This window comes from Mytilus galloprovincialis, chromosome 2 (assembly GCF_965363235.1).
Source record: "Mytilus galloprovincialis chromosome 2, xbMytGall1.hap1.1, whole genome shotgun sequence".
NCBI lineage: Eukaryota > Metazoa > Mollusca > Bivalvia > Mytilida > Mytilidae > Mytilus > Mytilus galloprovincialis.
This window is the reverse complement of record NC_134839.1, coordinates 77,993,965-78,132,942: the sequence shown is the minus strand read 5'-3', so window position 1 is coordinate 78,132,942 and position 138,978 is coordinate 77,993,965. Positions and strand designations below refer to the sequence as shown.

Below are 138,978 nucleotides of genomic sequence, written 5' to 3'. Positions count from 1 at the left end.
AAAATCAAAAGCTCAAACACATCAATTGAATGAAAAACAATTGTTATATTCCTGACTTGGTACAGGCATTTCCTTTTGTAGAAAATGGTCTATACCTAGCTATACTTTCATTTCTATGACAGATGCATATAATTCCATTATATCGAAACAATGTGTGAGCAAAATGAACAGACATAATAGGTAAAAATGCTCAAAATTGGATCTATCAAAACAACTCACAACTATTAAGTATAGATACGAATTGAGCAAGATGTCCAATTCATTTTATTAAAAAGTTCATGTCAATCAACAGTTTCATGATGTAAGTTTTGTGTAGTTATATAGAAGAAGTTCTTGTAAAAAAAAAGATAAAAGCTGATATGAACTGTTTAGTGTGCGGTATAGATAAGCATATATATATATATATATATACATAGTAGCATGGGTTCGAATCCCGGCGAGGGAAGAACCAAAAATTTGCGAAAGCAAATTTACAGATCTAACATTGTTGGGTTGATATTTAGACGAGTTGTATATATATATATATATATATATATATATATATATATATATATATATATATATATATATATATATATATATATATATATATATAAAAACACTAAAAGTATCAAGATGCTTCGCACAAAAAAGACACCATTTAAAACAATATTATTGTTATCACGATTTTTGTTTGAAATTCGGTTCCTTCTTGCAATACATATTGTCAATTAGTCTCAGAAGTAACTACAATTATTACTTATTGTTACTTAGATGTATTTGGCACAACTTTTTGGAATTTTGGATCCTCAATGCTCTTCAACTTTGTACTTGTTTGGTTTTATAAATATTTTGATATGAGCGTCACTGATGAGTCTTATGTAGACGAAACGCGCGTCTGGCGTACTAAATTATAATCCTGGTACCTTTGATAACTATTTACACCACTGCGTCGATGCCACTGCTGGTGGACGTTTCGTCCCCGAGGGTATCACCAGCCCAGTAGTCAACACTTCGGTGTTGACATGAATATCAATAATGTGGTCATTTTTATAAATTTCCAGTTTACAAAACTTTGAATTTTTCGAAAAACTAAGGATTTTCTTATCCCAGGCATAGATTACCTTAGATGTATTTGGCACAACTTTTTGGAATTTTGGATCCTCAATGCTCTTCAACTTTGTACTTGTTTGGTTTTATAAATATTTTGATATGAGCGTCACTGATGAGTCTGATGTAGACGAAACGCGCGTCTGGCGTACTAAATTATAATCCTGGTACCTTTGATAACTATTTACACCACTGGGTCGATGCCACTGCTGGTGGACGTTTCGTCCCCGAGGGTATCACCAGCCCAGTAGTCAACACTTCGGTGTTGACATGAATATCAATAATGTGGTCATTTTTATAAATTTCCAGTTTACAAAACTTTGAATTTTTCGAAAAAATAAGGATTTTCTTATCCCAGGCATAGATTACCTTAGATGTATTTGGCACAACTTTTTGGAATTTTGGATCCTCAATGCTCTTCAACTTTGTACTTGTTTGGTTTTATAAATATTTTGATATGAGCGTCACTGATGAGTCTTATGTAGACGAAACGCGCGTCTGGCGTACTAAATTATAATCCTGGTACCTTTGATAACTATTTCGTGTTTATCTAATCCAAAGGTTTTAGGATCTTTTAGGCTATCAATATGTAACTGGAATATAGGATTTCCATTTTTTCTTGTTGAAAAATATATTTAATAAAAAAATGAAACAATGAGAAAATAGATGTGGGTATGGGTTCTAGTGATTCTATAAGTTATATAACTAGAGACTCTTAAGAGCCTGTGTAGCTCACCTTGATTAATGTGCATATAAACAAAGGATACTTTCCAACATTGTAGACAAGAATAGAATTCAAGACAAAAATCTGTTATAGTGAACTTGTATTGTTGATCATTTTGTCTGTTTTGATCAAAACACAAAATTAGGTAAAAAAAATCCCAATTTAAGGACAATCACTCCTATAAAGAGCGACAGTCTACTTACTATATCAGCAGAATTTACTTGTTAATAGATCTTGCCTTGCTGATATTTTTTTTTATTTAAAGTGTCTATTTATCTGTAATAATTTTCTTCATATAAGGCAAAACACAGAACAAATGGCAAAATAAGTCATCAATAAGGCAATAACTCCAATAAGGAGTTGTGGGGTGATTACCTCTATTTTGACTTCATTGTAAGTCTTACCTACCTAATCATATTTTCACATTCAAATTTCTTTTTATCTATTATAAGTTTTAAGATATTAGTCAAAAGCTCAAAAAAATGGTAAAAATCGTCATTCAAGGTTTATAACTCTTATTAGGAGTCTGATTTTGACCTTTTAGACTTATTTGCAGAACTTATCTTTGCACATTAAGGGTTTTCTCTATCTATTATAGTTTGCAAGATAAAAAAAAGGTAAAATTTGTCCTTAAAGGTAAATAATTCAAGCAAAAATAATAGTCTGACACTTTTGACGGCAGTGAAATAATTCGTAAAGCTCATTATTCTGAACAGTTTTGTCCATTTCCGATTTTCTCTATAATATAAAAAGAAGATGTGGTATGATTGCCAATGAGACAACTGTCCACAAGAGACAAAAATGACACAGACATTAACAACTATAGGTCATCGTTTATAATGTTTTTCGATATAAAAGACTAAAGTTTCAATTTAAAAACGTTTGTTGGTAACAATTACTCAACGAACTAGGTTAAAGGTGCATTACTCATACAAGGATGATTTATTTGTAATTCTATAATAGGATATTGTATTTTGTATTTTTACAGAGAAAAAAAAAATAGGTATATGACCGTCATACAAGGGAGCGGTTTACTGGATATAAAACCAGATTTTTAATCCTGCATTTTACACATAGCTATACCAAGTCAGGAATATGACAGTTGTTTTTCATTCGTTTGATTTTGCCATTTGTAAAAGGACTTTCTGTTTTGATTTTACTTGGAGTTCGGAATTTTTGCTATTTTACTTTTTACGTATACAACATTATAAGTATCTTATGTCATGTTTTAATGAAATTTCTTCTGCTTCAATTTTACAATTTCATTGTAATTTTTTAGATTATGCAGATTTGAAGGATTATTTTGTCTCCATTTAGTTTTTTCCAGAGCATATCATTTTAAACCAAATTAGAATCTTTAATGCTAAACCAATCTGCGAGATCCTCATTTTTATTTGCCAAAACTATATAAATACGAATTAATAAATATATAAACATATTCTGCAAAATTTTGAACAAAATTTGTAAAAATTACTCCAAACGGATTCAGTATCCTACTCAATCAAGGACTGTCTCCCATGTAAATCAATGCAAACATAGACAGACGGAGTCACGAGTCCTCCTTAAAACAAACGACGTCCTTATTTGATGGTTAACCAAACGAGATATGGCGCTCTTCTTGTATTTATGTATTGAAGTAGACACTAGATTACCTATAAGTTAGTATATATTTTTTTTTAAATCGTCATACGGTTTTGACAAAGTGTTTTGTTCATTTGAAATCAGCCATGACATTCAATTGAATGAGTGAATAGAATTATGTAGAAAATTGTTAATTATAAGTTATTCATTTTTACAATGTGCAGGTATCGGAGACACATCTGTGTTTGATTATAGAAATTCATTTTTTATCAACTAAAAGGGAATGATATATATTAAATTCATTTTTTAGCTCTTGAGAGCATTCAAACACTATTTTAAATTGGAATGGCTGATTCCGTTTTAGAAAATAGCGACAAACAAAACTGGATATGTGTTCTATATTCCCTTACGTTGTTTGCAAACGGAATTGAAAGGTATGTAAACGATAAAATCGACGTTCTCCATGGCACTCTTAACAACCAGCTTCATTTTATTACTCAAAGATGTGCTCGCTCTTGTAGTATAAATGAACCAGAGCTTAATAATTGGTGTCGCATATGCTTACAATGGAAAACTGCAATACTCAATCACCATAAGAATCGAAATGTTTTAACAAAACAAAAGTTTATCTGGACTCGTATGGATTCAGCAAAGTGGCCATCTGATCCTCGTGAAGTTCAGAAATGTTTTTACCCGGATTGGTGTTTTACGACAAGAACTATCCCTAAACTCGTTGACGTATCTGTTCTTGTTGGATGTATGATCAACTGTACAGAATTCAACAAAAATATCGACAAAGTACGTAAGATAAGAAATGAAGTTTCTCATAACTCAACAATAAGTGATAAAGAAAAAACGAGATATTGTCAAACATTGTTGAATGTTCTCCAAACACCAGATGTTATTCTGTATCAAGAGTCACAAGATGCTGCGACTTCTATTACTGCACTACAGCAGACATGTTTAAAGGACATTTTCGAACAAACATTGATTGAAGAACAAATCTTACTTGAACTTGAATTAAATTTTTTGGAAAAAAGCCAATCACTGAAAAACACCATTTTAAAATGGAATGGCTGGAACGTGTAAAACCATGTTGTAAAAAAATTGTACCTGTCAGTACTAGTGTTTTCATCGTATTGACGGCTGTGTGTCTTTCTTTATGGTGTGTACAAGAAGTTAAAGAACATTAGGGTAAGGTTGCTACTTTTGAACATTCTTTTAAATAGTATTAAAAACTATAGTCCTGTCAAATCCTCTGACATTTAGCTTAGTTCTTCATTTGGCTATTTGAACTAAAAGAGGGACGAAAGATACCAGAGGTAAGTCAAACTCATAAATCGAAAATAAACTGACAACGCCATGGCTAAATATAAAAAAGACACACAGACAAACAAAATATGTTCAATAATCCTTCTCTTGTTAATTTTAAACTTCATAAATAGACAATTAAAGCTCATTTTGACACTAATTCTACCTAAACATGTACCTAATTGATAACGCCCTGTACTACATTTGCCCCCTCTTTGTTTTCTACATCCATGTTTTAGTTATCATGTGGATTTAAGTATGAGAGCATGTTCAACAATTTATTATATATGAATTTTTTCTTGTTAAATTTCATTATTATCCAGAGCAGAGACGGGTGCTTCATTATGACACTCATTATAGCGTATCGATACCAAGTTTGGTATAACTATATTTCTGCATTATCATGATCAAGCACCTTTTGCAAGACACTACTAGTTGTTACCTTTGATAAAGAGTTACACAACTTAGATTTGCAACATTCTGTGTTCGAGGTTTATGCTGTCAATAATGAATCCATTTATTTTGTATATGGATTGAAATTAAATTGATGTGTGGGTTATTTGCAAAGACGACAATTTTATTCATAACTCGCTAGGAGAGAAGGATTGAAATAAAAAAAATATTTGAAAGCAAAGCAAGTATTAGAATCAAAACAGGTTAACAATTATATGACGAAAAAGGACCTGAACAAATAGCCAATCCATACAACGTCAACTTTTCTGAGGGAGATGTAACGTTAGTTTCTCTATATTTCCAAACGTTTTAAAGGATCAGTTTATAAAAAAGTTGGTTATAAATCATGTCAATAATGAAGTACTGAATGACTACTGTGCTTATGATACCGTCGGAAATTGATATTCTACAAGCAGAGATTTCGATTTAGGGCTGTAAAATATGAAAACAACAAATAAAAATGTCTTGCATCAGAGGCGCTTTTTTTGGATTTACCTTAATCAGGAACATCAAAATTTGAAAGCCTCGGTTGTATAAGAGTTTAACAGTTGAAGAGCTATATACCCGAAAAAGACATAATTTTAATAGCCAAATTCATCTTAAGTCAACTTTGCCTGAGGGAGCTAAAAAAGACCTAAAAAAAAGAAGATGTTGTATGATTGCCAATGAGACAACTATCCACAAAAGATCAAAATGACACAGCTATAAAAATCCCCGATAAGACAATGTAAAACAATTCAAACGAGAAAACTAACGGCCTTATTTATGTAAATAATAGTTTATTTATTATTTCAAAATCTTTAAACGGACATTTTTAGAAAAAAATTGTTATAAAGCGTGTCAGCATTCAAATACTTAATTATGAGCTTATGATATATACCCCGGGGACTGATAGTCTACAAAAAAGAAGGTATCTACCAAGTGCTTTAAAAAACGAAAACAACACGTTATAAATTTCATGTGCTCCGGAAGTGTAAGCAGATCCTGCCTCACATGTGACACACACCGTGTTGCTCATGTTTTTACAAAGCCGGTAATAAGTATAATTCGATAGGTCACAAAGGATATGGGATTGTAGTTTCGATATTAAGGACATAGTCGTGACCGTCTGTGAAACAGATATTACATAACAGTCAACTCGTGATGGCGTCTGTAAAGCTTACGAGGGAATGACTTAAACGTCACCACTTGGAACTTTTGGTCATCTCCCTGTTCCAAACTTAATGGTACAGCAAACAACAGTCAATTACAAATTAAGTAAGACAAGAACATTTTTACCCGATAACCCCTATTTTTCTTTTCATAAATTTATTACATTTGGTATAAACAGCCTTGTTTGAAAAATCTTATAACATCCTTGTTATATTTGGAAGCCGATGTTAACTGTTGAAAAAATCAAGAAAGAATCATTCTCCGCCAAATATCTTTTTTGTTTGAATAATTATATCTAAAAAAAAAACCCACTTAAACAACCAACAACCAGGGACAATGACCTGTCATTTTTTCTGCTTTTATAATGTCCGTTATTTGTATATTATCAATATATATGTCTTTTAAAAAGGTTGATATTTTGAAACAGATGTGTGAACTTTCTTGAAGTTGAGAGAGCTTGATTTATTTATAAGTTGTATCGGTCTTTAAAACGCATGTTTAATGTTTGTTTGTTTTACTCTCTTATTGTTGCCAATTCGATGGAATTGCATGTGCGACTGTCATACAAGTGAGAGGTTTAGCTAGGTAAAAAACCAGGGTTAAGCCACCATTTTCTACATCAGGAAATGTTTGTACCAAGTCAGAAATATGTTGTCCATTCGTTTGGTGTGTTCGAGCTTTTGAAGTTTTCCATTGAGTTTGTTATTTTTGTTATTTAACATTTTTATTTCCAAATTTCGGATTTCGTTTACAATTTGATTCTTATATCCAAGAGTATGTAAATTTTACTGGGAGACGGTGGTTGTTTAAAGGAATAAAAGACAAAATCAATGACTCAAACACTAAAGGACTTTTGATTATAGCTGACCCTGGGTATGGGAAAACAGCAGCAATGGTGGAAATTATTTCAAAAAGACAAAACTTCACAGGGTATGATATACTGCACCATTTATGCAGAGCTGATACAATTACATTTAGAGACGTAAGTGCCTTTGTATTGAACATAGTACACCAACTTAAACATATGTATCCAGCATATAAAATAAACAAAGACGTTAGTAAGTATTTGCAAAAAAGTAATGTGAAAAATGTAACAAGTATGTGTACATTTGACCCAATATACTGTTCTCATTTGTTACTTATAGATCCATTGTTTCGCATACAACCGCATCCAAAAAGGAAACTACTCATCTTAGTTGATGCACTAGACAAATGCACGATAGAAAATAAACAATCAGTATTACCAGTCTTGAAGCAAATTTATTCTTTATTTCCTGAATGGGTGAAGTTTCTCTTCACCACGCGCAATGACTCTGAAATAGCTAGCAGCTTTGGGAATTTGAAAAAATGGCATCTATCAAAAAATTCAGAAGAACACAAAAAAGATGTCGTTCGCCATATTCAGAAACTTTTTTCAGTACAGTATTACATAGCTGAACGTTTAGCTATTGAAACCGAGTATGACTTTGTCTTGCTGCAGCTTGCAAGGAGTCTGTTAACGATCAAACCGAAAGAAAGTAATCTTAACATCAATAATTTACCTGGTTCTTTTCAAACTGCCTTTGAATTGTAAATGGACTTCTTATACAATAACTGTTATTCAAAACAGTTTAAAAATTCAAGGATTATTTTCGAAATAATAGCTGCAAGCAATGAACCATTAGAACAACAGAAGATATTTCATATTGCTCAAGTAGCTGATGCTTCTTTGAATGATGAATACCTTTTTGATGAGCTTATTCATAAAATGTCTCCACATGTTATATATATTTCGGCCAGCTCGCAAATAACCTTTAAAACGTTTTTATTTCAAGAATGGCTTACTTCTAAAGAACGAAAAGGTCGTCCATATTATGTGAACATAGAGAATGGACATAAAGCGATTGCTGGAAATTTACTGGATGAAATTTTAGACAACCATGAACCAGACGTGTCTATAGAGTTCATTACCGACCTTCTATTTCACATCAATGAGGCAAATGCTAAAGATCTAACCAACAAGATAAAATTAATACCTCCATACATTGTTGACCGAAAAACATGTTTTGATCAAATGAATCGTACAACTTGCCTTTCGTCACTTGAAGTTAATGCAAAATGTATTAACTCATACACAATAATGAAGTTATTATTATCCATATCTAAAAGTGAAAATTTAACATTAGCAGCTATAAATGCAGTTATTGCAAATAATACCGAAAATGTTAGAGCTATAAATGAACATGGAATGATTGACTATTCAAGTCAACTTGAAATGTTTGATATGGAAGATCTTATATTTGACCAACAGACTGACAGATATATAGAAAAAGATGCATTAACGGTTCTCCATTTTGCAATATCACATGGAAATATTGATGTTGTTAAAAATATGATTAAGAATAATGGTTCATCATTAAACTATAGGACAAGAAGTGGAGTTAGTGCATTACAGTTAGCAATTACAAAGAAAAACGTTGCAATATTTAAATTATGCGCAAAACATTTGAAAATTGAGAATGAACAAAATCTTTTAATTTTTTCATGCCTTTTCCGAGCGTATGAAATTTTAGTGTATCTTTTTGAAAATGGAATCAAAGACCATTGCGTGCAATGTTCCAAAAAGAATGTCGTTTGGAAACCAGATAATAAGATATATTTTGAAAAATATAACACATCTGTCTCTGTGGACGAAGCAAGAATATCGGTTGATCGAGAACCGTACAATTTTATAACATACGAGTTCATTAATTTGATTATTGAACTAATATGCGAAAGTGCTCTGCACTTTGCAGTTAGAACAAGAGACGTCCTTGCAGCTAATATTATTTTAGACTATAATACCGCCACGCTTGAATGTACTGATTTTCAAGGGTTAACGGCTATTGCTAGGACTGTTGTTTTTAATCAGCCCATATTTCTTAGAAAATTACTCCTGAGCGGTGCAAAAACAAGCTTTAGCTGTAAACCTACTGATGTCAAGAGAAGAATTAAAACAATGCATGATCTAAACATATATTATATTTTTTATATGGATCATTTTCAATTTCAATTTAAAAGCGACGTATATTGTCCAAACGGTTCGTCCCTTGGACATCTTTTGACAATCAACCCAAGCTGTACGATATTGTCCAGTTGGATGGTTACAGAAAATCTGACTAACATTTTAACCAAACAAAACGACGATAAACGAACACCTTTATATACTTTACTCTGCACAGACCAATTTGGAACGAAACAAACACAAATAAAATCAGACTTTATCCTGGCTAAGCTGAGAATGTTAATCTTTATGATAGGATTACAGGACAGAAGAATAAATCGTGAGAAGCTAATTAAAAACACTGTTTGTGGTTTCAAGGTTCAATATACGTTGTATATTGACACTTCGTTTAAAATTTCGCCTATTTGCTCTGACTCGTATAAAACTTTTCCAAAGATAGAAGAAATTTACATCCAGCATAAATCGACTTTGTACAATAAAAACAATGTATCAATGTTGCTGCCTTTGACAAGATCGTCTGTTTTAATGATACACAACAAATCACCTGGCAGAAATTCCCAATACTTGTTTTCAATCCATGTATCACTGTAGCTTACAAAATATTAAGCGATGAATACTCATGTTAAAATTTCGTGTTTCCAATTGCGACTCTCTTGACTGTTCGTTACACATGACGAGAACTGAGATTTGCAAAACTGATGGAAAATAATGATTTTTTGTGTGTGTAGCTACAGTTTTTGTTTCTTGATAGTTTAGAATATCATTTTGTCTGTAACAATCAACATGCTTTTAAATAAAGATGTAATGCAGCATTTCTTATTAAGATTTACGAAAACATTATTTTCAAATAACATGACGTCGTGTTTGGACTTCTTTTTCAACTTTCATATATCATTCCTTAATTATTGTTACTCGAACGTCAAAGATCCAGACATCAAAGAAACTTCCTCATGAATGTCAATCTGTTAATTTTGATTATGACCCATTCACGTGGAGCTAGAAAATGTTCATACACTCATTAAAGTTATCATCGAAGAATCAGGAAAAGAAACATCAAAGGTGTTAACAGAAGGAATTAAATATGGAAGTTTTTACGGTCAGTCTATAATTATCGTAAGGCAATCTCTCTCGTTTTTGGATGCAAGTGAAATATTAATCTGCAGATATAAACAAGGAATTCAAATCAGATTCTTTCAACAGCATTGGCCATGTTGATGTTATGTCTACTTCCCTGTAACGACAGTTTGTTGACATTTAGAATGGAAATCTCCCCTCTTTACTTATCCATAACTACGACTACCAATAATCACATTATGTAATTACAGACAGTAATGAAGTTAACCGTCCCGGTTTTTAAATTAATCGCACTTTGACTATTCAAGAATTCATTTAAGGTCTAGAATAAAGAAAGAAATATGTTCAAAGTATACACAGAATGACGAAGTGAGCTGGATGCTAAGGAAAAAGATGTCGTTTACAAAAGGAATTATAATGACTCTATATTCTATGATTACGAAACAATATTCTGATATGGCGGCAACTCTACTTAAAATATATCAAGTGAAGGTAGATTGGAGTAAGCGAGCTCGTTATTCATTTTCTATTGTAATATAACAATATTTTAAAATTATGCCATATGTGCGATCACACTACTGGATTTTGTTCGTAACAGTTGAAAGAGCAACCAAATTCACAAGTTGATCATAATTTACGGAGTGATGATGGTAGCGATAAGTACGACCAACACAAAGTCTTATCAAGACAATAGGAGGAATGAAATTATTTCAGTATAAAAAAGGGTGTTAAAAACGCAATTGTATTTTTTTACATGTTTGCACAATGAGCCGTCGATGGGTTGTTAATAGATATATCAATATTTTTATTAAACATGCTCTGAGTGAATATTAAATAATTTATTTAAATTAAGGAAGTCCATCAAAACTAACAAAATAAAATGTTATTAACCAATGAGACAATTGGAATATTAATGTCATATAACTCACTTGGTACAGACATTTTCCGAAAAAGATGGTGGGTTAGACCCTGTATATAATAATCACATATTGAGGCATAAGTTTGACTTTTAAAATTGTAATTTACTGTTCAAATCGTTTGTGTTATATTGAAAATTTCTCCCATCTTAATTTGATAGTTTTCATTGGTATGTAAAACCCCTTATCTATTTTGAGTTAGTGGGGGGTCAAAAGTCAAGTTAACACAGTCAATGATAGACTAAAATTTGGGCAAACAGTTTCTGGATGTTTTCTTTTTACCCATTTGTTGCTGAACTTAGTTCGATGATGCCCTAAAAAAAAGAAGACACATTTTGATCCATGTCAAAAGTTAAGTTAACATCAGTTATAAATGGATTAGAGTGTTCGCATAATTTTTGTTTTCGGATAAGATCCATTGAAACTCTATTCCAATTTGGTTGAAATGTTCCACGAGATGGGGAAGTTCCTTGTTTATTTTTTTCGGATAAATGGGTCAAAGGTCAAGGTCACACCAGTTATTGATAGACACAATTGTTTGCAAATATTTGTATATGCGTTAAGTCAAAATAGGCATCATACGTATTTATCAATACCAATGATCAGAACGGCTACTTACTGCACTGTTCTCAAGTGTAGTATTCACCTAGTTGCCATTACTTTTATCTTGATATGATTTTAAAAAGGCGGAATATTTAACATGAAAATTCATACTCAGAGTAGAAAATAAAATAAGAACGCCATGGCATTAAATGAAAACAGACAAAAAGACAAATAGTACAAACTTGAAGACAACAAAGAAAACTAAAGACTTAATTATCAATACAAAAAAGAAAAGTTAAAGGCTTAAATATAAGATAAAAGAGTTTTAGATTGTATGTGCTCTTAACAATATTTTTGGAATGTTTTAGTATCCGCATCTGATTAGTATTCACATTAACGTTGAAGCCCGGATTGAATTCTAGATAAAATTTTAGAAAAACATTTCTTGGAGCACTTGGAACGGTGTTTGTACAAACTCATTTGATATCTAGTTATGCAGTTGTACAGCCCTGTGATTGTCGATTCCTCCTTGACAAGTGTCGTCGGAGTATATGATAAGTCTGCATGTGAATTATCAATAACTGGTTCATTTATCAAGTAGTTTTTGTAATTTTATTTACACAAGATGTTGTCATGTGCTCTATCTGCTGGAACAAAAACATATTTGTTAAATGCTACAATTTATCTTAACCTTCTGCATATGAATATGTAATTGTCCTAAACGCAATTGGACAAGTTGATCTAATACATTTACGGCTGTATTATTGAGGTCAATTCAATTTTGATGGTTGCAATTTATTTTTATGTATTTGGCTCTTGAAACATTTTATCATAGCTCAGCGTTCTCGAAGAAAGTTATTCAGCAAACTTTGGACTTATCTCTCCAAATTGGTTTATATGTCGTTACTAAATCATCCTAATATTGAGGCAAATCAGTAGTAATAAGTGTAATATTTAGGATTACAAAATGTAGTCGGTTCTATTATATCCTTGTTTGCTTGAAAGTCAATGACCATGTGATAAAAATAAGATTTTGAATACTAATGCTTTATTGCACAAGCCAATCATTTTAAAATGAAAATATTAAACATTTAACAATAATAACATCAGCAACAACAACAAGTTAATACATTTTTATCACAGACTGTTATACAATATCACATCATTGGTTAAAAAAAATATAGGTACTTACATTTAATATAAAATGGACGGGTATATATATATAAAGGAACATATGTCTTTACTGTGCTTCTTGGTTCACATTCAAACAGTCTTTGTTAGTGACCAAGTATTATCAATTCACTCTGTTACAATCGAAATCGGTTGGATTTAGGTCATGTCATTGTATTGGACCAGTATGGAAATGCAATTGCAGTAACAATCACTCATTAGTATAACAATATACTATTTCAATTTCGTTTTTACCAATGAAAACTGTATACCATAAATAATAAAAAACATATAGATAATTGTGTCTGTAATGCATTCTGGCCATCAACATTTAAACGTATTTTGACAATTTATTCCCACTCTTCCAATCTGCAAGTTACAAACTCTTATATCTTTTTTTTTATCTTACAATTGGTCCAGAACAAGCGAGTTTAATGTAGTCCTTAGCTTTTTAACGACTTAAAAATGGAACTAAAAAACTTAACGCAAAACAATCGACAAATTTTCATTGGTATATTACAAGTTTTAAAAAATCACAAAATATCACTAACATTAATAACTATATTATACAGACTAACAGTAAAAATACATATACAACATTTAAAAAAATAAAGCTACGTTTGCTTCAGTATTTGCTTGGAAAGGATACAGCATTTGGGAGGTGCAACCCGAAAATAAAAGTACATTATTAAAAAAAATCAATAGAGCAAAACTTATAAAACACACGTGGTGTGAGAACTGTGCTTTCTTTAAATATTGGATGTTATATTCTGTCCTTTGAAACTTATATTCAGTATGTCGACAAAGACAAACATTTACTAACCAACATGAATATATCAAGTACCTTGGACAAATACCTTCAGTTTAATATTACATTACAATCAATGAACAACTTATTGTAAATAATTACCAAACGATCGAAGGTCAAGAACTTATTACAAATTCAATAAAGGAAATTTATAAATATCATAATTTTACAATTTCAACACAATAGTAGCAAATATCCTCAGCTGTGCATTTTAGAATATATGTTTGATATATGTGTTGAGTAAATTTGTAGCATTTATTTTTAGAATATCAACTTATTGTCAATAACTAAAACATAATTTAAAATTAACTGCATATCTCGGTTAATGCAAGGGAGACAAATGAAAACAACAAGATTCAATGTTATTTGAAGATCACATTTTGGATTAATCAAATTATGGTATTGATGTACTTGGTATATTTTTCGGAAATCTTTTCGTTATAGTTTTTTTATCTCTACGATAGAACTACTCTCAAAATACGTTTTGTTTGATATACGTAACAGCGTGGACAAGACAATTTCTCTGCAAAGAAACAAAATCTCAAAACAAAAATATGAGCCTATATTATTTATAATTATTTTCCCTACGAACAAGAAATACGTTTCAATTAAGTAAACTGAAATGAAATTTTACAACCACATGTTATGGCTAAAGCAGTAATGACAGTCTCCGACCATTATAACCTTTGTACATTAAAATTGCACAAGTCCTTCGTTTCACTATGAATTTGGTCGAAAGAATCCATTTAGATTTTGTGTTGCTTACTTTTGCGTATGACAGTAATTTGTGTCGTGTTTAGCATCAGATACAATATATGCCGTCATTCCTATTCATAAAATATATGCCCTGCTAACATGTCAAGGTTTTAACATTCTAAGTAATTATTTAAACTAACTATGTAAAAATTTGTCCATTTTTTTCTGGTAGTTATCTCCTAAATATTCTTTGATAACTTTTTCATCTACTTTAGGCTTCGAAGAATCCTTTGATTTGCCCATGATAGAGTTAAGGTTATAATCTGCTAACTGATCTAACTGCTCTATTATTCCTTTCATTTCGTCGTCATTTTTTCCTTGTTTTGAACTACGAGAAGGTTTATTGTTCGATGGATATTTTGTGTCAGATGGCGCTGATCGTCTAGACGGAGAATTTAATTCTTTTGCCAAAGACGATGGCAGTCGTTGGTCATTCGATTTATGTGAAGACGATTGTGGATTGCCCGATCGTGCTTTCTCGCTAGTCTCTGCACGTGCAGCTTCTCTTGGTCTCGCTGCGGCTGCAACCGCTCTAATTGGTGATGGGCTTCTGCGTCGTCGATCTGGAGATGGCGACCTGCTTGTTGACTGCTTCCTGTTCAATTCTTTCTTCTTAAGAGGTTTCTTTCCTTTATCTCTCGAATGCGTTCGATCTGGACTAGAATTATTTCGGTGTCTACTACTTTTACTATTTATATCGAAGCTAAGAGATCGGCTTCTAGATCTGGATGGACTTCTCCTTTCATGAGATCTTCTACGAGACGATGATCGTTTTCTAGGACTCGAACTTCTTCTCTTTCTACCTCTTGAAGGTGAACGGGAACGACCTTTATGAACAACTATTTTCCTCCTTCCTCTTGACGATGACCTTGATCGTGATCTCCTTCGTCCCCTAGATGATGACCTTGATCGTGATTTGCGACGTCTTGATGCGTGTACTATTTTGACATCAACAGAACTACTTCGACTACGTGTTCTTCGTCGTCGAGAAGTTGAACGACTTTTACTTCGACTTCTTGAGTGGCGTCTGCTATGTCTATTCCTACTATTAGATCTATTGACAATAACAATATGACGCTTATCTCTTGAACTTGTGCGCGACCGTGATTTACGCCGTCGTCTTGAAGACGAACTTCTGGATCTGCGACGATTTCTTGAACTTGATCTAGATCGCGTGTTAATTACGTTAACATTGATTTCAGGTGATCGGGATCGAGATCGTCTTCGCTCGCGTGATCGTGATCTAGATCTCTCATGAGATCTTTGTCTAGATGTATGATTATGTATAATAATATTTTTAGGCGATCTAGACCTCGAACGTTTCATTGAACTTCGTTCTTGAGACCTTGGCCTTGAGTTGTGTGTTCCTATTACCATGACCCCAACGCCGATATCCGGATCAAACTGTCGATCATCTCTTGGGCGTGTGACATTATCACGAGACGGATCATCCTCGACAGAATAACTACCAGAAGAACCTCCATTTCCCTTTATCGGAGGTAGAACTTGTCGTTGTTTTACCTGACTGCTGGACCTTCCAGGTGAATCTTGATTTGGATTATTCTTCCTCTCTAATCTTGGAGTATCAGGATTTTGTTTTATGGGAGGCAGTGGAGGAGTTTCTGACAGTGACCGTCTTGAATCACCTCTAACAGGACGTTGCTGAAACAAAAAGATCATCTAATTTTTTTAAAGTTTTATCATGCAATTCAACCCATGAAAAAGCTGAATTATAACAATATAAATTTCAATCATGAATTGTATTCATTTACTAGTATGTAAAATGATACATTCATTAACCGTAACATTTGCTTTTTTAAGTCTTTTTTGTCAATAAGGTATGACAAAATCCTATCCATTCCTTCTCTATCTGGAGTTTCGAAACGTTTGTAATAAAATTGAAAATGGAAATGGAGAAAGTGTGAAAGAGACATCAACCCGACCACAAAGCAGAAAAGCCGAAGACCACTAATGTTTCTTCAACACAGCGAGAAAATACCACACCTGAAGTCGAACTTCACATTGTGTCTCTTTTTATCCGGTATTGTTTATCAATTGTTTACGATTTTGTTGATATTTTGTATTTTTACATATTTATATTTTGTAAAATCTCTATAAACACTTATTATCATATAAATCTGGTTCGGAATCCTTTTGTATAATCCACATAAAGGTGTATAATTTGATTTATTATACGTTGTGCAAATTTCTTACATTATTAATTAATTTCATTGGACACCCGCATTGTAAATTTTCACTTATATTTTATAAGCCTCGCCAATCATTAACAAGATATGCTTACATTAGCAACGGGTGATAATGCCTAAAATTAACACCTGCTTCGGTCGGGATTTGCCGATTCGTATTTCTCCATCATTTTCGTGGTTATTGTTATAGTAAACTATCTTAATGAATGACTTTATTTGTTACAATTGTCCTTCTAATAACATAGTGCGCATTTGACTCATATGGCAGTATTTTAACACATATACTGCACGTGGATAAAGGTTTCCGTTCATGTTTTTGATATCACGTTATTACATGGCTTTTTCATAACAAATGTATAATTTAGTCCATGGCTTTTGGGTTGCTATTGAACCACATATTGAACATTCACCTTATACTATATACAGAAAAAAATGAAAAACATTGAGGACTAAAAAAAACTGAAAGGTTTCGTCAAATACAGCTTAAGTTATGTATTCCTGGGGTAGAACATCCTTAGTACTTCGAACTGTTGAAAGTCTTAAAAACCGTCAATTGAATTTTTTTTGTAATAACATAGTTTCTTATCTCAGTGAGATAACCATTTTTATATATATCATCGTTTATTAAATGTTAGTAGTTTGTTTCTGATACAATTTAAAATCCTTGAATGAAATCGATTGTTGACAACAGTTATCAAAGGTACGCCAGACGCGCGTTTCGTCTACACAAGACTCATCAGTGACGCTCATATCAAAATATCTCAAAAGCTAAACAAATACAAAGTTGAAGATCAATGAGGATACAAAGTTCCAAAAAGTTGTGCCAAATACGGCTCAGGTAATATATGCATGGGATAAGAAAATCCTTATTTTTCCGAAAAATTCAAAGTTTAGTTAACTAGAAATTTATAAATTTGACAACATAATTGATATGCAAGTCAACACAGAAGTGCTGACTACTTGGCTGGTGATACCCTCGGGGACGAAACGTCCACCAGCAGTGGCATCGAGCCAGTGGTGTAAACAGTAATCAAAGGTACCAGGCAATTTTATATTTTTAATTCACCAGACTTATTGTTAGTTGTACTTACACGACTTCCCCTTGGTGTTTGATCCATGGCCTGTTCCTAAGAAAAGAAAGACAATTTGAAGATTTATTTGATGAAAAGCATACAAATAAACATCCTAAAAGTATAACGGACAAGAATAACTTTTCTCTTCTTGAACACTTATTGTCAAAACGAAAAATATTGAAAGATAGCAATTACTTTTTTATTGATTGAAAATGACTTATGTCATAAGTTATGGTTTATTAAATATATTTTTTTTTAAATTCATTTCTTTCTGTTTTACCTTAGGCGGAGATCGTGTAGGTTCCGGTGTTGGCGTTCTCTTTTCGTCGTCTAGTTCACCATAATCTATGTCAACACTTTCAAAAGCACTGTCATTTCTTTCCATTTCATACTGACCTTGCTGAAAAGGAAATTGTAAAGACTACATGCACTACTACATTCACTAAATATTCAAATTCTGGTTTGGTACACATTCCAAATGTCAGATATTTCACCATTTGATACGACAGTTCTATTCACCGATATTTTTCTCCTTGCAAAAATTAATAATGACATTTGATCCATTAATTTTTTAATGGAAACAACATGTGTAAGCAAATTAAAGACGCTCACCTTCAAGTTGTTTCGATAGATTACATTATACTCCAATTAGTCAAAATTCTTACAAAGAATTATTTTATTTCACACTTTCATCGGTATTCATAACATGGTCCTTTTTAAACAGTTTTTATCATTGTTAATTTTTCTTCTTTTGTCAAATAAACTACCGTCAATTCAGATAAAGATGTAATGTAAATGATTCGATGATAAGATTCAACTGTATTTATTAGCAAACAGGATTTTTGATAAAATTAAAAATACAAATTAAAATGAATTATTTTAAGCAGAAACCATTCAGTAATGAATTCCATATCAACATATTAATAATTTACTGAAGTTTGATTAAATGTCTCGAATATTGGTTATTTCAAAAATATTTTGATGTTATCATATTATTAAAAAATATATTATATTCAAAATTGGATGTCATCGAAATAAAGCTGCAAAGACATCCGAAACTACTTACTCATTCATATTAATTTGACTTAAATCTGACTAAATGATTTCATGTCTGAGATCGTGATTTGTGTCTGCAGTTTTAGAGAGGGCATAGCGTAGTATGCCTCAATTTTTTTGCAAGGAGATCGTAAGAATATTATTTATAATTTGTATCAGTATATCAGAAGACCGTGTATATTTGATATTAGGTTAGAAGGGAGACGGGGCTTATTCCATGCATACACGGTTAGTAGTGGAGTTACGTCCCTTATATTCCATATTAGGTAGTAGGGAACGGGGCTTATTTAATACACGGTAAGTAGTGGTGTTACGTCCCTTAATAAAAAAAACTGAGAAAAAATTTAAAGGTTTCAACAGACGAAGAAATTGATGATTAAGATTGAAATAAATTCATTAAACACATTTAAACCTAAGTTGTTATCGTTGGCTATTGTTCTTGTAGGAACAATGAAATTAGTTTCTTAATTCTTACAGTATTGAAGAATGGCTTGCTCATTTTGATAGATCACAAGTCTAAATTTTTCACGTTAAGATAGTCGGTAAGATAAATTCGTTACATAGTGTGCTAGTGACGTAATACGGTATATATGGGGTCAGAAAATTCCATATGGGGATTCGAGCTTCGCTCATACCCCATATGGAAATTACTGACCTCATATATACCGTATTAGGTCACTAGCACACTATGTAACTAATAATATTTTGGTATAAGAGAGATAGCATTCGCAGTAGCACCGCCTTGTGTATATTTTATTTATTTTTTATTGTTCGTTTTTACTTGTTGTTTTGTTTTTAAAGCTTTACGTTTGACGCACAATTCATTATTCTTTTGGACTGTATCTATGTGCTGTCGTGAATAAATTTTTAGGTGTTCGTTGTTATTATGTGGTTTACATGTTGAAATATACTATTATACTAATATATTATTTTTTAATGTATTATATGTCCTGAATGTTCTAATTTTATTTTGTATTAGGGTCACATATTATTGTCATTTTAACGATGTTTAAACATTGCCATATAAGTGGGAGGTTCAACTAACAATTGTTTTCAAATGTCCTACACCAAGTCAGGAATATGGCATTTGTTATTTAATAGTCCGTTTCTATGAATGTTTGCGTTTGGTTTTGTAGAAGTTCAATGTTCCGTTCTGTTTCCTTATATAGTTTATGCGCTTCCCTTAGTTTGTTTTTCGAGCCGGATTTGTTCCAATTAAATCGATGTATGACTATTGAACAGCGGTATACTACTATTGTCTTTATTTACAACAATTTATAGCATTTCAGAATAAATTATTATACTGTTGTGCCTAAAATTTGCTGAGAACTACAATTTTGGAGAAAAAAAGGAAATTTGTATTTTATAAGATTATAATAGAACCATCTGAACCAAAAAAGTATTTTATGGATGAAACCTCAGTTTTGTTTTCAAGATACCATCTAACATATAAGCCTTTATATTATAGTGTATTTAAAGTCCATCTTTTCTGTAATGTAAACCTCGGAAAAGTTATGAATGTTGTAAAACTCAGTGAACAACTATTAAATTGAGAGCAATCAGAATTGTTTGAACCTCTATGTTTGAAATTGACTCACTGTGTTCCCATTATTAGGCTGTTGCACAACCTTGGGACTCTGAATTTCAATTTAATGAGTAGATATAGGAATAAATAATTGTATGGTATTTATCAATTAATGACGTCATCTTATCAATCGTTATGCTATAGATTATCTAAACTGCTTTTGATATGTAGCTTATTCAACCAAACTTCTTATAAACATGATCTCTGTTTCTTTTATCTATACAGATATTTTAACGTTTTATTGGAACAAACGTAGTAAAAAAACAATCTTTCCGTCTTACTTCTTACTCAAACCTTTTTAATTAACCCAACAATAGATTTAACTTCAACTGTAACCTTACCAGTTTTCACGTTCCGTTAGGGCGGCCATCTTGAAGGATTTAGAATAATCATTACTCAAAACATGCATTTGAGAAAGGTAATAATTTATTTAAAATTGTTACAGTGGGATAACGGAAACTCAGATTGATTTCTTACTTTATAAATGGATGCTGTAAAATGTAAATACAGAATATTTTAATTGATTCGATGGCATTCAATTTACAGTAGAGTGTTTGATTTATTAGTATTTTATTAAAATGTTACTTCGTTTGCAATAAAAATGATCTAATTCCCAACCTTCCAATTTAAACCTTAGTAAATTTAAATGTACTGTCCTAAACAACCTTATATTTGCTTCTAAGGTTTCATCATTAACAATAATCACTTATGATAAAATTGCATTTTCAATATTAAGTATAAGACGCGTTGTTTTTAATGTTTATATCGACTTCATGATACTACATGTACCCGTTACACTTTAGCCGAAGTAATCACAGAGTAGTTAGTTTAAAACAACCATACATTTCTGTATTGGTGATAACTTGTTAGAAATTTGACAATGCAGAAAATGATCAACATTCTCTGAAACTGTCTCATTTGACTAGCGGTCAGTAACTTATATTATTATTATTTAGTTGCTTTATTTCCATTGTTTTAAAGCTAGTTGATTTAATGCCTCGTACCAACCTTCTGAATTAAGCCAGTTGCTACTGATGTGTACAGTGTGTTCTTATTTTGTGCTGTAACACCTCTGTTCTTGGTTATGGGGAGGGTTGGGCACTCACAAACTTGTTTAACCCTAACATAGGAGCCTGCAGTTTAGTGTAATTGTTTTCGTACATTGTTTTGGTATAAATTATGCTGTTAGTTTTTCTCAATTTAATAAATTCAGATTTTTTACGCGGAGCCTTTCATTAGCGACTATACGGTATTTTCATATTGTTGAAAGAAATACGGTTGCCGATAATTGATTACATTCACTTCATTTGAACTCTGTCTCATCGGAAATCCTAACATATCCCCTTCTTTTAACATTATTGGGGTTATGTTTCAATGATCCTGCACGAAAGATGAAGAATGCTAAGGAATAAAACCGGATATCGAATGATCCTTACAGGGTTTTGTAGATTTAAAAAAAATAAAAATAATGGAACAATTAATGCAGAGTTAGATAAACCCTACTAACTAGTATGTAACCCACTTTTCATTAAAATCGTTGGCCGTATCAAAGGAGTGTCGACAGGGACAGGTGATAACTGTTCCAAAAACAGTTCAGATATATTTCCTAAAGTTTTATGACTCCAATCATGCAACCATAATTAGTCAATACAAATGATACACATGTATGATCTCCAATCACTCACATATATAACATTTATATGGACAAAATCCTCTGAAATAGTGAGTATAAAACTGAGTCTGCTGTATATTATATATTAAAAGCTACTGAAGATAGTAAAAATATGCTACAGGTTAAAAGAAAATTAACAAAAACCGAACATTGAGGTTAATTCTAAAACAGAGAGTCCTATATCAAATGGCAAAATTAAAAGCTCAAACACATCTAACGAATGAAAAACAACTGATGTTGGTACACCATCTACTAGACAACACCTATGTTTGTATACATGCCACTAGCGATTGTAATTATATATAACAAGCTCCGAACGATTGAAGATCATCTAGAACACCATCCCGACGGTTGTTCACTATCTAATACTACATTCAGAAAAAAAAAAAATCGGTAAATTTATTTATTATAGGGATGATGACATAATTGTTTGGTATAAAGTTTGAGCAATGCATCAACATTTTAAAAGTAAAAATACATGAATTCCTCATTCCATATTTAACAAAGAAATTAAAGTTATTATGTAAACCACGTTAGGTACAAAGTCTGAGCAATGTATCAGCATTTTAAAAGCTAACAATACATGAGTTTGCCATTCCATATTTAACAAAGAAATTATAGTTATATATACCACGTTCGTCAACGATTTCCATACCACTTGTACATATGGCAACGAGCACATGGAACTTTTGTTTATACAATCAATACAGATAAACAGTAGATGGTAATTGTTATTGATATTTCTTTGTTATACAGACGTTTGACATCAAAAGAATAAAACCTTGTCATTAATGCCAGGATTAAAACTTAGAATTTCATACCTGGTATAATGATTAAGTGGAAACGATGATTTGTGAAAAAAATATACTGAACAGAAATCGAAACACATGACTTTAATTCTTAAACTAGATAGTTGATATTTCATCTACCAGGACAGCATTAAATAATGATATGATTTTTCTGCACACACATTTTTGTTTCGAATTCGAGATTACATTCATTAGCTTACAGATTCTACTACTCAAATATGCAGACGCAAACATACAGGCCATATCACATTGCGTGAAAGGTCAAGTGTAAATACATGCGAACTAGACCAACTTATTAATAGTTGAACAAATTAACGACCCCCATTAACTGTAAAAGGCTTAGGTTAAGGTTATATATTTTTCTCTCTCAAATTCTTTTCAATTTGATTGTATATCTAAAAAGATATAGGAAGATGTGGTGTGAGTGCCAATGAGACAACTCTCCATCCAAATAACAATTTAAAAAAGGTAAACCATTATAGGTCAATGTACGGCCTTCAACACGAAGCCTTAGCTCACACCGAACAACAAGCTATAAAGGACCCCAAAATTACTAGTGTAAAACCATTCAAACGGGAAAACCAACGGTCTAATCTATATAAAATAAAAGCCTATATGGTTTGATATGTAAAAGTGTATTTATAGTTTATCGTTGATCATCTCAACGAGATTGATTTTCTCGCTTGAGCCGATACGGCGAAAGCGAGAAGAACAACCAAGTTGAGATGACCATTGATAATCTGTTTATCGCTGTTTTACTTATGACGACGTTGTCAATTTCAGAAATCATAAAAAAATTAATCGAAACGAAAACAAATCCGGGTCATAAACCAAAAACCGAGAGAAAAACAGCAACGCATTATAATAAACTCATTCGCAAGTGACCTGTTCCGTTACGAATGACTAAAAAAACCTGTTAACGGAACTACTCAAGGAAGAATCAGAATAAACCCCATGGTAATGGGAATTCTCGATGGATGAAAATTTAAAAGGTTTACATTCCTGCACTATAAAAAATCAGTAGAATGTCTTTACGTCAATTTATAACTTTTCCGAAGTAGAATCAGTTGACCCCCCCTTTTCACCTCCACCCCGGCCTTGCTTACTGAAATTTTCAAGAAATAACTTCTAAAAATGCTTCTAATAGGAAAGATTAACATGAAACCATGATTTCTGAAAAATACACATGTGTATCTTGGGTTTATTCTGCACCAAAGTATAAGCTGATAGGTTCAAGAACTATACGACAGAGAAATATCGATACATTAATTTGAAAAATTAGGCATCATTCTTATTGAAAGACGCTTACTGAGTTTTATAATCTAGTCAAGTATTTATATAACTAATTCAGACTTTTCAAGAAGATTATTTCATAAGAACGGAATATATGAAATATACCAAGAACCCTTACTTGATTTGTTAGTATGTATTAGTGATTTATATACGTAAACATATAATACAACATGAACTAACTGTCTTAGTTACAAATATTGAATTTATTTATGAGCAAAAGTTTACTGTATATTGATACTTTCCTCCAACTAAATAATCTATTTGATTCTTAAAAACATTCTATACACAATACTTACGAAAAAAAGAAAGATTTTTTTTAATATTCCTCATTTTCTTTTAAAAGTTAATAAAAAGCTTCTTTATCGTTTGATTTTTTAACCCCACAAAGAAGGAGTTCCACGGTAAACATTTATAACAACAACTTAGCAAAACCCGCTGAACAGGAAATAAACGTACAGACATAACTTTGTGATCCTTAACACTGGTCATTAAAGAGGGTCTAAAACACACAGAACAAGAAATTCTTATCTAATAGTTCAAAATAATTGTTAAAAAATGCAAAAAATCCGATGCAATTTGTTCCACAAATTACAGAGATAATGGCTTGTAAAGGTCAACTTATTGATGTTTGTAAGGCAAACAACATATAAGTGTTATAATTTTATTTTATAGTTACTGAAGTTTATACGGATCTTTTCTGAGTTTAACCCTGGAAGTAAATATTAGAGTCAATATAATACTAAAATGGTTTTACCCAACCATAAACGATGATGCATACCAATATGAGAACAAGTCTTTTAAAGGGGCGTTATTTTTGCCCATATGAAACTTTTTTAATAATCTTATTGATGAAAGTCACATACATGTTGTCAAAAAGAAGATTAAAAAGCTCAAATCATTTTATCACGATTCTAGAATGAACATCAATATGTGAATACGGAGATGTGGTTATCGTATGATTTTCAAATAGACACGTCACCAGAAGATCCAATAACGTGGATGTAGACCAATAACAGGACACCATTTTTAATACCGTATAGTCAACAATAAAAAAACTGAAAAGACTGAAAAAAATCAAACAAGAAAACCCACGACCAGACATTTATCACATCAATTAACGAAAAACAAATATTACAGATATGAACCAAGTTGAATGAACACTACTAAACGGCGGGCTCCTGACTAGCATATTAAACAGAAGGCTCTATATAATTCGTTGCAAAAAAAATTGTAACCATATTATTTCATTACTTTAGAAACGGTCTGTTTGATATACATACACTGGGACGTTGGAAATTAGATTGTTTTAAACGCTGCATTATAACTTCTAAATTGGATATTAAATCCGTGCTGGAAAAGATAAAATTACAAAGATACAATACAGAAAGACGTTTTTTACAATCGGTTATAACTTTGTAACTTGTCCTCAATCCTAGCCTTGTGTCTTTTCTTCTCACGTTGATCTCAATATTGTGCTTAAGGAATTTATATTAACATTAAATTTTTCTCTAGATCAACTTTAATTTTAACAAGACACAAGGCTTCATCAGGCACAACATCTTCAATTTTTGGGGTTACTCAATATGCAACTTGGGCAGGCAACATAACGTTACATATTTCGTTTTAGGCTATGATATTTTATTTTGGCCAAATATAATATCGTTTCCCCAAAAATTTTCTGAGTAGTTAGGGTGCCTACGTACCTTAACGAGGAATAGTGTCATCTTGGGATTGCTCAACAGCTCTATTTCACGTCGGTCTATGCCTACAAAGATTTACACTTATGCGGTACCACGTGGAAAATCAAGTAAGGCTATACCGCTCGGGAGCGGCCTGCTAAAGTACTCTGAGACAAGTAGACTGGTAGTCGTACACACACGTGTATGCAAATACCCCTATTTCTGTCAGAGATATGTGGCTAGCTCAGGCACAGTATTTTAGCGGCAAATTATCCTTAATTATCAGAGAACACACTATCATTTTATGTGCATACTGTGTGTTTTGTGTCAACTGCAGGTAGCATGTAATTTTTTTTTGTTCTTGATTTACAATATGACAGAAATGAGTGAATTACATGATACTAGAGAAAAAATATCCTCAAGCATTCAAACAGTGTGCCGCGCACACTGCTTGGATAGTTAAGTATAATGTTGGCGTCAGTTAGTTTACATTCATCGCTTTTTATTCACTGACGTCAAGGAAGTATTCTGTAACATAACGTGTTGCCCTTTAGCCCAAATATTTGTATAATAAAAATATTATTTTATCATGTTTTATATATTTTTTCAGTACTTCAACAATATCAGACTGGGTATCTTGAAATACTTCCTGCTGGACGTTTAAGGCTTTATATCAACAATAACTACTTTTGTAATTATGGTATATATATTGTCTGTGATCGTTTTTATAAGAGTGGTCATTAAAAGCTATCAATTATCTGCGGTCAAGGTTTATTTATATTTATTTGTATATCTCTAATCGTTGTTCACGCCTGTAATTCTCTTATCAAGTGGTCTATTAAGGTCAACGCATTAAGGTTTTATTAGTTAATTGGCTTTGGTCTGCTGTGTCGGTATTAACTTTGGATCATACGCTTGATGTGTATTTTATTATGTTTGAAACATGTTGTATAAATTTAGAAACGGTCTGTTTGATAAGATTGTGTGTAAGTAACACTGTTATTATATCTTTAAATATTGTTTTATCATTATAAATATTGATATTGTTATCAATGAATTAAAACCGAACTGAATAATATTGTCATACACATATGTACATTTATAGTGCTTCAATTTGTTGATGCATTTATGCCATTGCACAAAGAATAACAAATAAATATTCTTTATTCTTCAAATTGCTTGTTACAACTTTACTTCATTGTCCAAGCTTCAATAAAGTATCCCTGTGAAATACTTTCTGAGTATCCATAAAAATACACAGAATATGATAAAATATAAACATTATTTTTTTTTCCATCAACCAAATCAATCTTTTTAACTTTATGAAAAATACATTTTGAGATACTGTTTTGTTCTCATTCATAAACCTTCGTAGTTCCTTTATAAACATAGCATACACATCTAAAAATTTCATTTTTGTTAATGTAATTTAGCACTGTTACTTTTCTTCTATGAAAGGCTTTGCATTTGTTATTCAAGGTCTTTTAAAGCTTATTATGCGGTATTGGTTTTGCTCATGGGTGAAGGCCGAACGGTGACATATAATTGCTAAATTCGTCTACACATTTTTTTTTATATTTTTTCTTAATAAGATATAGAATTTGTTTGTGTATCTTGTTATTGTGCATTTTTCTCACACTACTCCCCATTTTCTTATACTTTATAAACATTATATGTACTTACTCCACTGCCATAGCGACCCATTTTAATTCTCTCTGCTAATGTGAGTCCATCTTTGTTCTTGCTGCGCTGATATTTGGTTTTAAGTATACGGCTTGCATTTACATAGTCCATACCATAAACTTGCATAAAATTCTTCTTCAACTTAGTTATATCCTCTTTGGCTACAAGTATAAAAAGACAACATGAAACAAAAATAACAAAACAGAAAAATCACAGCCATTAGTACAGTTTCAAAAAGATGGTCAAGAGCGGATCCAGCCATTCCACCATTCCAACCCAGAAAGAAAAGGGGTCCATCTATATGTCTCCATTCAAATGCATTGGTCGTCCAAAATAATATATTTTCTAAAAAGGTGACGAAGAAAGTCAATGTTTAACCAAAAATGCATAAAAATCAAATCATATTAAATGTTTTATTCCGTCTTCAAAAGAACCGAATTGAAGTTAACCATTTTATTCATATCTTAAAAATAATCTAAGAACAAACATATATTATACGATGTCAAAATGGAAGTTAATGTCAATGAAGTCTTTATCAATAAATTATAAGAGCATTGAGCGTTAAGTCGTAAGACATAACACATATACTGAAAAATTTATACCACAATTTGATATTTCTCAAAGGTATTGCTTTTAAAAAAAACGTTGTATTTTCGCAAAATGAATCATAAAAGAAGACAGATGTTGTTTTTTTTAATCGAATCAACGGAGACTCTAAGATTGCAATCTTTAAATGCAATGTTTGCAAAAAAAATGTAAGGATTAACATAAAAAAAAACCTTATGAAAAGTAAAATTATATGTCTATACGAAACAATGCTAAGTATTCAACACATAGAAATATCCAACGAATAGTGACAGAAACGTCGAAAAATTAGATATGCTTCATTTTTACTCCATATATTAATTAAAGCTGACTGTCCACTTTGTTTTGAATACACGCTGGATTTTAGTTTATCTAAATCCCTTTGTGAAAAGACAGTAAGGAACATCAAGGTAAACTGAACGATGTCCTTTCAGTTAATTGTTATTCTAACACGATTTATAACAATCATTGCTTAACTTGTCAACAAAAACGATACCTCGCAATGTTTTTTCAAACGTACAAAACAAATTTCATCATAAAAATACTGAACTCTGGTGAAAATTCAAAAAAAGAAAGTCCTAATCGAAAGGCGAAATCAAAAGCCCAAACACATCAATTAACCACTGCCATATTCGTGACTTGATATAGACATTTTTTATGAAGAAAATGGTGGATTGAACCTGGTTTTGTAGCTAGCTTAATCGCTCACTTGTATGACAGTTGCATCAAATTCCATTATATTGACAGCGATGCGTGAAGAAATCAAACTGACACTATAGGTAAAAATGTCAAAAATAGGCGTACAGTTGTCAACTTGATCTATCATCCTAATCACTATAAAACAAACAAACGTAACAAAGAAGCACAACAAGGCAAACATCAAAATTAACAACCTCATTTTGCTTTTTTTATCATACGATTTTATTTATATATGTTAAAATTTTATTTATATATGTGAATTCCACCTATAAAGGAGTTGAAAGATTTTAAGTACTGTGACTGAATCCTAACCCTGACAGACACATGGTTAGATGGTATAAAAGATTGGAAAACCATCAATATACATGGATTTTTCTTACGAGTTCTAACGGGTTGCACAAATATTTCGACCGATATGATTTGGGTGTTTTAAAGACCAATCAAAGAGTTATTACGAGTTATTACGGATTATTACAAATTATTACGATGTGTCAACAGCCACAAATTTACAAACATTTCAAGAGCTTTTTACGGATTGTTATGAGAAAACTATAAAATGTTATGTTTCACCAAAAATTTTATGTATATTTTACGACCAGTTTACGTGTTAGTATGAATACTTACGAATAAGTAACGAATATCCACGAGTCCTTACAATTTATCTAGATTTTATGCCTTTCTTCTAATCGTAAGAAAAAGTAAGATTTCGTAAATTATACGTATCTTACACATAAAGCACACGTTATAACTCGTAAAAATCCATCAAGGCATCGTAAACAAGACATAAACACTCGAAATAATCCTAAAACTAATCGTTAACTTACCGTAACAAATCGTAGGCAAAAGTTGTTAAAATAATTAATGGATTCTTGTCCGCAGTTTACGGATAGTTCCGTGTTATTGTGAGCTGTTTACAATACTTAAGGATTGTTACGAGTTATTTACGGAAAATTCCGTGGATAATCGTCAGAAGATTTTTGATATTTCAAATAATGCGCATCACCTTTCACGGATGTTTTAGAAAGTTTGCGAGTTGCGAGTTGCGTGGATACAAGCTAGCTATTTACCGATGCTTGCGATGAACTCCGAGTTGTCAACCTGTAAGGACTCGTTAGAAAAAAATCGTGTATGTGAAGGGACATACAAGATTGACACACTTCTCTATGTGTTATATATAACCAGATTTTTCGTCTTTCCTTAGGACTACTGTTTTATATCAATAATGAGACTTTCGACTATATTCGTATTGATTTAGACAGAAATTAATGACATTTTTTTTCTTTCTCAACCATACCTTATCATATGGTTCAAATACCCTAAAGCAATATGCATTTTTAGTTAGTTGATCAATGAAATTACAATTATAAACGTTGTTGCTGTAGCTATATTCTTTGATGTGAAGTGTAATTGTAAATCATATTTGCAACAAAATTATCAAACACCACCACGGGCTAAGTGAATAACATCAAATATGCAGTAAAATGTGAAATTGGAGTGAGTAATTATTCAAACTTGCGAGACAATATGTGTACACCAGTAAGCTTTGAAACAACTTTACATTTTTATTGTAATTATGTATTCTAATCTTTAAAATTATGTGCTTATTTCAAGATATTCATATGCGTCAAATAACTTTTATATATATATATCAATGAAACAACAAATGTTGGTAATTTGAAAACCAAGAAATTTTACTTTCAAAAAATAATAAAACCCTTTCGGAAAACTCTTCACCGTTAAAAGAGTTCAACAATGAGCAAAACCCATACAGTATAGTTATCTATAAAAGTCATATTACAATAGAAAAAAACGAGAGAAAAAACCCAACTGAAAGTTACAACTATTGAAATTCTATCTCGCGAAAGACTGAAACTAGTATAGAATGTGACTGTTTAGTGCTTTACCCTCATTCACCTTTTCTTTATTAACAAGCGAGTTATATTAATAATAATGGAGTAGCACATTTTCAGTGCAAAACGACTGATCTTGGAAGATTGAATGGTAAAAGGCGGACTGTGTACACAGTAACTAAATTGTAATCTGGTGTTATTGTTAACACTTTAACCCCCCACACAAAATACAAATAGATAAACAAATAATAAGAAAAAAATGGAAAACGGCAGCAAAGATCTTTACTATTTCCATTCACCATTTATATGATAAAATAATTTACCCTTCTCATGTGGTACATAATACTACATACACATTTAACTCTAATTTTATTTTCTTTTTTACTCTTTTCATATATACACAAAAATGAATTTACAACTATATTTATTGTTATAAAGAAATAGATAGTCAAATGAATTTCTAACATTACTGTATGTTTGTTCGATGTGTTGTATTTGTTGTAATTCTTGAAAATAATAAAAACAAAAACAAAAAATATGATAAATTAAGTGACGTTACAATTTTATGATCATGTCCTAAATGGCCGTACGAAGGAACCTGCAAAGAAAATTAAATTCTTATTTTTCATTTAATCCTTGAACTTTTGTTAAAAGGGGTCATACGAAAAATTAATGTCATCAAATGATTTAAAATATATAAAACATGGCTCAAATTGTGTAATGAATATTTCATTATAAAAATAACTACATTATCATTAAGAATGATGTTTAATATTGGAAAACAAGCGAATAAACTCTTTTTTGCAAAATTCCTCTCCTAAAGTCTTTTTTTTTTTAAGTATACAAGCCTGGTTTGGTTTTGATAATACTCTTTATCTATATGCCTTTTTGTGTTTCTTTAATACATACTAGTATGACACGATTCTGTGCTTATACATCACGTCATTGTGTTATTGTGTTATGGTAAATGTTTGCATATTTGTTTGTTTTTTACAATGATTAAAATAAAAACGTAATGTTGATGGCTGTAACCCCATTTTTTTCATTTTTACCTATTATGTCTGTTTGTTTTATTCACACATCATTATCAATACAATGGATTTTTTTGCAGCTTTCGTGCAAGTGAAAGGTTTGGCTAGCTATAAAGCCAGGGTTAACCCCTATTTTCTACATAAGAAAACGCCTGTACCAAATCAGGAATATGACAGTTGTTGACCATTCGTTTGATGTGTTTGAGCTACGGACTTTCCGCTTCGACTTTTCCTCGGAGTTTAGTATTTTTTTGTAATTTTACCTTTTAAAGTTTTATTTCGCTGACATGGTTGAATATTGATTTTGGTAAAACCAGTTTGAGAATGAATTATTTCACAACGTATTGATGAAGGATATCTGTCGAAATATGGATTAAATAATTGTCTTTACGATTCCCTTTATTTGATTTTGATGTTGCTACGTACAATTTTCAAGCGTAAACTGTATTTGTGACAACTTTACATAAGATATTTTCCATTGAATAACATGTGGTTAAACAGGATTAAAATCATAATTTACATTCACGTGCTTGCATTTCCTATCATGATTTTCTTGATAGAGGGTTGCTGCTCACAAGGAAGCTATTAAACCAAGAGTTCCAAATAGTGAAGTTGAAATCATCCCTTCGTAAATTTTACGGACGCCATCACGAATTGGTTGACCGTTATGGAATAACCGTTTCACAAATGATATCGGATATGTTCCTTACGTCGTAACTACAACCCCCTTCCCTTTCATGAATGTGACCTACCGAATTAGACTATTTACCGGATTTTTTTATCACATAAGCAACACGACGGGTGCCACATGTGGAGCAGGATCTGCTTACCCTTCCGGAGCACCTGAGATCACCCCTAGTTTTTTGGTGGGTTCGTGTTGTTTATTCTTTAGTTTTCTATGTTGTGTCATGTGTGCTGTTGTTTGTTTGTCTTTTTCATTTTTAGCCATGGCGTTGTCAGTTTGTTTTAGATTTATGAGTTTGACTGTCCCTTTGGTATCTTTCGTCCCTCTTTTATATCTATTTTGTCTCAAATTTGGCCACAACACTGTTAGATCTTTGCAATATTCTGTTCTTTCTTCATCGGGATTTGAACCCCTGATTATGTAAAAAAAAAACTGTGTGCAGACCCTACTCCACTAGACCAACTACGATATATAAAAATGTAGATATCTTTAGTCGAGTATTGCCATTTGCTTTATCTCGTCGGCTATATCTAGAGTTATTATCCAGTTCATTATGTATAGTGGTGAGTAGGTGGTGTCCATTTATATCAGATATGTTTTGTCTGTCGTAAAAGATGATAATATTACTTCCCATTCCGTTACATCCATTTTGATTTTATTATAATACGTCTAAACATGTGAAAACTTTATGACATTCAGCATCGTATAACCGTCTCCAAGTGATGCAAATAATATAAGATTGCAACTAAAGAAAGATATTCACTTGCTAGTATCTTTTCTTCTTTTTACATATTTAAATGAATATATGTAATATATGTTATTCTGCAATCTGTTGTCCCTTTCTATATTTTTATTGATATACGTTTATGTTTTGAATTTCCATGGAGAATTCAAAACGGAAAGTCCCTTATCAAATGGCAAAATTAAAAGCTCAAGCACTTCAAACGAATGTATAACAACTGTCTTATTCCGAATTAGGCACATAATGTCATTTCTTAAATATATGGATATAGTTAAGAATAATGTAACCATTTAAATTCAGTCAGTTAATGTGAACACTTTAAATTAATAATGGAAATGTGGAATATGTCAAAGAGACAAGAACTCGACTAAAGGACAGAAAACAGTTACATTTTCATCGAAGTTCATTTTGTTTGCGATTTTACTTTTATGAAAATGGCAACTCCAGTTCAAACAAATAAATAAATCTGGTATGTTTTTATGTTGTACAACATACATTTATCTATCATTCAGTTAAAATATATTTACAGTGACCAACTTGACACATTTAAATACAATGCTTACTTCAGTTTTTGTTTTAAGTCACTGCAATCTCGATGTATTTTCGTGATGGTATATAATAGTTGTTGTCCATTCGATTTGATGTGTTTTGTCATTTGATTTTGCCATGATTAGGGACTTTCAGATTTGATTTTCCTCTGAGTTCAGTATTTTTGTGATTTTCCTTTTTCAGTTTACTAATGAAATTCTGTGGAATTACAAAATAACGTCAAAACGGTATTCAATCTCTATAGTTCCTCTTTTACTTGTCAAAGAGACAACAACTCGACCAAAGGGCAGAACACATTTATTCGGAGTTTAGTATTTTTGTGAATTTCTTTTATGGAAATGGCAACTCCAGTTCCCTCTTTTTTTCTTAAAGCAATGTTACATTTGAAATCAATCTTTAGAATTATGGGAATATTTTTTGAATAAATTATTGATAATACTAATAAGAAGACCTTCCGGATATCCTTAAATGCATATTCACAAACCTAGGCTCTCAAATAATATTTCAATTATTTGTTTTTTTTCTTGAACTTCTTTATATTAAAAACCAAACGTATGCATGTTAATTGAATACTCAAATGAAAATACAAGATATAGTTATATCTTCGACGGTACCAATTTTACAGGGTATCACCAGCCCATTAGTCAGTCCTTCTGCTGACGGACAAAAGTCTTTGTGAATGCAAAACTCATAAAGTATGGATAGAAGTCCATAAAATGTTAAACTTATTTTTTTGGGGGAAAATTTTTTCAAAACCACTTGGAAAAATTTAGTTGTTTTTGCCAAAAAACCCAACCAAACCCACAATTCGAGAAAAATACTTTTTGCAATTGATATCAATTCAAACTGTTATCTAGAGCGAATAACTGGCTATTAATGTATACCTATTGTCATAAATTGTTTTATTAAAAAATGTGAGTGTGGAGGTAGGGTTGTGCATAAAAACCGCCGTATTTGTGAAAAATATTACAAATTTTGAGAAACTACTCTTAATGCTAAGATTGATGTCTAGGACTGCATTCCTTAAAATAAAATAAACGAATACAAACCGAACCACATGTTGGCTGTAGTATTTAAGTCTGTATTTAAAAGAGCTATAATTATTATGGATGTTATTGTTATGGATCGTAGCATGAAGAATGACATTTCTTACTAAGCACAAGATGCCATACCTTATAATCTCGCCTTATGAACAGATTATCAATATCGTTAAGATTTATGAATCATTAACAGTAATATATTACGTTGTGTTGTCTTGTTTAAATTTAATATATGTATTTTTAAAGCAAGCAAAGGCTTCACGTCTCATGTCTATAAAAACATAAATATATTTAGACTGAAAAAGAATGCATAGATATAATATGATGAGAGTAGAGACAGATAGAATAGTTCAAAGAGAAAAAAATGTGCGTAAATATATTTGAGTGCGTAGCATTCTAAGTAGAAGCATTGGACATGTCTTGTATAAGAAGATTAAAAGCCCTTGCACACAATTGATAATTATTTGAGATTTTTAAGAATTTCTATCTCTGTAAACTCAAAAGAAATATCGCTGTGGTTTTCCTCTCTTTAAATAATGTAATCAAAGTTAAATTTTACATCTAATCAACAATTTAAAAAATAATCTACATACCTGAATCTTCAAAGGGAACACATTAATAAATTGTGCAACTTCATTATTTTTGTTTTATATTATACTAATTGATTATATTGATTTCGCACCTGTTTGTCCCTTCGGGACGTCTCTTGTCAAACATCATATTTAAACTCATTGGGACGTTTCAGTAACACCTCAAATCGATGTCAGAAAAACAGCGTTAAATCAATACAACTATAAGGTAATTTTACTGTTTCTGGTATTCATATAACCATTTAGTTGTTTGCTTCAATGGCCATTTAAAATAAATGCCATTGATTCCAACATCATTTACGGTGTTTGAAAATCAAACGAAAGAAACGATTTTTCATAGGTATATTTTGAAACAATTCACATATCTCTATGACATCCAGAATTATTCAATAATAGTCTTAAATACCTTTACAATATATATCATCAACGTATACTTAAAAACGGAACATTGTTTGTGAATAAATGGAGACATGGGGTAAACATCAATATAAAACAGCAACAGCACCGATCATCAAAATAATTCTTATATACAATTAATTCTAGGGATTTCCACGCTTTTCTTGGTAACCTTTATTTGAATCTTCTTAACCGATTTATGAGATATTTAAATTGGTTCTCTAGTGTTATCTAAATTTACAGTATTCAACATTTTATAAGTGTTTGTTGTATATGTCAAGCTCTAAATCATCTGTATAAAGGGTTACAAGTTTAACAGGAACAACGAGCTGCCACAACAACCAATTTCCCAACAAATGAATATCGAGATTCTGGTAGGAAGCCGAGTAATACATATATAGATTGGTTTAACTTTTTTTTTCAAATTCTTACGATGAATTATTTTGAACAAACGTAGACCACGAAACTTGGAACCCTAGGCTTTTGTGTGTATGATTGTAATATTTAGGTAGGTCGTTGTGTGTCAACCGTCACCTTTTTAAACAATACTGATAAAAACATATGTCAGTACATGAGCATCAGATGAGAAGACAAACGTACCAATCAAAGGGAATATGAGTGTTTTATTTACCAATACTAGATTTGTATTTTCAAAATGATGAATTAATCATTTGTCATTCTTTTTTAATCATTTTTTTTTGAGTCGATATTTAAAGACCATATCACATGCCACAGGTGCAAAATATACCAAAGAGTGAAAATATAATTTCAACAGAAAAATCTCAAAAATGATGGAACACCACTGAGCTAGCTGGATCGTATGTTACTTTGAATTAGGACATTAACTTTATTTTTAATTTTTAGTATTTTTTAGTTCCTCTCATTGAAACTTATTCTTAAAAGCTGAAGTTGAACATGATTATTTTTACATACAAATCAGAAGCCTATGAACTTATTTATAGTCTTATATGTTTTTTTAGTTTTAGTTCATTTTTAAAAATGTTTTGGCGTTTAGTATGACGTTTATTTCACTGAACTAGTGCACATTTTTATTCAGGGATCATGCTGAGGCACACCTTCCGGTGCGGAATTTTCTCGCTGCATTGAAGACCAATTGGTGGCCTTCAGCTATTATCTGCTGTTTGGTCGGGAAGTTATTCATTGACATATTCCCCATTTCCCATGTTATATTAAAATTTTAAAACCAAAAGTTTCACAATGTAAAATCAATTATTTGATATTGTAATAAGTTTTGTGAAATTTTTTAAAAGTTTGATTGTGGTAACTAAATTAACCAATCTATAATTAAAATAGTCAAGTTACAAAAAATTTAGGTCGATATCGATGATGAATGTTAAATAATTAAAATAATATTAATGAAACTATCCATGTAAATTTAATTGTGTTTTGAAAGTATTATAAATCGATATTTTTTGGTACACTGGACGTGTATTGAAGTGATTATCTGCAGTCCGAAATGATTAATATGAGACTGAACAATATATGTACAAAACCATTATTTATACTTCATCTCCTTCTTTTTATACACCCTAACTGAAAGAAAATAAAGTCTGCTTGTAGAAAGCAATACTAGTTCACCTTAAACAATTTAAGGACAAATGTAGTCCAGTATTTGGTGGAAGAATAAGAAAGAGTATTTCAATAAATCGAAACAAATAGGTTTATAACTCCATGTGGAATCACAAAATATTCATTTCATTTATTTTTTTTCAAGAAATGTAGCGAAGGGTGGCATGCAAACATTAAACTGTGTCCTTTAAAAGTTATTTTTTGTTAGAAGGTATATTTTTCACAAACAAAAACTGTTTTTTCAATAGATAAAATCGTTGCTAAATGTAAAATCACAAAAATACTAAACTCCTAGGAAAATTCCCTTATCAAATGGCAAAATCAAAATCTCAAACACATGAAACGAATGTATAACAACTGTAAAGTTAATGTGTTTTAGTAACACACTGCTTTAAGGGCATACAATACCGGAAGATTGGCGGTTCTAACGTCGTCAACGTAAAATAATATTTTCAATTACGTCAAACAGTGAAATATCGACAAAAAAAATGCATTTTACGACTGATTTTTATCATTCAAACTGATTTACATTGTAAACGTGTTCAAGGACCACGTTTTTAAAATGACATTTAGCTTGATTATTCATGAAGATAATTTGTGTCAATTTTCATTAACAAATCACCGATGAAATAGTTTCATATCAAATAAATATACAGCCTGAAATTCTATTTTTTGATACTTAATCATGAAGATGTGATAAAAATGAAAAATTTCCAAAGAAACTTTGATTATACAAATAAACTTCTTTATACGATCTAGTGTGCCTTGAGAGCATATAGATAATACCCTTAATATATATTTAGAATAAGAATATATTTGCATTGAGATATCAAAGCAACGCTAGCATCCCTTCAACAAAGATTCTTAAAAATTCACCTCATTTTGCAATAAAATAGATTATTTCTCCCTTCAATTTAGCAGACACCTTTCGATGTTTCAATGACTAAGACCAAACGTTTTGCATGTGTCTGTAATGAAACTGTACAAAAGTTTAACTAGCAATTGACTTGATTTTGATGAAGTGGTAAATAGAGACCTACACTAGTTTACCGATGTTCATATTTATTGAATACCTTAAAAAGTTGAAAAAAAGGTTACAAGGAAAAACTGAGAGAAAAGCATGAACTTCGTTAGACCCATACCTGGTGCGTCGACAGGGCATTCGTTTCCTGCTATGCCTTCAGCACCTGTATATTGGATTAAGAAGTTGTGGAATTTTTTTTTTTCGAAAATAATAGGTACCATTAGAGTTGTCTATCTTTGAGTACATTCTACTGTTAGATTAGTTTTAAAATACAAGTTAATTGCTAGAAGTAAACTCATTTTCTCATGCTTTGTTAAAATGAAAAAGAAAATTGAAATAGTAAGAAATGAATGTCGGCCATTGGTGTAGAAATAACGAGAAATTCGGAGGAAACTTTTGGTGATGAGCAAAATTAAGCAAGCAATGTCTTTCTATAATATTATTTTACGTTTACGAAACGTAGAATACCAAAATAAAGCTGCGGCACATTATGTGTTTTTCGGATTTATTCAGAATCAATAGTTGTTGAATATTCCGAATTTCAATTTTTGATTTTTATTGTTGTTTAATAGTAAAACTTAAAACCCCAAAAGCTATCATCATCGCCTATGCTAATAATTACTTCCATATAAACCTGTAAACGTTCAAAAAACAAATAAAGGTTAAGCCTTTTTAATAACTATAAAAATATGGAAATATGAGAAATTGATTTAGTTTAACTGAAATACAATACATTGAATTGTGCTGTTGCTCTGGGACGTATTATGTATGGAGAACTTATCAAGTAAATCATTAAATACGCACCTACTTTTTAATTAGTAATTCTCTCTTGTTTGAAAGGTATTCTGGTATAAAATATACCGGAATCATTTGAATGAATAACAACTTTAAAATCATATTTAAATTAACAATCTTCAGTATTACCACCGATTAAGTATCATCCTTAGTCACGAGCAACACGAAGGGTGCGGCTATCGAAACAGAATCTGCTTATCATTCAGGAGCACCTGCGATTTACTTTTGTGTTGGTTGGGTTCGGTCGTGTTGCTCCGTCTTTAGTTCATATGTAGTGTTTTGTGGACAATAACTGTCTTTTCGTCGAGTTTTTTTGGCAATGTACTATATTTGTTCTACGATTGTTTTCAATTGTTACTTAGGAATCTTCTGCCTTTTTTCCTTGCCTCAGATCTTGTTGTAGACAACAGACATTCTTACACATCTTTCATTTGTAGACTTATAGAGTCTGACTGAAACCAGGGCTCATTCGGCGGTTATAATGAAGATATTAATAATAATCCGTTCAAAGTACCAAAATAAATATATGAAATGTTACTCACCTTCCGTCATGATGTTTTGTGTTAATGTGAACTGAAATAAAAAAAAGTAGGTTAATGAGATATTGTATTTTATCATCTTAATTCGAATATTTGCATACTCTTCCGGAGCACACGAAATCCCTCCTCCGGTTTCCTCGGGATTCGTGTTGCTCAGTCTTAGTTTTCTATGTTGTGTTGTTTGTCATTTTGTTGTTTTTCGTTTTCTGCCATGATTTCGACATATGAGTTTAAAAATGCCTATGTATTTTCCACCCCTTTTTTGCTAACCAGTTGTGAATCTATATTGCCACAACAAAAGATCAAGGAGATGTGTTTTGTTTTTAAAATAAAACCCTTGCTATGGACGAAATGCCAAACGTTTGACATTAAAATATTCTCAAAATATCTACAACATAATAAATGCTAAAAATTAGTCCGATTAAGGTAAAATTGTTAAACAATTTATAAATCATTAAATATGTCTTGATGCTAATGGTAATACCATTCTGCTGCTATTTTGATTTTGTATATAAATACAAGAAGATGTGGTATGAATGCCAATGCGACAACTCTACATTCAAATCACAATTTGTAAAAGTAAACCATTATAGCTCAAAGTACGGATATCCACAAGGAGTCTTGGCTCACATAGAACAGTAAGCTATAAAGAGCCTCCAAAATTCTAGTGTAAAACCATTCAAACAGAAAAACCAACGGTCTTATCTATAAAAAACAAAAACCAAGAACGATTAACATTTATGAACCACGTCAACAAACGACAACCACTGAACATCAGGTTTACTGACTTTGGACAGGTTCAAACAAATGCAGCGGGTTTAAATGTTTTAGTAGGTATCATCTTTCATCCTTACATGAAACAATAGTGTAACATCACAACATAAAGACATAAAAAATATCTATTGAAGTGGCTTAACTCAATCAAAAGACACAAACAAGTGAACATATACTGAATGAATAAATCTGATCCATGACACAAAGTAAATCCACAATAAAAAAAAATAAGGTGTGAGATGTCTAACACTATCATAAAGACAGCCATAACCTTATAACCTTGGACAAAATGCCACCAAATAAAATAATGTACATAGGTAAATGAAAATATTTGTTTTATAAAGAATACAGTCATATACAAAAGAGAAAATTTATAGTTATACAAAACATCTATCAAAGCTAACTGAATTTAAGAATAAGGAGACGAGATAAAACATTAGACAAGTAAACATCAAATAACAAAAAAAAAAACTAGTATCTCAATTGTTTGTAAAACAATTGAAAGGTCTTTCCTGTAAAAGTGATGTTTTTCGTATTGTACTTTGTACGACCTTTCGTTTGATATACGACAAGCAAACCTTCTGAAACTTTTCGCTTTTTACACTTAATGACCTCATCCGCCTACATTTTTGAGATCAGAATTATGATATATGGAACAGAGTAGATGAGCTTTCACTTGATATGCGACAACACCATGTTCTAGAAAGTTTGATTTTTGCACTAAATTACCCTATCCAACTAATTTTTGGAGGTCGGGAATTTGATATTTCAAATGTACACATCATGACCTTTCATTTGATATACAACAAGCCTACCTTAAAAGAACATTTATTTTTTGCACTCAATGACCCCATCCAACCCATGTTTGGGAAACGTCAATTTGAAATTTGAAATGTACGCTTTATGTTCTTTCATTTGATATGCGACAACCTTACCATCTGAGAAAATTGGGATGAAAAGGAGGTTTAAAATTTTCATTTTTAAGTAGACTTTATTAAGACCTTCAATTTGATATATCAGATGACCCCATTTGACAAAGTGCAAATAATGATGCAATATCGACTATATAAATAGAAGTTATGAAACTTAAAAAGTCAATGCAAAACTTGAAAATTTCAAATTGATTTTTTGGTGTTTTTTTTCCGTGGAATGTTTTTGGTATTTGGTCAAACATATAACTATGTCAACTTCTTCAATTTCTAAAACATTTTAAGTGGTAAGCTCTTGATGATTCAGAAATACATGCCTCCGCTCACAAAACTTAAAACTGCATTATCTCTAAAACGACAATAGATATCTCAAATCTGTTAAAAGATAAATGATCTACAGTTGAAGGACAACATTATAGAAAAAGAATTGGAACAATTTCAAAGTTCACCAAGGTCACAATTAATCATCAAATATATGATGCAATACAAAACTTGAGAACCGGAAGTCGTAGAGACATGGGACTATCACCATTCAACTCAGGACCACTTGACCTTTCAAATATCACAAGGTCAAGGTCATAGTATAATGTGAAGGTCAAGGTGAAATTTCATCATGACCTGACATTGACCTCTAATTGAAGGTCTTCAACTACTGATCATCTTTGCAGTTTATAGTAGGTTGATACCTATTACCTTTAAAAAGATATACACACAATACTATACTTTTAAGAATCATCCCGTCGTAACTTTTGAACAGACAGTCGGACATTTTTGGGCTTATTATATAAAATGTAGAGCTTGTCCAGAGGAACATTTTATACGCTGTATGTATGCAGCAAAGTCTTATCGTTTTCCTAATATGTAAGTTTGAAATTGCAGCGTAAATTTTTTTTGCACTCTGTGACCTTTGACCTTGGGTGCAAATTAAAGGTCACATGAACTTAAGATTATTGGTGTAGGTCCCAAGTCTCAACGACTTCTGGTTCTCGAAATACAATTTTTCTAAAATTATGTACAATTTTTCAAGGGGAATAACTCCTTTTAAGGGTTAATAACAAAATGATTGTACATGTTCATTAACATTGCCATCTGTTCCTGTACATGTTGCCGTTTTCAAATCGATTCTATCTCTTATACTTTTTGAGAAAAATGCAAAGGAAAGAAATTGTTTCAAGGGGATATAACTCTCATAGGGGATGATGAAATCCTATTCAGCCTCACATGGTAATACATCATGATGAGATCTACATTATGTCCATTTAAGGTCATGATATCTTTAAAACCAACGAGGGGGGGCCATGTTGAAAAAAATCAATAAAAGGGAGATAACTCCTCAAGGGGATGATGCAATCCTTAACAGGGTCATTTGGTAATACATCTTGGTAAGGTCTAGCGATGGTCCATATTTGGTCATAATAACTTCAACAGAAACAAGACGCGGGCATGTCAAACAAATGTTGGAAGAAAAAAAAGAAAAAGAAAAAGAAACTAGTATCTCAATTGTTTGTAAAACAATTGAAAGGTCTTTCCTGTACAAATGATGTTTTCATATTGTGCTTTGTACGACCTTTCGTTTGATATACGACAAGGATACCTTCTGAAACTTTTGCTTTTTACACTTAATGACCCCATCCGCCTACATTTTCGAGATCGGAATTATGATATATGTAACATAGAGTAGATGAGATCTCATTTGATATGTGACAACGCCATGTTTTAGAAAGTTTGATTTTTGCACTTAATAACCCTATCCAACTAATTTTTGGAGGTCGGAAATTTGATATTTCAAATGTGCACATCATGACCTTTCATTTGATATACAACAACCCTATCGTAAAAGAAAATTTATTTTTTGCACTCAATGACCCCATCCAACCAATTTTTGGGGGACGTCAATTTGAAATTTGAAATGTACGCTTTATGTTCTTTCATTTGATATGCGACAACCTTACCATCTGAGAAATTTGAATGTTTGCACTAAATGACCCCACCCTTCCCCCTGGGATGAAAAGGGGGTTTAAAATTTTCATTTTTAAGTAGAGTTTATTAAGACCTTCAATTTGATATATCAGATGACCCCATTTGACAAAGTACAAATAATGATGCAATATCAACTATATAAATAGAAGTTATGAAACTTACAAAGTCAATGCAAAACTTTAAAATTTCAAATTGAATTTTTGGTGTTTTTTTCCATGGAATCTTTTGGTATTTGGTCAAACATATAACTATGTTAATCTCTTCAATTTCTAAAACATTTTAAGTGGTAAGCTCTTGTTGATTCAGAAATACATGCCTCCGCTCGCAAAACTTCAAACTGCATTATCTCTAAAACGACAATAGATATCTCAAAACTGTTAAATGATCAATGATCTACAGTTGAAGGACAACATTATAGAAAAAGAATTGGGACAATTTCAAAGTTCACCAAGGTCACAATTAATCATCAAATATATGATGCAATACAAAACTTGAGAACCGGAAGTTGTAGAGACATAGAACTATCACCATTCAACTCAGGACCACTTGACCTTTCAAATATCACAAGGTCAAGGTCATAGTATAATGTGAAGGTCAAGGTGAAATTTCATCATGACCTGACATTGATCTCAAATTGAAGGTCTTGAACTACTGATCATCTTTGCAGTTTATAGTAGGTTGATATCTGTTACCTTTAAAAAGATATACACATAATACTATACTTTTAAGAATCATCCCGTCGTAACTTTTGAACAGACAGTCGGACTCTTTTGAGCGCAGTGTATAAAATGTAGAGCTCGTCGAGAGGAACATTTTATACGCTGTAAGTATGCAGCAAACTCTTATCGTTTTCTTAATATGAAAGCTTGAAATTGCAGCGTAATTTTTTTTTGCACTCAGTGACCTTTGACCTTGGGTGCAAATTAAAGGTCACATAAACTTAAGATTATTGGTGTAGGTCCCAAGTCTTTACGACTTCCGGTTCTCGAGATACAAATTTTCAAAAATTGTGTATATTTTTTCAAGGGAAATAACTCCTTATAAGGGTTAACAACAAAATAATTGTATATGTCATTTAACATTGCCGTCTGGTCTTGTACATGTTGCCGTTTTCAAATGGATTCTATCTTGAATACTTTTTGAGAAAAATGTAAAAGAAAGAAATTGCTTCAAGGGGACATAACTCTCATAGAAAATGATGAAATCCTTAGCAGCCTCATATGGAAATACATCATGATGAGATCTAACTATTGTCCAAATAAGGTCATGATATCTTAAAAAACAACGAGGGGGGGCCATGTCGAAAAAAACCAATAAAAGGGAGATAACTTCTAAAGGGGATGATGAAATCCTACACAGCCTCATCTGGTAATACTTCATGATGAGGTCTACAGATGGTCCATATTTGGTCTTGATATTTCCAATAGAAACGAGGGGAGGCCATGTCAAACAAATGCTGGATGAAAAAAAAAAAAAAAAAAAAAAAAAAAAAAAAAAAAAAAAAACAGGAGAAAAACAATAAGGTCTTTCCTCGCGGAGAGGAAAGACCTTAACTAGTATCTCAATTGTTTGTAAAACAATTGAAAGGTCTTTCCTGTAAAAGTGATGTTTTCATATTGTACTTTGTACGACCTTTCGTTTGATATACGACAAGCATACCTTCTGAAACTTTTCGCTTTTTACACTTAATGACCTCATCCGCCTACATTTTTGAGATCAGAATTATGATATATAGAACAGAGTAGATGAGCTTTCACTTGATATGCGACAACACCATGTTCTAGAAAGTTTAATTTTTGCACTTAATTACCCTATCCAACTAATTTTTGGAGGTCGGGAATTTGATATTTCAAATGTACACATCATGACCTTTCATTTGATATACAACAACCCTACATTAAAAGAACATTTATTTTTTTGCACTCAATGACCCCATCCAACCTATTTTTTGGAAACGTCAATTTGAAATTTGAAATGTACGCTTTATGTTCTTTCATTTGATATGCGACAACCTTACCATCTGAGAAATTTGAATGTTTGCACTAAATGACCCCACCCGTCCCCCTGGGATGAAAAGGGGGTTTAAAATTTTCATTTTTAAGTAGAGTTTATTAAGACCTTCAATTTGATATATCAGATGACCCCATTTGACAAAGTTCAAATAATGATGCAATATCAACTATATAAATAGAAGTTATGAAACTTACAAAGTCAATGCAAAACTTGAAAATTTCAAATTGATTTTTTGGTGTTTTTTTCCATGGAATGTTTTTGGTATTTGGTCAAACATATAACTATGTCAACCTCTTCAATTTCTAAAACATTTTAAGTGGTAAGCTCTTGATGATTCAGAAATACATGCCTCCGCTCACAAAACTTCAAACTGCATTATCTCTAAAACGACAATAGATATCTCAAATCTGTTAAATGATAAATGATCTACAGTTGAAGGACAACATTATAGAAAAAGAATTGGGACAATTTCAAAGTTCACTAAGGTCACAATTAATCATCAAATATATGATGCAATACAAAACTTGAGAACCAGAAGTCGTAGAGACATGGGACTATCACCATTCAACTCAAGACCACATGACCTTTCAAATATCATAAGGTCAAGGTCATAGTATAATGTGAAGGTCAAGGTGAAATTTCATCATGACCTGACATTGACCTCAAATTGAAGGTCTTGAACTACTGATCATCTTTGAAGTTTATAGTAGGTTGATATCTGTTACCTTTAAAAAGATATACACACAATACTATACTTTTAAGAACCATCCCGTCGTAACTTTTGAACAGACAGTCGGACATTTTTGGGCTTCTTATATAAAATGTAGAGCTTGTCGAGAGGAACATTTTATACGCTGTATGTATGCAGCAAAGTCTTATAGTTTTCCTAATATGTAAGCTTGAAATTGCAGCGTAATTTTTTTTTGCACTCTGTGACCTTTGACCTTGGGTGCAAACTAAAAGTCACATGAACTTAAGATTATTGGTGTAGGTCCCAAGTCTCTACGACTTCTGGTTCTCGAAAAACAATTTTTTTTAAATTATGTACAATTTTTCAAGGGGAATAACTCCTTATAAGGGTTAATAACAAAATGATTGTACATGTTCATTAATATTGCCATCTGTTCCTGTACATGTTGCCGTTTTCAAATCGATTCTATCTCTTATACTTTTTGAGAAAAATGCAAAGGAAAGAAATTGTTTCAAGGGGATATAACTCTCATAGGGGACGATGAAATCCTATTCAGCCTCACATGGTAATACATCATGATGAGATCTACATTATGTCCAATTAAGGTCATGATATCTTTAAAACCAACGAGGGGGGGCCATGTTGAAAAATATCAATAAAAGGGAGATAACTCCTAAAGGGGATGATGAAATCCTTAACAGGGTCATTTGGTAATACATCTTGGTAAGGTCTAGCGATGGTCCATATTTGGTCTTAATAACTTCAACAGAAACAAGAGGCGGGCATGTCAAAAAAATGTTGGAAGAAAAAAAAGAAAAAGAAAAAACGGAAGAAAAACAATAAGGTCTTTCCCATGTAGGGGAAAGACCTTAAAAAAAAACATTAGAAAAACAATAAGGTCTTTCCCATGTAGGGGAAAGACCTTAAAAATTGTATCCACATGTCAAGTTAACACGAAAGTACGAATTGAGAGTGCTCACATAGCTAGTTTAAAGCTAAAACAATTAGAAATAATAAAAAATCATACATCAAAGATTACAATCAACTAATATACATCCCAGGGATTTAGTATTTTAACGTCATGCAAAGCCAAAGAAAACATGACTTGTGCAATGCCAAAAAGAAAGTATCGAAAGGCAGTAGTATAGTAGGAAGTTAGCATTTTATAAATGAGTATTATGTAATGCATAGATAGAGTAATCTCTTTATAGAGATGCATAGATAGAGTAATCTCGTTCGTCCCTCTTTTATAGAAAAGACACTCGAAGGTGTATTTATAACCCTCACTCCTCCCCCAAAAAATAAAATACCCTCCCCCCCCTAGAAAAAATCCAACCAAACATTTGAAAAGAATACAAATTAAGTTATGTTTTAATTTGCTCACATGTAACGAATATAAAAGTATGTAACTATGAGGTTCAAGGAAAAGCAACCAAAAGTATTAAAATTTCTAAATTTTTGAGATTTTTTCTTAGGATCTATTTTTTATAGTAAAAACGTAAACTCTCAAAAGCTACCACTGTAGAAGAATTTAAAAAAAATTTTCTATAGCATTACCATCACTCCTCTACCACATAGTTAACTGTTTGGTTGGAGAAACTTCATACAAAACGGTCTATAAGAACTTGAAGTTCATTTTAATGCTAGAAATAGGCATATTTCTTAACCTTTCATTTTCATGAAACGACACGGCATAAGAAAACACTTTTTAAATCTGTGTGAAAAGAATAACCACATCAGAACGGCCCTATACACAAAAAACATACCAGACAAACGAGAAACAGAAAATACTGATGTAAGAGTAATTGCGGTTACTGAAAGCTTTTTCAAAAACAAATCCAACGATAAATATCCATATTTTCCCAAACTAAAATTTCAATTTGATTAATATAAAGACGTCATAAACAGTCCGAGAAAAGCACGAACGTTTTCAATGCAAAAGTATCAACAAGATGTAAGACAAAACCAAAAAAGTTCATTACAGTATAGCTAATTTAGTATAAAGAAAAGGTTTAAAGTAATTAGCGGTATCGAAATCCTTTACTCTTCTGTTTTTTTAATATAAGATGCGTAGTCTGTCTAGAATTTAGACACGACATTTAAATGTCAGTCATAAATTGTTAATGTCTTATCAACACTCTATAAATGTTTATTCTGAATCAACACGATGCAATTAATTCTTTCTCCAAACAGAATCAGTATAAAAAGTTCATTACTTCATCAACATCCTTCACGCGAGTGAAGCTGAAAAAACTCTCAAATTAATTAACTCGATTATTTTAATATGCGCTAATACAAAAAAAAGAAGGCGCTTTCTTCAATTTTAGTAGGGGAAATAATCACAAAAAGATAAATTGTAGATAAAGACATCATAGAACACTCATAAGAAACCGAGATTGAACCATCATGTATGTAGTTTTGCTAGCCAATACATACTGGCTTTCAAATGTTCCAAAGAGACATAAAGATGTGGGAATCATATATGTGTCTACTTCTTAATTATTAGCAAAACATGAAAATTAGAAGAACGTTTATTTTCGTGTGGTAATCTATTGTAACTTTCTTAGGTGAAACAGTAAGTTTACACTATTAACATGACTGAACGTCACTCTGAAATATGATATCTGCCATATTTGTGAATGTAAAAATAATAAAAAGAAAACTACTATAACAATATTATGATTAAAGGATATAGTTTGTATGAAAGGTTAAAATTAACAATATCTGTATTTTGATAAAAAGTTTTTGCACATCATTTGTAAAAAAATACTGTATGCACTTCTCCCTTGAATTTCAAGCACCGGTTGGACATTGGACCTGTTAATTAACTTGATAAAGAAAATAGCTTAACGACATCATTTGGTAAATATCATCAGACTTGGTCGTACCTTATTTTTTTTAAGTCATTAAAGTCTTCTTTACGAATTCTAGAAAGAAAACCAGGTATTAGGAATAGGACTTGGAAACAATTATAATATGACACTTACACAAGGGTTAATCCTTTATGTACACAAATGTCGTATAAAAGAATGGTTATATTACTGAGTTTGTCAAATGCACTACGAAATATGTTCCGCAATAATTAACGTTGATGTATTCAAAACGGGGCTTATAAAACTCCCTACTTAAGGGGTGGTATTATTCCGATGTTGATAATCATTGCAATAATTGGTCAATATTTTAATAAAAGACTTGGCCAAACATAAAAAAACCTCCAAGTATTAAGAAGTAAAAAAATATAATTTTAAAACATTTCTTTTCCAATAAAAGCGTTTTCCGAAACCGGAATCAATATCTGATAGATTTTGTTTTATGGACAACTTCTTTGTTATCTTTGCAGGACATGATTATCAAAATACAATTTACAGTTATTACGACTAGGAGCCAACTAGTCTTCCTTGCATCGGACATACTTCATACAAGGACTTACAAAAGAAAGTATTAAAAAGGTAGCATTATTATTTAACAACATGTTACGATATTAAGATAGTGACGGTCACATAATAAAAGTTCAGTTAGGTGACTTTATTTATTGCATTGCAATTGAAATAAAGCCATCTGTACTTCGACAATATGGGCTGGTTAAAAGCTTATCGAAAGGACAAAAGAAGGAAGAAAGATACCAGAGGGACAGTCAAACTCATAGATAGAAAATGAACTGACAACGCCATGTCTAAAAATAAAAAAAGACCAAATAGACAAATACTAGTACAGAAGACACAACATAGAAAATCAAATACTAAGCAACACGAATCCCACAATAAACTGGGGTGCTCTCAGGTGCTTCGGAAGGGAAAGCATACCTTGCTCCACAATGAGGCATCCATCGTATGCGTGTTGCTCGTGTTATTACAAACTCGGTAAATAGTCTAATGATAGGGATGATATCAACTTATATAAAAAAATATTATTCTCAGATTGATTTTTCTTAATCGTTAATTACCTGTCCACAAAACTTATTTTCTACCCCAGTAAAAGAAAGTCAAAGGATAAAAAGACCGAACTCCAAGGAAAATTCAAAACGCAAATTATTCCCTTATCACATGGCAAAATCAAAAGCGGAAACGCATCATACAGATGGATAACAACTGTCATATGTCTATCTTGGAACATGCATTTTCATATGTAGAAAATGGTAGATTAAACCTGAATTTATAGCTAGCTGAACCTTTCATTTTTATGTCAGCCGCATAAAATTCCACCATATTGACTAGGAAACAAACAGCGTTTGTGTAAACAAAACTAACAAACATAATAGATAAAAATGTAAAAAATAGGTGTACATCAGTCAATATTGTGTAATCTTAATAACAATAAACAACTAAATATACCAACAGCAAAAAAGCCCAAGGCATATAGAAAAAGTACATAAGCAAAAACGAAAGACAAAAATACAAAAGTTTACCATAGAACAATAAAAAATGACGGGATGCATAAGTACCGAGCCACATCAAATGGATAAATATGTAATACTAAAAATAGACTTAACAGTAAAAGTAAAAGACAAAGGAAAGAGTACTATACCACGTTATCAAAATGATGAACAACGTCAGCGCCTAGAATCTATACTTCTGGAGACCATCCTGTATTATAAGTTGATGCTGAATATTCATCAACAAGGAACATGAAATTTGTTTTAGAAATAAGATCGAGATGTTATTATAGATTAATTTAGCTTCTGATGTTGCAGCATTGAATTTACAAGAAATCAAGCATTCATAGTTATGTTTGAATCTGAATATTGTTTTGTTTCGAAAACAAGGAACGGATATAAAATCATTTAATTCGTGTTTATTTAAATTTGTAACAGTTATATAACAAAAAAATGCCATCAAGTACAATTTAATTATTTAAATAAAATGCGTTTTGGGTCTAACATTTCCATTCATACCAACTAACATAAAGCACGACTTCAAAACAAAAGCATTCAAATGCATATACGAATAGGTAAGTTAATCAGCGGATTTTCCAACCATCAAGTTTTATACCTGAATAAACACAAACATAACACCTTTGAAAAAATTTGTAATCGTAGTCATTAGTTGGTTAATGTTTTCGTCGTTCTGAAAGTCTGAAACAACGATTATCGATTGAACTTTTTTTATTATTTCAATAATTTGCATTTGGAAGCTCATTGAACAATCCTTGCCATTAACTTGTCGTTTTTGTATCGGTTGACAGAATACGAATTAGCGCATTTAAATCAAGTTTCAAATATAAAATGGGTTTCATGTTTTACTATCACAAGCCAATAATAAAACTTTCGATCTCTAGTTTTAATGCTATAATTTGAATATATCCTCATATAGAGAAATCTCAGTATTAAGGTGGTATGGGAGTCTAAAATAAAAATGATAGAATTTGTTCATACTTTGCCAAAACGTTGTATCTATTGATATATGTTCAAAAAATATAATAAAAATGATAGGTCAAAGCTATAGGTTGTGATAAAATGACACATTTTGTATGGATTATACAGGAAAAAAAAACCCATTTGGTGATTACACACTAAACAAAATGACAGAATTGTAAAATAAATTAGGAAAAAATAGCTTTCAGACAATGCTTTGGGAATATCAAAAGAAAAGATAAGGTCATCGTACGTTTTTTCCGGCTAAAACACAAAATAGGAAAATTCGATGTAGAATCCTTCAGAAAATTCACTGTTTTAGAATTACCTCCCCTTAAAATGCCAATTCATTTTTTTTAAAAACAACAAAAATAATCAACACTTGTAAAAATATTAATATTTATAAGTTATATTCTTATAAATTGGTTCTTTCAAATGAAAATGCACATTAAATATCTGCATTCCTGTATCAAATTTTCCTAACTTGATAGAAAATGTGGACCTTCGGTTCTCTGTTTTTTTTACAATCCAAGATGGCGGAAGACACCCATACCATCTTAAGGAGAAAAGGGAAATAGTCTACCTTCAATTAGACTGTCATCAACGACGTCAGTTTTAAATCTTTTAAACCTTTTTTTGTATGGTGAACACTGATAAAGACATTTAAGCTTGTATATTTGTTAACTTTTGAGGTGAATGTCGACATTTGTGTGTTTTGTAAAGAATATTACCATAAAATATTGGATGTGAAATACCTGAACGTATAAGATGTCTGAATGCTGATTTATATTCACAAAGGATGTAATTGTACCAATGATAAAATTTAGTAAATGTTTTTACTAGTTGGTGATATCAGTTATACAAAGATTCCTTTCGTTAACAGCAAATACGTTTTTACACCAACGAGTTAATGGAACAAATTCAGATATAAATATAAATATAAGATGGTGAAAAGGGAACGTCAACATCTAAAAATGGATAATTAACAATAGGAAATGAATAATTATCTCTTTTTAGCATAAATTTTGGTATTAAGCTTCCTGTTCAAGATACAGATACCAAGATACAGGAAAGGGCAGTGGTCATTGTTAGTGTTAGTTTTATTTAAAGTCAGTTCCATATGATAAAATACCTTTAGTGTACATTCTGAAGGCGTCATTATTAAGAGCCAATATATCATCCAAATATCTAGAAGTGTTAACAAATTTTCGAATCAGATGTTGTTTCGATTGGTCTTTGGTGATTTTTGTCATAAATTGTAACTCATAACAATACAGAAACAGGTATGCATTTCAATACTCTGCATTGGGTAGCTAATGAAACAATCCTTGCAACTAACTTGTCGTTATGGCATCGTTTGACAGAATACGAATAAACGCTAAAACAAGTTTTAAATATAAAAGGGGTTTCATTTTCTACTATCACAAGTCAATAATAAAACTTTCGATCTCTTCTTTTCAAGCTTTAATTTGATTATACCCTCATTTCGAGAATTTTTTAGTGTTCAGGAGAAAAGGGAAATAGTATACTTTCAATTAGACTGTCACCAACGACTCCATTATTTTTTAACTGAAATCTTGGTTTGATATGGTAAACACTGATAAATTCATTAAAGCTTGTTGATCGGTAAAACATTTCGGAATAACATAATAACTTATCTCCAAACGCGGTTTGAATTAAATGGTGTAGCTGACATGAAAGTCCAACATCTCCTAAAAAGTCTCTGTTAAAGAAAGCGTTAATTAATACTTGAGGGCTGGAAATGTGGGGCCAAAGATACCAGAGGGACAGTCAAACTCATAAATCGAAAACAAATAGACAGTACCAAGCCTAAAAAAGACAGACAAACAATAGTACACAGAATACAACATAGAAACTATAAACTAATGTCTCATTGAATAAGTCACATTAAAGGGTAAGTTTATATCATTAACAGTTTTGTTCTCTACTCTACTGCACCTTTAATCGCCACAATGCCATTTCATCTGTTGACAAAACAGATTTCAGTATTATGTTTGTGTTTAAGGTCTCTCAATACATCTGGACTCGGTTGTTTATCGTTTTGTAACATTTGTAACCTAAGATTAAATATGATAACCGTTAATTGAAAAGAGCCCTAGGTTATTTTCTGTTAAAAAAATAACTATGGGTTTCATTTATTAAAAGCAAATTGGTCCCGGGTTAGAAAACATTTCAAATGTGTAGATTGTAAAACATCGGTTGACAGGGAATGGAGGAATGAATGAATTGGATAGTTTGAAAATGATTCATGTCAGATATGGCTGAGTTGTATAGGTTTTTAACTTAACAAATGGTCGTTTGAAAAATCTGATCGCATGATGTATTTCAAGAATTGTTACAACATCTATGTACGTTTTGGCATTTAAAAGTTTATCGGCATGAGTTAAGTATTTCTATGGGCACTAATTGCGCCCTTGATTAACAGACTGGTCGATCTGATAAATCCGTTAGATATATCCATTCTTAAAATTACAAAGAGGCAGGGCCAATTTGCCGGGGATTTTTTTCATTGAAGGGCAAATTTCAAAAAGTGCCGACAGTGAAAAAATTACTTTTAAAAACAAAAAATAAAAATGCTTTTTGATCAATATCTCGATTTACATATAGTATGATATGTGTGATCAATAGTTAATTTAACCCTCAAAAAGGATGAAAGTCCAATATCCGGATTTTCGGGTGTTTTATGTGGAAAACAAGGAATCCCACCTGAAGGACATTTCAAACCAAACAAAAGTTATGCTTTTTATGACTGTTGTTATTCATACTACATTTTCCCTCAAAAATGAAATTGGTTTAGTGTGTCCTTATTACATAAAAAACAACTTTTTAAAGAAAAAAATTTAACATTGATAAATTGTACCGATATAGCTTTTTTATTAGAGTCTCAATGATAAGCATCGCCGTAACTCCATCAGTAGAGCACAGAACTACTAATAAATGATGATTTTGGAGAAATAGTTCGAATCTCGCTCAGAATACCTGATTTTTTTGTGATGTTATATTAAATTCTAAAGTTTCTATCATATTTTTTCGGATGTTTGCTTAATTCATAGAGTAATTCTGGCAATCCTATGACTGTCAATACTCTTGAATTACTTTCTATTCATGTGTTTACATTTATTACATATATTCAAGGGACAACTGCCGTCAAACTGATGTAGGTGCCTGTACATAGCCAATAACACGAGAATTACTTCTATAGAAATAAAGCCTACATGTTACGGGTGTAATATACACATAACTTAAAATAAAATACAAGTTTCAAAACAATAAAACACAATTTTTCGAAACTTTTTTGAACATGGTATTATATGTTACAAATGCAGTCAACAACAATTTTGTCGCCAAATCACAAACTGTATAGATACTAGTACTGAAATGTTTACCACCATCCCTACACCGGTACCTAAGTCATCAGAAAATAAAACAACACAACAGAACAAATCAGTTACACTACAAATCGTGATTGTAGGTAAAACATCAAGAAGTTGTTGCATCTGTATCACAACGAAGGGCCGATTTGTTAAAATGACAGAACAGGCAATATAACATGTGTAAGTAACACAGGATAATCTATGAACAACTGATGTAAGTTGTTCTCCGGTATAAATATATACATGTATTACCTTACCTTATCTTATCTTATAGACGATAAAACCTTAAAAGACCATGACAAATACAGATATACATATATTCAGAATGAGAAAATCACGATTTGAATTTGTTCGATATTATTTGGCTCCTTGACAGGTTACGTGGTATGGCACCTTGCTTAAAGGATGTTAATAATAAAATAAAATCAATATTAAAAAATCAAGTCATGGCCTTGTTTTTGTAGGAACACCTGTTCAAGGTATGAAAATAGATGATGTGACGTATTTTTATGTACTATAATTCGCATCTATCGGGCTATTTAAAACATGATTTACCTGTCTTATCGAATGAAACAAATTGCCGGCAAATTGGCTCTACCTCTTTAATACTGCTTAAAAGATCTCTGCATATTGTTTTACTGGAATACATGATGCTTTTTTATCATTTAATTAAAACCGAAATGAATGTTATTTTTATAAACATATGAACATCATTGTTCAACAATTTGATATATTAAAATTGAGAACGGAAATAGGCAATACGTCAAAGGGACAACATCCCGACAAAAGAGAAGATAACAGCAGAAGACCAACAATGTGTTTTCAACGCAACGAGAAAATCCCCCACCCGGAGTTGGGACTCAGTAGGCCGGAAATAAAAATATGAAGTTCATGATCAGGAAACTCAAAAGCATAAATATGAACTAATATTAAAAAAAATACAAGACTAACAAATGCCAGACGCTCCTGACGGGCGCAAAAATGCGACAGGCTTCAACATGATTTGTAATATATTAACCCTTCTCTATACCTCTAGCTAATGTATAACATAGAAACAAACAGCAATACACACAGTTAAACGTAGTTTAAAAGAAGTCCAGGTCCAATTGACATAGTTTTTTTGTTCGTTGTTACTAAAAAATGACACAAAAGAGCTTGAACATATATATTTACATTCTGACTTTTTAAACACCCATTTAATGAGTTGTGTGATTTTTTAAAAAAGATTATGAGGCAAAGTTGTATAAGGTAGAACACGAAGTTTTATCGAGCACCAATTTTATAATTTTATTGTTGATATTCACCCCACATGTACCAAGTTTAAGATTTGTTTTATTGATAAACAAGATTTCTTGGTGTTCCTAAACGAAAGGTTATACAGACAGAAGAAGAACTATACTTAAAAACACAATTATTTACATTAATTTACCTGTGTATAACTTTGATATTGCAAATGGCGTAATGTTTTTTTCAAAGTTGATGTTTTGCTGAAATTGTTTAGCATTTCACTGCGGTATAATACTTTCATTTTAAAGTCATATGAAACGAGTGAGTGGTGAAAATTAATGTTTATATAATTCTTGCACCAATGCATGTATATATCATAAACTTAGTCCTCTGAGCACGATTTTCTCATTTTTTACGCAAATATATCGTATGATCGTCAATTTTGTTCTCTCTGTCTGTTATGATTTAACAAATATGGCTGCTCATTAAATGCCGTGTTTTGAAGCCGAAGTTTACCGATTGTCACCTTATAGTAAACAAATAACAAAAAGCACGGGTATTGAGAACGTATTTAACATGTACAATCAGATAACTGTTTATTTTAATGACAGATCCATGCGTATTGCGATCACCGGATTTTAACGAAGAAGGTTACGCTCAGGTCACTATGCATACGGAAAATATGTCGACGAATTGCTTCCTGGAAGGAAGCAATTAAAGATAAGTAAACTTCTTCTAAATCTAAGTACATAAGTTGTATAATGAAACTATCCATTTACATGCATATTTTTTTTTAATTTGAGGTTTCTTATGACTTTAATTATTCATCCCTTATTTTTATAAACTTTGTATTTACATTGTATGATAGATCAAATTTACTCGTTCAGGGTATGTTTAGTTGTGTTACTACGTCTTTTGATTGAGTTAAGCCATTCCAATTGATATTTAATTGTGTGTCTTTCTATGTTGTGATGTTACACTATTATTTCACATAAGGGTTAAGGTTTGGTACCATTACAACGTTTAAATACGCTGCATTTGTTTGCACTTTTCCTAAGTCAGGAATCTGATGTTCAGTAGTTGTCGTTTGTCGATAAATAAGCGTTTCTCGTTTCTCATTTTATATAGATTAGACCGTTGGTTTTCCCGTTTGAATGGTTTTACACTAGCTTTTAGGGGCCCTTTAAAGACGAAACACGCGTCTGGCATATTAAATTATTATCCTTGTACCTATGATAATTTATTATCGGTGTGAGCCAAGGTTTCGTGTTGAAGACCGTATCTTGACCTATAATGGTTTACTTTTATAAATTGTGACTTTGAAGGAGAGTTGTCTCATTTGCACTCATACCGCATCTCCTTACATCTATAGAAAAAAGCAAAACTTTGAACAGATTCGATATCACCAATATAAGAAAGCAATTTATCAAGTACTTCTAACAAATTTGCGAAATTGCAAAAGAATTAATTCAACTATTTTCAAAGGCCCTTTATGAACAATGTATTACAAGGTTTTTGATTGTACCAAGTGTATAAGTAAGTAGAATAGATGTCAAGTAGTGGAACAATGGCTTGAAAACGTAAAATCTATATTGGTATTTTGAACTGGGCCATAAGTGTTTTCGGCATTACTGCAATTTCATGACTTAGGTGTGTTGTCACTGATATTTGCATCTTTATACACTTCGCTGTCATTAAGCACATATTTCCGAGAAGATTTGCGTAACCATAACAAATTAGAGGGAGTACAGGGTCGTGTTCAATATCGTAGCAGCTACGTAGATTATTGATTATTTACGTTAATTTTTGTTATTCGATTCATGCACTATTGTTAAATCTGTCAAAACATTATATGTAATTATCCATAACATACTTAACATGACCTGAACTAAAAATGTCAATTTTTAGATTAAAAACGAAATCATTCAAACTTATAAATTGTATCCGTATGTTCATGATTACCACGTAATAACAATACTGCACCAATTTAACTGCACTAGATGTGAATTTCGAAAATTAATGTTTACATTATATATCAAAATATTTCCTTTGATTGATACTTTAAATTTAACTAAAAAGATGAGAAGTATGTAAAATCATAAAATAAAACATAGGTTAAAATGCCAAAATAGGGTTGAAAGATATCAGAGGGACATTCAAACTCATAAGTCGAAAATAAACTGACAAAGCCATGGGAAAAATAAGTCAAAGACAAACAGACATAAATAAGTATTCCAGTCAGGAATACAACAGTTGTTATCCCTCCGTTTGATGTGCTTATGCTTTTCATTTTGACATTTGATTAGGGACTTTCCATTTTGAATATTCCTCGGAGTTCAGTATTTTTGTGATCTTACCTTTTTACACGAAAAACACAAAATACATAAAACACAAAATAGACAACTGAAAACCAAGCAACACAACTCCACCAAAAATATGGGTGATCTCAGGTGACGGAATGGTAAGCGAATCCTGCACCTCATGTGGCTTCCTTTTTGTTGGTTAAGTTAGTACGAACTCGGTGACAGGTCTAATTAGGTAGGTCATATTCGTAAAAAGAGGACGGGGTTGCATTTACGACACGAGGAGGGTATCCGCTATCATCTTTAGAACTGTCAACCAACTCGTGATGGCATCCGTAAAAATTACGATTGGATGATTTCAACTTCACCATTTCAAACTCTTGGTTTAATAACTTCAATATGAGCAGCAACACTCTTTCAAGGAAATCATTATAGGACATACAAGCCCGGAGATATCGTATCAATTGGGAGATATATACTTCGTATTCAGGGAATACTACTACATTAAAACGAAAATGAATTAATGACAGTTGATCGGATCTGATATACACATAGTTAATTTTCCGGCTTTTAATGACTTATCCTGAACTTATCATGAACGAGAAATATCTGTAATTCTTTATCTCATTTAAACCAATGGCTGTTGATGATTCTCAGCCGCATAATAAAGTAACCAATCACTGACCAGTAAATATTTCAAGATTGCGTGTATGTCTACTGAAACTAATAGTTCTGCACGGTGATGCGAAGCAATAAAAGAACAAGTCGACAAGTAGAGGGGCACAGTTGGTTTCAATAGGAATGCTGATTGGTTGTTGAAAGTAACCGTCCTTAAAACGAAATACATATGTTGTCAGTCAGAAAATCAAGTATTTTAATAATGTCAGTTTCAAAGAATATTTTGCTTCAATCAGAGTAATTTTTTTAAAAGTAAGATTTATCCCTCCGTAAGACAAGATACTTGTTTGAACGTTTGGAAGTCTATTTTTATGAAAAAAAAGCAATACCAGCTCTTTCAATTTGACTTTTATTTTTGAATGGGATATACTTGTGTAAAGTGTAGAAATGTCAAATGTTTTAATCCTAATGCAAGATGAAAGTATATATTCTAAAAGGTCTTTAGAATTTTTCAACATCTGATTTACGCCATATTGAACAGCATATGACAATGACTTTGAATACCGACCTTGACTGCTGATAAAATTGATGTAAATAATAATTTTAAAAAAAAGTTTCGTGAAGCACTTGGAAGACCCTGATATTCGAAAAAGTTGCAGCAAAAACTTTTTTTATTTTGTAATTCTACTTAAAGGTTTTTTTATTCATTTTTGCAGATGTGAAAATGTAGCTTGTCTTTTTACAATTCACATTATTTTTGCTGGATTATCACGATTCGAATTGTTGCTCATATAATTTTTTATCATCATCTGAAATATTTTTATTGTACTTATTTCGAAACTGACTTTGGTAAAGAACAAGTCTTTTATTGGTGTTGTCAATATGTAAGTTCATCAACGGATTAATAAGATACCTTAATGCGATGATAATTTCATCATATACAACAGGAAACGTTGAAAAAGATAAGCCACCTATCTAAACAAACGAAAGATTGACAACTACAACATACATAACAATAAATGTTATCACCTAACAGTATTGATTTCTGAAATAACAACGCAGATCATCCTCCAAGCAATCGAATGTGTCACGTATGTGAATAGAGACTGGTAATAAACTTGAAATTATAACCATTATAATATGAAATTTATTATTGATTTAAGGTTCATTAAGGAATAGGTTGTAATTCCAATTAATCTACAATTCAATTTAAGCAATACTTTGCAATTCTCAACATGAAGTATTACGACACTAGCTTCTAATAAGTTTCCTGAATACAAGTTGTGTTGATATGCTTCATTACGTTAGAAATTCAAAAGTTACGTAAACTGTTACCTTAGGTTGATCCTGACACTCGGTATTTACCTACAATCACACTATAACGTATTTTATCCTAAACATAAAGTCTGTCGTATTTATCAAATAGTAGTTATCACAGGTCATAAGGGAAAATTATTATGTTGTATATATGTAAGTGTCATGCCTCAAATCTCTGTCCAATCCTTGGATTTGACTCCTGTGACGTAAAAGACTCAAAGCTGTGGTTATTTTTCAAGCATCAAATATATGTCATTTCGTCTTAATTTATCCTGTGACATTATGACACTCAAATGTGTTGCCCTTTGATTATTTAAACACAGAAAGGGTTCGACTCATGGATTGAAACAAATCACGCATTCCAAAAAACAAAAAAAAACCAAAAACTTATTTTACGGTTAGCCTTAGATAAAGGCAACAGTAGTATACCGCTGTTCAAAATTCATAAATCGATAGAGAAAAAAAAAAAAAACAAATCCAGGTTACAAACTAAATCTGAGGGAAACGTATATAAGAGAACTCCGACACAATAGAGACACAACACCGAAATGTAACACACACAGAAACGAACTATAATGTAACAATGGCCATTTTCCTGACTTGGTACAGGGCATTTTATGAAAAAATGGTGGGTTGAACCTGCTGTTGTGGCATGCCAAACCTCCCGCTTTAATGGCAGTGTTAATTATAACATTAAAATGACAACATTACACGGCAGGGTTAATATAAATTAACAGATAAATGGGAGAAAATATAGGACAGAGAAACAAACGAATAATAGCCATCAAAAGGTAACAGGTTAAAACTATTTTTAAACGCCAGACGCGCGCTACGTCCACACAAAATTATGCTCAGATGTAAAAAGTTTGAAAGCCATTACAACTACAAAGTTGAAGATCGCCGAGGACCAAAAGTTCCAAAAAGTTGTGAGGCTAGGTTTATCCGCCTGGGACAAAAACATCATTATTATCAAGAATAATACATAGTTTTGCAAACAGTAAATTTTATAAAATGACTATATAATCGATATACATGATTAGAATATAAACGAATACATTACAAAATCACAGCCCTGTTAGCCATAGTCAATGCAACGCCCAAAGTGACATCACATATACATTTTTAAAACGTGATCCGAAAATTAAGAAAGAATTTGGATGAAATTCAAGATTAGATTTGTATGTCTTATCTAACTGATATTAATAACAGTGAAAACTATAATACTAATGAGATTTAATTGTAGTAGTAATTAGATAATTAATTGTATTATCTAGCTTTGTGGGTGTTTCTTCTGATCAAACTTAAAGACTTCTTTTAACTTATTTGCCAAACTAATGAAAGATAAAAAGTAAAAGTTTGTATATGCAAATGACTGTAAGCGCCTTTTTAAAGGGACGAACAAGGTGTTCCTGATTTCCATTTTCTGATTTGAATTTTCCTCGGAGTTCAATATTTTTGTTTTAACAACCTTATAATTTTTTTAATTTAATATAAGACATTTTCAAAAACTCATGTGCCCACACAAGGAATTGTATTTTATCAAGAAGAAACATTTCATCAGATTAACTCTATAAAATCTTATTTATCGACCACAAGATGGGTCATACTGTCGATTCATTTGTTTTCGAGGGTCTAATTTTCGTGGATTGAGAACTATTTGCATTTATGTGGATACTTTATTTCGTGGTTTTCCAAAAGGCTGCATTTAATCATACAGAAAATTTCCATTTGTTGAATATTTAAATTCATGGTTTCCCTGTCCCAACGTAATCCGCAAAGATTGGTATCCAACGAATAATAATGTCTCCTCAGTTTTTGATAATGGTAACCTTTATCAATTAAGGAGAACATAAATACTAGTGAGCTTTTCTTAAATTTTATCGGAGAAAAAAATTAAAGAATTTTCATTTTGAATTGACTTAATAAAATAGATCTTAAACATTGAACTTAATTTATTTCCTTTGTTGTTTTTACATTGCTTCTATATAAGATGTACAACTCTTAAGAGTTATTGCATTCTCTCCAAATAAGTTCTTTTCAAACATAAAAGAGAAAATTATTATTATCAAAAGTTTTACTGGAAAAAGGAACTGAAACGAAAGAGTTGGGATATATTAAACAGCAAAAAAGGCACACATGAACATCACCGGCCTAAATAAAATATACAAGGGCAACAGCAACAACACAAAGGTGAAACAACTGACATCTAGGATTACACAAATGCTAAATAGATATAGCTTTACAATATGTCAAACTCTTTATCACCCATAGACTAGAACGTTTGAAAATAAATTAAACAGCATTTTTTTTCAAGAAAGAAACACAGTTTTGAGCGTGGATATCGTATTATATTTTTGTTTAAAAAAAACTCTTTTATATTTTGGTAAAAGAAAAAGAAAAACCTGATTAGAGTTTTGCTGCTGATTCAAATTCTTTCTTGTTGTTCTTTGTGAAGATTTAAAAAGTTCCAGTCGTCAAGGTGTGTGGTACTCGTCTTACACGTATTTGTTCTTTTTATTTACTTTTTATACTTAAAAATACTACAATTGTAAATGAAATAAATCATATGAAAGGCAAATCTCATTATAACTAAAATTTAAAAAAAGCACAAAAGATAGTTACCAGTGTTTTCCAATAGATGCCTATAAATCCTATACTTCCTTCCACAATATTATTCTCTGAACAAATATTTTCCGAAGCTTTGATATCATACTCAATTCACCAATAAGCTTTAATACTTTTTTCGATTTTTTTTCCGGGAAACATATAAATCCTTAGAATATTAAGTTTTAATCCCCGTTAACAATAGTACATTAATCTATGCTTCTTCTCAAAGTGTTTTTATCTGGACTCGGAGCCAATCAAATTCCGACATAAAACAAGGAGACTGCAATGATTGAAATTGACTGTATGCAGACTGCTTTAGATTATAGATGTAGTATTAGTAATGTTTCCTTGGAATAATCACGCGGAAACAGAATGGTTTTATTTGACTGTTTGGAAAATATGCCCACTTGAAATTTAAGTATTCTTAATAATTTAACACTTAATACACAAGACACATAATTTTCTGTTTTAAACAGAAAAAAAATGTTAAACTTAATGGATATTTCGTTTTAAATATGGAAAACCTTATAGTTATAGCATTTATATAATGGAAGTCATCAATAAATCATTTTTTATTAATAACTTTTATTATTTTGTTGATGAAATTTAAATTTTTAATGAATTATATAGCTTGAAGTTAAGCAGTGTTGTATTTACTTCTAATCCGTTAAACGAAATGCTACGTTGAATATTTTTGAAAAGTAACATTTATTGAATATTAATAATTATTTGATATGACTTGCATTTCGTTTTCAGGTTTCTTTTCATTCCAACAGTGCATGTGGTTGAATTCCACCTGAGTGACACGAATACTAATAAATCTATTGGATTGATGGATTGCAATTCAGTTATGTCTCACTTTACCTCAGAGTTGTATCGACTGATAACACCAGAAAATTAGATTGAAATGATAGTTAAACCAGTTAACATTAAAATTATTTATCAAAGGCAAAAGTAAAGGGCCAACCATATTGATCTTTTATTTTTAAGTTCACAGTTTTGATTTTGTGTAATGGTCAACTAAATTCATAAAAGTTATAATTTTAGTTGCAAATTTAATATGGTCATTTTTATAAATTTCCTGTTTACAAAAGTATGATTTTTTTCTAAATACTAAGGATTTTCTTACCGAGTCATAGAGTACCTTAGCCGTATTGGCATAGTTTTCTTGGAATTTCGGGTTCTCAATGCTCTTCAACTTTGTACTTGTTTGGCTTTATAAAAATTTTGATCTAAGCGTCACTGACGAGTCTTATGTAGACGAAACGCACGTCTTGCGTATCAAATTATAAGCCTGGTACATTGATAACTATACACATAAAGGAAGTAATAATTTAAACAGAAAAGGGTTAAGATCTAAAAGATGTAGAGACAATCAAACATTGATATTATTTTCAATTCGTAAAATTATTTTTGCGCGCAATCATGACTACGGTTATTCCAGAACAAGTGTTGAGCACATTTAATAATTTAAATCATAAATTTGTTTTACTGTCGCATCACATATACGCGTTTTGCAGGGCTTTCAGTTCCCCATGGTAGTACTATAATCCTCACAGATAACAAGCGTTTGGTATTGGTATTAATTTAAATAATGTATTTTAATTCTAAATTTCTATTTCATAAACTTTTGGTCATAATGCCATTGTGTTAAAATTTAGGGTTTTTTTTTAGTGTAAAACTGCAATTTTGGAAAGATTTTGGCCAATATTTGGTATTTGTTCGGGAATAAATGATAATAGTACCGTTCTTAACCTAAACAAATATTGCATAGGTAATAAGTGGTGTCCGTGTTTTTGTTTGATGTTTTTCTTTGTATAGATCTTATGAAATGCGTTTTCCAACTTATTTTCATAATAAAATTGAGAATGGAAATGGGGAATGTGCCAAAGAGACAACAACCCGACCATAGAGCAGACAACAGCAGAAGGTCACCAACAGGTCTTCAATGCAACGAGAAATTCTCGCACCCGAAGGCGTCCTTCAGCTGGCTCCTAAACAAATATATACTGGTTCAGTGATAATGAACCCCATACTAAACTCCAAATTGTACACAAGAAACTAAAGTTAAAATAATACAAGACTAACAAAGGCCAGAGGCTCCTGACTTGGGACAGGCGCAAAAATGCGGCGGGGTTTAACATGTTTGTGAGATCTCAACCCTCCCCCTATACCTCTAGCCAATGCAGAAAAGTAAACGCATAACAATACGCACATTAAAATTCAGTTCAAGAGAAGTCCGAGTCTGATGTCAGAAGATGTAACCAAAGAAAATAAACAAAATGACAATAATACATAAATAACATCAGATTACTAGCAGTTAACTGACATGCCAGCTCCGGACCTCAATTAAACCGATTGAAAAATTATGTCTTCATCATATGAATATCAGTTACAATCCTCCCCCTGAGGGGTTTAGTATCATACCATCATAACAAATATGAGAAGAACATAACCCGTGTCATGCCAACAACTGGTTTATTAATAATAAATGTGTTTAGTTCCGATGCAAATACCCTATAAGTGAATCAATATTAACGATATATTAATATATTAATATATTAATTATTATTTTTGTGCTTCATAAAGAATATTTCCATAAAATATTGGATGTGAAATACCTGAACGTATAAGTTGTTCTTATGTTGTGCTGTAAAACTACTGTCTCAAGTTGGGTGGAGTGTTGAGTGCTCACAATCATGTTAATTCCGCAATATTCTTTATGTGTCTGTCCTAAGTCAGGGGCCTGTAGATAAACGCATCATAGATACCATGAGTATATTTTATATTTACGCCAGACGCGCGTTTCGTCTACAAGAGACGCTCGAATCCAAAAAAGTTAAAAAGGCCAAATAAAGTACACAGGTATGAAGGTATAACATATAGATAAAAGAAGTCATTCAGAAATATAGATGCTGTTCTGTCTTTTAATAATTCAAACATTTCTGATGAAGTTTCATAAATATATCAACCGAACTAGAAATAAAAGAAACAACAGACACAGCTTCTTCTGCCTCATATTTAGATTTATAACTCGAATTTGGCATAAACGGTCATCTCATTACCAGAATCTATGACAAACAATTTGATTTTAATTTTGAGTATTTTAAGTTTTCAATGTTTACCACCTTAATTACAATATAACAACCTCACCAGCAAATGAGATATATATATCCAAACTCATTCGGTACTCAAATGCTTTCAGCTGCTACGCAGATTTTTGTAAAATGTCACCAGTGACTGATATAGAAAGTTGAGGAACAAATGTAATATCAAAGAACGTCTCGTCCTTTTTCAAAAAAAAGTTCAACGGAAGATATCATTCCCTATTTCAATTCTCAATTTTACTTGTAGATGAATATTATAATAATCATCAAAAATAATACACGATTGTCTTCTAGATTCCAGGTACTGATTTCTTTATCATTCTTATTATGGGCATTAGTATTCCTTTATAAGTCTTTGTAAATTATTGCATTTACTCTGTTGTCTAATTTTGGTGATATCCATTTGACGTGGATCGGTTATTATACATCCCGTCATTGTGTTATTGTGCTTTCGTTAATTTTGTATTCTTGTCTTAAGTTCTTGATTATGTGCTTTGTTTATATGTCTTTTTGTTTCTCTTTGTTGGCATACGTATTTGTTTTTAAAGATTTTAGAATGTAACACAATGATGACCGCTGTATCCCTATTTCGACAGTTTATGTCTGTTTGTTTTGCTCACACATTGTTGTAAATATATGGAATTTTCTGCGACTCTCATACAAGTGAGACGCTTAGCTAGTTATAATATCAGGTTTAATCCACCATTTTCTTCATAAGACCAAGTCAGGAATATTACACTTGTTACCTATTAGTTTTATGTGTTTGGGCTTTTGATTTTGCCATTTGATTATGGTCCTTCTGTTTTGAATTTCCGTTTTGACCGGTATTTTTGATATTTTACTTGTTTATATATTCAAGAAGAGGAATTACTCCCTTAGACGTCATCGAATCGGTAATATGTAAATGTATCATAACTTTTGTCAAATTCAAATTCTTTATGAAAAAAAGCTTTGATCAGTAAATTTGAATGGGTTGTATTTGTCTTCAATGAATCTTGTGTCTGTAGAACATGATGCTTTGTATGTTTCTTGATATAAACAAAGGACGCGGTTAATAATGGTTTGAATATTAAATAAAATTGGTTAACAAAGCATGTCAGCCATGATGTTTATTTTCGATTTATAAGTTTTAATGTCTCTCTGGTATCTTTCATTCCTCTTTAAAAGATATTAAAATGAAATAAGGAGATACGTTATGATTGCATATGGGACAACTTCCCACCATAACTTCCAACAAATTGTTTTATAAAAATAAAAATGCACACATAAACCAACGACTACTATTGAACTTCTGACTCCAGATTCCTGACTCGAGACCGGCACATATATAATTCTATATTCTGTTTGTTTCAATCGATTTTGCTCATATAAAATACAATTAGTTCTATCTTTTGATATAAAAAGATCGGGATAATTTGTAATGATGTTCATTAAGGTATTGAAACAAGTGATGATTGAATCTTTGAATTTTTTTCTAAACCTTTTTATTCTCATTCTCCTTTTATTATCATTTTGGATTAGACGAAAACATAATCTGTTTAATCCATCAAATATAATACAAGATAATAATATGCATAGATTTGAATAAAAATATCAAGATTACCGAGTAAGAATAATCATTAGATGATACAAAAAATATATATAAATAATTTGAATAATCGTGACCAATTCCAGACTATAAATCTGAAATTATAAGAATGCTTTTATGAGTACTTAATAATTGACTATTGTAAATGAAAAATAAGTCATGCTATGTACTGCTAAATACAGAACAAGTCAAATACTAGGTATAGACCTGATTTGCTTGATGCAATTGATTGATGTATATTGTATACTGAAGACTAAAGGATCTTTCAAAGAAAGAGTAAACAAATGGTAATCAAATCGGAGGTTCAGCCAACTATGAAACTAGAGTTAACCCTATGATTTCTTCGGTAAAACGCTTGTATAAAATCAAGAAAATGACTAATGTTTACTATTTATTCTATTGGTTGAAAAATTCTTTACATTAATTTTGCCACTTGTTATGGACTTTCTATTTTTATTTACCTTTGTTTGTTTTTGTTTTAGTTTTTGTTGATACTTTCTACCATTTCAGTGAAGCCAAGATTTGATGAAATTGTTCAATTTACAATGAGTGAAGTAAAATTTCAAATGAATAGACAAAACAAAATTGCTGCACTGCAAATGTTAACATTTATAACACTACATTTTAAAAGTATCAAGCTTCAAACAAAATATCAAATAATACCTTTTTTCTAGGAGCCAAGGAAATTTTGTCCGACGTCTTTCGGACGGACAGACGAAGTCGAGATGTTATTAAATCTGCACTGTCCGGACAATCAACAGTCAAAATTTTAGAAATCTGATTTAGTAATCTTTAATCAGCATGAGGCATACAATTTGGCCCCTCACTATCGCTTAAGTTCATAACAATTGATGTTTCGTAATTGTGAGCTAAGAGGTAAAGAATGCGTCAATCAGACAATAGAATACACCTAAATACTTCAACAATACACAAGTGGATATACAATATACTAACATGTTTAACCCCGCCACATTCTGTATGTATGTGTCTGTCCCACGTCAGGAGCCTGTAAATCAGTATTTGTCGTTTGTTTATGTGTTACATATTTGTTTTTCGTTCAATTTTGTACATAAAATAGGCCGCGAGTTTTCTCGTTTGAATTGTTTTACATTGTCATTTCGGGGCCTTTTATAGCTGACTATGCGGTATGGGTTTTTCTCATTGTTGAAGGCCGTAAGGTGACCTATAGTTGTTTATTTCTGTGTTATTTTGGTCTCTTGTTGAGACTTGTCTCATTGGCAATCATACCACATCTTCTTTTTGTATAAGGTCTAAATTATGTATTGCTCAAAGTAATATTTTGTCATTGTATGTGTAAAAGAGACAGGGATTAGGTATTTCATACATAGTATTTTTAACCTTTAGAGAAAAGCGATTATGAGGAACAAATTTTAAAACATCCTAATTTTGTATCAATTTGTAAATACACCAACAAACACTATTTAGATCTTTGAAATCCCTATACATATTATATGATACTATTATTTCTGAGATCAAGTATTACCGTAACTATAAATTTGATGACTTTGAAACTTATGAATGGTTTACGTTAAGATTGAAATTAACTATCTAAAGTCAATGTTATACTGTTCCAATGAAATCGGTTGTTACTTTATCCTAATTTGAAAGGATTTATTTTCGTGATCGAACGTTTTTGAAGTTACTGTATATAATTTTCGGATCAACAGTGTCCAACATCAAGCTGAAATAAGTCACCTTTTTCTAGTCACCTCGATTAATTGCTTTTTAAGAATTGAGTATATTTGCTCTTCCTTTCTATGTGCTTTTTTTTAATTCCAGGGGTCACGATAAAAAGGGGAAGGGAGTACAGATAACCTAATTGAATATAGCTGCATCATTATGTTCGTGTCCGAAATCAAGATTCACTTACGTACTTGGTGTTGATGATAATTCTTTTGTTATATCTGTTGTTATTAATCAGTAAATCTAGACTTGAAGGTTTTATAGCCTAACATGCGGTATCATTGGTAATCAGACTACATCAAAATTATCAAATTTATTTGACGCTGACTGACTGATTTTTATTTTTTCGTTATAAGATTAAACTCTCAAACTGAATATAAGTTAAATGCTCTTTAACTTCGTACTTTATTTAGCCTTTTTATCTTTTTTTTTTTATTCGAGAGTCTTTTGTAGACGGAACGCGCGTCTGGCGTAAATACAAAACTTAATCCTGATATTTATGAGTTTATTTAAAAGACTTTTATTGAGTGTTTATAATATATATAAAAAGCAGATGTGGTATGATTGCCAAAGAGACAACTCTCCACAAGAGACCAAATGACACAGAAAATAACAACTATAGGTCATCGTACGGCCTTCAAAAATAAGTAAGCCCATACTGCATAGTCAGCTATAAAAGGCTCCGAAATGACAATATAAAACAATTCAAACAAGAAAACCAACGGCCTAAGTTATGTACAAAAATTGAACGAAAAAGAAATATGTAACTCTTAAACAAACGACAACCACTGAATTAAAGGCTCCTGACTTTGGACAGGCTCATACATACAGAATGTGGCGGGGTTTAACATGCTAGTGGGATCTCAACCATCGCCCTAACTTGGGACAGTGGTGTAACAATACAACATAAGAACGAAATATAAAAATCAGTTGAAAAAGGCGTAACTCATCAGATAGATAAAGATACAAGAACTACAAATACAAGTGGACAGGTCGGGTATGTGTACATCTCAACAACAAAAAGACACTTAGTACAGATCTGAGAGTACTCGCAATTACTGACAGCTAGTTCAAAGCCACTAACAACTTATAACAAAATCATGCATCTTAGACTAAATTATCAATTTAATACACACCCAACATTCAATGGATTTAGTGTAAAGACGTCATCAGCATTCAGAGAAAAACATGACCGTGTGCAATGCCAAGATACATGTATGGACAGTTCGTAGATCTATGAATGTGCATATGTATATAACAATAGTATTTACTTTGCTTTTAATTTACTGATAACAAAATCAATATTAATACTAATAAAACTGTGCATAATGATATAATTACAGTGTTGAATTGGTAGCCTTTAAGTTTACTAGGATCGTTCCAAAATTTATGGTCACGGTAAACAACATTTCCGTAAAAAATGGGGATGTGCTATCCCGTTTGAAATAAGTTTTCTACATGCACAACCAAACTTCAAAATCAAATCTTTATATCTATGGAAGGATGTATGAAAGGTTTTAAGTTATTTGTGGTAACGAAATCCCTGGCTTAATAATTTACTAGTAATACAATGATTCGTTAAAATAAAAAACGCCACAACAGACACAATCATTGAGAATGATTTGTAAAATATAAGCACCGTAAATAGAACATCTCTATCCAAAAAGGAAAAATAGCAATAGGAAACGAAAAATCTCCCCTTTTGTCGTAAATTTTAGTGTGCAGTTTCCCATGTAAAATCTTAATATCTAAATCTAGAAAGGACGTTATTACCGTTTAAAATTGATTCATTTAAAGTAAGTTCCTTTGGGTCAATTGAGAAAATTCTTGATTATTTAACGAAAAATTATCAAGATAACGGTAAGTGTTGTTGAATTTATCAATTAAATGCAATTTAGACGGGTCATTATTGAGTTTTGTCAAAAACTGGAATTCATAAAAGTATAAAAACAAGTCTGCTAATATGTTATTAAAAGGACGCAATAAGTGCCAATAGGAATACCTACAACCTATCGATAAACTTTGTTGCCGAAACGTACATAAATATTATCAAGAAGAAAATTAACAGCTTCATGATCTCATGAATGTAGTTTATTTTAAGAGTTTGTTCGTATGTTCGTCCGTCTCATTATTTTTTGGTTATATATTTTTATGGACCATCTCATAGGTGCTTTCAATTCAATTCTGATAGAAATAAGACACCAACGAATATTTCCATCATTATCAAAATTAGTCTGATAAATTTAGCTCTGCAATCGTTTGGTTTGTTGTAGAGATATGTTTGTACGTGTGATAATCCTTTTTCCAAAGAACAAGTTTCCTACATCACTGGCATAGGTGTCATACATTTAATTGATCTGGTTGATATATGCTGTGGCTTCTGTTTCAAAAACTAGAAACTAACCTTCCTGCAGCCGCAGCATGATTAATTCCGTGTCCTTGAACAATGTCGTCATCCCTTAACAGATCTTTTTATTTGATTTATTTCATAACTGGTTCTCTTTCTGTATATGTTTTGTTTTACCACTGAAGGCTTTAACAAAGCAACAATAGTTGAATCAAACAACCTGTCTATATTATTTTTGACGACTGCTGAGCAACAATCCTCTGGATAGTGTGTTCAAAGGGAGATAATCTGCTTTTTTTTAAATTCTCAGTGTATAAAAAAGACATTGACAGGGACACTTTAAGCCATGTTTTTTAAACAACCTACTCCACTTTGCAAACATTAACTTTGACCCCAAGCTTCCTATGGTATAATACGTCAATTAAGTATTTTTTTCTAGACAGCAAGGAACGATAAATTGTTAAAATTATGTCGGTCAATATATATAAGATCTCATCTGTATTTAAAACACCTCGACATGAACATTTCTTCTACTTGAAAATTTCATACAAAAATCCCTCTGTATCAATTATAAAATTCATTGAATTAAAATATATATGATGCACAGTGTAATTTTTTCTTTTTATTCATAAACAGCAGGATTATTCTTTTATTTGTAAAATCTAGTATATTTGTTATCTGATTGTACTAAATAATTTGGGGTTTTTCCCCGAGCCATGCAAACTATCATTGTAACCATTTATAGCAAAAGGTGTATACTTCCGCATTCATAATGTATTTGTAAATACCTTCTTATTTCTATATTAAAAAAGTATAAAACTGTATAATTCTTATATCTGTAATATTAGTAGAGTCAGTAAATCATGCATGTCATTTACTTAATTTCACGTCGAAAAGTAACATGAATAATGATGAAGGGTTTTTCATATAATACTATACATTGTTTAAGTATAGGGGATAATTATCTAATGTCAAATTTTTCATTAAACATATATCTAAATATACAATAAGTCAACACAACATAAATAAAAATGATATCAAAAAGTAAAATAATAAAACAAACTCCAAGATAATTTCAAAACGGAAAGTTCCTTATACAAATGGTAAAATTTAAAGCCAAAAAACAAAACTTCTATAGATGGCTATGTTCTCTTTTTGTACTGGATTTTTATTATGTTTAATGATGGGCTAATGTCATATTGACAATTTTTCAAAATATGCTTTTTATTCAATCAAAATATTGATGTACTCGTGGAAAACAGTGCAGTTTCTCGTCAACAAATAAAAGAATCGTTCTATTCACTTTGATTTCACTTAATAATGGCTGATAGCTGTCTCATTGGAAATTATACTATGAGTCCTTAATTTCATATCTTCGCCTTTTCTTAAGTATCTTAGTAATCCAGCACAAACACTGCATGACAAGATACAAATCTCCACATATTCAGACAAACCACAAAAACAGTAAACAAATACGACCGCCAATTTTGCATTTGCAGATGACACAGCAAAAATCACTAATGAAATACACAAATCCTGTCTTTGTAACTGCTTATTATATTGCCATGGTTTAAAAGAGGGACGAAAGACACCAGAAATACAGTCAAACTCATAAATCGAAAATAAACTGACAACGCCATGGCTAAAAATGAAAAAGACAAACAGACAAACAATAGTAAACATGGCACAACATAGAAAGCTAAAGAATAAGCAACACGAACCCCACCAAAACCTGGGGGTGATCTCAGCTGCTCTGGAAGGGTAAGCAGATCCTGCTCCACATGCGACACCCGTCGTGTTGCTCATGTTATTGCAATTCCGGTAAATAATCTAATTCGGTAGGTCACATTCATGAAAGGGAAGGGGATTGTAGTTACGACGTAAGGAACTTATCCGATATCAATTGTGAAACGGTTATTCTATAACGGTCAACCAACTCGTAATGGCGTCCGTAAAATTGACGAAGGGATGATTTCAACTTCACCATTTGGAACTCTTGGTTTAATAGATATATACCCCGTATACAGGTGCTGCTGGAATGTTGCTATTTAGAAATTAAAAGTTCACAATTAGAAAGCTGAAATCATCCCTTTTGTCGTGAAGTTTTGTTTTCAACCGACCCTTATGGTCAATATCTAGATGTAAGTCAAGATATGAGGCCGACTTAACTGTATCTGTTGTATCCTTTATCTCTAGTTCGATGGGATAGATGCGTTCAACATAGTCACCAAATTACGAATTATTTAATGAAAGAACAACATCTTTATAGTGGAAAGTAGAGTTAAAGGATATTGCTATTTTCTTATCTTTCTTCCTAAGAAGTTCCTGTATGAAGTCAGCCTCAATATAATAAAGAAACAAGTCGACAAGAAGAGGGGCACAATTGGTTCCCATTTGAATACCGACAGTCTGTTGAAAAACACGTCCTCCGAACGTAACAAATATGTTGTTAATCAAGAAAATAAGCATCTTGATAATGTCAGTTTCAGAGAATTTTTTGTTTGAATCAGAGTGATCCTTTACAAAGTAAGATTTGTTCCTCCCTAAGACAAGATACTTGTATCTACGTTGGCCATTATTTTTTTATTGAAACAAAGCAATACTTATTCTTTCAATTTTTCTTTTAGTTTGGAGTGTGGAATACTTGTGTAAAGTGCAGAAAAGTCAAATGTTTAATACTATTACTATTTAAATTAGACAATTGTATTGCTAATTGTTCACACAGTAAGAAAACATCAATCTTCTACCTAACTTATCCTCAGCCAGTAATTGTCTGGTCAGATATCAAGTTCTTATAAGTATGAACATTTTATCAAAAGATCAGTCATCAACAGAGGAAGTGCTTGTGAGGTTAAAAGATTAATTTAAAAAAAAATAATTTTCACAAAAGGAAAGAAATTGTATACCAAACGCATGTAAAACAAATATGCCTAGAGTTAATGAAACCGATTGTGTAAAGATTTTTATAGACATAATTTCAACTCCAAGACGACAATGTGTTGTATCGGAATTTACCGGCAATTTAGAACACCTATTTAAGACTATGATGAGTAACAAAACAAAATACAGGGTCATACATGGATCAGCGATTTGAAATGAATCTAAAAGTATTTAATTCTGAATGCTATCATTAGTTTTTAAATATCTTCTACATCTTCCACAAGAACGCTCAAACGTCCAATCTTGAACACGATGTAATGTAGACTTAATTATAGTGATAATGGATACATACAATTTTAATTAATTTGGAAGAGGTGTGCTAATATGGCTGTTAAAAGAGACGATTTATCATGCCTTGAGAATTTTGACGAAGATTCTGTTCTTGAAGTTTTGAGATCAAGATATGCACAAGATACAATTTATGTAAGTATTGATAATCGAATAAAGAAAATGTTTTCCAAAGTTAAGTAATTGACTGCAACTATATTCGAAATACCATCATTATATATACAAGGTTTGAAATTCTGTATGCCAGAGTTTATATATTTGTTGACAGTACTATTGTCTTTCATTGTTATCTAGAAAACCTATGACAAAATAAACAAATTAATTATGATACTTGTAGATAATCAATCCTATAGTGTATGAAAGGTGGAATCTATCAATATTGAACATTCAATATTGTTTTCTTTTCTAGCAGTTATGCTTTTTTAAGATCTTTGAAATGTCAATGCCTTAGTTTTTATTTTAAATAATTAAGAGGTTGACCAATTTATTCAAAATGTCTTTCACTCTGGAGATAGAAATACGAGAAAAAGAAGAAATATTGTGATTTTTTTTTAAAGTAAAGACGCAGAATAAGACACTTGTATGGTGAGGGAGCAAAAACAAAATCACAAAAATACTTAACTCCGTGGAAAATTCATAATCAAATGGCAAAATCAAAAACTCTCACATATCAAACGAATGGACAACAACGGTCATTTTACTAGGTAGACAATGGTGGATTAGGCCTTGTTTTATAGATGGGTCAGAATCCCTAATGGACCTTGAGATGAGGATCTCAGATGACGTAATTAAAAAAAATATTAGTCCGCCATACAATTGTGGATGTTTTGATTTTAAAAAATGGACATAAATGAACAATAAGAACTGTTTTATAGAGCTGATGTGATGAGAAAAGAAATATGTAGATTTGACCGGAAATAAATTATTAGAAAGAACAATTTTTTTATTGAATTTTATTATCAGAATTTTGGGCTTATTTCATGAGGAGAGTAACATTTTTCACCATCTTCCGGGGTCCAGCAATTTGCTAAAAAAGTAATCTCACTTGCCACCCCGAAAATTTAACCAGAAATGTATAAATGTATCAGCTTCGATATGAGCCATCATACATGTTCAAGTAAACGATATGGACTGAGCAACGGAGGAAAACGTCACCATTACCGCCTATAGAGAAGTAATTGTAAATGTTGACCCAAAACTTAACCTCTCACTTGTACGACATTCCATGTATATTTAAAATAAATATGACATTTCACGCATTTATATTACCGTACCATTAAAGGTAGTCTTGACAAAATATGGGAACTTTTTATCATTTTTGTAAAGTTTCGAATCCATTGAAAACAAAATAATGAAAACAAATAACTGATAACAAACAAAAACCCCCAAAAACAGTGTTTTTTTACAAAAACAATCGTAATGTAAAGCATCATTGGATGTTATTTACACCCTCCCCCCTTTCAAACAAAAAAAAAAAGAATAAACATATTTCTGTACATCTCATACTTCTATAGATAAATAAATATGACAACCAATATCTCCAAAATAGTTAATTCTCTTACCTTGAAAATATGTTCTGAGCTTTAACTTTTTTGCTTTTTTCAATTTATTAAGTATTTTCCTGAAGATGATGTCAGTTTATTTTCGACTAATGAGTTTGAAGGTTCATTTGGTACTTTTCGCCACTCTTTTCAATCGTTATTATTTCTAGAAGTATAAACAAGTGTAAAATAAAACCGAACTTCAAGGTATGATTCAAAAAGAGGAATTCAACAACAACTGACAAAAACAAATACAATTGAGAATGTAAATAGGGAATGTGTTCAAGTGACAACAACCCGCCCAAAGAGCAGAGAACAGACGAATTTAAATAAGAATAAATAGAATAAATACCGAGCCCGGAGGCACGCTTCAGCTGGCTCCTAAACAAGAACGTGTTCTAATTCATTGATAATTGATGTCATACTGAACTCCGAAATATATATAAAAAACTAAAATTAAAAATCATACAAGACTAATAAAGACTATCAATCAATGGAACACGAGAAAAAAATGTCATATTTTGACTTGTTACAGGTACTTGCCAAATAAGTGTCCGAGGAACTTTTGCATTCAGAATATGTGGGTGAGAAACATAGGTTCGAGAAAGTAAAATTGTTTTAACTCTAACATACATGCCTCGTTCATTATATGAATGCTGAATCCCCATAAAACGTAAACAGTAACAGACTATCATATTTACTGGTATTGTTTGTTTACTTATTTCATATTTCTATTCTTTAGTTTATGTTACAAGTTTATATTACAAGAATTTTAATAAAAAAAATATGGGGTATTCCCTTATATAATTTTTTCATGTTATAAGTATAAATGCTTACAGTTTTAGTAACAGGGTGATTTAGGTATATGTTACAGGATGTTTCCAACAAGTGAACATTTGTCAGTTTAATGTTACAAAAAAATGGAAAACACTTTAAAAACTTTATGCGTCCGAAACGCTGTTCTGGATATATCTTCATCAGGAACGTCTAAAGCCGAGTATTTTTAAATTTAAGGTTGTACGAGAACCAAATCGAACCATTTGAAGAGCTATATGACCAAAGAGGAGATAGATATACTAGTCAAACCCATATTAGATAAACTCTGCCTGAGGGAGTTGAACCCATATTCTTTTTTTATAATTTTAAACTTTATAATCAGACATACTGACTTCTGAGCAGCTGATACCTTTGGGGACAGACAGTCCACTAGCAAATTCAGGGCTATACTACTTCACATACTGATGGCATATTTGATTGTAAGCTTGAAAATGAAGATTTGTCAATTTTGGTTGTGTCCGTCAAAAACATAATTTTTTGTCAATACTCTTAAGTTTTTGTAATGTTAAATATATCAAAACACTGTACACCTGTTTAAAGAAATACTGAACAGAACACAATTCGTTTTGGTTAGCAGCTTGGTAGCTCTCTCACACCTTCTTCCTATTTTTTCAGTGAGATACTTTGAGCTGAAGTATGTTAAGCACTACAACCCGTGGATTATTTCATTCAGTGTTTTAATGCTTCTGAAATTTCTTTTATTAAATATGCGTGAAAACTGAGTCTGTGCATGTTTGAAAAATGCTTTAAACATGGTACAACGTATCAATAATGTTACCCCTCTCTTATAACAGCAATATACAGTTGTCGATTTAGATCATGTTGAATACCTAGAAATGGTTATTTCCAATAGTAAACCAATATACATTCATTAGATTTCCAATACATCAAATTCAATCTTGCACGCGTTTTTATATTTTTTAAATGCATGTCCCAAACAAAGGGTCTGTATATAAGTGTATGTTGTGAGTTGCTGTCTACCATAATTGTTTTTTTTTTCATGTTTAGTATGATTAAAAAAAAGAAAGAAACATTCAAGGGAACACCATTGCTAAAACATCCCGACGGAAAGAATTAAAAATATACAATACAAAGCATATACGAGAATGAACAAGTTTAAATCAGGCAACTTATTTCTTATCCATACGGTGACATATAGTTGTTATTTTCCATTTGGTGGATATTTATTTCAATAGCAAACCCACCCAATCCCCGTATTTTTACAAGTGTTACGAATGTAGCGATTTGTTTTTAAAACCTCACATGTTGTAAGATGTATTTCTAAAGATTTGACAGACACATAAGAAATAAAGAAAAAGAAATATGTTTTGTATCTAAAGGGTGCAAATTAGAGATTAGATTATTACAAATATCGTAAAACAAATGCATAATCATAAAAAAAATCAAAGAATGAAAACCCCTACGATGACGTGATTTACATTTGAAATTGTAATAAAACATAACGAAAGGCCTTAATAAGGATTTTGTGGGGGTAGGAAAATAGATTAAAAACAGTCTGTGCTATGATTTAAGAAAACATATTGAAGTTTTGAAAGAAAGGTATTATTGCATAGGCTGCTTCAAGAATTATTAAGAACACAGATGAGAAAACCAATATGTTGAAAATAGAGAGATAAAACAATGAACAAAAAGGACTAACAAGCCACAAAACTACTCAACTAAGAAAACTAAAACTTACCAAAAACAATGAATTAATTGTCCTAAGAAATAATCAGTTTTTGAAAGTTTGGAGATAAGTATCTTATTTATTGAAATATTTAGTATAATAGACAATTAATATAAAATCGTATGCAAAAGTTTTACATGCAAACAATGAATGTTATGGATTCGATCTTAACTTCCTTCAATGCATCATCACATTTCAAAATTGTTGAGACGCTCTCACATAAATAAATTTGTTTATGCTTAAATGATTGTACTAAAATTACATTTGCACGTTTTTTAATATTTATAATAATATAAAAAAGTAATCGTGAAATTGATATATGCATTAATACGTTGTGTAAGGTTCTATGTCACATTCCGTTCATCGTGTTACTATATAAGTGCATTCAAGTAGAATATTGGTTAGTAGTGCATATAAAAAAGGAAATAAGTTAATAATGCAAACACACAAACAGAATAGGGTACATTGACAAATGCAGTATTATAAAAGTATTCTTTAAACATCTTCCTCATCTGAATTCTCATTGGCAATTTTGATAGTCAAGTTATAATTTAAACATATTAATTTATATTATAGTGGATTAAGAAACAATTTTTTGCAACTTATGTTAATACTTTTCCAGTTATAATATATATTCTTCATTCATAATAAATGCTTTTAGAATATGATAGTATCACCAGGAGATAACTGATATCTCTCGGCCCTATTCTTAAATATACCAAAAGGTGGTAAAACAATCCAAATGGAAAAAAATGACATTAAAACGATTAAAGCAGGTTCAAGACATGTTGCAAAAAAAATAATAGTAGGGGAAAACCTATTACGGTGACAGAAATTTACCAGAACAAAGTGACAGTGACAGTTGAAACAATAATAAATAGTTGAATTATATATTCGTCTTTTTTTCTGCCTTGTTTTGTCTCTCAATATTTGTAGAGTGTGATCAGTCTAGAGTCTTAAATTTTGTTTTGTTGGAATTATTTGATTTTCCTTCTTTTTTTGTTGTTGTGGAAAATGGGCTATTTGAAGACATGGCAATATGTGGACGTAAAATGTCCGGTATGAGTTATTTGAGTAAGTTCTATGATGACTAATTCGTTGATCCTAGCTATACCATCTAGTGTTATTCAGTAAGGTGTCTGGTCAACTTAGACGGATAGATTATGTTTATAACTAATATGAAGTGTGGAAACCCTATGATATATGGGAACGCATTAACACCTTCTTATTTTGCCTGATTCAAAAACATCATGTATAATTACTTACGTAAGACAACATTTTTAAAGCAGGCTATGCAATACCAATCCTTTCTAACTTTAGTACAATCCCTCATTCTTAGCACATATTAAAGAGTTTATCATGTATTTACTATTTTGAAAAACAAGAAATTTATGTAGCCTTATTTCAAATGTATGACATAGAAATAGTATAGAATAGAATATAATAGAATATCTTTTATTTCTACAAGAGGTACCCTCAAGGGGCACAGTGCATATGCATATATGACAACATAAAGTTAAATAACGATACCATAAAGGCTTGAATGATCTGATTAGAAAAAGCTTGATTTTCTTCATAGTTTACAGATTCGAGCATTTATTCATAAGAGAGACAATGGACGGTTGAGAACTTTTAGGTGACGTGGAATTTCGTTTTAATTTTCTGTCTTAGAAAAAAATTTGCATCAACTGTCCAAAATATATTTTATCAACCCATTATTAGCAAAACAATAGAGAAGAAATCAGTCCGTCATACTTAGTTAACGAACTTTATATTCTTAAACATTATTGAAGAAAAAATCATTTAGGAATTTCTGGTCCTCAATGTGCTCTTCAACTTTTTGGCCTTTTTAACTTTTTTTTAATTCAAGCGTTACTGATGAGTGTTTTGTAGACAAAACGCGCGTCTGGCGCACATACCAATTTTCAATCCTGTTTCTTTGATGAGTGTATTCACACATCCCTATCAATTACATCATCAACATAACTTTTTAAAAATTTGACCATAAGTTATCAACATTAATAGGTTTTAAATTTTTGCTGAAGTGGCTTTTTATCAAACCGAAAGGCAAGCACAACATGTATGTTAGTAGCTTAACTATAAAACAAAAATAACGATTTCTGAGTAATGATTGATATCGTAACTTTCTGGCATGTCGATGTTTGACATAATTTAAAACAATCTAACTATGAAACCAAAGACTGAATTTTATACCAGTATCTTATTCCTTTTACATTTCAGACAAATTGTGGTGAGATTTTGTTGGCCGTAAACCCATACAAGACATTGCCAATATTTGACGATGAAGTGAGTATTATACAATAATGACGTAGATGACAAACACCTTTGTGTTAAATTGTGATTTTGAACTGCATAGATATATAATATCAAAGCTACTTTACTTAATGTACTGCATCACATATATATTTCAATTCAATTGACAAATGATAAGAACAAAATTGATGATTGACTTATCTAAGTCGTTCGGCAATTAGGTGGAAGTGTTGTCTTTGTTGTCTCACCATCCTGTATTGAAATGTCGTTGAGGGAAGAACAATAATTTGAAATGTAAAAATTCACGATATATTTCATTAATCATATTTAACTTGATAAATATGTTTTACTCCGTTACATTCTACACTAAGCTGTTCTAAGTCTTGAAGCTCAGTGATTTGTTTTGGATGCAGTCTGTCATATTTATTTTCGCACATTCGTTTAAACTTTAATCAGACCCTTGGTTTTCTAGTTTCGTCACATTTTGTCATGCAAGATTTTTTGTAGTTTAAGGTTGAATGGGTTTTGGTCATTTATGAAAGACTTAAGACTTACATTGACGCCCAATGGTTTCTTGTAAATAGTTGTCTCATTGTCAGTCATTGAATTCTTTTATACACAAAACGTATAAGTAAATGAAAATGACAGTTTGAAACGCTAATACTCACAATATTAAAGGCCACTGAAATACAAGTACTTGAATACTTTAAAAGCTGTACAACCACAATTAAACTAGAGAGGGAAAATTTGGAAACAATTGTGACGTTATTTTGAATAAACTGCACTTATAGTCTTAAGAATAAATTTTCAAACATATACTCTTATGAGCACCAAAATAATCTTGTTTGATAAAAAGATATTATGCATTTTAATTTGCCTCCGAAATTAACCAAAAAGAACTGCAAACCTGATGAATGCAGTTTTTCTTGAGAAATATTTGGTGAATTTTAAAAAGTATCTCAATATATAAAGACTTTTGGAATATATCTCTACATATTCATCAAGTACATTTACATTAGACAGTTTATACTAATGAAGGATTTTGTTTTCATTGAAATAGTTTGTTCTATTTGATAATAAATGTTGATTGTATTTTGGTTCTGCAGTACACTTTATAAGATTTAAGTGTGAAACCCATCTGACGATGTTAAAATATATTAATATAAGAAGATGTTGTATGAGTGTCATTGAGACATTTTATCAAAGTCACAATTTGTAAAAAAATATAAAATGTTGTATTTATATATTTAAGAATCATCGAAAATACGATTGGAAAAGATTTGAGGCAAAAATGCCACCGCATGTGTTCAATGTTGCGGCTCGTGCATACCAAAGAATACGAGAAGCAAAGACTGATCAAGTCATTCTTGTCAGTGGAGAATCCGGAGCCGGAAAAACAGAAAGTACAAAACTTATGGTCAAGCACTTGGTTTACATGTGCCCTAATGGAAGCGACGACTTGCACAACAAAATCGTACAGGTAAAATGTTTGTAATGACGAATCTCTTTTGTTGAGAATAATTTCTAAAGAAAAATGCTGCATTAAAAAAAGGTTTAAAGTTATCAAGTTATTGGCCTTCTTTAGAGTTTCTACTAGTATATTGCTCTCTGTCATTTTCGTATGATATTTTGACATTTTTGTAAAAAATATTTTTGTTTCAGGTTAATCCTCTTTTAGAGGCCTTTGGAAATGCCCAGACAATAATGAACGATAATTCCAGTCGATTCGCTAAATTTTTAGAACTCAGCTTTGACGAGAGTGGACAGGTTCTCGGAGGTATTTATAGCAATTCATGTGAACTACTTCAATGGGTAACTGGATTAATAAAAAGTGCGAAAAGGAATTATGATTATTAGAAAAATATCGACATTTATTGTTTCAGCTTTAGGAGAGTCCCTTCTCATATAATGTGCATAGTACATTTTTTCACTCAACATGTGCATTGTAAAGAGTATACATTATTTTTACCGAACTCCAAGGTATATTAAAAAAGGGTGAAGGTCACAAAATGAAATAAAACTACATTGTATATCGACCAAGGACACGAATGGGGAACAAACCTGGCAATTTTAACGATTTAAAACCCTGAACTTTTAAAACTGGTTTGCAAAATTAAAATCTTTAACCTAGTTATAAATTATTAGATATTCAACTGCATGTTATTGTTTTTTATGTGATGTTTATTCAACGCAATTTACTCATTGTTTCCCTTGTACGTTAACGTGATTTGTAATATAAATTTCGCTTGAATAAAACGGCACTGTAACAATAGCAAATATACTATTTATTGATCGTTTAAAATAAACGCCCGATCAGAAAAAAAGGGTGTCGAGAGGCGATGAACACAACATGTATGAAATTAAAGAAAGGTAAAATTAAAGAAAGGTGAAATTAAAATCAATTAAAAAATGAGGGATGTGAAACAAAATTATAAAAAAAAGCTGCACAAAGAAACAGAAATATATAAAGAAAGATAAAAAATAGTCAAACAGTAAAATAATTATAAAGAAGTCTTCAATACATCTTCAAGTTATCACTTTGTACGTTGCTATTTACATCTTTAAGATTTACTAAGACGCGGGCATTATAATAATGTTTGGGTGCTCCTTTGGTATCTTTTACCCTTTCTTTTATCACAACCACAGTATACAAAATATATTCTCCTTATGATAAACCCAATTTGTTTGGGTAAATAGTGAGAAAAAAAACACAACACATTTTCCATACACATTTTAACAATGCATTATGCAATACCTTCGTTTTATATAAACTTTGCATCATATATTGGGGTTTTGTTACACCCCCATTGATAACACTTTATATCATATCTCGCTTTTCAGCTTGAATACCATTTAAATTTTTTTTATAACTGCTAAACCTTACACTTTTCGTTACAATACTATTTTAAAACTTTATATTATATATTTGTTTTCAGCTGCAATTCGTGACTACATGTTAGAAAAGTCGAGAGTTGTTACCTCCAATAAAGATGAGGGAAATTTTCACATTTTCTACTCCTTGTTCGCAGGAACCAGTACACAACAACTGATCGACCTTAATTTGTCGGAAGGCAAAAATTATAGGTCTGTATAGTCACATGATCTAGTAAAACAGTAAATAAAAAACACATAAATAAGAAAAAATAGATATTGTCGCTGGGCTTCTAAAATGCTGTAAATTACCAATTTTTCAAGATAAAAATATCTCACTAACAGGCTTTGAAAATTTTGGCAAAATGCATGCTTCCAAAATGTCGTATGTGAACTTGAACATTTTTGTAAATAGCAGTGAAATAAAAACTTTGACATTTCTGGATTATCCAAGAACTTAAATTATTTTCACAGAAATAAAAGAAATGTACAATTATTTTTCCCAAAAGCCATTCTACAACGATTTTCATACAACATTTTGGAAGCAAAATTTACAAACAACTGACATTGGCAATTTTGTAATATGTCTAATTTCACACATTCTGATTGGTCTAACTGTATGCTATTTTGTAATACCAAAGATCTCCTCCCGCCCAGACCATTGGTGTCAAAAAGTATTTTTAGCCAAAAAAGTCATATACGAAATTTTAGAAGCCCAGCGGCGATATTTAGGTATAACATTCCTACCCAACCGAATCAATACTTAATAACAGCATGATTAATAAAATTGTTACTCAAAAAACGTAGTCAAACAGTAGTTATCCTTTCTTTAAGCCCCAGTCACACTGTCACATTTTATTCCGTTTTAAAATGCTACGTTTCAACTACGTTTTGAATAAAACTGTCCCGTTATTTTGAAAGCTAGGGTTTACTAGGTTTGTGCTACGTTCTTATCACGTTTTGTTACGTATAAGAACGTGTAGACTTATGTTTCCACCACGCATTGATACGTTTCGATACGTAGTAAGCACATTTTTTACGTTACGCTAGGCTTTGATACGTATCTACTAGGTTTCTACTTTGTTTCAAATTTCGCTACGTTTGTTGTAGAATTTTCAAAACATACTGGGCAGATCCCGTTTCGAACAAAGGATTACTACGTTTCGATACGCTTCGTTACGTATATTCCCGTTTCGCTACGCTTTCAAAACGCAGGAAAACGTAGCTCTTGAAACTTGACAGTGTGACTGAGGCTTTATGTAGTTCATAAAAGTTTCTCGTTTCTCGTTTTTATATAGATTAGATCGTAGGTATTCCCGTTTGAATGGTTTCACACCAGTAATTTGTGGGGCCCTTTATAGCTTGCTGTTCGTTGTAAGCCAATGCTCCGTGTTGATGGCCGTACCTTGAACTATAATGGTTTACTTTTATAAATTATTACTTGGATGGAGAGTTGTCGCATTGGCACTCATACCATACCTTCCTATATTTATAAATCATATGCAAGTGCAATCAAGAAAGTGATGTATTTCTTAATTTTTTAAACCTTTTATATCATGTTAAGAATAAACGTATTATGAAAAACCTTATAAAACAAGCAAACCTTTTAATTATTTGAAGTTGTCCAGACAACGCCACTCGAGTATTTGAAAAAATAAAGAATTTTAAGGCAACGGAAAAAAACCAAAATAGTAATCTGAACCATAAATAATTTACAGTAAAGGGTTGTAATTTCGTCCGACTGAAAACTGTTGGAACAGAATAAAACCACTATCTGTTACTTGTTATTGCACTTTATTATGTAAGAGAAATCAAAATCTACGTATAATAACAAACGTTTTTGAGGGCGGGAAATATAGTAACATGTTTTACACTGAAAGGTGTTTTTTTTACTTTAAATAGTTTGCATTCATTGTTTGGACTGCAATGCTAAATCATTTGATTTTAAAAATAAATGATCAAAGTATAGGAATATTATGTGTTTTTTAGGATCATGAAGAGTGGGTGTCTTAACTTGTTAGAAGGAAAGACAAAATACAGAGAAATATACACACAACAAATGGATGCATTGAAAAGGATAGGCTTTGATGAAGATGTTTGTATTTAATGACATTTTCTTTATTTTGAATGACAATATTCACTTAGTTGTTTTACTTTTGTCATATTATTTAAATAATTCCGTTGTGGCTTTGTAATTAGTTAAACTACTTATTGTTGACCACATGATTGCTACGAAAACCATGAATAATGGTTTTAATTAGATTAAAATTTGGAATTTTTGTCAAATGTTTGGACTCTTTGTTGTTTTCCTTAATGATACAGGGTAAAATATATTGCCCAATAACACTAATTTTTCTTTTCACATACAGTAGCTCAAAACAGGTCATTTATCTAAATTTGAACATTTAGATTTCTTTTCCCTCGATTTAAGACCAAAATAATACCAATGCAAATATAAGGTTAAATTTAGAACACGACATCAAAATGCTTCTTTGACAAATTGTATTCCAAGAATGTTTACACATAAAAATTAAATAAGCAAATGTCTTTTCTGTCAAATCATATTGATGTAAAATAAATATTTTTATATATATATAATTTTGAATTAGTAAGAAGCATGGTCACATTAAGTCGAAGAAAAGCAATAAAAGCGCAATTCCTTTGCTTTTGTGTTTTTTGCTGTACATATACTGAAGGGATATCAAATATTTTTTTTTTCTATAAAAGACATAATATGTTTAATGTTCTGAATCAGAAGTTTGGTCTGAAGATCCATCCGTCCATCCATTCACTCATATATCTAATCTTAAAATTTAGAACCATACAATTGAAAAGGTGCTAAATGAATAATCTAGAAATTTCCTGTCATTCATTTCTTGCTAGAATTAAATTTTGGGTTTGTGTACCGACTTTTAAACTCATCTCTGAAATTAAGCACATTTGTTATTGTCCAGGAACGCAATGATAAAATATAAAGTGCTATATTCAGGGTACCAAACTTCTTTTTTAAAAACACTAAGTATGTTTTCATTTACCATTAGATTTAGAAAGTTTCAATAATGGATAACCATGCAACATCAAGTATATTGTACATTGTAGGGAATATTTGCTGAGGATAAGATAATAAAACATTTGTTAATTATGGAAGACAATCTGTTACATGTTTATCATAATATATTTTCAGGACATGATTATTTTGCATTCCATGTTAGGTGCGATTATCCATTTGACTGAAGTAAAGTTTCGAGAGGCGAGTAAAGTAAATGAGCCACTAGAAATAGTGAACACTGACCAGGTTGATCAAGGTAGTCCCTGTTTTACATAAAATTTCAAGGAAAATATGGATTGTATTGTTAAACGATAAAGACACTTTAGAAAAATTTCCAACATAAAAAAATACAGCGCTATACACTTATTTAGTATTTGATTTATTAGTGACACAACACTTTTCCCGACCAAAATACACTAGTAAATTTGAATAATTTATTTTATGATAAAAGCTTCAACATACATGTACATGAAACTCATATTTATATCAATGAATTGACTATAAGCATTGCACAGGGTCATGTTTTTCTGCTATGCTTACGCCAATGATGTATGGGATCTACTCTTAAATAGAACTACCGATATGAGAACATAGGAAGGCCTATATAAACTAGACCAGGCACTTTGTATCAGAGCTTGAAGACCTGGATATAACTTTTCTATATCTGATTAAATATATCGTTGCTTACTTCTCTAACATTGGATTGATTGCATTATCAGAAAACTATCGAAATATTTCAACATTATAGGGAATTAACTGAATTTATCTTATATTTATTGTATAATGAAAGCTGCACAGCTACTGAATGTAGATCCAGTAGAACTTTGTTTAGCACTTATCAAATCCAAGACAGAATATGGAGGTATGTTATAGTGGTAGCATAAATATAATGTTAAGACAAGAGATAAGCTGATAATTTGACCAGACGATTATACATAAGACCACTAATAAAGTTAAAATCTAAACAGTTCAAAGAAATTGTTGATGCGCTCAATTAATTGTCAATAAAACGTGTGGCATCAAATGTCGCTCACATTGTTTTACACTGTCCAAAAGTTTCAATCCGCTCATGCGACGAAGATGACAGACCTAGAACATTATTCAACGTTGTCATTGAATTGAACAAGGCCGTTAACGCACCAACTAGTTATTTTTAAATAAGACCTTTTACATTAATGCAAATACAAAACTATATAAGTTTATATCAAAAGTATTTCGCATAGGTTCCAAATAATTTCAGTTCATCATGATGAGAGTTTTACCAAGAATATGAAGTCGGTATTATATTCTTTTATAGTATATTATACTATAGAAGGTATGTAACATAACATTCGATTAAAAACAAATGCAAATGTGCATAAGCCATGCAAATCTTTCGAAGCTATTTTAAGGAAATTATTGAGATACTTTTAAGTATACACTTGAGTGTGGATGTATTTATGTTTGTCTTTATAGTTACATTTGATTTTATTTTTTGTTATACCTGAACCTTCTTGTAATTTTATATTGACTTCATTAAATGATTGACTTTGTAGGTATAGGAGGTAAGCGTTTTTTTTTCGATAAGATATGTATCACTTGACGCAAAGTCATTGGAAAAGTTAACAAAAATTGCTTATTTCTTCCAGCAGCATCAACTCTATGAATTGTTAACGCTTACGCAAAAGTTGAGTTCAAAATCGGCTTTGGTATGATGCTATCTTTTAATTTTTCTTGTAATGCTTTGTAGTGAAATCATTACTCTAGATGATTAAAAGACAGTGACGGGACATCGAATATTATTTTTCCACAAACGGTATACCATTGTAGTGATTTGTAATACATAATAATAATTTAAAAAGATAAAGAAAACCACGTGATTGTGATTATTATTTGTTGTTTGGTTTTAACATTTGTTAAGCTTTGATGCGTATTGATTTATTGCTTTTTCAGGTGAGCAGATTTACTGTTTGAAAAATATTGAACAAGCACGAGATAGTTGTGATGCTTTGGCTAAAGCTATCTATGAGCGAATGTTTGGATGGGTGATTAGACGGATCAATGAGGATTTGAACCCCACAAAACAAAGGTAAAACATACTGAGGTATAGTGTCCTGTATACAGACTTCACAGTTTCCCTCGTATTTTAAATTTTGACTACCTTCAGTAAACACCTCTAGATTAGTTGAAAAAGTGTGTTAAATTCCATATTCTAATATATTTAAATAGATGATGTGTTCATCTATCAAAATAATTACACTTCTGTTGATCTATTTAATTTATCTTCAAATAAATTACAGATACATTAAGGTCTGCTTCTTTTTAAGACTTTAAGCGGTATTTTTAAAATTGCCATATAAGCGACAGATTTTGCTAGCCATAAAACCAAGATTTTTTATTAAATTATTCTGTACCCAGCCAGTTATATGGTAGTTGTTATCTACAGTCCGTTTCTATGTATGTTGGCGTTTGTTTTTTGTTGCACTTCAGTCTTCCTGCTGTTACTTTGTTTTTCTCTTATAGTTGATGTGTTCCTCTCGATTTTAGTTTGTTACCCGGATTTGTTTTTGATTAACTGTAGTATGAATATTGGACAGTGGTATACTACTGTTATATATATTCATTTATTAATTGTATATATCAATTTTACAGGAAAAGGGTTACTGCATCTATAGGGATTCTCGATATTGCTGGGTTTGAGAATCTTCACGTCAACAGTTTTGAACAGTTGTGCATCAATTTCGTTAATGAGCGTCTTCAAAATTTTATGAACGACCATGTGTTTAAGAAAGAAAAAGCGGTATACCGAGACGAAGGCATTCCATGTGACGATATAGATTTCAAAAACAATGAAGGCATTATCGATACATTCATTAAGGTATTGTACATTAAGAGGCTGTGTCTGTTGCAAAGTCTTTTCGATATCCTCCTTATTAAATTATGTTTCAAATAAATCATTCCAAGGCATTGCTCATACAATGTCGTTATGGTCTCAGGAAAAAAAACACATTATTAGCTTTGCATAGTTTTTTTATTCTCCATTTCTTCAATATAACTCCTGTTGTTGCTTCGGAAACATGTAGCTGTTGATAATGACATTAAAATTTTGAAATTTTACAATATAAATAGTTTAATTGCACGAATGTTTGAAAGTATGAGTTTTAATAGAATACAATGTGTGACTCTTCCTCCACTATTTATTTATTTATTCAGAAACAAATTGGAATTCTTAATTTATTGGATGAAGAAACTCAGTTCAAGCAAGGCTCAGATGAAAGTTTTGTTAGAAAGGTTACAACAAACCATGCTAAATCAGACATAATTGTAAAAAAACGAAGTGACGATCCAGAATTTGGAGTATGCCATTTTGCCGGAAAGGTACATCATTTATGCTAATCTATTTACCATTAATTTGAAAGAATGAACACTTAATTTGACTCTATAGTGAAATAATGTCTAGTGTAAACAAACTCGACTGCTATGGTTTGAAATAATTAAAACTGTCGTATTCATAGTTTAAACTATTCATACTTTAAAAAAGAGTTAACTTCGATGTCTCACGTTGTCAGAAATAGGCCTTCTTATATCTTTTAATAACAAAATATATCAAAACTACACATTCGAGCTGTTACTTTTTAGGTATGGTACGACTGTCATGGATTTCTGGATAAGAACAAGGACACTCTGAACGACGATTTGTTTGACTGTATGAAGGACAGTACAAATGACTTTATTCGTGATCTTTTTACTATCAAAAAGGGACCAACCGGCACAATATCAGAGTAAATATTATGAAGTAAAACATCAGATATCTGTTATGTTCTGAAAAATATTTTTTTGTCTACACGAATGATCACAGAATGTAAGATATAAAAACTTTCATTGCATATAATTGTTTGGCCTACTAATTATTTCAAATGTGCTATATGTGTCACAGATTACCATGGGTGTGTTCCAATTGACGAAACTACAATCCTGTTCTTTGTTTATACTATGACATCACTGAATAAACCCATCACCGAATTTGCACTTACCATGAGCAACACGACGAATAACAGTAGAAGTGATTAACTTATCATTCTTCAGCAATTGACCTCACCATGTCCCCAGTTTTGGTGAGGTATTCTTTGCTTAGTATAAAGTTTCTTTGTATTGTTTTGTGAACTTGTTTATTTTTTTGTGTATCCCATTTTTTATTTTTGCTTTTTCTTCATCTCTCGGCTTGAGTTTTGTATGTCCCTTTGGTATTTTACTATTTTACTACCTTTTTTTCTAGAGAAAATAATGGCAAAATACATACATGCACGTTTTGAAAACAGGATACCAGGATTTTTGTGCTTTGTCTATTGTCTGTTTCTATTTGTTTGATTATTATTGCATTCATATATACAAGATTATAGTAATATTAAGGAACAACAAACACACCGACATTTTTTTTATCATCAATTTTGCAGTCTGATGATTTATCTCCGAGAGAAATATGTTTCACTTATATCACTTTCTTTATTCTTGTATTAGAACACAATTCCATTTACGACAGTCAAAGAAAGTTCAGAGAGAGCACAGGTCTAATAATGCTATGCAACTGTCAACAGAACTAGGAAAATCTTTGAAAAAGTAAATATTATTTACATCTTTAGAACTCTTTATGACATGTTTTGTGTTTCCACTTTTTTTTTAAATAATCAAACAAACTTTATGTTCAGCAGCATCTGAAGTACCAGTCATGTTAGGTAATGGTGAATATATGACATTTCTGACAGGTAGTATAATGTGATGGTGCTTCCTGCAATGCCTACATATCATAAAATATCTATTCCTAGAATGCAAACAAAATAATCTGAAAGATGTTGGGTTTTTTGTTGTTGTTTTTTTTTTGGAACAAAACACTTATTTTTTCAGAAAAAGGTAGTTTCAGGTAAACATTATTTTTGTGGTTAACAGGTACTAAAAAGTAAAATCACAATAATACTAAAAACAGAAAAGTCCTTAATCAAATGGCAAAATCAAATGCTCAAACACGTCAAACTAATATATTGTGTTCTGTCCAGTCCAGTGAGTGACAGTTAGTTCAACCGGTTGAATCCAACATGCATTGAAAAATGCACATATTTCCCCAAACACATCGGAATTTGATGTCAAAAGGTAAAAAATACAAAAGACAATAAAAACAACTTGAAATAATTTTTAAACATATATGCAGTCAAAAATACAATTTTCAATACAATGTCAAAAAATGATTTGGGGATTAATAAGATATGAATATGCATGGCATGAAAGCTAATGTTACAGAGTAACAGATACAATTAACTTTTGAATACATTTTAAACAGTCGGTTAAACATCTCATCTGTACCATAAATATAATATTTGATCAGATATCAGGTACTGTCTAAAAGCTTGCTTATTGTTATGACTTAAGAAAAAGCACTTAAAATTGGTATGTTTAAACTGTCAAAACAGTCCACGCTAAGGACTACATGCGACATATAGACACGCTACCTCAGTTATAATAGAAGGTCCGATGATTTTATGGATTATAAATCATACAGGGCTCTCATAAATACGTCTTATTTTAGTATCGAGCGGCAATATTCCAAATAACAGATGTAGTAAGTTAGAAGGCTTTTTATAGTAATACAGAAGATATTTTTATCTGGTTTAAAACTTATTTATCGTTTTTAATCCATTGGTAAGTAAATGTCATCCTTTTATTGGTGCACTTCGCAGGTTTTATTGTATGTTTGAAATTTCGAAATATTCATCAAAGGTTTTATTCAACTAAATAATGTTCCTTAAAGTTTATGAATAGAAAAATTATATTTATGTTGAAATCAACCAAGAATGATACGTCATCGTATGAGCTGGCACATATCATGAAATCTGATGTTTAAACTAACAGTTTTGTGTAGATGAGTATCATGATGGCTTTCAACTGAAAATATTTGGGTTGTCAGATATTATTAAACCTGAATACTTTTGATTGTCACAAAAACATTCCCTAATAAGTAGTTATGGCCTGCTTTCTTTTTTTTTGGGTATCAATGCTAAATATTATTTTCATTTCAGATTTAATCTAAGGGGTCCAGAAACACGCAGATACAACGCAAATAAACATAAAACCGTCATTTCATATTTTAGGGTAAGTCAATGTGCAATATTCGGATAAATAGTGAATAACTTTATAAAATTATTGGACACAATGAGGAAACCAACACTTCATAATACTTTGCCGGTATATCACTTCATATTGTCATTGGTGTGCTCCGGCTGTTTTTACTCTCTTTGGCACATTCCCCATTTCTATTCTCTATTTTATCCCAAATTTGATAATCAATACAATTATATAATAACTACACATGATTGAGTACACGAATGTACGTTTAGAATCTGCTTGATATCCTGAAATACTTATATCTATAGATACGAAAGGAATGTTTTACATGCTTAAAGTTTTTCAGATTTTTATAGAAACCTTCTAGATAAAACACAAACATTGGTCTATTAACGGTTCCATAAATGTATCATTTAAAAACGTGTTTATATTCTAACAGAGTATAACAAACGTCAGGTGACATCACGAAAATTTCACTTTTGTTCCTTAAGCTCAATTTGTACCTTTACGTGACTAGTGAACAGCTTTGGCTTCTTAGCCGTAAACATGTTGAATGAAATATATTGAAACTGAATATGATAACCTACTAGAACCTCTGGTGCCTCTCATAGTCTTATTTTCTTTATTTTCTACGACATAAATCCTAACACGTGTACACATTGTATTTGCTGTTCATATATGTGTCTCAATTTGTTAGTGCAAATGGGATTTTGTCACAATCGAAAAAATTGCCCATACAACTTCGGTACGTTGGATTGTAACTTAAAATTGAAACGATAAAAGGTGAAACACCACTTTGAATGATGACCTTATAATTATTCAATATAGCCCATTGCCTGTCACTTGACCTTAAGGCATTTATAATGTATTAATCAAAGACAGATACAGTGTGGACGTGAAGGTGTATGACACAAGTAAACTACACAATTCGTAAAACATTAATGTTGATAACTGGAGAATAGTTGTATGTATTATATTTTTACAGGAGTCAATGGACAAACTGTTGCTGAAAATGAAACGAGCAGAGGCGCATTTTGTTAGGTATTTTAAAAAAAACATAATGACTCCACCAAAAAGTATAATGAGATTATTTTCGTATTGCTATTTAGGTTTTTGTAATTCCTATTGGTAAAAAGGTAGTTTGTGGTCCCTTCAGAAGTAAATATTGGACACATCTAAATTATGAAGTGAACGTTTGCCGATAACAAGACCATTGACTATTTTTCAAAAATGCACCAGATTTGCATTTCGATAATAACTGTCGCTTGTAGGCGTCTTTGTTAGATTTAATCACGAATATGTTACTAGTTATATTTTTAGTGGTTAACATAGTCGAGCGTTTGCAATTGATTTTTTAATTTTTATGATCAATTGTTCAATTTTGAATTTTGTCATATGTTCACGAGGAAATGTGTCAATGTATTCCAATTTGGGATATACTTGTGTACCTATTTACTTGTTTAATTCATAGGTGTATCAAACCAAACAAACAGAAGCAAAAGGATAATTTCAATGCCCATTATGTAAAAGAACAACTCTTATATAATGGTATAACTGAAATAGCTAAAATTAGGAAAAATGGCTATCCGATCAGAAAACGGCACACTGACTTTTATGAGAGGTAAATTCTATCTTTCAGTATTTATTTTGTTTTGTTACAAAAATTTAAACGATGATGTTGTTGTTAATTAACTTTTTGAATTTCAGTGTGTTTAAGGAGATAGCAGAATCAAAATAACAGTACTTATAAATAAAATATAACAGATGAAAATAGTCATTTGTCGCTTTCTCCAGGTTGCGTCCATCACCCTCTATTTCAAAACAAGTTGAATTGTGCATACTTCCTATATCATTTGGTTTTGATTTGTAGTTTTGTTACTTAGCCTTGAAAAATAAATGAATTTTTATGCGTCGTCGTCGAGTAGAATGTTGGTCATAACACTTTTATCATGATGTCAAATGGGAGCTATGGAAGTTTTTAAAAGAAATTCTGTACAGCACGATTGCCATTGATTGTATTACACATACACTTTACTCGTATTTACTACTTAGTTTATTAAAAAGTAGTTCAACTATCAATGATACGATGTAAATTGCTTGTATTGCCATGAATTCATTATGAATAAAGTATACATTTCAGATATTTTGTCCTTCATTCGGAGTTTTCTAAGGCATTACAGCAAAATCCTGACCAGCTCACCAAACGGTTAATCGACAAAATTATACCAGATGATCTGAAAAAATGGTGTAGAATTGGAAAACATCAAGTAAGTTATTTGACCAAGAATATTTCATTATAAACTTCAAAAGTTATTTTGATTTTATTAATGACCACCCACTATTAAGTCCTTCTTCAGCTGGCAATTCTGTAAATATACTAGTAGACAATGCAATTTCACATAGAAATTCATTTGACAGCTAAAACTGTGACCACTCGTTATGAAGTTTCGTAAGAAATTTATGTCCCAGAATATAAAGTTCAGAATTATGCACATTTTTTTTCAAAGGTCAAAATATAGGGCTGTGCGATATATTTTCAACATTTATATGCTTCAAACTTCTAAGACTTTAAACTTATACTGAATCCTGTACTACCACTTCCTTCAGTTCCTAAAAACTTCATTTCGTCGCTATCTGTGTGTATTTATACTGGTAGAACAATCAAGTCTTAATTGTCTCTATAAAATAAAACAGATATCATCTCTGGGAACCAGTATGTTAACAAAACAAAATATCTATGAATAGTATATATCTTCCCAGAAGAGGTTTTCTTTTGAAGCAATTGTATTAACTAAGTGGAAACTAAATGCATCATTGAACAATAAGTTTTGTCTATAATAATGATATTGCAGGTTTTCATGAGAGAAACAGTTCACTTATTTCTAGAAAAGCAGTTATACCATCGCAAAAGATTGTCCGGGATTGTTCACACAATGTGGTTAGGTATGAAAGCAAGAACATTATTTAAAGAAATGAAAAGCAAAGCAGAGTCTCAAAAAATGAAAAGAAAAGTTGAGTTTGAAGGAAAAAAAGGCAATGACGAGACGAAAGGCATGGTAGGTATAGGATAATCAAATATTATTATATGCTTCAAATACCAGATCAAACTGCAATATTGACAACATAATTTATTATCCATTATGCAGATTAGCAAAATGTACAAAAAATGGAAAATATGATGAATTTGCGCAGTCTAATTAAAAAGGTTAGAAGCAGTAATCATGTGCTGAATGATGAATAAGCAAATCGATGACTATCTACAAGAATCAATCGCAATGAAAGAACCTAAATAGCATAGCTTTAACATTATCAAAATAGATATAGGAAGATGTGGTGTGAGTGCCAATGAGACAACTCTCCATACAAATAACAATTTAAAAAGTAAACCATTATAGGTTAAAGTACGGCCTTCAACACGGAGCTTTGGCTCACACCGAACAACAAGCTATAAAGGGCCCCAAAATTACTAGTGTAAAACCATTCAAACGGGAAAACCAACGGTCTAATCTATATAAACAAAACGAGAAACGAGAAACACGTATATATTACATGTTTATCTACCAAAAATCAAAAGACATAACAGATAATTTAGTAACTAGTTCACTTTATATTTCGGTAACAAAAGGGTTGGCCTGAAATGTCACTTTGTAATATTGTGGATATCTTTATTTTCATTTAATACAGAACAAATTATTGAACGAGTTTATTTCGGTTTATATGTCCATCTAAAGTCTTCTGTGTTCATCTAGAGAGAAGTTTAGATGATGTCTTATTTAAAGTTCGAATAAAATAAGGATATACTATAACGTGTTCATGCATTGTTAATAATTTTTATTGAACTTTTTGTAGTTTCGATATACGTTTTGATATGTTATTAATCAAATATCGAGTCAAACCGGTGAACTCAAATTTGACAGCTAATTTCACTTTAACTTCCATATCGGACCATATCTTTGTGTGTATTTGACTTATAATTATCCTGCCATGCTTAAGGTAAACATGTCGTGATAATATTCAAATTAATGCTCGAACAGCTCATAATTATTCATTCCGTCGGTTTGAAAAATTGCGGTTCTCATTGCCGAAAGGAAGATAAAATAAGGAAAATAGGTATGACGAGTAAACAGAGCCTCTGTATTTTAGTTTGTCCTGTTGTGCGTCCTAAAAAAAATGAAGGTTTAAATTATGAAAAATAGGACCAGACCGAGATACAGCGAATAAAACAACTAGTATTTGTTATCCGAGTGGACGCCTAAACATATCATTAATATTACTAGCTATATGATATCTTCGATCTCATCAACGTTCATAAGATTTTGTTTTGAACAAATAGATTACATAACTAACTATGATTTAACCCATAAAAAGAAAGATTTAAGAGTCGTGATTTCATTGAAAAACATTTATCTGTATTTTCATTTTGTAACAATCATTGTTGTGCATTGATTAGGTAACACTGATAAGATTGGAAGACACACCGTCTCACACCTTAACTAATAAAAATGAATTGGCAGCAAAGGGAATGTGGCCCAATACTCTGTCTGATCAAATGAGCTGTCACAGTAAACCTGACTCTCCACAATTACGCAAACGTACAACTGAAGAAAAGAAACTGCCTTCCATAATTAAACAAGACATTGGTACAGGATCTGCGATTCCTGACAACCATTACGATCTTAATACTGGTAATACAGATGAGCAGAGGAAAAAGGAATCTAGAAGTAAAGAAAAACCGTACGTCTTAATATGAATATGAAAAGACTTCTTTCATTGGCAGACAATACTTTTATATTCTTTTGCATTGCCATTACTAATAACGTCATTTAAGGTCAAGGAAAAGTAAATGGACTATGTCACTTATTTTGGTAAAATTTTGCATGCAAATTTGGCCCGTTTACTTATATTTGAAATCGAAAAAAAATATAATGCCAATTAATTCTCTGAAATTTATACTGATTGCATGCTTTCCATATTTTTTTAATCATCGAATATCCATTTTTTTGATACACAGATTTAAGACTCTATACGTTGTTGGTACAAAAATTGTTGTTTCGATGATATAAAACAATCTTAGGGTCACCGAGCAAAAATTGTTTAATAACATTGTATAAAAAATGTTAAGAAAATCTGTGATACATGCATACTAGCCCAATTGCTATAACTTGACTTTAAATCATACTTATTCTGAAAACATCATGAATATTGAATAACAATGTGATGCGTACACCTTTGCATACATTTCCCAGGTTCATTAAAAGAATAATATATCATTACGTGTTTGGAGACAAGGGAAATGTAATAACATAAAAAAAAAAATAATAATAAAAAAAAGAAATTTCGGTTGCATTTTACTATGTGAGTTTTTATTTTTCAATTGAGACGTAAGTTACCAAAGGGATATCTCACCTTATAAGTCGATGGCAAATTTACAACGGCATTGTTATATGCATAAAACGAGGCAAAGACAAAAACTTGAAAAAACTTGACAAACAGAAAACTTAAGACTGCTATCGGAGCAAAATATTGGGTTGATCTTTGGTTTTCCGGTAGGATTAGCAGCTGTGTAAACTTATTAGAAGTACCAAATAATTCTTCAAGGGATACAAATATCTTCATTTACGAAAATTACAATAATGCAATTATCTGTTCAAAATTTGTGGAATACTGTTGATAGAAAAAGAGAAAGAGTTTATTTTTATGATATGATTTCTTTAGATTTTGGGATATATTCAACAATATACCGAGAGAGAAAAAGACTAAAGATGTTCATGAGAGAAGTAGCCTCAGAGGCATAAAATTGGTAATTTATGGACTTTTGTTTCTTCTTGTGTTTTGTTCTCTTGTGGTCCAGAAGATAAGTTTGATGCTGCTTGTGAACTACGAGAAAGAAGAGAGTATCAACAATTCTGTAAATGGAACAGTTACCAAAAAGGTATTTACGTTACAGTGACTTGTCCAAATTGTTCAACTGGTCAGAATATTGAACACTTTCACATTTTGACTGAACAATTTGGTTTCATAAAACAAATTGCAATTTGGTCAAAATTTTGAATGAGTTGCAATTGGTGGATAGCAACACTAACAGTCAACTCACTGTAAAGCATGTAATATTTGTTTTGCATTATTCCACATAAAAGAAGGGTTTTTGGTAAATCCATATTAAAATCCAAGTAGATGTAAGATAATGAAAGTCATTTCATCATCTCGTACAAAGTTTTTTAACTTAGAAATTTTATATTGTGTTCAAGGCTCTAACGTTTTGATTGGTTTAGTCAAGAATTTTTGTAATGGTTAGGGAAATTTTTATAATTAATGCATAACTATCGTTTTCAGGCATTTCATTATTGAATTTTAGTGTTACTATTATGTTGTGAGAAAATTCTTATAGCTTACAAATTCCTGAATTGTGTTTTAGACATCTGAAGATAAAAATGTACGACGAAATGGTAGAAATTCTATAAAATAATTATTGATTGATTTAAAAAAGTGTATTGTCCTGAAAACATCTTTCATTAGATAAATAAAGATGTAGCATGAATGCCAATAAGATAACTCTCCATCCAAGTCATAATTTATAAAAGTAAACCATTATTGGTCAAGGTACGGTCTTCAACACGGAGCCTTGGCTTACATCGAACAACAAGCTATAAAGGGTCCAAAAATAGCAAGTGTAAAACCAATCAAACGGGAAAACCAACGGTCTAAACTATATACAAAAAAAAAAAAAATGAAAAAAATGATTGTCTAAGCATGTAAATACAAATGTATCTGTTAAAGATTGTTCAAAACTGGTTTGATTTGGGATGTTTCTTTTGTAGGAGGAAGACTCTGATTTCCTGCATGCTAGATATTTTCTCTTGGTCGTTGCAATATGTATACCTTATGTACTGACAGTGGTTGTTGGATTTCTTAGAGTATTATTTGGAAACATAAAGTCTCCTACCAAGAAAACAATGCTTGTGGTAATATATATTTATTTTTTTATTACTACAATATTGTTCTAATGCAATCTTTTTTTGGAATCTCAGTACTATTTGGAAATAATAATTATCAAAGGTACCAAGATTATAATAAATTTTAATAACACAGCGTAAAAGAGACGTGGAAACACAATCATTAAACAGTCATGTTTTGAAAGTCGTCTAAACTAAGAGAATTAAATATTATCAAATGTTTTTTCCCTCGGTTTTGAAAAAAAACTAAATGTTTAGTGGACAAAATATTAATTTCGTAAGAATTCCGAAGATATAAAATTTCGAACAGCACTTTTTTCTACCTTTTGTAGTTTGAAAAATTCCCGTAACAAACATCAATATTGTTAATAAGATTCTCAGTGTTGTATATCAGAACAATTCAAGACCTCATTAGACATAAGAAACTGTTATTTACTTTTTGTTCAATCCTTGTTAGTTTATAAATATGGTCATGATTTAAAGCAAACTATAGAAAGTCCTATCCGAAAATGTTTGTGTTAACCCATTAAAGAAACAAGGATTATGAATTGAAACGCCAATCATAAGACTCATCAGGAGCTTTCAAATCAAAACATTTGGAAACAGGACGTCTGTTGGAGATAGTTTAACATAACTATGTTGTAGTTGGAGGTAAATTTTTTCAACAAATTGTCGGCATTCTTATGGGAACTCTCATTACCGACCTCTTCTTATTTTCATATGAATCGGAGTTCCTTCAGACACGTGTCAAATACAAGAAAGATCAAAGAAGTCTGGTTATTTAATTTTACATTCAGATATATTAATAATGTTCTTTCTATTAACAATACGAACTTTTCGATTGGTTTCCATTAATATATCTCCCTGAACTAGAAATTGTAGAACAGACACGGTTTTCTCCGCCTTATACTTATACCTCGAATTCAAAATACACAATTATCTCTATACCAGAATCGATGACATACGAGACGATTTTAATTTTGAAATTATCAATTAAGTAGCAACATACCAATTTCAACTGCAAATAGGATTTACATCTCCCAACTTATTCGGTATTCAACAGCTTACAACTCCTACTTAGACTTTATAAAACATCACCAGTGTCGGGGCAGAAAGTTGATGAACCAGGGTTATGTCAAAAAAACGTATCTTTTTTTTCTTAAAAAAGTTCATAGAAAGGTACCAATACCTTGTTGATAAATATTATCTTTCTTTTTTGCTTATGTGCTCTGTCTATATGCATTGTTGTGTTTCTTTGATACAAATAACGTGGCTCTGTATTTATACATCCCGTCATTGTGTTATTGTGCTATTGTAAGTTTTGTTTGGCTTTATAAATATTGTGATATCAGCGTCACTGATGAGTCTTATGTAGACGAAACGCGCGTCTGGCGTACTAAATTATAATCATGGTACCTTTGATAACTTTTTACACCACTGGGTCGATGCCACTGCTGGTGGATGTTTCGTCCCCGAGGGTTTCACCAGCCTAGTAGTCAACACTTCGGTATTGACATGAATATCAATAATGTGGTCATTTTTATAAATTTCCTGTTTACAAAACTTTTGAATTTTTCGAAAAACTAAGTATTTTCTTATCCCAGGCATAGATTACCTTAGACGTATTTGGCACAACGTTTTGGAATTTTGGATCCTCAATGCTCTTCAACTTTGTACTTGTTTGGCTGTATAAATATTTTGATATGAGCGTCACTGATGAGTCTTATGTAGACGAAACGCGCGTCTGGCGTACTAAATTATAATCCTGGTACCTTTGATAACTTTTTACACCACACCTTTGATAACTTTGTATTCTTGTCTTTTTCGTTCTAATGTGCTTTGTCTATATGCCTTTTTGTGCCTCTATGTTACATATTTGTTTGTTTTATAGACTGCTGTTCCCTAATTTTTGATATTTTTACATATCATGTCTGTTTGTTCTGTTCCTACATCATAGTCAATATAATGGAATTTGTTGCGACTGTGAGATAATGAGAGGTTTAGCTAGCTATAAAACCATGTTTAATACACCATTTTCTACAATGGAAAATGCCTGTATCAAGTGAGGAATATGACAGTTATCCATTCGTTTGATGTATTTGAGCTTTTGATTTTGCCATTTGATTAGAAATTTCTGTTTTGAATTTTCCTCGGAGTGCAGTTTGTTTTCTTATTTTACTTTTTTTTTTAACACCTCCTTGAAGAGAACTTTTTTTTGTGTTAGAAAAATTAAATGATAACTCAATAAATATCGCATCATATGAACATTTGTACTGTTATGAGAACTGGTGATCCTACATCATGTCGATTCTGTTTACTTACATGTTGGCATTGCACATGGTCACGCGTTTTTCATATATAAATGTTTATTGTCTCTACAGTAAATCAGTTGCATATGTAATGATTTATATTTTAGTCTGGTAGAACATTCCTATTCTATTTTTTCAACTAGCTTGCATTAGCTGCGGCATACTGTTATGTCCATTGTTTTTGTGCATCATGACAATCGTCGGAGTTAAGCCACTTGCAACTGAATTCAAAGTGTATTCTTGTGTTATGCTGTAACACCACTTTCCTACATGAAAGTTACTGGAGGACTGAGCGCTGACAAACATGTATAACCTAGCCATATTCCTTATGTGCCTCTTCCAAGTCATTAACTACGTTTCTCTTTGACTCTTTTCTGTCATTTTTGTTTTTGGTCAATTGTTTTTGTTATAAAATTGACCGTCACCTTTTCTCAATATCATTATTTCACATTTTTATGTCTGGGTCTGCCGACTTTACGGATATGTTTTCTCTATGGCGAAGGACTCACATTTACCAGTAATTGCTTAAGTCCACATGAAAAAACCCAAAGACATTAACGACTCAAGGTCACTGTATGGAATTAAACAATGAGCAAAACCCATACCGCAAAATAAGCATTAAAAGACCTCCAAAGGACAAATATGTAATTCAATTCAAATGGACTGATTTATGTACAAACCAAGGACAGAAAAACAAAAATGATATACAGCAACAAACGACATTCACTGATTTATAGGCACCTGACTTGGTTAGGCATTTTTATTTTATTTGTGACTAACAATCTAAACTGTTTTAATTTTAAGGGGCATTTCTTGAGTTGGAACTTTACGAAATTATAAACCTAGAATATGTCAAAGAATATGCGTTCTATTTAACCTTAACTTTTTATTTTCAGGTACTTACCATTGAGTGCATGCATTCCGTTGGGTTAGGATTCCTTGTTTTCAAAGTTTTAGGAGACCTGCATGTAGCACATGGTATTATGGTATTAAATACAACTTGTTTTGTACCTAGCTTTTTCCATCTTTTCACTACAAGAAAATCAACAGATGGCAATTTCGAAAAGAAAAGTCGGAAGAGTTGCAAGAGATTCACTGACACTAGCATGGACATACTGGCATGCCTGACGCAAATATCAGTTATCCCTCTGGTTGTTTACTTCGATATGTATAAAACGGATGTCTCAACAGAAGAAATCATTTATATTATAAGTAGCTTTCTTCTTTGTTCTTTGTCATGGTGGGAGAATTTTATACCTGATGGAACGACGAAGAAAAACACAGCAAACAACAAAAATGTTGAGCAATTTATTTTAAGCATAAAATTCGACTTACAAGAAAGTCGGCCATTCATTACAGCAATATCGTCTTTGTTCAAAATTGGGGTCACAATTTCAATTGGTGTCCTGTTACCAGAACCAGATCTCAATTTAGTAACTGCATGGGAGGGTCTGACGATAGATGACATATTCAAATTCACACCAATAATTCTTATAACAACGAGTTCATTTGTTGCTTACTACATGGCATATACTGCATGCAGGTTGAAATTGCAAGTGTTTTCTTTTTCATTTGCTTGCTTCTTGTCAACGCCTGCTGCTGTTGCAATTGCAATGACTGACTGTGATTACAACTTTTTATCAACATTCAGCAAAGACAGTTTAAATTGCCAGGAAGAAGGTTCGATCGATTCGTACATGTATTTTATTTGGGGTTTTATATGGTTCATTTCAATATACTGGATTGCTAGGCACATATGGAGTCCAAATCAAGAGAGACTAGCAAAGGTGGACAAGTAAGTTAGATATTAAAGTATGACATAATTTTATTTTTGCACTTACTTGTTGAGTTAACTGAGATATCAATCCGAAAAAAACTGATGCATATACTTTTATTGTCAATTAGTAATACGAATATTTCAATGTTTTGAATGTTTATAAATATACCGAAATTAACATTATATATCTTTGCACGATTGTTGTCAATTCGACAGCAATTTTTTTTGATATATATTATATTATTGAATTATTCCTTTATTCTTTGTAGACTGTTTTTGAGTCCTTTATACTGTAGCATTCTCTCAGAACAGCATTTACTGATGAACAGACGAAGACAAATCAAACGGATCAGAAAAGATTTTGTTAACGGGGCTGAAGTATTTAGGTAAGGTTCTTATTTTCTTATTTCTTAGTTAGACAAACAAAGGATGTCCTAATATCAATATTGTAAACAAACTAGGTATCAGAATGCATTATCTATTCGACTTTTGCACAAAAATGATATCACGAATGGACGTAGTTGTGTCTATGTCTAACTTAGATTCATAACAATAAAAACAAAATGCATAAATATGTCGTCATCAGTATGCTGGAGATGAATAAACACGAAACATAGTTTCCCTCAAATAATTTGGATTACAGTTTCGTCAGGATAATTGAAAAGATACAAAAGTACAAATCAAAGGAAGTATACACTATTGTTTATAAATATTTTTGTTTAGTTTTGAACATTGATAACAAAGTACATCTTCATAGCTACTATACAATAAAAGTTTTACACAAAAATGATAGGTGTACGGTAACCTATTGTCACTTGCATTTTGATGCTGAAAGGTCGGTACCTCTGCTAGTGGACTCTAAGCCCCCAAGCTGACAATAACTAAGCCTGTAACTAGTATGATTTGTAAAGACATGAAAATACGGATAATGTGTTTTATTTATAATATGTTCTGAAGTGATTTTTGTTGTTTAATTTGTGCCGTATAAGTATTTGAACATTATTCAAACACAAACAAATCTTGTCGTCAACAATGAGATGAACATAACATGTACGATATTATATTTCTAGGATTGCTGTTGATGATAATAAAACATCTTTTAAAAAGATACCTCCAATGATATATGCTTGTGCAACCATGTGGCATGAAAATCGACAGGAAATGGTACAGATATTAAAGTCATTATACAGGTAAGACAATTGTATTGGTCCCTGTAAAAAAAGAGCGTTAGCACATTTTTGTTCATTCTTTACAACTACGGTTCAGTTTTTTGTACACAAATGTATAAGGAGATGAGAAGTCAACATCCAATTATATTCGAAAAACATTTAAAGATCACAATGCTGTCTTTAATAGTAGACAAGTTTTTAGAAATATGTTTAATTTTGAGTCACTGAACAGAGACTTTCAAATATTTACCATGACCTCAAAATTGTCCAAAAGCATTTAGAAATCAATAAAAAAAAAATCACTGTCATTTTTATTGTTTTACGACGGGGACATGCTTGTTTGGTTTATTTCAACTATTTGATTACCATTTTAAACCTTCTTTTAAACTTTATCAGTAAAATGGCATAAGCACCTGAAAGAAATTAAAAAAAGCCAACTGTGTTTTAAACCGCAGGAGATTTAACAGGTGTTAAAGTTCTAAGTTACAATTTGAAATCAACAAGGATCATTAAGGTGTATGGAAAATATATGATATATTTATTCTAGTAGGATCCTTGATAATCCTTCGCTCACTCAAGACAACCTTGCACGTGTATCAGAATACTTAGGGCAACAGTAGTATACCGGTGTTTAAAAGTCATAAATCGATTGAGAGAAAACAAATCCAGGTTACAAACTAAAATAGTGACAACTGTAAGAGGAAATCAAAGGAACAACAGGAACACTAAAGTATAACAAAACCAAACGCCAACATAAATAGGAACAAACTATGTGATAACAACTGCCATACTCCTGACTTGATACAGGTCATCTTAAGAAAAAATACGTGTTGAAACTGGTTTCATGACTAGCCCCACCTCCTTCTTTATGACAATGTTAAAAAAATCAATAAAAAAGACAACACTACATGATTGACAAGCAGCGCTAACAAACTCAATAAACCAAAATCTAAGATGTGGAAAAATGTCATCAGTTAGTTCAGACACAGACATATATTAGAAATCAAGCACGTTTTAATGGTATCCCTCAGAATTTACAGTGAGTGAGTGAGTGTCAGTTTGAATCTTTCTGTGGAAGCAGCTTCTACGTAAGGCTCATACTCCTGTATGTAAGTAAACATGCACGAGCATAACGTGTCAAGCCGCGTTATGACTATTGACTTTTCGATTTTCTAACAGTGTTAAACAGGGTTTCACCCCACATGTACACAGTTTGAGATAGTCTTATTGATATACAAAAAAATCTTGGTATTCCAAAACGAAAGCTTATTCAGAAGAAGAAATATACTTAACAACAAAATTACTTTCTTTTACCTGTGTATAAGATGATGTTTTTTGAAATTGTATAGCATTTCACAGCGGCAGAACTCTTTTACTTTAATTATTCGTCCTTTATTTTTATTAACTTTTTATGTATATTATAGATCATAGATCAAGTTTATTCGTGCAGTGTATGTTCATTTATGTTACTACGTTTTTTGAATGAGTGAAGCCATTTCAGTGAATATTATATAGTGTGTCATTCTGTGTTGTGATGTTACACTATTGTTTTTGATAAGAGAGAAGGTTTGGTACCATTAAAACGTTTAGTCCCGCTGCAATTGTTTGCACCTGTCATAATTCAGAAATCTGATGTTCAGTAGTAGTGATTTGTTGATGTGGTTCATAAGTGTTTCTCATTTCACGTTTTTTATATAGATTAGACCGTTGGTTTTCGCTTTGAATGGTTGTATAATAGTAATTTGTTGGGTCCTTTTATAGCTTGCTGTTCGATGTGAGCCCAAGCTCCGTGTCAAGACCGTATCTTTCCCTATAATGGTTTACTTTTATGAATTGTGACTTGGAAGAAGAGTTGTCTTATTAGCACTCATACTACATCTTCCTATATCTATGTGTTATCTACACGATTTGTCTGTTTGAAAAAAAATATCACACATACAGTTTACTCTGCTTTAAATCTTGACTTTAAAAAATTATAAATTGACTATGAGAGCATTTTGTCCGACATACATGTAAGATGATTTTAGCTAACCAGTTGGGAATTTTCTATTTCTATGTAGCAACAACCCAGCATCGCAGGCAACTGGGTATTAAACTTTTAGTTGAAACGATAGTCCAGATCTTCGTTGCCTATCACGATTTATTTGATAGAGGGTTGATGCTAAATAAAGGCAACAGTAGTATACCGCTGTTCAAACTCATAAATCCATGACAAAAAACAAAATCGGGGTAACAAACTAAAACTGAGGGAAACGCATAAATATAAGAGGAGAACAACGACACAACACTACAATGTAACTAACACACACAGAAACGGACCAAGCATCAGACAAAATCCCACGAGAATAACAAATATAACATCAAAACCAAATACATGAATTTGGTATAGACAAGTACCGTGACACATCTTATCGCAATGTCAATTTACACTCAAAAATAAGAGAAAACCAACGACGCAACGTTAAATTGTAACACACACAGAAACGAACTATAATATAACAATGGCCATATTCCTGACTTGGTACAGGACATTTTTAAAGGAAAAAATGGTGGGTTGAACCTGGTTTTGTGGCATGCCAAACCTCGCACTTTAATGGCAATGTTAAATATAACATAAAAATGACAACATAATATTACAGGACTACAATACAAATAAATAGGAAAACGTATTAGACAAAGAAACACATGATTAATGAATAACAAAAAGCATCAGGTTTAAAATTTAATACGCCAAAAACGCGCCTCGTCCACACAAGACTCACCAGTGACGCCCAGATATAAAAGATCGAAAGCGAAAAAAAGTACAAAGTTGTACAGCACTGAAGATCAAAAGTTGAAAAAGGTTGTGTCAAATACGGCTAAGTTTTTATGCTTGGTATAAGAACATTCTAATTATTTAGAACAATTAATGCTATTGCAAACAGTAAATTTTATCAAATGAATATAACAGATATACATAATGAAACTGAAGTATTAACTCATTACATAAAACAAACACGAATACATAATGAATGACCAACACAGAATAGACACACCCGACTCAGTCGAGGCCTCAACGCAGTAAATTATGAAAATGACGTCACATACGATGGTGAAAAGGCATTAAAAATTACGTCACATACGATGATGAAAAGGCATTAAAAATTACGTCACATTTGAATATATGAAATTTCTGAAACAGCAGAAAAATTACGTCACATATGAAAAGCTATATCTCAAAAGTAAGATAGAATTAGGATTGATTAAAGATTAAAATAGAACTAAATACTGATATTGCATTTAAACACAATGCATATTGCAATAGCAATTAACTATATTATATATATATATATGCAGTTTGTTATGAATCCAACTTCAAACGTAAATTATCGTACAGATTATGTTGACCAAAACTAAATCTAATAAATGACGGCGGTGATTAATTTTTGTTTCCATAATACATAAATATAATAGAAAAGACGTCAACACATTTGACAAAATCCGATGAGAATTACAAATATAACATTAAACATTTAAACTAAATACATGAATTTGGGATAGACAAGTACCGTAACACGTCTTATAGTAATGCGAATTCACACTAAGCAAAACAGTCACAATCGGGAATAAGTCACGTTTGGTAATTAAAAGATTAGACGACATAATGACAAACCACAATCTACCATGTGGTAAAAATGTCCTTAGCTAGTTTGGTTAAACACACATCGTATGGATCCACCAATTCGTGATGGTGTCCATAAAATTTACAGAGTGTCAATTTTAATCTGTCCTCCTCATAACTTTGTTGGAGAAATTTCTGCGTAAGTAGCACACTCCTGTATATGAAGTCCGTATAGTGTGAACAAGCACGTGAATAACGTATCAATAGTGATATGTAAACACCATACGAAGGGGCAGATGGTATGTTACTGCTGAGAAATGGGAAATTGATAATTGGGAAGTTGAAATCTAACATGGAAGCAAGTGGTTAAGTAAAGTCATCCCTTGGAAAATGTTTATTGAGACTATCACAATCTTATTTACCGTTATTGTATATATGATATACAGTTAACAAGAGATATGTTCCAAAAAAATAATAACAAAAAATACCGAACTCCGAGGAACCTTTAAAACATTTAGAACTAATAACAATTGATTTCTCCTCTTCTCGAATGTTATTTCACCGAAAGAGGATTATCTCCGAATTGTTTACTGGTGCATAATGAACAGCAGGATTTGTAAACAAATTCTTTTCACCAGAGATCACATATTTTGTGTTTTGTACACGTTTGTTTGTCTTTTCGTTACTTTTTTTCAAGCCATGGCGTAGCTCGTTTGCCTTCAACTTATGAGTTTGAATATCACTTTGGTATCTTTCCTCTTTAAGTCTGACCAAGATTATTAAGAGAGAAACGTGAAGCATATTTGATATATACAATGAATATAAAATGTAGACAATAGAAAAATGCAATTAATATTTTTTTTCTTCAGACTTGACACAGACCAGTTTGTAAGACAGAAGGCTGTGGAAACATATATTTTACAGAATGAAGGTGAAGAAGTAATAACCGGAGAATTTGAGTACTATGAATTCGAAGGTAATGAGATCATTTAATGTGTATGTGCAAGTCGTGGCATTTATTTCAAGATATAGATATACATATTGGCCTTTATTCCATTTATTTTTTCATCATAAATATATTCTATGATTATACCAATGTAGACCTCTTGATTTCTTTGAACATAACTGTTTTACACCACTTCAGTTGACATTTGGTAGTGTAGCTGTCTCTTTGATATATTCTCCATTTCCATTTTCTACTTTACTGAAGTAAAATTCATTGTTAATTGAGGTTATCCAATCAAAAAAAATCTAAACACATAACACGAATGTAGACATTATGAGTCTTTGTGTTGCTTTTCGGCGTTGTCAGTTGGTCTTTGACTTTTGAGTTGTAATATCACTTTGATACCTTCAGCCTCTCTTCATGTTTACAACTGACCATTGCATCTTTTCATAAACAAAACTGACCACGAAGAAGCAAACCACTAGAAATGGTAAACACATTTTATGGAATGAAACAAAATTAACGGTACCAATTTTCTTGCACCAATGAAACAATGTTTATCCATAGGAATGCGCTTTTAAAATTATTTCTCAAAACAGTAGTTGTACATTTATACTTGATTTTCTAAAGATAAAAAAGGTTTGTAATTTGTATATTTATTTATATACTGGATCTGTGATATCTGTTTTACAGCTCACATCCTTTTTGATGATGCTTATGAATTGGACGATAATGAAGAAGAAATGGTGCCTAACAAATTTGTAAGACTGTTTACAGATGTCATGCAGGAAGCTGCAAAGTATGTTAAACATTAATTGCAAACTTTTTGTTTGTATATTAGATTTTATTAGTTTGTATTAAAAAGTAAAATCCAAAAATACTAAACTCCGAGAAAAAATCAAAAGGGAAAGTCCCTAATCAAATGGCAAAATCAAAAGCTCAAACACATCAAACGAATGGATAACAACTGTCATATTCCTGTCTTGATACAGGCCTTTTTCAAAAAACTTTTTTCAAAACATACTAATTACAAAGGCAGCAATTTTAAACATTTTTATAAATATGAATAGAATACAGCTAAATAGGGAAGATCTTGTTAATATCTTTATTAATCCACGTACAGAAATAACATTTTTTTTCCCAATAATACAAAAGAAAGACAACTAAAGATATTTGAAAAAAGAAATATTTTGATACTAAACATGCATAGTAGTTTGCAATTATATTTACCATAACATATTATAAACTTATGCTGTAGTGCTATCCATAAGAAAAACGTAGAGCTCAGAAAGCCGAGAATAATTCCATCTCCCTATGGAGCACAGTTAGTGTTTCTTCTTCCTGGAAACAACCTAATGTATGTTCATCTAAAAGACAAGAATAAAATACGACACAGGAAAAGGTGGTCCCAGGTATGATAATTACAGCAAATATTAATGTATCACACACTTAAAAAAGTAACATATCAGTTGAGGATATACTACAGGTTAAGGGTAGTTATCGGACAAAGGTTGATAATGATATCTTTTAATGTTATAATTACAATTTTTTTTTATAGTTTAATGTTGCATTTTCACAAAACTGTCCAAGGTATCTGGAGGGTTGGCGCTTTCAAATAAGTTTACCCCACCACATTATGTATGTGCCTGTCCAAAGTCAGAAGTCTGTAATACAGTAGTAGTCGTTTGTTGCTATATATCAAAAGTTGTTTTTTTATTTTTTGGTTCATAAATCAGGAATTGTATTTTTTCCTTTGAATTGTTTACATATTATGTCATTTCGGGGCTTAATAAATAAAGACAACAGTAGTACACCGCTGTTCAAAAGTCATAATCAATCGATAGAAAACAAATCGGGGTTACAAACTTGAACCTTAAGAAACACATCAACTATAAGAGGAAAACAACGAAACAACAGAATACTGAAGTGTAATCAAAAACAAACTTTAATGAACGCCAAAAATCTAAATCGGATTACAAACTAAAACCGAGGGAAACAACAGAACATTGAAGTGCAACAAAAACATAAAACCAGATTCAACCCACCATTGTTTTCTTGAAATATCATTGGCAAAGTCATGATCATGGCAGTTGCTGTCTTCATGTCCGTATTTGTGTATATTGGCGTTTGTTTTTGTGGCAGTTCAGTGTTTCTGTAGCTCCGTTATTTTCGTCTTATAGTTTGTGTGTTTGTTTCCTTTGGTTTGGGTTTTGTGACCTGTATATTTTGTCGCTCAATCTATTCATGACTATTAAACAGTGGTCAACTAATGTTCCCTGTATCTAATATAGCTGTCTATGCGGTTTGGGCTTTGGTCATTGTTGAAGGCCATATGGTGACATATAGTTGTAAAATCTATGCCTTTAGGTTTCTTGTGGAGAGCTTTATCATTTGCAATCATACCACAACTTCTTAATTATATATCTCTCGTTTGCCCAGGAAAAAGAGTCGTCCAAACTGGAAAATATAATCTGTAGTTTTTTACAAAGACATTTTACTTATGTATGATATGTTCCAAACTTCAGTTAACTATAATGTATAGAGTATATCACTATTTTCGGTCATCTGTTATGACATGATCTTTATTACTCCAGATTGTTATATTGCCCTACAGTTGTAAACCAAATAGAATTTAACTTCATTTGAATTTGCATGATTTACTGCAATTTTTATGATTTGTGCAGATTTATAAGTCAATCACGCCTTAGTTACCGTTCATGTTTATGACTGATTCCACAAATCAAAAACACATAATGATATGGTATTTTAACATGTTAAAATTTATCCACTATCTTTTGTGGAAAATCAGTATTTTATCCATCTGTCTCATATCATTTTTTAAAAATGTAATTGGATTAAATATAACTCAACAAGTATTTGTAGTGTGCTCACTTAATTTAAAACAATCACCTGTTTAAATTAGGTAGTTCAACAATTTACTACAATATATGTTTTCGTACATTTACTGAATAGAAAGAAAGCATAAAGCATTTTCATTTGTTTGATATACTTCAGGTAATGTACATGTACTACCTACTTGGCTATCGCCTAGGAAATGAATGTAAGGAAAGAATAAAACTTTACTTGAAAGAAGATAAATTTGATGACCACATCACATGGGATACTGAAAAGAAAGATGGAAAATTCGGAAAAAGCCAGATATTTAATTTTCTGGATGATGAAGTCTTGTATAGGGTGAGGTTATCCTATGGAAATAACATAACACGTAAAAGATTATAAAATTCTCGTTTTTTTCATGTTCTTCATACATGCAGTATTTTAAAGGGTGTAAGATGAAGCTTCTGAAAAAAGTAAAATTATATATTTCACAATATTTTCTGTTCGAGTTTGTTCTTTGAAAGGACATTTCTTGAAATAACTTTTATCATTCTGGTTTTTTTATGTATATTTTTTATTCTGCAATCAATTGATAATTCATTTGAAAGATTTATGACTCTATAAAGTAAAATCACAAATATACAGAACGCCGAGGAAAATTCAAAAAGGAAAGTCCAAAAGGCAAAATCAAAAGTCCGAACACATCAAACTAATGGATTACATCTGTCATATTCCTGACTTGGTACAGGCAGGACCGTAACTAGGGTTCGAATTCAGGGGAGGCAGGGGTTTGGGGCCGCCAATTGAGGCCCCAAGATTGAGAGGGGGGTTGGGGGCCGATTTTTTTTTCTCCAAGTAAAATGGCTAAAAATGACCCGTTTTCCTTCGATTTCCTTACTCTAAAAAACATCAGTATTGCTTGAACCTGGAAACAATTTTTATGCAAAAGAACTGAGATTGCTGTTCGGGGTAAGCCAAGGCTCCGTTTTGAAGGCCGTACTTTGACCTATAATTATTAACATTAAATACATTGTGACCGCGGATTTTGTTCTCAATATGGCTAAAAATCACCCGTTTTCCTTTGATTGCCTTACTTTAAAAAACATCAGTAATTGCTGGATCCTTGAAGCTATTTTTTATACAAACAATTATTATCTGTATCTCAAGATATTTTTGTTAGAAATCCAACTGGTAAGTTAAAAAAAACCATTAGAAAGCAAGATATTTATTTTTTGTCGAGGACCTTGAATTTTAATATTGTTGAAAGCTGAACAGAAATGTATATAACTACAACCAAAACTTTCTAAACTAGTATACACTTAGTTTAGAAAGTCTCTGCTTCAACGAATGGGAGTGTTTAACTACTATGGCATTGACCATAACGTTCTCGTACGATCGCCTGGGAGACGTTAAAAAAATTACACAACAGCTGATTCAGCCGGTAACGAATTTCTAATATCATAAACATTCACAATACAAAGGGAACTTCCTCTGCTTAATGGAGCCCCTAAATAAATGTGAATAGTTAAGTTTTATTCAAAATTGTCGAAAGCAAAGTTTCATATGCGTTCTCGTTCGAATACTGAATAACAGACGGACGGCCACACAAAAATAAAATACTGAAACGGTTCACTTTCGGTAAAAAATCCCGAAAATGATAGATATATCACGTATCATGATAACACTGTTAAAACTGTAACCTTGTGTTGTTTATAATATAAATTCAAGTTCTTCGTGTACATATTGTCAATATTTCATTTTATTACTTAAAAAAAAAAATTGGTGTAGAAAATTCAGGGGAGGCAGTTGCCTCCCCTCCCTCATAGGTAGTTACGGCCCTGACAGGCATTTTCTAATGTAGAAAATGGTGGATTGATACTGGTTTTATAGCTAGCTAAACCTCTTACTTATATGACAGTCGCATCAAATTCCATTACATTGTCAACGATGTGTGAACAAAACAAACATACTCAAAGAGTAAAAATGTCAAAAATAGGGGTACATCAGTCAACATTATGTTATCATCTTAATCACTATAAAAACAACAAATGTAACGAAGAAGCACAAAAAGGCATACATCAAATTAAACATCCTCATTTTGCTTATCTTATACGATTTTATTTATCTATGTAAAGTCTACCAATAAAGGATGGAAGGTTTTCATTACTGGTGTAAAATTGCGCGTTTGAAATTCGCACAGGTAGACATAAAATAATGTTCTAACCAATTCCACGCCTTTAAAATATCTACTCTCCCTTCAATGACAATGTCTGTACTGTGTGTAGTCTTGAATACAACATATATATATCTCATATCTCTAATAAATGGTTTTCTGTGTAAAAACATATCAAAATTGTTTTCACAATGTTTTTAAAACTTCAAATAGAAATAACTACTTTTCTTTTGAAGGCTGAAAATACGTTCATATTAGCTTTAGATGGAGATGTGGATTTTACTCCGAAAGCTGTTAGATTGCTTATTGATAGAATGGTTAAGAATGAAGAGTTAGGTGCTGCATGTGGACGTATACATCCTATTGGTAAAGGTGGGTATATATGAAGCACACTGACTTTTAGTTACATTGTTTGTTTTTTACAAAATATCCTAATTCACTTCTGAATAAGATTTAGAAACATATCTTTTATCCTGTATCTTGTGATTTATTATAAAGTTTGTAACTAGCGAATGATAACAACTAAGACCTGACAATCGTTAAGGTGTCAAAGAACACATTGACGTCTCTGTCCCCTGATATTAGTCTTACAAACATTTAACTTCTCTAACCTTTGACAAAAGTATTCACATTTCAAAATAAAAGACATTAAAAGAGTTGGTCCCGTTTTGTTTATAGAATAATACTGGTTAACATAGATACTAGTATCTCGTCCTAGTGACAGATAATTCTTTCTTTGTAAAACAATTCTCTGAAACTAACATCATCAAGATTTTTGGTATTTTAATTGACAACCTATTTTTTTATGTTTGGAGGACGTGTTTTTCAATAAACAATCGGCATTCTCATGGGAACCATATATTCACCTTTTTGCCGACTTAATTCATATGATACAGACTTCATACAGGAACTTGTTCAAGTGAATAGAACAAAAAGAAGCTAGGTTATTTTTTTTACTTCACACTCCGCTGTATGAATGATGTCCTTTCGTTAAATAGTTAACAGTTTGGTGACTATGTTTAACGCATGTATCGCACCAAGCAGATACAGTTAAGTCTGCGTCTTATATTGAATTGCTGTTTTAGCGATGACAGATATGTTTCCATGTTTTGACTGTTCCTCTAGTATTTTTCGCCCTTATTTTTCCACACTTGCGTCCATTGTTTCCTCAAATATGGAATAAGACTAATCACTGGGCTTGTATTTAAATGAGTAACACCATGAGTGCCAAATATGAAGCAGGATATCATTACCTTTCCGGAATACCTGAGATCATCCCCGGTTTTGGAAGATATTTTGATATGTTGTGTTTAGCTTAATGTTATTTGTCTTTTGGTCATAAAAGTATGTCATAGGGTAAATGGCCACTTGGTTTTATTTAATAGGGCGTTGATAACAGTGACGATAATAAAGTTGCAAACCATTTATTCTCACTGAAAATACATAATCATACTTAACATTTATTTCAAATGTTAGCTTAGGGTTTCCTTTTAATATGAACTGTGAATTGAATAGAAGTACATGCAATTATAAGGCCTAACAACTAAATGTGCTTACCTGAAAAATAGGGAAAACGATATATGTCCCTTATGTAGCTCGTGCGTGCTAAAGAGTGAAACTCGCATTAGTAAGAGTACACCGTACATATAGCACTAGAAAAGTGGCGGGGTTGCGTGCATTATAAATTCGTGCAGAGTTGAGCATATAATAAAGTCTCTTTCTAACTGTCCGTCAATGAATGAATGAACTAATTAATGAATGAATGCGTAAAGGGTAGTAAACATAGTACACATAACAAACAGTGTATACCAGTATATAGCTGTACTCTTCTAGTAAAAAGCTACGAAGACAAGTATTTTGTTTTTTGTCATGTCAATGTTAGTTCGTTGTCAATTGATTGATTGATTGAATCAAAGTTGCTTAACGGTCGTTATAGACTTTGAGATTGCTTATTTTATTGATTCCTTTTACGCTTTTTTTCAAAATTTAAAATGTCTTATAAAGAGTTTTTTAATCAGTATTACTGCTGTATGAATATTGTTACTTATGAGACAGACGCATTTTTATTATTGACTTCTTTTTTTGCAATATTACATATCGGACATGTTTTAAAAATGAAAAAAAAACAACAGTTTATTAATTTTAATCGTAACATTTTATAAACATTCATGTAGTAAATGAAAAACAATTACAAGATGAGAAGTAATGATTTACAAATAAGCTGCGTCGGATAAAAATCGACCTTCTGCAAATGAATAATTTGACAGGTTCACTTCTCAACTTATTTAGAAAATGCTCTCATCATTAAATGGCAGTCATAGTAAAATCAATCTATAAATGCTACTTGTGCATCCAATTCAATATATGTTTCAAGGAATTGTATTTTAGAGCTAGTTGTCTTGCTAATAGTTACATAACTCGATGACCGATAAAATATTCAAAAAGGCATATTTGGCTTACGTAATGTATTATTTCTAAGTACTAACATCATTAAAATATTTCGATTGAAAAATTTCGATTTCGAAGAAAAAAGATTGTGTTCAATTTTCAAAGGTCCAATGGTATGGTATCAAAAATTTGAGTACGCCGTGGCCCACTGGTTACAGAAATCGACAGAACATGTCCTTGGATGTGTATTATGCAGCCCGGGATGTTTTAGTCTTTTTCGTGGGTCAGCTTTAATGGACGACAATGTCATGAGAAAGTATACCATCAAACCCACGGAAGCCTCACATCATCTTATGTATGACCAAGGTAATATTAAGAAATATCTGACGGCAAAGTTCGCTATCAAGAATTTCATTGTTAAAAAAACAATATCAAATAATAGGAGTTAATGAATTCCTAGTATAAATTGTATTTGTATATTTTGATATGAGCGTCAATGATGAGTCTTATGTAGACGAAACGTACGTCTGGCGTACTATATTATAATCCTGGTACCTTTGATAACTATTGTAATAATGGATTGTCGCTATTATATTCCAAGTATAATTTGAATGATGCTGTTATTTTCTTTTTTTGATTTGAAAAGGTGAGGATCGCTGGTTGTGCACATTACTCCTTCAACAAGGATATAGAGTAGATTATGCCGCTGCCTCAGATGCCTATACTTATGCACCCGAAGGATTCGGGGAATTCTTTAATCAAAGAAGGCGTTGGATGCCGTCAACAATTGCTAATGTTATGGATTTATTAACAGATGCAAGGAACACTGTGTCTATAAATAACAATATAAGTTGGCTATATATGATTTATCAAGGTATGTTTTTTATATACATTCCGCTTTTTCAAGTACAATCAAAACAAATACCAAATAGATTATTCTCTTAATTTTTATCTTCAAATGGAATATATTCAGATTTTCGCTAAGTTGCGGCGGTATGAATATGCAACATTTTATTAAACTCAAAGAAGTATGGAAGCATGTTTTTCATTTATATGAAGATTAATCACTATTTTGTAAAACCAAAATCACCATAATTGTTTTCTTTGACGTTTCGTTTTTCACGATTTTTTTTTTTATGTATTTGTCGAATTTTGTCTTTCTTAAATTTAGTGTTTAAGAGTAAACAAAACATATAGAAAACGGGACAATGAAGTTTAGACGTTTCGCATTAAGAATATAGTTTCATGATGGGCAATTAAGGATATTTTTTGAAATATTAGATTATTAAACAAGGTTTATATTGTTCAAATACATTTCAGAACTGTTATTTTTGGATTCCGTACAAAAAGTACGTCAGTTTCGAAGTACACAGGATTAGAAATTAATGTTTACTTATTAATTATTTACCAACCTGTCTTTTGTAGGAGCTTTGATGTTGTCGACCTTGATTGGACCTTCCACAGTAGTTATGATGATAGCAGGAGCATATTTAACGGTTTTCCAACTAAATCTTCTTACATCCTATGCAATAGCTCTTTCGCCAGCTATTTTGTACATGATCATATGCTTTACTGTAAAGCCTAAATATCAGATTATGATTGCAGAAATATTCAGCGCCATTTATTCATTTATCATGATGGTCGTATTAGTTGGGTGTCTCATTACAGCCGTTCAGCAGAGTCCCTATCACCCAAGTGTGATTTTCCTTGGCTCAATGGTCTTTATTTTCGTTTTTGCTGCCGTTATTCACCCATGGGAATTCCATTGCATTTTTTACGGAATACTGTACTTTGTGTCTATTCCTAGTGGATTTTTATTATTGATAATTTATTCCCTATGTAATATGAACTCTGTATCTTGGGGGACACGTGAAGTTGCTAAGAAAAAAACACAAAAAGAAAAGGATGAAGATGGTAGAAAGAAAATCGAAAAGGAAGAAAGGAAAAATGCAAAAAGCTGGTTCAGCCGCTTAATGCCAGTTAATCAGCTCAAAGATTTAAGAAGTATATTAGAGCTCTCAAAAAAGGAAACAAAAACAAAAGAGAACAGAGGTATACAAACTGAAGATTTAAATGAAGTTGTTGTCGAGACGAATAAAAAGAAAATGGTCAGTTGGGTTGACAAAACACCAGAAGAAACAATTCACGACAAAACTGTTATAACACCAACGATGGATAAACCTTTTGATTTTCTACACAAGCCAAAATGGACGGAAGATAACGACTTTAAAAACGGCAAAGTTATGTCTATGACACCAGAGGAAACAGTTTTTTGGGAAGAATTTATCAGAAGGTAAGTAGTTTGAAGTATACTCCCAATGCAATCAATGCTTAATGATGTCTAGCTAGCTATAAATTAAGTTCAATCCACCATTTTCTACATAAGAAAATGCCTGTACCAAGTCAGGAATATGACGGTGTGTATCCATTCCTTTTGGTTTTGCCATTTGGTTGAGGACTTTCCGTTTTGAATTTCCCTCGGAATTCAGGATTTTTATGATTATACTTTTTATAAAAGTTGATAATTGTATTCTTATCATAACCGATCTATCAGTTGTTGTAAAAGTACATAAATTGGGAAAAGATATCAAGGGGTAAAAAAAAACCAACAGCACACAAAACGCTACACAGAAACATCAGTAAAAAAATGTAGCGTAGTTACGTAAAAAGAACATTTATGAAATAATATATTTCATCATTTTTAGGTTAAATTAAAAAAAAACCATAAAATAGACATAGATTAGACCGTTGGTTTTCCCGTTTCAATGGTTTTACACTAGTAATTTTGGGGCCCTTTATAGCTTATTGTTCGGTGTGAGCCAAGGCTCCGTGTTGAAGGCCGTAATTTGACTTATAATGGTTTACTTTTATCAATTGTTATTTGGATGGAGAGTTTGTCTCATTGGCACTCACACTACATCTTCCTATATATATATATGATTGTCGAGGGAGTAAACGGATCTACATGCGCAATGCATTTCAGTACGGTATATTGATATCGTTAAATATTCATGGTACAGAGTTAGATTAAAAACATTCACAGATATTCTCCGGATAACTCATCATACAGTGAACATAACCTATATACGTTAAAGCTCAATTTTGTTAGGGCGTCATTATTGTCTCCCAGACAAAATAATATAGAAACTAATTTCCTACATTGACTTTGTTACAATGCAGTTACCTCAGAATTGAGTGCGATGGCATCACTTTATCTAGTTTTAATTTATACTTGAGTTCATCATTTTGAGGCGCATTACGGATATTGACTCATATGTTGGGTTCTAATGGTATGGTCAATTTCATTTTAAAAGCACAAAAACAAGGTTATCTGTGATTCTTTCTTCGCGTCAATAGCATATTTTTAGGAAACAGAACGGTTTTCGACAACCTTTAGGTCTTTGAAGCTGTATGTTACAAGACTAGTCAAAGTACTACGTTTTGAAATTCATATTTGTGATTTGATTCTGATAATTGATCCTCCCCCTTGCTTCTTCATCTTTCACATTTTTAAAAAGTATTGTATAAATCATGGTAATAAAAAGGCACCGACTCTGAGCTTATGATCACTAACAGTTCAGGTAGCGATATCGACCCATATAGCAGTGTGGTTTTTTTTCTAATCACGTTTGTCGTTTGCCTTGCCCAATCCTCAAAGCACGTCATCCGTGTTTAAGGTTAGTGTTTTAAATGCACCTGGTTTGTCAATTCTTTTAATTATTGTATGTAAGATGAACATCAAGCTTATAAAGACAACAATTGAATCGTCATTTTACAGGTATTTACAACCTTTAGATGCTGACAAAAAGGAACAAAAAAGAATGAAAAAGGCTCTTGCGCAATTACGAAATGAAGTTGTGGCAGGCTTTGCGTTTATCAACCTTATATGGATATCTATCAACTTTATGTTTCAACTTAGAAAACCTGCAATTATTGAATTTCCGAAAGCAGTATGTATATTAAGATATGATAATAATATATTCCTTCCTTAGTTAAAAGGAATGTTATCATTGTTAAAGACGGTTGACCACATTTGCTTTCTTCGACTTAGTTTGTACTGATGGATATGTTTCTCATTTACATTTAAACCACATCTCCTTATCTCTATTTTGTAAGACATACGAAATACATGTGAGCTTCTGTTTATAGACAAAGTTTAACAACTTATTGTGCTATTTTTTTACGATCAGTACAAGTTGTTCATAAATTTATATGTAAAAGTAGGAAGTTATTGTCTTATTTCTAATTAGAAAACTACTCACCAGAATACAATTGAGCTATCACCGCACAATCCTCAGCAATGAGAAAATCACATACCGTATAATTAGCTTTAAATTTGTATAACCATTCGAACGAGAACACTAACAGTACAGTTTACAAAAAATAAAATTGACAGACATGGATAAACGGTAACCACTGAATATTATATATTATTCTCGTGAATTTTGACATGCTCATATAAAATATTGCAGGGTTAAACATGTTTTTTTTTTATTAATCAACACTACCTAAACCCGAGTTAGGGTGAAACAGCACACAAAAGAACATATCGAAGAACTCAGTAAAAATTGGTGAACTTATTATATTAGTACCGAGCAACAAAAAAAAAAAAAAAAAAAAAAAAAACCCACCGATTTATTTTGGTTGTATTTTTAGTTTCTATTTTGATCAGCTCTTCAACAATTGTATTAGGTTTGAGAATTAAGCAGTCAGGATCCTACTTCGTCAAAATTATCTCCCCATTACGCCAGTTCATTTTCACAATCGTAAAAATGGAAGCCATTGTAGCGATGACGCGCTACCAATTTTGCTCTTGGAAACCGATAAATTTATCCACATTGCACCAACACGATCCTTATATGTCAGTTATATTTTAAAAGACAAATGTATCAACTAGCTAATGAGCATCAGTTAATGATCTTGTCTGCATTGATTCAACTTAAAACTATTGTCTGATCGGTTGTTAGGTGGAATTTTCGAAAAATCATAAACATTTAAAAAAAATCTAATTAAATATTTCGTGGAAGGGCAGACTAGATTTTTTCAGTGGTTGAAGACTATAAACCCTAGTTATCACACACAAAAAAATTAGAATTTTTCGAAGATATGCATTTTCATCATCCAACTTGTAAGACTGTCGTCAAGTACTTTCAGTAAAAAAAATAGCTATTCGAACACACCTTCCCTGTTTGTGTGACTCATTAGATAGGTATTTCACTTGACCCATATATTTCATCTTTTAGTACTGTTATTTTTTTGTGTTATAAAGTCAACCTGTAGCTTTAATTTATAAAAATGATAGAATCTGAAGCGAGACGATGTATGAAATATTCTTACTTTGAACGATATCAAGACAAAATACTCAACTCAAACACGCCCTAACATAAAAAGGTGCACTCGATTTTCTCTTTTCGATACAATTGTTACCTATTTTTTGGAATTTTTTCTTCAGTCACATAATGGAAGGGCAGACACGAAAATTACTGAACTAATAGATTGATATCTTTTCCGTCCGTGGTAATTTTTTCAAAAAAATCGGAGGTTATGCATTTTTGTCATCCAACTTGAAAGATACTCATGTCGTCGACTTGATATCTAATTGTTCTGCTTAACTATGTACTAGATAAATTGAAAACTTATGCAAATGGTGTTTTTGAAATAAAACACCTCGTAATTGAGAAGAAAATTGCAGTTTTGTTTGTTTCTTTTAACTTTTTAAAAATTTGTCACTATAGTAAACAATACAGTAAACATTTATCGCCTTCTCTAATAGAGAGCTTCGATTCTTTTGTTCTATTTCAACCTGTAAGATAATAAGTTTAGTTTAAACAATATTATATTTTAAAAGTGCACAATTTACAATAATACAATAGACATACAGGGATTCGGAAACAATTAGAACTTATATTCATAAGGTTACATATCTATTGTTAGGTTTTGTTTTTTTCAAATATTAATAAATTTTTAATAAACTAATGACGGAACCAATCTTGCCATTGTTTAAAATTTCGGATAAAACAAATGATCCGGAAAACTAGAGGAAAGACAAAGACATGTACATCATGAACCATGTTTGTATACTGTATAACAGTTGGTAAAGATGTACACCAATGATAAATCTAAAAACAAAAAGATGAAACAGACGGATAAACTACAGTATTGCAATACATCAAAACATTTAAGATAGTTGACTTCTTTTTTTAAATTTCAGCCAGGTGCAGAGAATGTAGATGACGATGTGATAAAGATCGACGCACTTGGTTTAATGTTTATTATATTTTTTGTTCTCATTCTCCTGCTCCAGTTTATTGGAATGGTTATTCATAGATGGGGAACGCTAATGCATCTTATAGCCATTACAGAGATACCAAATCCATTCAAATGTGGCAAAAACCAAAGTCATGAAAATATTGGAGAAGAAGGTCCAGAGAAGATTGATGCAAAAACATTGGTACGGTTTTGTGCAGAAGTAGTTGGCGAACCAATGCCAGACTATTCGAGTGATGAAGATGATGAGGATGAAGAAGAAGAAGACGATAAAGTAGAACAAGAACTCTCTAATACAATTCGAAACAACGCTGTCAGAGGTGTAAAGGGGAACATCGGAGGAACAAGAACACCTGGACTCGGAATGTCGTTCAGAGAAACAATGGTCATAGGCAGGGATAGTATTTCTAATAATTTAAGAAGTACTCTGTCAAGCCCTAATTTCAGACAGACAGCACGAAATATGATAGCTATTTCCAAGCGAAAATATGACGACGGGACGAAACCACCTCCAAAGGGCAACGTATTAAAATACCGAAAAAATAATCCATCAAGATCAAGGACTGATTGGGAACAAGCAAAAAAGTTTGGATCAACTAAACCAATTTTCAAAGATTTTATAAACGAAATTCAGAATGATCGAGACCTCAAACACAAAGTAAGAGGCATAGAAAAACAAACGACAGGTGATAATCTTAAGAGAACATTACGTCGTGAGAATTCCGCATCAGATTTTGATGAACCCGTTAATGATAAATTAAGTGGTGCAGTCGGTACTTTAAGTCGTGCGTTCTACAAAAATCTCAATCAAAAAACAAAAATTAAAACCGAAGACAATCCAGTTTCCATCGGAAGTAATTCCGGCAGCAGATTACGTTTTAGAGAAACAACCGAAACAATTACGTCACTTTAATGGACAAACAGCAAAGGCACGTTCCCTTATGCGTTATATTTGGACTATTGTGTATATATAATATGTTAGCTGTCTTGATTGTTAAAATATGGTTATTTATTTACGTGTGACGTTTTTTAATAACTTCTAAAATTCAACATAATAACACTAGTACTACTAAAAATACAAATATTTGATCTAAAGGATAATAATTAATTATGTATCCATATTTAGAGCATAGTTTTCATTCGAAGTTTCTTATAATTTATTTCTTTAGTTTTCTATGTTGTGTCATGTGTACTATTGTTTTTCTGTTTGTCTTTTTCATTTTTAGCCATGGCGTTGTCAGTTTGTTTTAGATTTATGAGTTTGACTGTCCCTTTGGTATCTTTCGTCCCTCTTTTAATGGACTGATGACTTTTCTTATCTTTGATTAAAAAGAAGACACAATTGTTTCAATCCCTTTAGATATGTATTCAGAAGTAAAATATCCAATAACATAAACTGAGAAGCTGATCAAATCACATTTTAAAGCATAAGTACCAAAGTCAAACTGCATACAATTATTTAGATAATAATTATGATTTCAACAAATGCATATAAGTGTTCTAAGATTTTCACAGAAATATATTCCCATTTATTTTATGATATACACTAAATGAAAGCTTAAGATTAGCGAAATAGAATATTTTTGAACGGTATTTGCTTTTATTACCTCTTATTTATTTCAAATAGATTTATTATTGTAAGAAGAATCTAGAATGTACTTTTTCAACAAAGGCACAAATGCAGACTTATGCATTACCACGGAATCATATATATATATATGTATATACGATATTACACGTTTACCTCAATACAAGAAAATTGCTTTTCCAAAAAAATAAATAAATAAACTGTATCTTGTTTTTTTAATTTTTGAAAGACAATAACAATCAATACCAATGAGTAAACAAAGACTCATAACACCAAAAGACATTTACATCAACAGTTACAAATAATGAATAAGACACAATACAAACTCCTCTTATGTTCATTGAGAAAAAAATTAAAAAACAATTCTACTATAATTTTATCTAATTAACGGAAAAGAATAGCTGAAATATTTTCGAGATAGTTATACACAGCAATTTAGTCTGGTGACTAAACATATATGCATAAGGCAGTAACAATCAAAACCAAGGAGTAAAACAAAGACTCATACATGTAACACCAAAAGAAATTTACATCAACAGTTAACAGATAATAAAGAAGAAACAACACGAACTCCACTATAAACCGGGAGTGAAATCAGGTGCTCCGGAAGGGTAAGCATTTCCTGCACCGTATACGGCACCCGTCGTGTTATTTCTTTGTTCAGTCCGGTATTGATGGAAGGTTATTATGACTGAGGAAGAATATTAGATATGATTTCTGACACACTTTTGTCATAATGGCCAATCAGCTCATGATGTTGACCGTAAAATTTCTTGAGTGATGACCTTAATTTGATTGATTCATAGCCCTGTCTTAGCTAAAACTACTACAATACGTCTAAATTATACGATGTTTTTTGGTCACTTGACGTTTAGTTAACAACAATAATCAAGTAATAACAAAATAGATAAACACACTCTATAGTAGAGGGGGAACACTCTGACGTCTAGTTACTATACTATATATAAAAATATTAATTTTCGCGAACCATTTAGGTCACGGAAATTCCAAAATATGGCATCAGTAAGGAGAGTTGTGCAAATAATGTAAATACACAGAACGCCCTCCAAATTTTCTTTAGCTAAAAGTATTCATCAATTTCTATTTTATATGTACTAACAACATTCCATTTTTGTATAATTTCAATTAAAAAAATCCAAAATCTGAGTTAAAATAGGTCGAATGCCCCAAATAAACATTTTCTGATTGGTTGAAGTACTGTGGCGTCGATGATAAGCATAGCAAGCCTCGATATAAAGCACACGCTTCACAGGAATAAGGACAGTTTTACAAATAATTTGAATACACAGATCCTCCATTCTATTTATGTTTTGCTGAAAATGTTGCAGTGTTCATCAATTCTGTTTTGATTCTGCTAACAAATTCCATTTTTTCTATAATTCTGATTTAAAGATGTGGAAACCCGTAATAAAAATAGATGGCCTCAATGATTTAAAAGCAACGCAAAAAATTCCGTTAATATAAATATGTTGAACTTCGATCCTGAGTTCAGCCGTGGTTCAGTAATAAACCAATTCACAAATAAAGATCTCCTTGCGCCCAATTGTAATTCTTAGTGAAGTATACGGGTAAATTCGTATTTTTTAGAATTAGAAGGTAATTCTTCATAACTTCATTTAAGTCATTATTTAACTGAAGTATAAAAAGATGACTCAACTTTCCCTCTAATTGTCCCTCTATTTTTGAAACCTGCATACCAAATTAAAGGGCATTTGCTCCCCTTGAACACTATTTGGCCCCTTCCCTGTCATTTCCCTTTAAATTTGCTCAAAAGTCATACTTTTAGTCCATTTACAGTAACGACTGATTTGTGATTTTACCATCTTAACTGCAATTTTCATATTGAACACATTTGACCTTCAGTATGAGTTCCCATGTATTTTTGTCTTATATGAAGGAGGTTTTAGGTCATGTTTTTCTAAACACCTTATTGCTATTTGTCTGGATTGTTAAAACCACAAAATCAAATATCGATGAATATGCAAGTTTTCAACAATCCAGGAGAATTGACATCCACGAAAAATATAGGAATCCACAGTAAGATAACTCCGCTTTAGGTTTAATTTGATAAATTTTGGAAATGACATTAGGAAGTTATAAAACTTTATTCTTTGAATATGTTTCAAGCATATTACATTCATGCTCAGCACCGCTTTTTATCAGGAATTTTATAATTGATGTCTTAAAATTCGGGTTTTTTCCATTCTAATAGGTGGATTTTCAAGATAATGAGAAAAATGCTTTGGTCACTAATTCAGAATGCTTTAACTGTTGTGAATGTGAGCTCCCTTCGGCTATTATTAGAATCTAGATTTACATCATTCATTTTCAATGTAAGAGTTCTCCTTTCATTCAAAAGGTAGATTTACATGTTTGTTGGTCACTTGACTAGAGAAATCACTAGAAACTGCATTCAGTGATATTGTTTGTCTCAATTTACACCTGAATTTCAGATTTTTCCTAATTACCAATCACTAAAATAAATGTTATTAAATACGTAATAAATACATGTAGTATTGTATGTAACTAACTACTGTGAAAGTACTTTTATTCGTGGGGTACCAATTTTCGTGGTTTTCGTGGATGACTCTATCCACGAATTTAAGTGTCCAACGAAATAAAACAACCATTGTCCAAATCGAGACATGGAAAGATCCCCATCGGTAGGTTTGACTACTGATATGATCTAGATAATATATTAAATAACGCAAAATCTAAGAATACTTTAATAGCAGTCACAGAACTACAATTGCATGCAGGATTATACCCATTTAATCTTTTATAACCTAAATTGTACAACTTTTGATCTTTTAATTCTCATAAAAAATATTTTTGATCGATGAAAGTCAGATTTCCGGTATTGATATGCTAGTATGATAAAGTGTTCATTTTAAATCTCATAATTCTCGTGCATATGGGAAATAATAATTTCATGCTGGGCTTGATTTTGGTAAGAATTATTTGACAACTCAAGATACGTTTATAGTATTTCTTTATGTTACTGTTTTCTTTAGATGACATGTTTATGGCCTAATTAACACCTTTGATGGTCTCACTTTACCATGGGTTAATTAGTGTTATCACTACGATTTACACGGGTCTATGTTTACTTTGCAATTACCCTCAATTTGTAACCTTCTTTCTAAAAGCTTTAATTTTTCAATATTTTTTTTTTTTTAGAAAACTAAAATCCACGAATTTAAAAACCCACGAACATGTAAATATTGCTCAAACCACGAAAATTGATACCCACGAATTAAAGTACTTTCACAGTATCATATTCATGTTTTATTTGACATTATGAAAGTATTATTGAGATCCAGGATTCTGACTTGAATAAACAGTATTTGTAACATACATGGTTTTATCCGTTTCTTTCCCTTCCCTTTAAAGTATCTTTTAGTTTGAAACTACCTGACAATCATACTGAGTTCACAGAGGCGGATTTAGGGGGAGGGCAGGGGGCCCGGGCCCCCCCTTTTTGGGAAAACATTTGGTTGCTTATATAGGGAATCACTGAAGCGTGACTGGAGCGGGCCCCCTCTTAGGTAGAAACCATTTGATTTTCTGGGGGGGCTATGGTTTTTTTTTCTGTACAATCTATTTTTTTCGCGACAAGTCGAAAACAATTTTTTTCTTTCAATTTTAGCATTACATATAGTGGCAGCTGAAGGTGAAACAAACAATTTTTTTTTCTCAGAATCAAAAACAAATTATTTTTTTCTCCAAAAACTGGAAACAAACTTTTTTTTCCAAAAAAAACCATAGCCCCCCCCCCCCCCCCAGAAAATCAAATGGTTGCTGCCTTAGGTCAGTCAGTGGGCCCCCACTTATGAACATTTCTGGATCCGCCACTGGTTCACACCTAATTCGAATTGGATTGACATAAACTAATTTGAATTATTAGTTTAATTCACATTTAAAACGGTTTACATTATCATTTTATTTATGGAAGCTTACTTTTCATTTATATAAATTTAAGATTAATATTTCTGAGATGTAGGTTTTGGATTGTCTCTTCTTATAACGGAGGAGGATTCCCAGTTATTTAATATATTTAATTAAATTGTATTCAGGCGCATAGCTCCCTATACGCCAACACGCAGTTGCGTGCACATGAATTCAGCATGCAAAAAAAAAAATGTCAAAATAAAAATTTACAGCATTCGGCATGCAAAAAGAAAAAATGTCAAAATCAAAATTTAAAGGAAACACAAATATGTTGTTTATAATAAACAAATAATTAAAAAATTGTATGTTTTCGAATATCATAAATACAGTTGTGAAAATGTAATAATAGCGCAGAAAATGAATAATTTGTCCTCTTAGATTACAAAAATAAATAACCGATCAAAAACAAATCCTCCTGCCCCCCCCCCCCCCCCCCCCCGCCCCCCGAATATCAAATGGTCAACCCCTTAGTCTATATATAGGATTTTTTTTTCTGCAACAAGTGCCTCAAACCATGTTTTAAGATTTTGGATAAAGGACCACAATAGGTAAAAGTCCAATTTAAAATTAAATGTTTTAAGTTCTTAGACTACATTCGTTCTGTGTCAGAAACCTATTCTGTTTTGACTATTTGATCACAATCCAAATTCAGAGCTGTATCAGGCTTTAATGTTGTGTCCATACTTGCCCCAACAGGATTCGACCTCTGCTGTAGTATCAAGCTACGCCCTGTGGAGCATCTGGTTTATTTGAAGGGTAGATGTTCCCGACCTGTTTATTAGTGGAATTGTGAATCAGGCCATACTCTTCTCAATTGTATTAATGCATACTTTTCATGTTGGGACAGTTACCCTTATTTTTGAAGGCTGTATGGTTGCCTATAATTGCTTTGTCATTTGAACATTTGTGGGTAGTTGTCTTATTGGCAATCTTATTACATATTTTAACTTTTATACGTATCCATCCTTCAGAAAAGTTGTTCCAAATGTAATGAATCTCCTCCAGGCTTGCCTTCATCTTCATTTATCTTCATTGGAACAATTTTTTTTTTGGGGGGGGGGGGGGGGAGGGTTCCAAACCTGTTGTTTATAAGTTGCAAATCAGGCCATTACTTTTCTTAATTTAATTGTTGCTTACTTAACATGTCTAGACTGTTTTTTTCTCACTTATTATACGCCCGTCAAAATTTTGACGGGACGTATTATGGTATACAAATGTCCGGTGTCCGTCTGTCCGGCGTAAACATGTCGCACCGTAACTTGAGAACGACTTATCCAAATTTCATGAAACTTAATATAGTTGTTTCTTATGATGGTCAAATGATCTGTATACTTTTTGGTGAAAATTAGATTAAAACTTTTTGAGTTACGGCACTTTGTAACAAAAACAGGAGTGTGTTTTTTTCACATGTCGCACCGTATCTCAAAAACGATTCTTGATTATGGCTTAAAACTTTAAACACTTTTTAGTTATATTAATCTTAATATCTGTATACTTTTTGGTGATGATTCAAAATTTCATTTTTGAGTTATTGAGTATTTTGTAAAAAAGGGGGAGGGTTTTTATACGCCCGTCAAAATTTTGACGGGACGTATTATGGTATACAAATGTCCGGTGTCCGTCCGTCCGTCCGTCCGTCCGTCCGTCTGTCTGTCCGTCCGTCTGTCTGTCCGGCGTAAGCATGTCGCACCGTAACTTGAGAACGACTTATCCAAATTTCATGAAACTTAACATAGTTGTTTCTTATGATGGTCAAATGATCTGTATAATTTTTGGTGAAAATAAGATTAAAACTTTTTGAGTTACGGCACTTTGTAACTAAAACAGGGGTGTGTTTTTTTTTCACATGTCGCACCGTATCTCAAAAACGATTCCTGATTATGGCTTAAATCTTTAAACACTTCTTAGATATATTAATCTTAATATCTGTATACTTTTTGATGATGATTCAAAATTTCATTTTTGAGTTATTGAGTATTTTGTAAAAAAGGGGAAGGGTTTTTTTTACATGTCGCACCATATCTCAAAAACGATTTATGATTATTGCTTAAAACTTTACACATGTCTTGGTTATATTAATCTGAAGATCTGTATACTTTTTGGTGATGATTCAAAATTTCATTTTTGAGTTATTGAGTATTTTGTAAAAAAAGGGGGAGGTTTTTTTTACATGTTGTGCCGTATCTCAAAAAAAAATTATGATTATTGCTTAAAACTTTACACACTTCTTTGTTATATTAATTTAAAGATCTGTATACTTTTTGGTGATGATTCAAACTTTATTTTGGAGTTATTGAGTATTTTGTTAAACAGGGGAGGGTTTTTTTACATGTCGCGCCGTATCTCAAAAATAATTTATGATTATTGCTTAAAACTTTACACACTTCTTTGTTATATTAATCTAAAGATCTGTATACTTTTTGGTTTTGATTCAAAATTTTATTTAAGTGATATTTAGTTTTTTGTAAAAAAAAAACAGGGTTGGGGGTTTCACATGTCCCGCCGTGTCTCAAAAACAATATATAGTTATAATTGCTTAAAACTTTCTCAGAAACTATTTATGATTATTGCATAAAACTTCCACGCAAGACTTTGGGCGTATCATGCGCTCATGGCGTAGCTGTTAATTTTACATGTCGCGCCATATTTCAAAAACGATTTATGATTATTGCTTAAAACTTTACACATGTCTTTGTTACAGCCCGTAACAGGCGAACAGAGAAGTGATCGAATTGATGTAAACTTTCTTTACCGTCAAAATTAGATACGTTATCGACAAACTTAATTGAGTAGTGACCGAACTATTGGTACTTTAACGTTAAAAGATTGACAATGCTGACAAACTTTCATGTGTCGATAATCAAGTTTAATACCGATAATATTGAAAATAATTCTATTAATATGAAACAAATTATGTCCATGCACCATTTCGATTGGGCAAAAAGTAGTCATTTCTTCAAAGTCAGAACAGAAAAAAAACTAAAAGAAATATACTGGTAAACAATTAAAAAGGTGTTTGATAGGAATGAAGTCCTTTATTTTTTCGGACTACAATGTGTACCATATGTGTGATGGATTTGAATTCAATCAATAACTTTGAAATGTTTTCTCATATGTATACACAAAAGGGAGGACTGGTATTTGTACTTCTGTTAGAATATGTCTTCGTCCGTTTGACATGCCAAACTTTTTTCTAGTACAGTTTAAACGGGAAAATTTTGTTGAGAATTTTTTTCAATGTGACAAAATAACGAGCAAAATTATTTCTTGCAATGACACACACAGAGAATATTTTTTTTAGTAAAAATCAGTAAAAAAATGTTCTCCAAAATATACCATGGCCAGGACCTGACAGTTTTTAGCAGTGTACAAATGAAAATCGTCCGGAAAACTGCGCTTGCTGTCATTTTGAGGGATCATGCAACATTTCACCTATGTTAATATTTACTTAATATTAAATAAGTAAAAATTATTGCTGAAAGCCTGTTCAGGGTTTCTTTCTTGTGTATGATTATATAATTTTTCACATGCCTGAACTCTTTGACGATAACGTAAGGTGCTCTATTAGAAAAAAATGGATTTCTAGTTTGGGTTTGAAAAAGAAATTTCGCCTTTTCTTGAGCCTGTTTTGTACATTTAGTTTGACAGATATGATCCAATGGAAATTTTCACATGGAACCTTCGGTAAATAGGAAATTTAAAAGATATGGGGTAATTTACAGAGAGACCACACTCCATCCATGAGAAAAACGGAGGGAATTTAAAAATCTAGAGGTCTCCACAAGGCTTTCAACAAGGGTGGAATCTCACTCCTTCTGAAAAGCTCTAAATCGCCCCAACGTGTACATACTTTTGGTCATCAAGAGATTCTGGTTTCTCTTTTTGTGTGTCATAAACATTCAATTCGGATTTGAATTTAATTTACCGAAACATTTCCGTACATTAAATCTTAGGACGGTCAGAACATTTTAAGGACGCAACAGATCGAAGTACAATTTTAAGTAGTACATAGATGTGCAATAATTCAGCTTCCTGTACATGTTCATGAAGTTCTAAATTTTGAATGTTGATTTCTTTAAAAAAAAACACCATTTTTTTACAATAAAAAATCTCAAAATGTCCGTTAACAATGAAAAAGTTTGACCATGAAAAATCACATATCTAAGAAAAGCAGTCGTTTAATTGATTATAAGAAAGTTTCAGTATATCATGTCAAATTTCTTTAATTTGAAAGTTTTCCTTTATAGTTACAAATGTAGCTCCATGTCTGATGGTGAAATAAAAATGAATGTCTCAGAAAGTGGTGAATTAGTTTCCATAAATGACAGATTAATCAGGCCAAGCTTAGTAACTTAGAGTAAACAGACTACTGTAACATTGACGCACTTGTCGAACTGTTTAAAAGATTTGTGTTTATGACTAAAAATTTATATACAACTTTATTTATAAATTAATCTGAATTTCATAGCGCGTCGTCACAATAATGAAAGTTAAAAAAAAAATCTATAACCAACAGATCTATACTTCTATAAAGAAAGTGTTCTTGTACAAAAGGGTATTTATTATAAAATGGTCCTAACTATAGAATAGATAGTTTACCACAGAAATCTTAAACGGAAGTTTCGACAATTTTAAACAGAAGAGATTTGAAAATAAATTTAACTTAAAATAAACACTGAAATAATTTTAATACCTCGAAGGTGTAAAGAATAAACCAACAATCTCAATCTTTAAAAGTGTCTTCATTGCACTAACCGACGAGTTCATGTTTACAGTAGAAACAGTGGATGTGACTCCAATAAAGTCATTATCATTGTAGTCATGAATATTTATCGCTTATATTAAATTGATAAAGATTTTATCGAGGTCGCACCAACCAGTGGCGGATCCAGAAATTTTCATAAGTGGGGGCCCACTGACTGACCTAGTGACTCCAGTCACGCTTCAGTAATTTCCCTATATAAGCAACCAATTTTTTTCCCAAAACGGGGGGGGGGGGGGGTCGTGCCCCCCCCCCCCCCCCAATCCGCCTCTGCCAACTGTTTCTACAGCTAAGATCAGTTACATGTAACATCAATTGTCGATTCGCACGACGAAGCCATTGTTTATGACAGAACACACATTCTAGATTATGTATTTTTGTTTCCGTCAGTTCGAAAGTATTTGATCATTTCAACTCCTTTGTATTTCATTAGTGTCATGAACAAAGACATGTGTTCGATTGAATAATGATTTCCTCGTAACAAATGATAGAAATTTCGGAGATCCCGTATTTGATCCTTTACCGTTAAAATGAAAATACCAATGACAGAGGTTGATTATAAAAAAATTACTGTGTTAAAAAAACTTCGACTTAAACAATGAAAACTTACACGTTGGACATGAAATATTTTGTCGATGAAGAAAATTAAATTATGTCACTTCTGAAATAAGTTTGTCGATAACGTAGCTAATTTTGACGGTAAAGAAACATCAATTCGATCACTTCTCTGTTACGGGCTGTATATTAATCTAAAGATCTGTATACTTTTTGGTGATGATTCAAAATTTCATTTTTGAGTTATTGAGTATTTTGTAAAAAGGGGGAGGTTTTTTTTACATGTTGTGCCGTATCTCAAAAACAATTTATGATTATTGCTTAAAACTTTACACACTTCTTTGTTATATTAATCTTAAGATCTTTATTCTTTTTGGTGATGATTCAAAATTTTATTTTGGAGTTATTGAGTATTTTGTAAACAGGGGAGGGTTTTTTTACATGTCGCGCCGTATCTCAAAAATAATTTATGATTATTGCTTAAAACTTTACACACTTCTTTGTTATATTAATCTAAAGATATGTATACTTTTTGGTTTTGATTCAAAATTTTATTTCAGTGATATTTAGTTTTTTGTAAAAAAAAAACAGGGTGGGGGGTTTCAAATGTCCCGCCGTGTCTCAAAAACAATATATAGTTATTGCTTAAAACTTTCTCAAAAACTATTTATGATTATTGCATAAAACTTCCACACAAGACGTAGGGCGTATCATGCGCTCATGGCGCAGCTGTTTATTAAGGCTGTATGGTTGCCTATAATTACTTTGTTATCTTAACCTCTGGAAAGCTGTCTCATTGGAAATTATACCACATATATACAGATTTTTATATGGATTGTAGACCTGAAAAAGATGTTCAAAGTTGAATATGCTGCAAACTTCAAACAACCTACTACTTATTTACCATGCCTGTTTATCATGAAACTTTTGATCGGAACTATATAGAAGTGATTTCATCAATTCTTCATATGTGTACCACTATCAATCAACAGAACCAATGCGAATAATTTTTTTAATATTTGCATATGGTTTCCTTTAATTTCTCACATCTATTTTATTTGAATTTAGGGAAATAAGTATTATTTATATAAACAAATCTCATGTCGATATATAACATGTACAACAATCAAACATCAACTCCCACCAAACTGGCTGTAGTGGAAAAACATCAGAAGGGAAAATACACTGAAATTTGGAGGGGGCCCTCTTAATTCGCCTTTGATTTCATTGGTTGTAATTTTGAAATTTTCTTAACCGGATTTTGTGACAAAAATGTCGGTTATTGATTTGGGGATGTACGGCGGGCGGCCGGGCGGTTGTTAGGGCGGTCGGTCGGTCCGGCGGGCGGCAATCAAATGTTGTCCGTTCATTAACTCATGAACCGTTCAAACAAAGCTTTTAAAATTTTAATATGTTGTTACTGACAACTAAATGAAGGTCAAGTTCAATAATGGCGATTTTTACTTTTACCGTTCAGGAGTTATGGTTCTTGAAAGATTGAAAAAATGGAGTTTCCAGTCGTGTCCGTGCATTTACGCATGAACTGTTCTACCAAACCTTCCCAAATTTTAATATGTTGTTTTATTTATAATAAATATATATTTGTATTCGGTATATATGTACACAGTTATAACAATCATATTCCTTCAAACTAATCTGGAATAAACTTCCAATGTCGCCGTTTCGTATATGTCGAATGTAACACAATCAAACCAATTTCCAGTTTATTTCACTTTTACCTACATTATACAACCATCACGAACACTAATACTCCCATCTCGAATATGGGCCGATTGAAAGTATTTTTGTACACGAGCGTTTCCCACAATACATAAATCGTCGGCATTTTTTTTCGACACTGTTACTTTAATAACATAATGTTTTGTCGTTATAATCACTAATTAAGTCTTATTCGGATAACGTTCTTTGTCAAAATGTTTATTTTTATCTGTACAATAGTAGGTTGTTATTGATTTCATTGTTTTTTGGTACATAAGTTGTATTGAAAGTTTTACTTTGAAATTCAGTCTTAAATACTAATAGATTATGTCGAAGATTAAGCCGATTCTAAGCAAAACACGTAAATAAAGATGTGGATATGCTTTCAAATAGAGTTAAGGCTGATAAGACGTTGATACATAGGGTTGTTCAATGTTGCTATGAAATTTGAACTAAAAATGATGATTTAGGTCTTCCTTGAATGTACTTGATACCAAAATAACATAAGTGTCCTAGCAACAACATATAATAGTTTACGTCTCTATCCTTCACATCAGTATTCCTCATTAAACAGTAAAACAGATTGAATTAAATGCCCTATTTTGTTTCATTAAATAAAATTGTTAACATAGATACACAATAAAGTCAAATCTTCACTAATATAAACAAATTGACAGTGCGGGTCGATTTAAAACAAAACTTTACGACCAAAGAGATGATTTTAGCTATCCAATTGCGATTTTTTCATTTCAATGTTTCAACATTCCAGCAGCGCCTGTATAGGGAGCATATGCCTCGCAGGTGAAGGATATTCAAGGGCTTGTATTTCCTGTATGCCCTCGTCACACTGTCCCGATTTTTATATACGATGGACACCCGAATTCGAAAATTGTAAGTTCGTACGAAGTTTGTCCCGATCTCGTTAAAATACCAAAAAGTGACCGAAGCAAGTACGATGAATAACGAAGTCTATACGAGGGTGCCGAAAGTATATACGATAGCAAAAGATGGACATACGAAGGTTAACCGAAGACGGTATTTAAGCTTCATATCTCAGCCGAAGCCTACAAGATGGATCACGAAGGCTACACGATGGATTACGATGATGGCGCGATGGCCATACGATGTCTGTACAGCTTACGATGAATTTAAATTATACGCCGAAGGCATCACGCGTTTTAAATTGTTTGATCAGTATTGAATATATATTATATTGTACATTTAATTTTTGGTTTAATCATAAGACGGAAGACCGTGGGTATTTCCAGTTACTGATTAATTTGGTTGATTTCTAAAAAAATAGTTTATGTATCAAATATGCGTATTCAATTAACCATTTTCTGCATGTGTACAAATATAGTGTCCATATTTGTCCCCAATATGTTACATACGAGGGGATGCCACGCTCGGCATTACATTGTTTGAACTGTAAAATGTGTGCACTAGTCTGAATAATCACCCATAATTATGCCCATGTTAACTGATCTATCTTAAAGGTAAGGTAATGGGTTCGTTGATCCCTTTTATTCAAAAACAGCTCTTTCCAGGAGAATATCATAATAATATAGACTAAAGGAAGGATGTGGGGAAAGCAATAAATGCGGCAAAATATGACATATAGAAAACATAATGTTTATGGAGTAAACATTCGTGTGACAACATCTCAGACGATACATAAAAAATCAGAATAATGAAGAAAAAGTTGGTTTCCCTATATACGTGTACCTGCAGTGTTGGTATACGTGGCGCGTTTATGATTTTCATTATGTTATTTGATATGAAAAATTGACAAAAAATAATATTTTATTTGTAAAAGTAAATCTTGAGCCTGTAATACCTGCTCTTCTTGTTCCATTTGAATTAATAGAAACAACGCTGTCGCCTTTCTTGTTCTCATAGAATCATATGATATGAGCTCCAGGTTTTGTGAACGTCTTTCTTAACTATCTTATTAGACTGACCAGTGCATATCGCGCATGGCACTTTAAATATATTTAAGCGCGAAAATTAACTAACATTTAGCTGGATTTATTGCCGTCGTAGTTCCATCTTGTCACCTTCGTACTTTTATTCGATGGCATCACGACGTGATTACTAGGACTTCACGAAGTCGTGTTGCCATCGTAAGACCTTCTAGTAGCTTCGTGGTTCATTCGTGTAGACATCGTAATGCCAAAACTGCCCGATGGAAACGATGGAAACACGAATGCAATACGATGTTCAAAGATGCATTTCCGGTGACATTACGATGGTGAGGATGGTGATACGAGCTCAATACGAACCCTCAACATCGGACGCACCTTCGGGGATTTTTTAACATGTTAAAAAATTTAGAACCCTTCCCGAAGTTTTCCCCGAAGGCTAGAAAAAGTGGCCGATGGTTCTACGATGGTTAAAGATGGCACTACGAATAGCCCGATCTGGATACGATCAGTCCCGATTTTGAAAATTTCCATAATCGTGTTGCCATCGGCGTAAAAATCGGGACAGTGTGACGCGGGCAGTAACGATTTCCTTGACGAGGCTTGCTTATCACAAGGAATATATCAATCTAGGAGTTCCAGGGGTGAAGTTGATATCATCCCGTATTTAATTTTACGAACACCATCACGTGTTGGTTGACCGTTATGGATGAGGACGGATATGTTTCATTTGTCGTTAAACGTTGTGCACGATGTTCCTACAACACGACGTTACA

At 31.7% G+C, this 138,978-nt stretch overlaps 2 protein-coding genes and 1 long non-coding RNA gene across 4 annotated transcripts; 2 read left to right on the top strand and 1 right to left on the bottom strand.

Annotated features, from left to right (window-relative positions):
• Nucleotides 1-7,050: 7,050 nt before the first annotated feature.
• Nucleotides 7,051-11,195, top strand: LOC143064467 (uncharacterized). The gene is made up of 2 exons (XR_012975258.1): nucleotides 7,051-7,292; nucleotides 8,125-11,195. It is a non-coding gene; the product is annotated as an uncharacterized LOC143064467 (long non-coding RNA).
• A 1,663-nt stretch (nucleotides 11,196-12,858) lies between these two features.
• On the bottom strand, nucleotides 12,859-63,334 carry LOC143064466 (uncharacterized). Of its 2 annotated transcripts, XM_076237303.1 has the most exons (6): nucleotides 62,953-63,334; nucleotides 39,737-39,767; nucleotides 27,619-27,779; nucleotides 18,122-18,241; nucleotides 17,860-17,895; nucleotides 12,859-16,223 (listed from the first exon to the last, which is right to left on the bottom strand). In XM_076237303.1, the coding sequence occupies exons 2-6, from the start codon at nucleotides 39,744-39,746 to the stop codon at nucleotides 14,697-14,699; spliced, it is 1,854 nt and encodes a 617-aa protein (XP_076093418.1). In that variant the 5' UTR covers nucleotides 39,747-39,767; nucleotides 62,953-63,334; the 3' UTR covers nucleotides 12,859-14,696. The 2 variants fall into 2 exon arrangements, with proteins under 2 accessions (XP_076093418.1, XP_076093419.1); XM_076237304.1 differs by lacking the exons at nucleotides 39,737-39,767; nucleotides 62,953-63,334 and adding an exon at nucleotides 35,393-35,421.
• An 11,516-nt stretch (nucleotides 63,335-74,850) lies between these two features.
• On the top strand, nucleotides 74,851-125,477 carry LOC143064463 (uncharacterized). The gene is made up of 34 exons (XM_076237302.1): nucleotides 74,851-75,046; nucleotides 81,218-81,283; nucleotides 82,503-82,730; nucleotides 82,913-83,027; nucleotides 84,187-84,334; nucleotides 86,111-86,216; nucleotides 87,306-87,426; nucleotides 87,961-88,032; nucleotides 89,103-89,238; nucleotides 89,802-90,027; nucleotides 90,363-90,527; nucleotides 90,789-90,931; nucleotides 91,668-91,766; nucleotides 93,218-93,290; nucleotides 94,249-94,304; nucleotides 94,735-94,884; nucleotides 95,404-95,530; nucleotides 96,116-96,319; nucleotides 97,714-97,997; nucleotides 98,979-99,195; nucleotides 100,082-100,225; nucleotides 103,422-104,320; nucleotides 104,572-104,688; nucleotides 105,373-105,492; nucleotides 109,942-110,048; nucleotides 110,712-110,817; nucleotides 111,277-111,430; nucleotides 113,034-113,213; nucleotides 115,266-115,401; nucleotides 117,583-117,783; nucleotides 118,064-118,291; nucleotides 118,843-119,710; nucleotides 121,196-121,367; nucleotides 123,629-125,477. The coding sequence occupies exons 1-34, from the start codon at nucleotides 74,948-74,950 to the stop codon at nucleotides 124,595-124,597; spliced, it is 7,236 nt and encodes a 2,411-aa protein (XP_076093417.1). The 5' UTR covers nucleotides 74,851-74,947; the 3' UTR covers nucleotides 124,598-125,477.
• The last annotated feature ends 13,501 nt before the right edge of the window (nucleotides 125,478-138,978 follow it).

Coding starts and splice junctions, on each gene's coding strand:
- LOC143064463 (XM_076237302.1), top strand. CDS start 74,948: ATGGCTGTTAAAAGAGACGATTTATCATGCCTTGAGAATTTTGACGAA. Junction 86,217..87,305: donor GGATAGGCTTTGATGAAGAT/GTTTGTATTTAA, acceptor ATATATTTTCAG/GACATGATTATTTTGCATTC. Junction 94,305..94,734: donor GCAGAGGCGCATTTTGTTAG/GTATTTTAAAAA, acceptor TTTAATTCATAG/GTGTATCAAACCAAACAAAC.
- LOC143064466 (XM_076237303.1), bottom strand. Junction 18,242..27,618: donor TGGGTCGCTATGGCAGTGGA/GTAAGTACATAT, acceptor TTTCCTTTTCAG/CAAGGTCAGTATGAAATGGA. Junction 17,896..18,121: donor CTACACGATCTCCGCCTAAG/GTAAAACAGAAA, acceptor TTCTTTTCTTAG/GAACAGGCCATGGATCAAAC.